Here is a 116244-nt window from a genome sequence, read left to right on the forward strand (position 1 = left end):
GACGTAATCTTGTGCTCGAAACAAAATGGCCTCTAGATATTTTTGTAAAAATTTTATCTTCAATTTTGCGTCTGTAAGAAAAACTTGGAATTTCGATTCTCGTCTTGTTTAGAATGAAAAATTTTTACGAATAAAAAATGCAAGAATCGGACGTTGTTTTTTTTTTTTTTTGCAGTGTTAATTCCCCGCCGAAGATTGTTCGTCGAGCGATTAATTTCAATGCAAACATCTTACGTATATACCTATCGTCTCGCGGTTGCGCAATTACAAATCTGTAAGATGGCTGCAGGTTATGCCAATTGGCAAATTCGACTCATCAATAATCACCGTGCATCACAGGATGCCGATCGATATCGTGACTAACGATCGATCGGTGTACTTAAATCGCAAATTTTACTATTTACGGAGAAATTTGTCAGTTGTAGGTACGCGTTTGTTCCTACGCATGTTTATAAAATACTTATTTATCAGGCGTATATATTTCTTTTCGATTATTTATCTATCTTTGTGTTTTGTTTGACGTAATATTTTAACGCTTGTTTAATATTGCGAACGTATGTCTATGATGAACGATATCGTTGAGTAATTGTTTTTCACATTGAAACAAGTTGCAGAGGTGTACCGTATAAGAAATGAATTACAAACGCTCCGTATTTCATCCTGCACTCAGAATCGTTGAGAGTTCTATAAAAATATATTGAAACAATTTTATCAAACTTTTTCAACGTAGACGTGGCGACGATGTTCGACTTCTATTTCTTTTCATCTTATTCTATTATTTATTTTTTTTTGCTCTCTCTCGCAGAAATCTGCAGGATATTAACGTACGTACGTAATCGGATAAATATAAACTCGACTGTGGCAAATATGGATTATTTTGAAAAACTTACCGGATGGATGCCTGACGTTTCCTTGCGAGGGAAAAATTAGCGCGGACGATGAAATTTCAGGGAAAATCGGCACGTCGGTGTGGATAAAAATAAAAAAAAATAAAAATACGATTTTACTTTCGTAAAGTCGTACAGACATGTAACCGTGAAGTTTTAACAGTAATCTCGGATCGATAAATTGTATCACAAACGCGGTGTTATTAAGGCGATATGAAATAACGTACGTTTTCGGTTAATGAAATAACTGCTGCTGGCGGTTCGCGTGCGGATTCAACAGGTGGTCGACTTCTTGTTGCAGCTGCGTAATCTATGAAAGATCCATGGATCGCGGGGATCTAGGATCCGCCCTGTATCGACGATCGAATCTTACGCCTTTCCTTGTCTCTTGTTTTTAATTTTTTTTTTTTGTTTTTTTTTTTTTTTCTCATCGACGTTACTTGCGAAATTATTTTTACGTCGCGGCGAACGAAACAAACGAAAATCACAAGAACGAGTGACGTGGACGTACCTCCGGCTTCCCTCATATACCTCCTAGGCGCCTAGTGACGTCACGCCTATACTCTTTTCTTATCACTCGACACACATCCAACTCACGGGCGAGTGTGAATATACGGAATATAGATTACGGCCTCTGCCTACCTGTGCGTGTACCTCCTCCTCCTGTTCCTCCTTCTTTGCCACACTAGGAGGGTGGTGGGGAGTAACGCTCTCACCGTACGTTTAATATATATACACATTTCCCCCGTTCGAGTAACTACCTCATCGTCTCGTTTCGTCCGACATTTTTTCATTAGTTATTTATTTATATATTTTTTCTTTCATATTTAAACTCAAATTTTCAAAGTTTTTAGTTCTTGTCCAAGGATTTAGGTGCACGCGTCACTGTATAAATTTTATAGCCGTTCGTTTTAATTTTTTTCCCTGAAATTACTTTAGCAGGATTTTTATTTTTGGTTATAAAGTACTAAAATTGAAAGAGAGAGAGAGAGAGAGAGAGAGAGAAAATATGGATCTATGATCTTATCGATCAAGCAGGAAAAAAAATATCCACCTTTTTTGTTCAAGTAATAAGCATTTACGAACAAAGTTATTCTACCTTATTCAATTGATCGAATGAATTTAAGTAGCGGATATTAAAATAATATAGATATTTCTTTTCCCCGGGGAATCTTGAAAAGAATCATTACTTATCGCTAAAAGATGTGTTTCATCTCCATATGCGTACAGTATATACATATAGGTGATTGTTTGATATTTATAGATATTTATCAATCCGAGGACTGTAATGAATGATTTTTTATCTCTAATTTTCTGAACGATTTTTTTTTTAATTCAATTTTTTTAATTCAAGAACCTTGCCACGACACTTTTTTTTACTGTCACCTTCTCCTTTTTATTTTCAATTCACAGAGTCCGCACAGGCAATTTTGATTACTTGACTCACGCTTTAATAATTTACTCTTCGTCGGGATTGAACAACTTTGTTACTCGAACCGTCAGCGCGTTCGTATCTTCGTCGTCTGCTGCCTCGTTCTTCTTCTTCTACTCGTTCCTCTTCTTTGCGTATATATTCGATGAATCGTAAGTATATCGAAGGTGCTAAACCAAGGCAGCTCAAAATTCGAGGTGCGAACGAACCAGCGAGCGTTTATAACGGAAGTACGCGTTACATGTGTGAAGGAAAAATTATCACACCCTTGCAAAAAAATGTATATGTGTACAATGTAGCCGTATAACCCGCCTTAACTTTTCATTCCCGTTCTTGTTTTTCTTGGGGGGGGGGGGGGGGGGTTAAAAATATAATTCGTACAGAATATTGTGTGAAACAGATAAAAGCGTAATTTCACAATAAATTGCCGAGATTGTTTTTTTCTTCTTTTCACCGTTTTCTTGTTATCTTTTTCCGTTTCTTTTCTTTTTCGCTCCATCTCTTTTCCGTACGCTTTATATTGATGGAATAAATCTGAGGGAAAACGGGGGATGAATTTATGACATTGAAATGAGAACGCGGGCGCCATATTAAACTACATTATCTCTATGCGAGTGTAAACAATTATATAGTCAAGGTGTGCGGTATGTGTGTATGCACGTGTGTATATTCGTACACGCGTAACGCTGTATTATACGTATACCCGAAGCCTGTAGCCGTTTACCTCGTCAGGCAAACACGGCGTTATATAAAAATTAGGGAGAGAGACACGTAGGCACGGAATGATACTCCGCGAACGCTTCTTTTTATTGTACCTCCTTCTTGTACGCGGTATGCATGCAGGTATCTACGTTATACGTGTATAAGTATCGTTTGTGTACACATGGGTATTACGTTACAATATTAGAAGAGATGAAGTGGAGCGCGTGGCCCGTTTAAAACCGGGATCCCTGAGCATCTTATCGCCGGAGAAAAAGAAGTGGAAGGAAGAAGCGACGAACGAGTCCGAGAAACGCGATCAGAGACTGACAAAAAAAAAATGGATCGAAAAAGAAAATACAAAAAAAAAAATATCGTTTAATTTTTGTTCAACGTTAAATATTGTGTATAACGAGAAGACAAGGCGAATCGCTTTTCATTCAGTCATTCGCATGTCAGTCAGTCAGCCATCGTCTTAATAATCTAATTAGCTTTCTCATTGTCATAATTTATTACTCGCGAAGAATTTCAGTCGTCTTGCTAAAAAAAAAAAGAATAATAACCTCGACGTAAAGACGCGTCACTTTTCGGCTATGTTTAAGTTTTTTTTTTTTTTTTACATCTCTCTCACCTGCAGCTAGTTCATTATCGCCACTCTTATATTATTATGTTTACTCTAAATTTTAATCGAACCTCTGTAAGTCAAAGACAAAAAAGTAGAAGGAAGAATTAATATTAAGGCGTGTGTCGGAAATGTTTTCGACGATGAATTCTACACGCTAATTACGTCCTTATAACCGCTGCAGAACACTCGAGGTATTCAAACAACCATTGCGCTGCGCGTACTTATACAGGTGTGATAGGGATCTCGCTTTTATTATACACATACGTACGTGTGCACGAGGTCTTAAGGCCAGCCTCGTCTTAGGAAGAATTTCGTAGTCTCCGGAATTTAACTCGTATTGCATTATCTGTCCGCGTATATTTGCACGAAAAGAAAAAAAAAGTTGTTGTTTCAAACTATTCGTCATCGTATATAACGCCGGTTGCTCTTACTCAATTCATGTTACAATTTTCGTTATACAACGGGCGAAAAATAAATAATTCTATACGGATATGAAAATTGCGTACACAGGTGTATACGAATATATTTTAATCACATTTTTTCACGCTATGCACGCGGCCAGAGTTAAGCCGATTGCAAAAATCGTCGTATCAACTTTTCTGCAGCGTTCGTTTCAAATCGTTACGCTCGAGTGGCAGCAAGAGTTTGGTTTTCCCCTTGGTGAAATGATGAGTATTAAATTTTTATTTCTCCATCTCGAACAATCCAATTCTTTACTTCCGTTGTTTTTTTCTTACGATCGAGCTCACCTGTAGGCGTCTTGGAAAGTTTTTCTTGCTTGATCCAACATCTGTTTGTAAGTAGCGAGATCCGCGGCCTTATCGCGCTGCACGGTAGCCAATCTCGTCTTCAGAGCGAGACATTCTTCCTCGAGTAGCTCCATTCTGTGCAAAACCAAAAACAAAACAAAAAAGAAATCTATTCAGCTCGAGACTTGGTGAAAAAAAAAGAAAAAAAAAACGAAAAAAAATTGCAGATTTTTAAATCGTTGGTGTCTCACTTGAAACGCGTTTCATCGTTCGCAATTTCTTCTCGACTCCCACCGGAAATCGTCGATGATTTTAACGAACGCGGTTTGTATCCGCTGTTCACTTTGCTCAGACCGAATCTGTCCAATTCCATTCGTTGCAGTTTCGTTTCCAGCCTAGCCAGTTTGCTCCGCTCCATTCTCAGCGTCTCCTGAATTTTACGACGATGACGCGAATGGGGTTCGATGATGAAAAAGAAAAGGTGAAAAACTAAGAGGAGAAGGAGAAGCTTCTCCAACGTTTTTTTTTACCGCTATACCGTCCGTCGCGAATCGCTCCTCGTCGAGACGTCTGTTCAAAACCGCGACCAGCTCCATGAGACGTTCTCTTTCCGCTTCCGCGGCCAAACCAAGGGTCACGTATTCGTTGTAATCACCGTTTGTCCTGGATCTGGAGGTGCCCGCGGGACTGATGCTCTTGCTTCCCCGCGAGAGGGGCAAGAATTTTCCATCCCCTTTGCAGCCGGACTCGTTCCTTCGCGTCAAATCAAGCGGCGGTGGTGAAAATGTAGAAGTTACAAAGAGGCGAGAAACTCACTTTCGAGGGATTTCAAAATTTAGAAAATTTAGAAGACGATACGGAAAGGCGGAGTGTACGAAAAACCGGAGTACAGAATCGTGAGAATTTTGCTACACATTTTTATATTCATCTTGACAATTCCATGTTACGATTGTCCGAGCTTTGACTTGTATTATTTATTTCTTGTTTTTTCATTTCCATAAAATGTATCATCGCCCTTTTGAAAATTCGGTATCGTTACCCAACCATCTTATAACGCTTCTACCATTTTCGCCCTCTTTTGGTGAAATGAGAATAAAAATTGTCGAAGCGTCGGTATAAGGTCGGTAACAGAGACCTGCTTATTCGAACTTAGATATCCGCTCACCTCAACGCGTCGATCTCAGTTTCCCTCTCGTCGATGATTCTCCTCAAGTGCTCGTTGCTCGCTTGCAGTCTTTTCACCTCGTCGGACATTTTCACGCACTCATTTTCCGCCCTCTCCTTAGCGACGAGCGTCTCTCTTTCCCGTTCCCGAAATTTATCCTCTACGGTTTTGAGCCGTCCCTGCAGTTTAATCAAATTTCACGTTACAGTAACGAAGCGATCGTTAATTTTCTGCTGAATGAATGTATATATGTATATATATATGCTATTCCCGAATCGATCGTACGTTCAGTGCCTGTATCAAGTGATCGTCGTGGGATCTTTTCTCGTTGAGGAGCGCTACGCTCTGCTTGGCGTTCGTCAAATCGTTTTCCAAGACCTTTATCCGCGCCTTGGCAGCGTCCTGTTTTCGCCTCGAAGCTTCGAGAGCCACGCTCATCTGGCGCAATTCCCTCGCAGATTCCTCGGCTCTCTGTCTTCGCTCTTTTTCCATGTTTCGCAGATTCGTTATCTGCCTTTTGTCAGCCGTTGACGTGGTCGTTGTCCCTGTAGTTAGCGACGTTAACTAACTTAACCGTGTCTTTTATACTCGTTACTTTTTCTTTATGGCTTTTATACTGAATTACCGCTCGCAGTTCCTCGGCAAGTTCCGTCCGACTCGCTCAGCTTCATCTGAAGCTCAGCAATCCTTTGATGCAACTGCTGAATCTGCTCGGCTCGACCTCTCCAACCGCTTTGATGGGACGACAGACTGGAAATCGTCACGTTTTCGCCCACCTCGCTACATAATAACTGAATTTCAATAATAGTCTGTTCAATACACTCATCGGTCGTTGTGCGGAAAAAATTATCCATGCATAATTTACCCAATTATTGTTCTTATACGTGAAAAAAGAACTTACCACTTTAAAACTTGATATGAAACGAATCTACTACATTTTTTTTTCAATTCAAAACCGATTTCAAAAGTTCGTATAACGTTAGTACTTTATATACTCTTTGTTCAAACATTCGTCTTGGGGGAAATTGTCGTAGCTTAGGAATATATTAATTCGAGAAATCCTGAATGCGAGACTGTATCGTGATATCGAGAGAGAGAAGAAAAAATGTTAACTTCCGACTCACCAACCTCTTCAAGAATCAATCTCACCTTCTGAGCCTTGTTCAATTCTTGCCTGAGCGAAGTGCAGGTGTTCTTAGACTCGTACAGCTTCGAACTAACCTGCTGAAGTTTATCCTGAAGCGTCTTTATCTGCTCTTCGCGATTCTTCATCTCCTCCTCGATGGTCAACGGCCGTTTTATCTCTGTCGCGTTATTCGTTGATCAGAAATTATCGCTACGCAGTAAAAGTAACTCCGTTAATACCGTCGCTCCGCGAATCGCTGCGAGAGGTCCGACGAACGACTTCCAAATTTTCCGAATTCTTCCGCGGTTCTTTCTCATTCTCAGCGAGCTTCGACTCCAGGGTCTTGCACCTCGTTTTTAGCACTTCAACCTCGGCCGTTTGCTCCCGGCACTTTTTACTCAGCTCGACAATCTTAGACGCTGCTATTTCCCCCGCTAGACCCGAGCTTAAAGTGACTTGCGAATTTGCTTTTCGGATGTGTGATTGCAGCTTCTCTTCGCACTCTTCGAGCGCGCGTCGCAGACATCCGTTCTCGCTTGACAAGTCCTGGACATCGGGTCGGGTTGATTTTATAAAATATTGTCAAGTTTAGTGTTCGTTTACAAAACAGTTGATCTCACCCGAATTTGATCCCGTAAAAATCTGTTCAATTCCTCCGGGAATATTATCTCTTCGGGCAGAGATGCCTGAAAGATTTCATTACGGTATTGGAACTTTTGTCGCATGATAATATTTTGAAAACATACAATCATTTATCCCTGAAAGATCGTGTCAATTTACCTGTAAAAAATCATCGTATCCAACCTTCTCGGTTAGATCAAAGGTGTCGGGTGTCTTGGTTTCATTCCTCTCGGATGTCGATGCAGGTTTCATTTTTGTCTATGGGATGTCTCGCCGAGAAGTTTTACTTTGGGATCACCTCTTAGCCTTTTTGGTGTAAAATTCACGATCTCTTATCGTTCCCTGGCTAAGAACGCGGAGTAAATAAATCATCGTTCAACCCCCATTCGGCATTTTGACATTTCGACTTGTGTGCCGAAACAAAATGTTACCGGCAATTCGATTCGTCGAGCGTTGTGTCATTTAACCATCCATGAAATGTCGTGAAATTTTTCAACCAACTTTGCGTACGTGAATCGTAAATCTCGATCAATTGGATAGATTAAAATTTTCACTCTCTAACCGCGTTTTATTTCACGCGGCAACACGGAGGATTCTTCGAGAAACTCGCACCTTGTCACAGAGACTTCAGGCCTGAAACGCGCAAGAGCCCCTGTGGCCTAATGGATAAGGCATCGGTCTCCTAAACCGGGGATTGTGGGTTCGAGTCCCACCAGGGGTAGTTATAATTTTTATAACCCTCCCCTCCCCAGAGAAGATGATTTTTTTAGGAACTAATTTTGGCTTCCGTTCGGATGAGTTGCTTCTAAGTTATATTGGGAGATTAAAAATTGGATTTACGCTTACGGAATCATCATTCTTCGCGTTGTTTCAGTATTCTGTGTCTATAATAATCCTGCGATTCGCATGCGTGGAGTTTCGTGGAGGGGAAAGTGGAGGAGTGAAGACGATTCTTAATTCGGAGTTTTGTATCTTGTTTTTTTTTTTATTCATATACGAGATGAAGATTAACAAAATAATGTATAACATGCAAGTACAGCTTTACGTGTATTTGGATTGCACGTATTAGACATCGTCATCTTATTATTAGATATAACGATATACTTAATTAGTGTTTAGTATAGTTTTATCAGTCACGGAATTATAACATTTTGACGATAAACTGAAATGCAAAGTAACAGAGTGTAGCCAACAAACTTTCGTAATAACTTTTCATTCTTCTGTTCCGTCAAGTCTAGCGTGTAAAATATAAATTCAACCTCGTTGTTAAATTAACGTCCTTTGATATTTCTCGCGTCACGTATTTGTTGAATATATCCAATACGGCGGTTCTTGTTTGGGGGTCGGAAAAATTTTCTTTACGACGTCCCCCAAAGTCTGTGCCTAATCGTTAAAAAAAAAATAAAAATTGTGTAAAGTTTCAAGCCGCAATGTCAATGGGAAAACGTGCCGCTAAGCTCCGAAAGTTTAAAATGTAAAATACATGTAGTTTTTATAACCAGTTATTTCGTTTTGTATGACTTTGGTATAAATTGAGGGATCGATTTATAGTTCAGCGTAGTTGTTGCTTATAGTGATAGGAAGAAACCCTGAAAATTTCAAAATTTTATATCCCACTGACGTAGCAGCTTGAAACTTTACACAGCGTTTTATTTTTTGAATGATTTGGAACAGATTTGGGGGCGTTGTGAAGAAAATTTGTCTGACCCCCCTAATATCCGTTAATATTTTGTCATCTTTCACCGACTATCATTTAGTTTGGTTTGCGCTCTTGTTCCTTCTTCTTAAATCGTCTTACGCTTCGTTTCTGGTCGTGCTTTTGACTGCCAGCCAGTTGACCAGCTTTTCTCATAGCGTGTAGCTTCTGATTTTTCGACACCAATTCTTGCCTTTTGACCACCTGCTTCGAACCCGCCAACGTGTATTCCACGTTTATTCTCCTGCCATTTACCATCGAATGGTGAAGAGACAGTCCTTTCTGCAAAACAGGAATAATAATATTTGAGAACTTGGTTTCTTGTTCTATTGTATTCATAATCTTGGCGGATTTACGCATAGAAGAAAGCGAACTAGATTTCAGTCGTACCTCGTAGTCAATATTATTGGTCACTTCGACGTAAGCAAATCCTCGTGGAATCTGAGTTCCCTTTTTTGTTGGTATCCGAACGCTGGACACCTCGCCAACCTTGGTCAGGAAATGTTTTTCCAAATCCGCTGGCTTTAAGCTGAAATAATTTCGAAACTTATGAACAAGAAATCAAAGTTTCTCACAGAATTGACAAGAATTTGTTTTCTTTCAGTATGGCATAATAATGTTGTTGTAATTTTGTCATTTCAGAATATCTACGGCTACGACTGGATGTTACTCAGACGGTGGATACTACTTACTCAAACGGTATGTTTCCAACAAACAAAACATATCTTTTTTTCTTATCGCCGTTCGCTTCCTGGCCTTGTTGTTTCTTCAAATTCGTTTGCTGTTCCTTCTTCTGTTTACCTTCAGGCTTGGAAGCATTTGTCGCTTTCTTCTTTGATGGATGGTCGTCCTCATCTTCGTCTTCTTCTTCTTCCTCATCCTCGTCGTCTTCTTCTTCTTCTTCTTCTTCTTCCTCGCCTGCATCTTTCTCTGTAAACTGGTTCAGAGAAGAATTCAATCCATTGGATTGGGTCTCTTCTTCCTCATCGCTATCCTCTTCTTCTTCCTCCTCCTCCTCCTCGTCATCTTCCTCTTCATCATCGTCGTCGTCATCTTCACTGTCTTCTCCCTCCTCTACTCCAGCAGTTTCATCTTCACTCGCAGACTCCGACTCTGCTTCCTCTTCATCGTCGTCTTCGTCCTCATCTTCAACGCTCTCGCTGACTAACTTTGTCTTTTTCACTATCTTGTTGCCAGCCTTGCTCACCTGTTGAACGATTGCATCCTGCTTCTTTTCCTTATTCTTCTTCTTGTCTGCCCCTTCTACTTCCCCCTTACTTGGCTGCGCCTTGTTCAATTTAGCCTTCTTTTTCTCGAACGTATGAATGTTTACCGGCTTCTCAACATCCGGTTCGCCGGCTTCCGTTCCCTCCGCGTCTCCAGGAGCTCCTTTCTCACGTCTCAGCCTGCGCTTCTCAGCCTTTGACAATCCCTTGTTGTCGCTTTTCTTTTCCGTGTCTCCCTTTTTATCGCTCTGGAGTGCGACCCCCTCCAAAACAGCCAATTTTTTTTTCAGTACAGCCAGCTTCCTTCGCGCCGTTTTAGTCAACTCCGCTCTGCCCTTGATCTCCTCGATTCTCAGCCTTATTTCATCCGGCGACAAGATGATCTGGTCTATTTTGTACTGACCCTCGCTGAGTCGTTTCTGTTTTCTTGACTTTATTTTTTCCGCTCGTTTCTCTTTAGCCTTTACCGTATCTCCGGATTTCTTTTCTACCTTCGTTTTGCCCTTAGCACTTTTCTCTGCGGCTTTGGCAGCCTGATGCTCTTTTTTAGCAGACCACAGAGACTTCGGCGTTCCTCCCTCAGCCTTTATCTTCTCTATCGCTTTCAGCTTGCGTTGTTTGCTTTTTAGTCTTTTGCGCTGGCTGGTGGTCAGCTGCGTCGTTGCCTCCGAACTGCCGTTAACTTTGCTAGTCTTCTCCTCCACGTTTTTAGCATCCTTTTTCTGCTTCTTTTTTGGTGCTGAATCTGTCTCAATACTTGCTCCGGATTCTACCAGGCTTTCGCTCTTGGAACGCTTCTTTTGCTTCGTCAAACTCATCATTGAGACGATTGTTTTGTTTTCTTGTCTATCGGATGAAACACAGAAAGAGACATTGATGTGAGAAATTTTGCAAGAAACAGTTTGCTCCGTTTATTTTATTTTTTCTTTTTTTCAACTTTCATATTGATTACAGACAATATTTTACGTCGTCCATTTCGATCATCGGTAATCAAGTTTTAGAGCAATTAAGTTTCGCGTTAAATTTTCAATCAGACAGATTGTAATGACAAAGTTTGTTACACCGATCTATTCCAGATTTATCCGTAATTATATACTCACCGTAAATTAACCTGCAAATTCTATCGGGCACCACGTGTAGTCAACGCTTCAAGTTGACGCTGGGATTGGAACGCGGTATCCCTTGCGGCCGACTAGAGCCAGCTAGAGCCTAGTAACGCAGTTTTGTAATTCCATGGTAGATGTCGCTACCGATCGGCTTAGCTTCCAATCACGAGTTAAAATTATCTGGATGGATCGAACACGTGACTACCGCTCAATTCGATTCAAAGGGGTATAGCTAGTCGGAATGTTTTCAAAATCCGATTTTTTTTTTTAATTTGCTATTTGTAATGTACATGTATTAAAGAAGCCGCCGTTTTGTTAAAAATTAATATTTTGCTTATCCCTTGGATCAAAGACCAGTTAATACCTTGTATTAACTAAATATTTTTTATTTTTTCATTTCGAATGATTCAGTCCAGAGATATGTACCTTGCTCGCCGCGAGACGCCTTTTTTTTAAAGGTGCTCTCGGAGATTTGCTATAGCAGCTTTAAAAATTATATCGTATCAAATTGAATTGATTTTTGAAAAAAAACTTTTGTCGCCGAGTAATTTATTTACATTAAATATGTTTGAGAGCTTATGCGTGGATAGATTATGCGATATTTAGTAAAAAGAAACATTTTTATTGACTATTCATCTATGGATGAAAAATTGTTGGTAAAAATTTAGGATTTCATGTCAGCAAATGGATAATGAATTTTTTTTGGACAATAATTGAATAGGATACAGACGGGTATGTCGATCGTATATTTATATTATATTATATACAGCTAATCTATTTACTTCGAAACGTCTCGAGGGGCGTACAAAGCTTGTATTACATTATACTTATCTAACTTTCATCGTCAATACATTCGAAAATCAATCCTCAATTTCGCGTACAACAGAAAAGATAAAAGAGGTACAAACTCGCTTCGTTGAATACGTAATTTATAATTGATCCATATAAATAATTCATAAATTTCCTCATCGTTTTTTGCTTCTCACAATTAAAAACTCATGTCCGTAAATAATTAACCCGTGAATCAAATATGGATATTCAAATTACTCGACGTTGACGATTTCGAAGTAATCCTCGAACGTTTCTTCCTCCCTAGTTTTATTCGGCGATATAATTGGCAGTTTTATAAACGTAGTATCACTTCCGGGTACCCAGGGTGAATCGGTATCGTTATAATCGTTCCTAACCGCATAATCGCTGTCATAGGAATCTCGTAGTCTCAGTATCTGGGCTAGCTCCCGATCCTCGTTGTCCTGAATTTTCCCCGTCGTATTTCCCGCCCCGCCTCGACTCGACGCGATAATCGACGAGGAGAAACTCGAGGACTCCTCGTTCCTTCCGGAAGTTCCAGACCCGCGGAATCTGGTTATCCTTTCGATCTTGCCTGAGCGAGTATGCGAAGTCTCGGTACCGCCGTCATTGACTATGACGACGTTCCGGTTACCCCGGAGCTGCGAATCCTTCGACTCGATCCCTTCGGATCCAGCCGAGCTCTGATCCTCGTGAGAAACGTTTAGCTCACGGTTTCTTCTGTTGTCTGCGGTGGCCAAGGAGTCGGTTGCGTTCGGCGGCGCCTCTCGGTGCAGATAAGCGACAGGCCAATGTCTGCCGAGTAATCCCGGCCTCGGCACTTCTCCGTAAGGATTTTCCTCCTCGTAACGATCGCTCGTCGGACGACCTGGCCGAGGATTTGGCAGGTAGGGGTAATAATTCTCGCTGCACGGCCTCCACTGTTCTTGATCCGGCCCCACGTAGCACCTTAACAACAAAGGTTATGCGTTCACACAGAGTACGGAAAAAGACCGCGTGATCGATGAAGGTAAATACTAACCACGGGTAATGGTAACCCTGCGAATAACCGCAGTGATGCTGTGGCTCGCAGCAGTAGTCCCAGCTTCCAAACTCACCGCCTTCTGGCTCACAGGACCAGAAACCGGCGATTTTGTTCCTCTCGCATCTGGTTCCCCGCCTGCAGGGCTGGCCGTTTACCGTGAAGTGCTGGAACGTTGAGCCTCCGTATTCTGCGAATCGCAAGATGGACAGTTTACATCTGAAGGGATAGCATCGAGATTCATCGGGACTCTAATTCTTACTGTGCGAAAAGTGGTATTGATCTTCGGTGTCGTATAAGGAACCTCCGCCGTAACCGCCTCCTCCAGATTGACCTCCGTAACTCGGTCCGACAGGGTCTGGTCTATCAGGGTTCAATGGACGGCGATTGTAGTATCCTTCGTCGTCGTCATTGGGTCTAGGAACCGTACCGTAGGGTCTTCCGGCGTTTCTATGATCGCTGAAACCCGATGGCGGAGGGTACCGACCTCCCCCATGAGGTCTTCCTGGTCTAGGCTCAAAGTCGAAGCCACCGCCTCCACTCGACGGGTCGTAATGCCCGGGAGAATTATGTGGACGAGAGCTTGGACCTGGCCTGGGTGGTTCGTGGCCGATGCCCGGTCGGCGTGGGGGTGGAAGTTTCTCATGGTGGAAGTAGCGGTCCTGATCCTCGTCATCGTCGAGGTATATTCCTACGGAGTAGCCCGAGTCGCACTGAGGCTCGAATTCCTTCCACACAAAAAGCAGGTGACCGTCGCCGCGGATGTAATCTATTCCAGGACGCAAATCGCGACGCGGTACGTCGCTCATGAAACAGTTGTGCTCGTCCCTGTCGACTGAAATTCTGAAAGATACGAGGTATCGACCTTCTTTATCTCGGATTCATCATCAGTGGTCAGTTTCCGCGAGGTTTTTAATCACCTGTAGCTGAACGCCATGCACGGCACTCGACCCCTCAACCGCATCTCTGAACATCGCTCTCGACACTCGATCTCGGAGTCGACGTATATCGTCAGGATCACTGCGCTCGGTGTCAATCTGCACGGTTTGTCGTACTCCGCGTAACACACTGTGTACAAGGTGTTTGATCACGAATAGAAATATTTCAGCAATGGTTTCATTCAAATTCATCAAGAGCATCAAGAAATCACCATGTTGGATGCCCATCTTTGGGGGTGGTCTTCGCCCCCTTTTAAAGTGTTTGATGGCAGGTAAAAAAAAAAAAAAATACGTGTCGGCTAGTTCTTAGTCTACTATAACATATTACAAAAGAAATCTAATCGGGGAGCTCGACAAGGGATACCTTCCTTGCGAGTGAGTTTCGTGGATAATACGTATATTCTAGTTGCTCGAATTATACCTTCGTCCGGTTTTGTCGGCCTTGTGTTAGGCTCTGGTCTTCGCCAACGGTGATTCAGCGGTGGGAAAGGATACGGTTCACATCCTCGACCGAAACTTCCTCTCTGGTACAATTCGGCACCTTCAACATCAATCAGAGACAGTGGATCCAATTCCTGGGTGGGACAGTCGCTCAGGAAACAATTCGGAGCACCGTCTCTGATCGGTTTTTCGCCGTATCTGACGAGAATAGCGAGGTTGCAGTGGCGCTGAAGAAAGCAATGTCGATATTTCGTCGACAACGATATTACCTATAAACGAAACTCCTGCACGTAAACGAAACGGCATCTACACACGCGGCTTCGCACTCCCCGAGTCCGTGAACAGCGTATGATTTTCTCAGAGCTGCAGGCGGGATTCCAAAGCCGCTTCTGACTCGCCAGAAGCACTCTGAAAAAAAAAAAAATTCCCGATGTCAGACCAGAGCATCGTGGGATTCGAGGAAGGTCAAAGCTTAATTTTGCTCCTGTCACCTTCTTCGGCGGGACGGTGGCTGATTCGTCCTCCCTTTTCGGCGCACGATTTTGCATTTCCGGTCATCGAGTAGATGTCGTAATCGCGGTCGGGTTCCAGGTCGGTGTAAAAGTCAAGGTCCCTGTAGGATATCTCGCTGAGAAGACAGTTGTCAGTTGGCGCATCAGCGGTGACGCTGTACCTGATCGCAAATCATCGTATAAGTACAAGAACGGACAAAACAGGTCGTCGTATCAAATAAAGGGAGAGGACGGTTTCTTCAAGTATCAGTCCTACAAATTCGACTGTTCAATTTGAGTACTGATACTTGTATAGGAACGATACCATCTCCAAATAGATGTACCTGTAGCTGAAGGTCACGCAGAGGCAGTCCTTCTCAATAGCGCAGAGATTCTCGCAGTGGTCCAAACTCGGCGTAAGATAACTCTTCCTGACTATTCCTCTGCGCAGTTTAAACCCCGCCCCGGACCTGACCGAGCAGTGTTCGGGTCGCCTAGAAGTTCCCCCGTAACCGACGTCTCTATCGCCTGGAACGTAGTTGTCCCCGTATCCAAAGGCCCCGCCGTAGTTGTAGACGTCAGCCGCGCCCTCGAACGGTCTCTTCTCATGACCGTAAAAGTTACCCCGTTTCGGTGGCTCGTGACCGTCAATGTGGTTCGTGGTGTAGCCGTAAGCTCCCCCGTAACTCTCGGCTCCCCCCCATCCATGGGAGTAGTAATGGTGAACGGTGTCTTTTCTCCTCCCGGGTTTGTCGTACGGCTGAATTTCGTTCGCACCAAGGTCCGGAGGTCGCGGTCTGAATCCGTAACTCGGTGGCCCGGGTCTGTTGGGTTCTTTGGGCAGGTAGGGTCGTCCCGGTCTCGGGTAATCGAATCGGACCTCGTCCTCTATCGGTCGAATGCTTATCGGCGGGTAGTCCGACACTTCGGGACGCCAGGGTGGCGGTTCACCGTGAAAACGGTGCGGCCTCGGCTCAGGGAGGAAAGGATGAGAGACCAAAGGACGAGGCACCTCGATCGGTCTTCTATGGTCCCCTCGCTCCGGCAGGTACGGACGTCTATCCTCGTGCCCTGATACCGATCCGGGCCTCACGTCTATCCATCCGCTCCCGCCTTCGCCGTACGACGGACGCTGCGGTCGTCGATTAGCGTTGTTCCGACAGCCCTGCTCTCTCTCGTAGTAGTCGTAGCGAGGCTCGTGCTCCACGTCGCGACCGAAGTCTATTTGCGTCGGTCGCATCGCCGTCAGCTCGCACATCCCGTGGCGACTCCGTGATCCCGGGTGTCTGTGAAGCCGGGTAAAGAGTTTTTTGTCGATTGAACGATCATCGGTTTTCGTCCTCTACAGCTGTTTTAGGGTTACTTTGACAATTTCACTGTCGTACGTGATGCGGGTGGAATGAAATTGGAAGACGTCGGTAAAGGAGTGAGGATACGTGGTCTCTCCTTTGTTCGTGTCAAATTGTCCGTGGTGATGTAATGGGAGGTCGATGTCTGTAATAGCACGACGATGTTGGCAGTAGGACAACCCAGATATGCAGCGAAAAATGCAATCGTTATTACGTTACGGGAAGCGTGAAAAATAAACCGTGTGTAGGTATATGAAGCATCGTCGACGTGCACGGCGTATCGTATTTTTTTTTTTTTTTGACATTTCGTTCGCTGTCGTAAACGATTATTGAGCTATGCAGTCTCACCTGTAGTTGAACCCTTCGCAAGGGAACCCTTTTTCGCTGTCGCATTCTCTGCCGCACTCTTCTATCCTCTCACAGTTGACGGCTTTTCGAATGTGAATCTCGGCCAGTCTTTTTCCCGTGAACAATTTACGGTAGCATGCTGTAAATTGATTAATTTGTAATTCGCAGTTCGCATCGATCACTCGCAGTCATTGTTGCGTACTGTAAAGATGCTGGAAACTTTTGAGTGACCATCGAACTTACGCTGACAACTGCCACTGTTTTCCTCTACGATTATTATCGAACTCTGATCAGTCCAAACCAAGAGACACTGAAGTATTACTAACAGGTTGAATTCGCGATGCATATTTACAAGATATTGGTAATAAAAAGTTTATCCGAGACTACCGATTTCGTTCATCGTTTTGCGGAGGGATTATCACAAATACAAAGGATTTTTATATTATAATTTTTTGAAGATATGTGTGGAATTTTTTATTTCGAAGCAATTCATTGCGCGAATCTTCTACCGAATCTTTCCGACATTTGGACGACTGGTAAACTCGATGACGAACCAAAGTTGAACAAGGCATACAAATACCGGAATGCAAGTAACCGTCAAATTGGAGGAGCGCATCGTTTTATACAGAAAAGTGAATGTTTGAGTGAGAATAGTGGGAGGAGATTGGTGTCCATGGATGGTGGGGCCTCGGGGGGCGATTATCGTTACGATCATTACTAAATCGCGTCGTTGTGGTTAATTCTAATTGTTGTTGTTACCGCGTAGTATCGTAGCAGGCAGGCGTAAGACGTCTCATTAATCAGAGGTGCCCGGTAATTCGCTTGGCAGGTATTATACCCATTCAAAAGATAGCCGAGAAACGTTTACCGAGGCAACAATTAAACATCCTTGGAGGCAAGGAACAAACATTGCCGATGTAAACCACTAGCGGTGATGCATGTCAGGCATGATAGCACGATTTCGGCGAGGACCGGAAGTCGGCAATTCTCTTTGCTCCCATCCGCAATGCCGAACGAAGGAAGGAACCGCACGTCTACACTGCCGTGCGAAACGTATCTGCGGGCGGTGATATCATTTTCAGAACAGGATTTTCGAGCAGTTGCCTGCGACCTTGTCGACCAGCCAAGGTCCCAATTAGGTACATATCGCGAGATCATTTTTACGTCTTACGTACGTTTTGTACCTACTACCCGCGTCGTTTCAATTCGGCGATGAGCAATAGCAGCGAGGAGGATATTTTTCTTTCTCCATCATCGGCATCATCACCCTCGTCGCTGTCATCCTCGAGTTTCGTGCGCGCTTCAAAAACTCCACCGACAGTTGCCTCATCGTCGGAACCCGGGTGAACGTGATATTGTCATTGCATAAAAATGAAGAGCAATACTCGGACGAGTTGGGGGACGTTCCCGTTTCCGGTTCTACCTACATCGCGTGTTTCTGCGTGCCTGCAAAGAGCCGAGACTCTTGCTTTCGATCGTTTAATAACGCCGCGGTGTCTTGCCATATTCAGCTTTAATTAACCATCAGATTACGCGAGTTTAATTGGACTATTTTCATCAGCTGCGCAGTATTCGTTCATTTTTCTATTACACAAAAAAAAGCGACGCTTTTCCACGTTAGAACCTTACGTGCTTTTTTTTTTTTTTTTAGTTTATTTGTTTGTTTTTTTTTCCCCTCTTTTTTAACGTTTCGCTGCGAGCGGATCAGATAACCGCGATGCACCGAGCTTGATGCAGGAAATTCATCCGTGCAACGGGAGCCGTTTTCTATAGAGCTTAGAATCTGTGTCATTGCCGTTCATGTTTGTTTTCCCTTGTCTGATGCTGTTTATTGTATTAGACGTACCAACGACGAGCTGATTTCCACGTTTACAAAAATTCCGTGGCCTGTGCCATGCAGGAATGAAACAATTTAATTTTGTTTGAAATTTGGAAAACTGAGAATTGTCAGGAAATTTGACAAGACATTGGCGCTAGACGCCCTAAGTTGAGCCATGAAACAAAAAACAAAAAACAAAATAACAAATAGTGGCAGCGGTGGGATTTGCTTACAGAACTCAGCAGGTGTTGGCCTGTAACCGTTCATTTCATGTCGATTCCCGTGTTCGACGATATGCAGATAATAGTCTCGGTCCTGATGATGCCGATCGGGGAGAGGAAACTCTTCTTCCACTCCGTAAAAATCCCCGGCATAATTTCCAGGGCCACCGTAACCGACGTTTTTATTCCCGTAACCGGTGTACGGTGGATTTGGATTCGGATTGTCCTGGTCGTAATCGGGGCTGAAATTCGGCTGATGGATGATCGGATAATTTCCATAATTCCGGTCGTCGTCGGGCATCTTATCGGCGTTGGGTTCGAAGGGCGAAGGGACCTCATCCGGGGGCTTTCCGGCAATCGTGACGGTCCCGAAACCGGCTGGTCCCGGAACGACGCTGGTTCCGATCGGTCTTCTTCCGTTCTTCCTCTTCTTCCCGGTGTCTTTGTCATCGTCGGTTTTTACCGGCGTCTCCGAGGCGCCATTCATGATCGTCGGGTTTCTCACACCGCTTCCCAATTTGTAAACCCGGTCCGGCATGCAGCTCGGCGAGCTTTGCTGACGGAGGTAAACGTCATAGTCCGGATCCGCGATCAGCTCGTCACCGTTTGGTATCCGGTTTCCCAGCAGGCAAGACGCGTTTCCCTTCGGACCGATGCTGCGCAAATTGTACAAGGTTTTCATTTTTTTTTTCCTTATTTTTTGCTCGATATTCATTCGAGTCAATTATGTTTTTAACTTTTTTTTTCTTTTTGAGATACCACTCGAAAAATTTGTGACAAATGATGAGAAAAAAAAAATTGCACGACCTGGAGGAAGTAGGAAAATATTTATAAGTCGCTAACAATTGTTGTAATATTTTTTATTTATTTTTACGTCCACACCTTACGGACTTATTTGTATGTGATAGTTTAGTCTTTCGTATCGTGGTCCGATTAATCATTGTTCATACAAATTATTACTGAAAACGAAATAGGGTCATTAACGTGATGAGATACTACTTTTTCGATAGGAAAAACTTTTATCCAAATTTCTCCGAAACGATTAATCTTGCGGATAAAAGACGAGAACAGCGAATAGCGGAATTGTCGGGCGCAGTTTGATGTTGATTGGTGAACGATTAATTGGGCCACGATACAAAATAAAAATAAACTAATATGTATATAAGTCCGTAAGGTGTACGCATAAAAATAAATTAAATATTACAATAATTGTTGGCGACCTATAAATATCTCCCTACCGCATCCAGCCTTGAAGACAATTTATCTTCGGTACTTGTTACTAATTTTTCGTGTGGCACCTTACATGATTAGGAACCTGATTTCAAGCACGATTTATACCACCGATACTTAGACGGTAAAGAAGCGGGAAAGAAGTTTACGGAGAAAAGAAAAATGTGGATAGAATTTAACGCTTACCCGTAGCTGAATATTTCGCAGAGATTTCTTTGCCGCGAACATTCGTCCTCGCATTCGGAAACAGTCTTCGCCGCAACACTCGCGGCAACGTCTTTTGAGGGTAGAATCGATCCTATCGCTATTCTCGTGTAGCAATCTGTGTGCCGGAGAAAAGTGTGATTAAAACGGGGAATTGGGGTGATTAAGTTGGGGGGGGATTCCGGTGAAATTTCGATAATATCGAGTTTTTAGTTTTTCAAATGACTAAAAAAGATGTGGTCAAAAATAAAGAAAATTTCCAGCTCACCGCCGTCGAAAAGTAATTCCTTGCGCATTACACTTTTATCGCAGAAGGTTGAAATTTTTTTTCAGAACACACGTACTATCGTAATATAAAATTTGTCGGAAGAAATTTTTGATCGTATACTTTTTAGTCATTTTAAAAACGAAAAACTAGATATTATCAAAATTTCATCGGACCTCCCCTCCCTTAATACCGTATCGGGACATTATCTCTGTTTCAACTTTTTCAGATCATCGTAGTACAGATTTATTTGTATATATTTACCGTTTGCTATTATCACAAGCTGATTGTCTATCGTCAGGCTTTCACCGTGAGACGCTAAGATAAGGGTGAAAAAAAATTTGGTCAAATACTCGAGGCTCTTCATATCGTTTTTCTTCAATTTCCCAACGCGGGGAAAAGACAGGCGCACGTGATCTCTGCCGCAAACGTCAACGAGCAAGCAAAACGCCGGCTTGCAATCTCAGGCACTTACGATAATTCCCGAGCGGCTATGTACTTTCCCTTTTTTTTTTTTTCTTCCACTTGCCGTAATTAAATTAATTGCGAATCAACAGCGAGGCGTGGAGAATGAAGGGAATATCGTTAACGTTGGATAATTTTCGAGACACGTGTATAATATCCCCACCAAATTATTCCGGTCCTCATCTCTGACCATTTTTTTTCTTCTCTTCCTTCTTCTTCTTCTTCTTTTTACATTACGGTAATTTTTAACGCGGATGTGAGTCGATTTATTCAATAATATTTTCTTTTTCCTAACTCGACGAACACTCGTAACAATTATAACATCCCGTCAATATATATTATTTATTTATACGTCAACTTGCACACGTCGATCAACGTTTTATTTCTTTCGAAATTCTATTCCGTCAAATCACACGTAACGTACACCGATATTCATCGTTGGAATCAATTATCGGATCGGTTCGATCAATCGACTGGTTAAATATAACGAGGATAGAGTTCGTTACACCGAGATCAAGAGGATGGTGTTTTAATAGCAAAAGGGGCAAGTTGAGCCTCTTGCGATTAGCCTTCGACTGAGAGCTCGAGCTAACTGTAACAGAGTCTTATATGAGACTTGGGATCGTTTTAATGACTTGTTGGTTCTTCTGGACAGCGGTACGGGGTACGTAGTATAAGCTACTCTGTTCTTAGTTTATGATCACGTTTCGCGCTACTCGGGATAGTTTACAACCATACCTTAACTCTCGTTACACACGCGAAAAAGTTAACTTCATCCTCGATTCCTCGTTTAATCTTCTTCTTCTCCGTTCGTTCGTTCTAAAATCCATCTTTTCCCTTGTACCATTGATCGTTTATGTTGGATGTTGATTTTTGCCTCTGGGCAGTCAATTTTTCACGACGATTTCAAGCTTCCGTCAAATTCTCATCTAACATGTAATTGCAAATAATTGTTCGCAAAAAAGGTTTTAAAATACACGCGGGGCTAAATACATACGAACATACATACACTGATAATGTATCATACGATGATATTGTAATTTTAACCCTGAATTGTTTTACCGCCCATTGTCTCGCATATTTATTTATATATATATATATATATATATTAGAGTGTCCCAAAAAAACCGACTATTTTTTTTTTTTCAAAGAACATTGAAAAATCGTTAGAGTATCTCTAGAAAATGACCCTGTGAAAATATAAGCTCTTAATATTAATATTTAGAGGTGGCGATTTGTAATTTTCTATTTTCCATTTAAATAACATGGGAAATTTTTTTTTTGAACTTTGGAATTTTGTGATGGGATAACGAGCTACTTCATAAGTATGACAAAATCAGGTCTTATAGGAAATTTGATGCTCTACAAAAAAGGTCTGATTGACATTTTGCGTAAATCCAGCCGTTTCAAAAATATCGAGCCTCAAACTTCGGACTGTTTAAAATTATGCTTTTTTTTCGTAAATACAACAAAAATTAATTTATATGTATTATAAACCCAGAATTATCAACTGAAGAATAAATATAAGAATAAATATTTGATAATTCTGGGTTTATAATACATATAAATTAATTTTTGTTGTATTTACGAAAAAAAAAGCATAATTTTACACAGTCCGAAGTTTGAGGCTCGATATTTTTGAATCGGCTGGATTTACGCAAAATGTCAATCAGACCTTTTTTGTAGAGCATCAAATTTCCTATAAGACCTGATTTTGTCATACTTATGAAGTAGCTCGTTATCCCATCACAAAATTCCAAAGTTCAAAAAAAAATTTTCCCATGTTATTTAAATGGGAAATAGAAAATTACAAATCGCCACCTTTAAATATTAATATTAAGAGCTTATATTTTCACAGTGTCATTTTCTAGAGATACTCTAACGATTTTTCAATGTTCTTTGAAAAAAAAAAAATAGTCGGTTTTTTTGGGACACTCTAATATATATATATGTGTATGTGTGTGTGTATTTACGAACGAACAAAACTGTTGTTGCGTTAAAGGATAAGGTAGAATTTTTTTTTCTCTTCTTTTCGTAATTTTCTCATCCCACAAGGTGAAAAACGATGTCGCGATTTTTTTTCGGCTCTTTTTCTCGTTCGTTTCTTTTTTTCTGCAATCGTCGCAACTTTCTTGCGGGCCCTTCGATACCGTTTGCTCTTGTACTCGGAGGCTCGCCGGTGTTTAACAGGCCTGGTTGCATAGTGAATAGAAGGCGGGTTATATAATGAAAATGGGATGAGTTCCGCGCAGACAAAGCTGGGACTTCACGCTTCGAGTATCAGCTGGCAGGAGAGTGAGAATGACTCATTGTGCAATTACCGTATTCCCATAGTCGACGATCCCCTTCGTACTTACAAGATTTTCGTATTCGATGTACCTGCTACGTGTTGTGCGAGCGTATATCTGCAGCGGTTTTAATCACGAGATTGTTTAATCCCAGGCATGGAGCGGGATCGTAAAACGGTTAAACATAAACAGCGCAGGAAATTGTCTTCTTTGTCAAAGCATTAACATCCGTTTGTCGGTATCCGACATCGTCGATCAAGTTAAATTGACTCGGTTCATTACACGTGTCTGCGATCAAAAAAATTTCACGGATTTTTTAAAAAATTTTTTTTTTTTTTTTTTTCCACACCGTCTTTTACAGATTTTTCACTCACTGAAACCGAGAAGAATACAGGAAAAGTTTCATCGCGTTAGGTTTTCTTTTTCTTCAAATTGTGTTTGCGGTTTCATTTAGCGTTAAGCTACCGTTTAATTCGAGATCTGGTATCGTATTGTTGATTATAAAAATTTTATGCAAAAGTGATTTCTTACTTCTGTTTAATATACATTAGAGCGAGACTCAAGAGTGAATAAAATCGGGTAAACGGATAATGGAAAGCGGAAGCGTGTTCGGAAAAGAATCAAAGAGAAGAAGGACAGGTTTCGTAAGCAAATAGAACGGACACGGAATGTCAAGTACACTTCGTGAACAAATTGCGTGCTTAATTTTATAAGAAATATTGTTTATTTCGTTGTAATAAAATGGCGTTTTTTTGTTTATTGTTTCTTTTTTTTTTTTTTATTTGGTATTGTTGTTATGCTTTTCTGTTATTCAATATACCGGACGTTATTGAGAGAAATGGAAGTCATTTTTGGATTGAGGAAACTCGCAAACATAATATTTACCAAACATATTCCGTGCAAATGAAAAAAATTTTTTTTTTTTTGCAGACTCGTATTACTCGAATCCTCTTCTCGTTCTTGCGTGATTATTTCTACTCTTGTTTTTGGGCTATTTTTTTTTTATTTTTTCTTCTTCCCTGCCTTCAGTTCTGTCCGATCGAGAACCCGAAACGATCGAGTCATTGACCTGGTTGTCTTGCCTCGACGAAGGTCATTTCCCTTTTTCTCTAACACCACCGTTGTTGGTTTTGTACGAATTTCACGTCGCATTAAGATCACGTTTGGGATATAATCAACTGTGCAGGAACTCGGATTTGATACGAGGAATTTCAAAATCGTGCAAACTCGCATGTGAACATTAATATATTTTCTTTCCCCCAAATTTTTTCTTCTTGTAAAAAAAGAAAAAAAAAAAGAAAAAAAAAACAAAAATAACCGATTCATTAACTCGCGGCAGGGAATTTCGCAGCAGCATTTCTTTTTCATTCGCGTGACGCATTTTTCGCACGCATATAATTGTATATTTTAAAATACATTATTATACTCTATATACACGCAATCGGTCTCTTTGCCATTGTTATTGTAATATTATACGTGTTATAATTTCATCAAGTCGCAATATTCGCATCTATATACGCTTTTCATTCTGTATGAAAACAGTGATCTGTATATGTAAATATGCGATCGGTGTAACAAAAACAGATCGATTAACATTGAAGAATGATGAAAAATTGATCTTTGCATTCGTCAAATGAAACTACGGTATTTTATTGCCCTTTCGTCTTTGTTATTTCATTTATTTTTTCTTCCTCTTCACGCGTAATTTCGCATGGCATCCGGTTTAGGTAAGCAGAAAATTATTATCTCCCCGGTCAATCTGCGCAGCGTACACATGCCGTGTATAAGACTTTATACACCCTGTCCGTTCGGATCTTGTGTCGGGAACTAGAGATGCTTGATGTCTTATAAGCCTGACGCCTTTGTGTTTCATTTGGTGTTACGCTATACGTAAGGAAATTAAAACAGGCGTAATATTGTTGATATTTGCAGGCACTGAGAATAATTTTTACAGTTGGTCTGTGACGTGCACTTTAGATTCTCAGAGCGTTATACGCATTGTGTACGTTTCGTTATTTTCGTGTTGTACAGTCGCGTTAGAATATCGTGCCTTTTATACTTTTCGTTAATTATAAATCGAACCAAGCGAGAATGTTCCGTATCTAAAGATCAATTTGTCCTCGCCTGTAAAAATGTGAAGTTTAATTTTTTTTTTTTTTTTCTATCTCTTCTTTTCACATATTTTACCAAATTATTCGCAGCCAAGTGTTGGAAAAAAATTTAACAGCCAAAAGTCGTTTTTAATACCATCTGTAGAAGTAAACTAGAGAATTTTTACACAAGATTATTTTACTGTGTACGATGTTTAAGTGTTAACCTTTTTCTTTTTATACCGGAATTCTTAATTATTCCGTGCGATTCTGTACTTAACTGTATATTTAACCAGTTGAATGAGAATTCGAGTGTACTAGCATATGCGCGTAGATGTGTATCTATGTATGGCTGATCCCAATACGATGCGAGGTCCACTATCCGCAATCCGTAAACGCCTTCGGCCACGAATATGATTGTGGGTATTTGAGTAATGGACGGTTCCGTTAGAGGCAATAATAATCGCGATATAAATTGAATTTTCCTTCTCTCTCATTTCAATCTCGTACCTTCTTCTTTTACCGCAATTTTTTTCCCTCGCTTTTGCACGCGGGTCTTGTCTCTGTTGTGTCGCGAAATTGGATGTCGAATTGATTGCAGAGAAGAATCCGGGTCCTCTACTTTTCCTTTTTGTTCTTCCATTATAGATTCCTGCATCGAACGAATAGCGGGAAATTGCAAAATTCTTCATCAAGACCAGACGTACAGATTTTTTTAAACAAATTTATTCATCCATACACTTACATACGTTTCTTTCTTTATTTTATTTATTTTTTTTGTTGTTTTTTTGGTATCAAAGTCTGTACAGTTGTTGCATTGCAAGTATATGTAATGTATTTATTGAACCTATTAGTCAGTGGAAATGGTGCACTATACAATATATATATATATATATATATATACACACACACATATAAAACAGAAAGGTTAATACTATCCTCATAATATTACGCGGATCATGGAAAACAATGTAAAATAGAAACGACGTATGTATTATATAAAGTTGACGTAAAAATTCTAGAATGGTAAAAAGACAAAGGGGCAGTGAAAATAGTGAGTAATGTTACTTTTTTTTTAACCCTGAAATCATCAGCTTTACGTTACTAGCTTCGTTTCGATTTTCTAAATAACCGCGCTATTGATTCGTCAAAAAGTAATAATACAACGATTTTTCTTTAGTTCAATTCTTTCATCGAGGTGTTAATCGATGATTATACTTAACGCAATTTACTAGTATATATATGTATAATATTTGTACATTTTTCTTCAACGTTATATATTGTTAGTGCCTCGATATGATTTGAGCACGATAAAAAGTAGTTTAAAAAAAAGAAAACTTGGAACAGTTTAAAACAATTTTTTTCATCTTCCAAGTTGACCAATAATCGAATTCACCAATTTTATAGACTAGATATTTTAACAGATTAAACTTATAATTTTCTAACAGTTAACAATTATATACAGATGCACTTAGATTCTTCAACTTACCCTATCCTTATTATTGAAATATCTGTATAAATTTTTCTTACAAATGTCAGTCGCAATAATTTTTGCTTCGTTTTTTTCGGATATTTGTATATTTTTTTTTTCCCTCGTAGACACAAATTCTCTTTTTTGTTTTGTTAAAATTGAACTTACGCTTAATCAGTACAAGTTACGCGTATCTAATGACTCATCGTTCGTAATTATAGATCACACAAAGCTTAGTGATTTTCTTGCTAAAATACAAAAAAATATCCTAGATATTTTTTATTGTCAATATATATATATATATATATCGGTTGCTAGATGAAGTAATGAGCAAGAATAATTAAACTGTAATAAACAACGCTAGCAAAAAATGGAAGAAATGGAGATGGAAGAGAAACAGCGAATGAAAACGGATAAAAAAAAAAAAAAAAAACAAATGTAAGTAAGAAAAGAAACCGCATGATTTGGAGCGAGTCTAACGATTAGAGCGGGATAACTCCTCTCCGATTCTCAGTATTACTCCAAGTAGTTGTGAAAATTTTAACGCTCGTTATTCATCCGTCACTAGCAGCACATGTGAGGTTTTTCGTGTATACCGTGAGCTATGCTCCTGTCAGCCAGACAGCAGTCTTCGCTGGATGGACTGGCGGGTTGATCGTCGCTGTTGAGAATAGACCTGATCGAGTCGTTGATCCTCAGGCTGTTTAGGTGCTCGTGGTTCTCTTCGCTGAGGTCGGACAGGCCTCTCGCAGCTGCGACAAAGACGCTCTCCACACCTCCGTCGTCGCAAACAGCCGACGTCTCGTGGTAGCTGGCTCCTATGCTTGTCGCGTACTGGCTCGCCTCCTCCGCGTCCACCATCCTCTGGCTCACCAGGTCGCTCTTGTTTCCAACCAGGACCAGTACCATCGTCTTGTCCACATTCCTCTTCAGCTCCATCACCCAGGATTTAATCTCATTGAAAGAGCTGTGCTTCGTCAGGTCAAACACCAGCAGCGCCACGTTGGCGTTTCTGTAATACATCGGCGCCATGGATCTGAACCTTTCCTGACCGGCTGTATCCCATATCTGAAATGAAATATTTAGCGGGTTTTAGAAAGAATTTGGCTTCGTTTAAGAATGTTTTTTCAGACTAGTTTGTTTGGATTTGACGCATGTTTTGAACCACGATTGCGGCTAACGACGTTTAGGCAGTGGGATATTACCTGCAGCTTCACTTTGACGCGTTCCAAGTTGATGTTGCAGCTGTAAAACGCAGCTCCGATTGTCGGGGAGATGCGACGGTTGAACATCTTTGTGATGTAACGACAGATTACCATCGTTTTTCCCACACCTCAAAGTAACAGATAACTAATTAGTGGAAATAGCAGCAAGGATAGTAAGGAGAAAAAGCGATAAATCTATACAGTACGGTGTACTTCAAGTTTCCATAATGGTTCCACGAGAGAAGAGAAACGGTAGAGGAGTAAGAAAGGAATAAAAACAAGCGCTTTCGTTATTATTAATATCGTATGAAAAGCGAAGATTAAATAATCAGGTCAAAGCTCTCAGAGTTGCATCATCTTGAGAGATGGTACTTATTTTACGTCACGAGTGTCGAAACAGCTGATTTCGTTCTTTGATGTTTTTGTTTTGCTTCGTAGGTTATGAGAAGTTCTCGAGTTCAAAATTTCATCTCAGCCAAAGTATCGTATAATCGATAATCAATTAATTCCAACAGCGTAAGATAGAGAGAAGAAATTCTTAATTTATACGATTAGCCTCGGAGTGTCGGTTTGCACCGATTTTGAATAAATGAACAGGTTGTTTACGGTTTATTGAACAGCTTATTTGTTATCACAAGATTTTCTCACCCTGTGCACCGAGAATGACGACCTTTCCCTCAATCGTTTTCATCCTATTTATCGTAACAGTCGTATATTCGCATATCCACGAGTCCTATGAACGCGTAACTAAATCCGCGGGATGATCGATCACTCGGCAAAAGGACAACGAACAATAACAACACTCGGGCAACAGCGCAACGGAAAGTCGTACGTACCGCATCCTCCCAGTTTTTTCCCCACGTTATTATCATTATTATTCTGTTGTGTGTATCGGACGACTCACGTCGAACGAAACACGTGACGCGCTTTGCATCAGTCCGTCTTTCTTTGTCGACCGTCGGTAAGACGTCGACTTGTCTGTTCTCCCTTTGTTTTTCTCCTCGTTCTACGTTCACGTCATCTTCCGAGCAGTCGACTTGTCTCACTTTTAGCGTTGACCGAAGATACGTGAACACTCCTAATCCTACAGGTTTCTTTGCGTAATGGTTCGATGGGTCGGGGCGTTTTAGGGGTTATTCGACAACAGCAGTTGCAGACTCTTCTTATGGGATCTCAGTGTAAAATCGAGTCGGCATATAAGAATACCGCAAGTTTCAAGCACCCGTTAATATCCCTACGTTTGTAAAACTAGCAGTTTATATATATATATATTTAGCAGAGGTTCTCAGTTAAACTGCCTCTCATGAGTGGCGTCGGTTAAGAAAATGGCCGGCAACGTTAGTTGCTCATCGACCGTCGCTCGGCGATTCGCGCGTTCGTTTCATTCGGTCACTGACGGTCGGTAGAGTCGGTTCCTTTTCCCCTACCCGCTGCCAATCAACTCGCAATCAATTTACTTATTCGACCTTTTTTTTCAACCCTGTTGCAGCAGTGCAGTGTCACGTGTGTGAGTTTGTTTGTGTTTGTGCTTGTGCCGGATCTGATGTCCAGTACCAGATGCAGTTTGGCGAGGATGCAGGAGGTCAATCATCTAAGAACCGAAATGCTTCGTGATTCAGCGGTGAGTAATTTTTTACCACAGTTTAACTGTCGCGTGACATTCCTATTTATTCATAAAATTGAATAATGCGGCAATCGGAAAACGGTTGCATAAACAGAATCTTCGAAATGAATGAAATCTGACGTTTTTTTTTTTTTTTTATCTGATTCTAATAATCTTGGGCTTATTTTTCTCACTGAGCAGATCTCCAAACTCTGTTTGGAAAACATTCCGGGAATCTTGCATTATAGTACAGCGATGATGCGTAAATATGACTGCACACTTAGGTAAATTCATTTTTATTAACTTCAGAGATAACTTAGGTCTGTAAAATTTTGTCCTTAAACTTAAGAATTGGATTAAAAACATCAGAATTTAATAACTGAACGTTATAATGATACAATCCGTCGTCTAGTTATTCACATCTTACAATTAGCTTGTGTCCTTCGAATTTGCTCAGATTAAGTTTTTTTTTACATGATATCGATGTTGTCGCATAATTCCTGATCACACAATATTGATACGAATGTCATTGCTGAAGAGGTTTTCAATACTCGAGAGTAATTATTGCGATATACTGTAAATTAATATTGTTAGAAACAAATTGATTGAAAAAATCGTGAAAATTGAAGGAATAATTCGTTTACGAGAAGGTTACCCCTCTACGCGTGTACATGTTTTACATAAATTACAAGTATTCGGAGTAGCTGATAACGAATCTGAAACGGGATTTAAAAAGTTCAGGATGGTGGACCAAAGGGTTAATCGTATAGCGTAGAGAAAATCTTTCTTTCTCCTACACCGCATTTATTATTATACAAACACGCTAAACGTACAAAGTCGTAAAATTTCATCATGCCTCTCGCGACTGCCTGTTATATATATATATAGGGGGGGGGGGGGGGGGGTCCGATGCGATCCGATCTGAGCGTTGCTTCTTGTGAAATGAACCGTTTACCGGGCAAGTGTGCAGGAGGGGGACCGTGGATCGGGTTATACACCCCACTTGAGACTGAATTTTTATGCGATGTAATTTTCTGTGATTCGAACCGTCTGCCTCATCCCCTTTTACTATACCCCGCTAGACTCTCTGTTCGTCCCCGACTCTGTGCGCTGGTGTCGGTATAGCGAAACAAACAAAAAAAAAAAAAAAAAACAAAACGATACAATGGTGAAAAAAAAAAGAAAAGGGAAATGAAAGTAAGAGAAATATCACCCCGCGCTAATATATCGACTGAAATAGACTTGTTATTCAGGTGCAGAAATTCCCTCCCTTCCCCCCTAACAATCCGACGCCACTCGGCGACTATAGTGAAATTGGCTTGTTTCGTACCATTTGGATTCTTGTCGACTGAAACATGTATATTGTATATACATACATGTATATTGCCATGTATAAATAGAAATCACCGCTATGTTTCGTACATGTAAATTTCGTAGAGTCATTTTTACTGCGCATTCATACGTCGTGATTCACATATGTATCCATGTACAGTGCAAGATACGTGACTCAGAAGGTCGAAATCAATCTACCGAGTGAAATTTTCTCATTCAAACCTTTTTCCCATACGTGCTATTTTCTCGTCAATATTTTTTCCAAAGTCTTCGTTTCTTTATTTTATTTTCATTCGTCGTAGAGACGGGCAATCACATGTTTATACATATACTGTACATATACAGCACATATTTTCATTTTTACATTTTAACATTATACCTCTAACCCACTTTTTAATTTTAATCCGACGTATAATACATACCTGCCTACATCACGCGTATTACTTGAGTAAATATGCAATTTGACGGTTAAACAAATTGTTACGTACGTTACGGAGCATATATTTCGTAAATAACCCTCTGCGGGTTAAAATTCTTTATTCGAATTCAAATATGCTAATTCGGTTTATCGAAATCTTTGCGCACCTTGTACGACAAACCGATTATCACTATCGTCCCATATACATATATAATATATCATATATTTTTTTGCCGATATCTCGTGAGTTTCTCGAGAGATCTTAACTTTGAATCGTTGCGAGTAGGCACTAAAGGATAATGTAAAAAATTGCAGACATGTGTACGCGCGTATGATGATTATTATATATACGCGTGGGTAAAAAAATGTCCACGTAATAGGTGCAGGTACTCGTTTAACTCGCATGACTAGTTTTTATACGCATTAACTGGTATACGTTATACGTACTAGATCGAGGATATTTGTTTTGTTGTTGAAAAAAAAAAAAAAAAAAAAAAATGAATAAATAAATAAAAAAAATAGTGGGGGACAGAAAATCGGCAGAAATAAGGAAAGAAAGAGACAGGTATAACAGCTCGTTTTACAACCAATTAGGCAAATTCGATGACTCTCTAAAAATTTTTCAGACAATATATTATTATTTCATGTGTGGGGGAATGAATTTACATTGACGATATAAACGTGTATATGTATATATATATATGTATATATACATACCTACTCTCAAATCTGATGAAACAATATTGTGCTGATGTGCGAAACGCTTTTTCATCTTAATCTTTACTAACGATTTACTGACTTACAGTCTTTGTAAAGATCGATTTTGTCAAGACGGGGGGGCTGACGTAACGTACGCGAAGAATCTCGCCACTTGCGTATTACAAGAATATTAACGTACATACGCACCTTATTTCGACAGTTTCATCGCTTGAATAAACAATCTTTCCGAACTGTATGAAAATTTTCACCATAACTACATGTCGTAATCGTACGTGCTATATATTCAATCATTCTGATCGATGTAACAATTCGATTCTTGCTTCGTTTTCTCGCGTGAATGAATCACTTTGTAAGCATATCGAAATTTCTTTCTTCAATATACTCTTTTTTCTTAAAGTCGTTGCATTCGTCGGAATCAATTTTGTCCAAGGAATTATATACTACTTGTATGCTCATTCTCGTACTTCGGTATAATCGATGAGATTTTTTTTTTTTTTTTACTCTCCAAACCACCGTGAATCAAACCTCTCTCGGTCTAATATCCCAGACTCTTAATCATTCAACAACTTGGACATAAGTAGCGGAGATTTAATGATAATTGTATAACTCTCGTAGGATGGGAGAGGTAAAATCTGCTGTGCATATCAACGCTTTGAGAAATATACACATACGTACACACACACACGCACATATATATGTGTATATATCTTACACGTATAAATATAACCCTTAGCGTTTAACCCGAATCACCCTGCGTATAACTGTACAGAGATATCTTGTCTGTAATGCTGTGTGTGTTTGTGTGTTTGGCTGTATGATATAACCGAGGGGAGGGGGGTTGATGCCGATGTGGAGTAGAGTGGAGTGGAGTGGAGTGGAGTGGAGTGGAGTGGAGTGGTGGAGGGAGGGCGATCAACAATGGCGGCGTGACCTCAGGAGCCTCTGTTCCCGGCGCCATTTTACGTTGATTAGGATGCGGTTAGCTCCTTCCAGCTCCCGACTGCTGATCCCACGCCTCCCTCCCTCCCTCCCCCTCGCCATCACCCTCTTCACCCTCTTCACCCTCTTCTCCCACTCCTCCCTCTCTCGTCCTTCTCGCTCTCGCGCCCGGCTTCAACCACTTACACACAATCAACTATCGCCTCTCCTTCGGGAACTGCGAGCCTGGGATGGAATGGAATGAGATGGGATGGGATGGGATGGGATGGGAGGAACCACCTTCGACTAACTCGCTCGGCGTCTGCTGCCGACCGAACTGGAACAGCTCTTCACGGTGATTCGGCCACTCTCCAACTCTCGATCCGTGCAGCCATGATCTATAGCCATTTATATTTACCGGATGATGATGCTGCTGCTGCAGGCCGACTCGCCCAACTTACCCGTTCATTTATCACACTTACGCCGGAACCTCTGAATCCCAAATCCCAATTATCCTCGAGTCGAGATCATATCTGTGCGCTTTTAAGAATCTATGGGGGTGTTTAACCCTTTGAGTTATACTTTAATGTGCCGAGTCAAATTTTGATGACAAGATGGCATTCTCTGGTTTTTGGGGACGCTGATTACGAATCTGAAAGCAGATGTCAAAAATTCAAGATCGCGGATCCGATATGGAGGACGAAAATTTCGATTTTGATCGAATCCGGTAGATAAAACTCTGTTTAAAGGTTTTTGGAGTCACTGATTGGATCCGCCGTAATGAGTTTTGAAAATCTGATTTCAGATTCGTAATCAGGGAATCCAAAGACTTGTTATTCATGTAAAACATGTATACCTACGCGTAGAGGGGTAACCTTCACGAAAATGAATTATTCGAATTATGAAGAATCGCTGACTTGTGAATCAATTCGTGAATCATCTTCCGAACGGGTGCGGAATACTTATTATATATCAATTCGAATAAATAAACGTACGGATTGAAAAATATGTCTTGCTATTTCTAAAAGAACGTGGTATCATAGGTATTATCCGTGAAGATTTCTCTGTATATAGAAAATTAACAAACTTTCCACAAATTCGTTATTATATGTATAAAAATGATGTATCAGACGATTAACGATGATTATAGCCAACCGAGCCAGTGAATTTATGTTTTCTTAACAACAAGCGTGTGTACAGACGAGTAGATGATTTGTAAAAGTTTAGCCGGACGTACGGAAAAAAAATTGTATTCTTGCAACGAAAGACAAAGACGGTGGTTTAATAATTTCGCGAAACTCCTGTGAAATCGATCCCTTCTTTTAATTGTGATGAAAAGAACCTCAGATAACTTTTGAAAGAGTAGATTTACCGTAAAATGATAAGAATCGTTTTTTTTATCTAGCGTTCAATTCCCTACAGAAATACGTTCTGATATTATCAGTACACTGATTTTTCCGTCATTTGGAACAATATTTTAGTCGTGAATATTGAAAAAAGAATAGTCGATACCGTCCGGTGTACGCTTGGAAGCGATGAATCTGAGACGGATAATTTTTTTACACCAGACAGTTACGTTGGCAACACAGAAAAACCTACAGCGCCAAAGTCGGCCGATCGCGAAACAAACTCGATCTCAATAAACGTAACATAACCCATGACCGTCGAATCTAACCTTAGAATTGACGTGTCAATCCAACAAGTAATCATCCCCGCGGTATTCCAAGGTTAGATTCGACGGTCATTGGTTATGTCACGCTTATTGAGATCGAGTTCGTTTCGCGTTCGGCCGACAGTGGCGCTGTAGGTTTCTCCGCGTTGCCAACGTAACTGTCCGGTGTAAAAAAAATCAGCAGTCTCAGATTCATCGTCCCCAAGTGTACGTGCATGTATGTAGAGACGACAGAGATAGAAGAAGTTAGGTCCAACTATTGGAATCGACGCTGCACTGGAACGACGAGAATGGGGTTGACTTTGCGCAGGCACGGCATACGGACATTTAACGTGGCGGACGTCGCCCGTTTGTTCCCTCTGACAACGACTGCTTCGCGTATCGTCGACGTCGTCCTCGTCGCTGGGTTGATTGTCGCAGATCTTATTATCCCTTCCTTTTCTCTCTCCTTCTCTCTCTCTCTCTCGCTCTCTCTTCTTGTTCTAGGGACGACGTTGGCGGCGATTCTAGCCGGTAAGGCAGGTATATCTGTATATTCCGCAGCGTAGACTGGGGGCGCTTTTCACCCCCCAAGGGGGGGGGGGGGGGGGTGGTGGTAACCTTGTTAGCGCTAATGACGACGGCCTCTGCCGCGAGGTGTGCGCGAGCCAACTCGATGCAGGGCCGTATTCGTTCCTCGTACATCCCCCGCACAGTAATGCAACATTGTAAGATTTATAATCGTATGTGAAAGAATCAAGAATTAACGGCTTGAGTCGCAGCGGTATTTGTATTCTTATCAACATTTTTAGAACCTTTTTTTTTTTTTATTTTATTGATCTTTAGAGAACTTTTGAAAAGATATTTATATTTGCCGTTTTTTGATGTTTCCGGTAGTGTAACAAACAGGTTTTTGATACTCGACGGTAATTGTTGCGATAAAATTGATTACAAAAAAAATCGTGGATATTGAAGGAATAGTTGATTTACGAGAAAGTTACCCCTCTACGCGTATACGTGTTTTGCATGATTACGAATCTGTAATCAAATTTTGAAAACACAGCACGGCGAATCCAATCAACGATCCCGAAAACCACTGCCTAGAGTTTTTTGATCGGATTCGATCTATTTTTAAATTCTCGTTAACCATAACAGATCCATCAGCTTGAATTTTCAAAATCTAATTTCAGATTCGTGATCGGCAACCCCAAATATCATAGAATACTGTCATGCTACTAAAGTTTACTCGGCACAATAACGTGTGACTCAGGGGGTTGAGTACATTTTCTTGCTCCGGTTGTATTAACACTTGAATTTGCTGTTCGAGTGAATTATTTTACTCGTTTGAACGGTAAATTATGGCAAAAAAAATTACCTGACAGAACGTTGCAACGATTTCCCGATTCAAATTTGGGGTTTGATTTGTACAATTCGTGATAATTGATGCGCGAAAAAACAAAATAGAAAAAACAAAAACATCGAAACACAAAAAGTTATCAAATGATAATTATTGTCGGTTGAAAAAAAAAAAAAAAAAATAATCAAAAACCGTTTGTTTCACTTATCAATTTACATTTTAACGTACACCTTAAGATCGAGGAATTTCGAGCTTTTTTCCGCAAAATTTGTTTTCTTTCTCGTAAGCCCGCGCCGCTGAAAATTTATATCGGTATACGAGAGTAGGTACATATATGGCCATTCCTATTATCCATCTACTGGATAGGTGCACGTGATGTGTGGTGGTGGTGGTGAATCGGAATCATGAGTGAGGGAAAAGTGATGAGAATCGTTTATCCGCGCTATTCTTTCGCCTGTGTATATATATGCGTACATACATATGTGCGTATGGATATACACATATGTGTGCGTATAGGTATACATGTATATATATATGTATGTGTACAGGCATACGTGCCAAACACGAGAGATAACTCGCGGGGGTTAAGCAAATATAATCCGGCTAAAAGGACCCTCGTTTTTATATCTAATTGTAAGTATAGTACCTGATCCCGTACAGAAGCTGCTCCTGCTCCCTTCTTTTTATATTGTACACGCGTTTCTAATTTTACTCATCATTTTACGGAATGACATAACGAATATCTTATTATTTTACCGCAAACTTCTTTTCCAAGCAGCATCGATACACACGTTGTAATACATTCTTTCGCTTGGTTTTGTTATTTCCGTTTGCAAATTTTTTTTTTTTGCAGAAAATCAAAAGTGATCAGGGTTGGAGGTTGATCGGGTTCGCACGGGATTCCCCACATATTGATATCACAGTTAATGCAACGATTTTCCTTTTAATTTTACTTTTCATATTTCTCGTCGAGTCGTGTTACATTCATCGTTATTGCATTATTTACGTACATTATACTTGAGTATAACAACGTCACCGGTAGGATGTAGCGCATCTCAACACATACGCGATACGTAGATTGAAACCGCAATGGCGTCTGGCGTCTGGAAACAAACGATGAGGACGCCCGGCGTAACGCGTTGGTACCGTCTGCACACATCTCTACGCTCACGCGTGTTACACGCACACGTATGCACGTAAGAGCATATATATATGTATATATATATGTATGTACATACACGTGGGTGTGTGTGTGTATATATTCCATTCCGCATACCTACCCACCTACCCACCTACCTACCTACCTACCTACCTACTGCGATAGAATCGAGCAAGCAGTGAATCACCTAAGCACTTGTTTACCCAGAGAATCAGAGATGCCTTCCAACTTCCCCGCGCGTCGCGTCGCGAGGACGGCGTAGAGGGTGGAGGAAGATCCTGCGGAAGGCCGAGAGAGATGAGAGGTGGTGGTGGAGGAGCGCCGGGGAGAGGAGAGGAGAGGAGAGGAGAGGAAAACTCGGCTCTCTTCCATACGAACAGTTTCTCGTCTAGCTTCCTTCCGCGCATCGCCGTCGCTTCCATCTCCTTACAGTCCTGCTCCGTCTCTCCTTTATACATCCACAATACGTGCGCATACATGTATGTATGTCAGAGGCAGGTATGGGTATCGCGCGTATGTCGTATACCCGGCATTTCCTCGCCGCATCCTTCGCGACGCGAGAAGCCCGACGACGTTCGCGAGGAGGAGGACGACGACGACGGGAACGAGGACGAAGACGGCGGCGGCACTAGAATCGCTAAATGTAATTCGGTTAAAAGGGTTTTAGCAATACAATGCATATAAACATGAGTGCCTCTTCTAACCCCTCGCCGCCGCCGCCTCCGCCTCCGCCTCCACCTCCACCTCCACCCTCTTATCTTGACTTCCTCTTTTTTTTATACGCGTCCCATCAACCCCCCCCCCCCCCCCCCCCCCAAATCCCACTCTGCAGATCATTCGCCTTTTAGTCATTACGCGCCGTGTAGTCGTTATTGATACTATATCGCGTAGATTTTTCATGCCCATCATTTTCTTGTAAAAAAACTTGTGTTTCGGATTCTTGGGGTTTGAAAACAAAAAAAACTGTCAGCAAAATCGTAGATAACGCAGAGGATCAGAGGACCGTTTGAGTTTAGGTGGATCGCCCCATACATGTAATCTAATGTACAATATCTGTAATGCATGGTGCTCTATGGTACGAGGTATGATATATGGCACATGATATATAGCGTTCGGATGCAGCTATTCACCCGCAAATATAATCATCGTTGATTATATTTATCAGGATATTTGTGTCTACGCGATGTATACATGAGCCGTACACTCTCTCTCTCTCGCTCTCTCTCTCTTTCCAATTTCTTTCGATTTTCTCGGCGAATCAATTACCCAAAATGCTGCAACTACGTGGATAGATGTGGATTTCTAGGTTCTGTGCAATATCTATAATATCGTCGTGAATGACGATACTCGTTTTTCACGTGCACGGTATTATATGTAATGTAACTGCGTGGTTTCCACTTTTTTTTTTTTTTAGATGTTTCTTTTTTTTCGCATTTAGCGAATGCTTTGACGTTGAAAAGTTTCGATTACGTAACAATTGTTTATGCCTTTATTTGTACCTACGCCTGCGAGAAAATGTTAAGAAACGAATTTATTATTCTATCTTTGCCTTTTTTTTCTTTTTTTTTGCTAATGGTCGGGTTTGAGGGAGATTGACGTATGATGCCAAAAAAAAAAAAAGATTTCAATATTTTCTTACGTTTTGTAAATATTGAATTTTCGCCATTCACGATGAGTCGATGGTGAAAAGTAGGATAACAAGTATAATGAAAAAGCAAAGTTCAAATTTTTTGATCTCTTGGCTTCTCGAGTTATGTATATAACGGCAAAAATCTTTTGGTATGATATAACTACGCGTCTCTACCTGTACAAACAACGCTTGCTTTGGACGAGTGTTGATGATTCGAGTCGTATAACATTTGCGTTTGATAAATAAAGATTTACGGTTATATTCTCTGCCGCTGCCGCTGCCGTTGATGCTACTGCCGATGATGATGATGATGATGATGATGATTGTTGTGGTCGTCGTAGTGCAAGCTTCTTATTCTTGATGGTTATCACGTCATATATAATACCGTATATGGTTTGCCACTAAAAGATTCCTGTATACAGTGATCAATGAAACATGTGATTGAGGCAACGAATCCTCTGTATTAATCAGGGTCATTTATTACGAACATTTATTATTAGGTTAATGATAGAAAAAGCACGCGATAGTACCAGACGTTTGAAACACACTTCACAAGAACCATGTAAAATTATCGATCACGGTCACAATCTGCGTAGATCATCCGATAGATCAGTCGAGAAGGTCTGACGGTTAACCTGCATCGACGGTCTGAACAGTTCATCGAAATTAATGGGTGAATGACTTGACCATCCTGACAAACTGCGACACTGACTTCAACGGTATGAAACGGGTGTTATTATTGGCCGATTTGACATTGCCTCGATCGCACTTCCTCAAAGGAGTCCTCAAAACTACGCCAAGGACTTCGCGCAGTATCCTCTCAGCGAAGTCAAGCCTACATCAAAGATGTACGGTCATGGTCTCTCCGCGTCGTGATATCACTTTGAAAAAACGAAACCTGAGTTACGTTTATACCGCCGTTATTGTCAGTGTCCAAAGTTCGTCAATGGATTGAGATGGTCGTTCGTCTGGTATTTTACCAATGAACTCGTCGTTTTGAATCAACTCACCCGCGGACTATCTCGTTTGATTCGATCAATGATAGTCAGTGCTTGTTATGAATTGACAATGATGATCGTTCTCTTCTGGTATATTTTATTATTTCTTGATCTGATTCGTTCCGACATTTAGTATCAGAATTACATCCGATGAACTACACCTACGCGTACCCTGGATATGTAGTTACTTTGAAATGTGTGACTATAATCACAACCAATGAGGTTGAACCCGCCGTGTGGTAACCTCTTCGTGCCCTTTTTATTTGTTTTCACGTTTATTTTTATTTATTTATTTATTTTTTTACCTTCTATCACGAGCTTGAGAATATTGATGAAGTGAAAAAGGATGAAACTCTGGATCAAGTTTCAAGAGAGACAGAGAGAAAAAGATATAAAGAAGTAACCGGATGATCGGAAAGGCTGAGGAATGGGACGGGAAATGCGGGAAGACATTGATCTGTATTCATCAAATATAACTTTCCTCCTTCTCCTCTACCTCCTCTTTCTTCTTCTTCCCTTTCTCTTGCTTATCTTGGAACCTACCGGAGAATATAAGCAAGGCCGCGTTTCCGAACGACCGACTCTGCTCCTTGTACAATGGCAAACGAAACCTGCAGAGCAGAACGGAACATGGCATGGCATGGCATGGAATGAAATAGAATGGCGCGGCATGTACCAGGGCAGAGTAGCTTTTACTGCAGGTTAATTCCATCTCGTGCTATCGGCATTTTCGACGCGAACACCGCGCGCGCATTCATCCGCGTCGTCGCAGAATTCGTAACTGGGGATTAGCATGTCATAAATACTGATAGCACACCCCCTCCCTACCCCGGTGGACCGTCTCTACGTAGGAGGACAAATAGGTACGCGTGTCTATAGGCATTGCAGGTGGGACGATTGCTGCAGACAGTCGGGAAAGAGAGAATCTCTCTCCTCTTTCCGTCACTCTCTCTTTTTTCTCCTTCCTTCTGTATCCTTCTATTGGTATTGTCGCTTTGCAATACGCGCCATCTGGTGGAAAAAAAATCAAACCGATGCAATAAGGCTGACAGCTGACCCACGGAGACCGAACTCAAATGGGAGAATTGAAAAAACTTGTCACAGTCATCGTGGGCGTTAGGTTTATTTTTTTTTTACTTTTTTTTTTCACCACTAGCGTCGCCAGTGATCCGACTTTTGCATCGACTTTACGAAGATGTGTAATGTGTGTTAGTCGAGTAAAGGTACACGCTTTCAGTCATACATTTTTCAACTCAATATTTTAGGCCTGAATTTTGTTACTCGGGGGTTTCTTTGGGGCCGCCTATCACGAATCTGAAGTCTGAATTTCAATATGGCGGATGTAAAATTGATAAAAAAAAACATAACTCGATCATTCTGGCTAAAACGTGTTACTAAGTGGTTTTTTGGGCTTATAAGAAGTAACAAAGATCATTTGAAATTGTAAATAAACTGTGATTAGGCTAGGACGTGTAAATTTTTGAGGTGGGGCGTTGGAACACCATCGTCGAGGGGATGGCGGGCGACGAGGAAAGGCAGACGGGGTTACAGCTCTCATTTACAAAGCGTATATCCAATCAGAGACCACATTATGCAAATCTTGGTACAATTTTCGTATCCGAGCGATGCCTGCAATGCTAAAATCCAATGATGAAAATTTAAATCCCCCTTCCTTTACCTTCGTTTTTGCCGGTACAATGTTCCTTGTTTATTCAGTCAAGAGCGTTACTAACTTCAAGGTATTGTTGTTACTATAATTTATCCATTGGTCGATCTATTATTTCGCGTAGGATGTAAGGGGGGGAAAAAAAAAGAAACCGATCTTCTTGGTTTTTTTTCTTTTTTTTTTTTTTCTTTCAACAACATACGTTGCACAAGTAATGGAAAAATTCGGCAACTTTTCTATTTTATTAAAAGAACAACACACGCATAATTTGAAGTACCTTAATGTAGATTCGTAAATGAAAAAAAAAAAGAAAAGAAGACATAGATCCATTAGTGCGGACATCGGAGAACTTATACATAATATATAAGTTTCGGAAATATTGTAATTACAAAAAGATTTCTCTTACCTTATAGCTTCGAGATGGATTTGCAAACGAACGTCAAGTTTTCGTGAAATTCGATAACTAATTCCTGCGTGATTTGATGTTATACTTTTTTTTTTTTTTTTGTTCTTTCCTTCATCTTTCCACAATGTTTTGCGATCGATCGATGATTGGGCTTATATTTATTATGCGAATAAAAATATAAATCATACAGCTGGCGAAATGTTGTACAGAATTTGCTTTTTATATAATTTATTTATTATACTTAGGAACTTCTGTATAATATTTATATTATTTATATATATGTATGTATATATATACACAGTTCGGTTATGTAACACGCAATCGCACGACGCTCGTTTTTTGCAATTGCACGCGAAGCGCATGCGCGCGCACTTTCCTATTTTTCGAAATATTATATCTTGTATTGAAAAACGAAGAATTGTGCATTCGTACCTCAGTAGCCTTGGTCGTTGTCACCCCATTCAAAACCAGTTGAAAACTTTGAAAATATTTCGATACTTCGTATAAGCCGTACTCACAATTTACAATCGAATATACTTTAATGAGATAATTATTTCCCATATTCTGCTCGTGCTTCGTGAAATTTACACCATTTTTCTTCATCTCTTTGTTTCTTTCCTTCGCTTTCTCGCACGATTACTGGTATTTACGTTATTATAATATTATAATGAAATTTATTTTATTCGTTCGATTTTTAATATACAAACACTACCGCTCGAAATCATATATATATATATATATATATGTATATATACGCACTATACATAACCTATGTATTTATATTTGGCATTGCTTTTGAAGGTTTCTTTCTTCCTCCCTTCAAAATTTTAGATGTGAAATTTATTTTTTCAATTATTTTCTTTTTTTTTTTCTTTCAAATTCCTCCTATTCCACTCGCACGGTTGAATATTATTTATCAGCTACACGCATAGTTTATACTGTTAGGTATATCTTAAATTGCAAAAAGAAGTGTAGCCGGATATTATAGAACATTAGGTATATTATTATACATATAATAAATATTTTTTTTTTCTTCTACCTATCTATCCATCCGTCCGTCTATCTATTTATAAATGAATGTTATAATATATCAATGCGCGTGATGATATTACGGATTTTCTTTTCTCTCGCGAATCCTGACCAATCGTTATTATTGTTTATATTATAATTGCAGTAATTATTACTTTTTACACCAAGTACATCTCTACATACCTATATATATATATATATATTTACATATTATTTAATTATTCGTATGCATATAAATCCGGTTAAATCGAATGTGGCTAAATTGTATTTACATCAAGTTTATATGCCTGTGTATATACGTTGAACTATATACAAAGATCATGAATTTTCCTATTGATTAAGATCGAAGAAGAAAGGAAAGGTAATTGTTGAAATGACGGATGTAAGAGCAAAGAGAGAAAAAGAAAAAAGAAAAAAAAAGAAGAAAAAACAACAATTCGTCACTCGTCGAGAAATTAAACGACGTAAGGACGATAAAGAGTCTCGTGTAATTCCGTGATCCCTCTCTGCGTCTCCTGCGAGGTCCTTCGGCTCTCCTCCCCGACGCTTGCCGCGCTTATGCTTATGTCACTTCCGCTCTCCCGGTCGCCGCTTCGCGTGTTTCCGTTATCCTCAGATTTTCCAACGGCCGCACCGTTGCTCCCTCGGGCCTCGTGCTGGGCCTTTTTGCTCCTCTTCCATTTCATCCGACGATTTTGAAACCAGATTTTCACCTGTGAATTTTTAAGCAATTTTCCAACACCGTTATTACAAAGGTGGTCAAAATTCGATACGCGTTTGTACAATATTCGCTCTACGGATACTTGCGTTTGTAAACCAAAGGTGATTCTGTATATATATGTATAACAAAGCACGTACACAGATACACGCGTCGTATCTGTTCCCCGATTGCCGTTGCACGCTCACGTGAATACGAAAACGGATTTTTCGAGCTTGAGAGGGTGGCTCATTTCCCATCTCTCTCCTTCACCTCTCTCGACATTCTCTCCGCGATCTCTACCGTACATGCAATATGCATACGTAACATTTCCCTCCGCCGGAATTCCCCTCCTGTTCATGATTTTTTATATCGCGGGGGGAGAATCGCGGTGTGTATAGAAATAGAAGGATGTATCAAATTTGTGTAAACTATCGGTTGCATTTTTCTGATTCCGTATGTATATATAGAAGGAAGGAAGAGAAATAAAAAATTCCTCTTTCGATCTCTCGACAATCCTGGTCTGATCGGAAAATTTTCGCGTAATTTTTTAACGATCCTCTAAAATGCCGCGGAGTTTTTACCCGACTGATTATTTAACTTGTAGTTTGTTTGTTTTTATTTTTCAACCGAGCACGAAAAATTGCTACGCAAATCGAATTTATTTATCGCTTTTCTTACTTTTAAAAACGATGTGTTAAAATTACAAAAAACCCGTAAAATTCTCTAATTTTTCATTGATAAAAATTTGTCAAAGACTCGAGGAAAGGTCTTTTCGACACGATAAACTGCTTTCATCAATCGCGCGATTGAATATTATTGCTCGTGCACTTTTCGCAAGTACACACACACACATATATGTGTGTATAAACGCGTATCGGTGTAAAAGAGGAGTGACGGGGGCGGGGAGGAGGTTGTAGAATCGGTAAAACATCGAAACAAATCAGAGGCTGAGCCGTAATAACTCAGACTTTCGCATCCTCGTCGTGTTTGCCGAGCTATTCGTCAGTCGCGCGTATAAGCTTCCGAGTTATGTTTAAGTTGTTGAACTATGGGAGATTTAGAGAATGGGGGAAACTGCCGCGTCGCGAGGACGAGGACGAGGACGAGGATGAGGATGAGGGGAAAGACCGACCGAGTGAGATGAATTATTTGTCATGCAGCTCGTGCTGACGACGAGGCGATTTAAATTCGTGTCGTCTTGCGTAGGCCGGTTTTAATACATATAATTGCACTTGTAATACCCTCATCCTTCAACCTACTACCTCTGCGCCGTCGTTTATTTCACCATACGTCCGAGGCAGTAAAGTATTTGTCCACCTATTATCCCCATAATGATAATGGTAGAACGAAATTTGTTCATTTATTTATAGATATTTGTTTTTCCTTTTTCTTTGCTTGTTTGTTTGTTTGTTTCTCAATTATTCCTCCCATTCTCATTCTCATTATTATTAACGTTGTTATTATTATTATTATTGTTGTTGTTATTGTTTTACTCGTGTCTTACATTATATGTATAAGTAATATATTTTCATATTTATATATTTACCTGGGTTTCCGTAAGCATAAGCGATGTCGCGACCTCGAATCTCTTTGGTCTGCTGAGATATTTGTTCTGACGAAACTGTTTCTCAAGTTCCAAAAGTTGCTGCGACGTGAACGCCGTTCGCGGACGTCTTGTTTTACCGAGAAGAGTGTGCTGAGCCGCGCAACCTGGAACACGTTATTGTTTATTGCTTTTTCCTTATATTATCGTCATTTTTCGTTTTCGGTCAGTTGTATTCGGTATCACGATACATCGTATCGACAGGTAATCGACGATAGACGTTTTTTTTTGGTTTTTTTTTTCACAGTTTGAACCAATAGTCGAAAAATGGGGCGGTGTTGAAATTCCGAATTTGGAATATTTCGAAAGCGGCAAATTTTGAAAGGACAAAATTTCGGAACGGCGTAACACGGACAAGTTAAAAGTTTCGAAATTGTAAGGAATCTAGTATTTCGGAACATCCGACCGATCGAAACTTTTTACGTTTCTGCAAAGTTTGATTTCTTTACTTCCAAGTTTCGCCACGAATTGATTCGAAATTAGGCGCTTTCGGAACTTTTCAAATTCGGAACTTCGACCCCTTCACCGAAAAACTAATCATTTATTTTCTTTTCATTCGCCACCGAAGGTCAGAATAATTTACGATTGATCAAACAAAAACAAATACAACGAGCGAACCAATATTTTCATAAATATAAATGAACGAAAATTGAATATTATATATTATATATGTATTATATATGTAGGTATGTATACGTATGTATATAAATAAGGCATATATAAAAATGATGTCGAGGATGAATGCTAATGCAATTATCGGTGATGCGCCCGTTCCCCGGGGACTTAACGAGGGATGGATCGTTTGGGGTTAGGATTGCTAAAGTTTCGCCTGGAGGGGTCAGAGAGAGAGAGAGAGAGAGAGAGGCTTACGTTGGCTTTCGTGCCCTCGACTACCGCCCCAACAATTAGCTACGCGAGTGACTCTTGGCTCGTCGCGCGTTTCGATGCCAAGGGATCGAAGGGAGGGAAATTCAAAGGAATTCAAGGGAGTTCAAGCCTCATCCTCATCCCACCTCCTAATCACGCTACTTCCATTCGCGTAAAGAAATGAGGAACGATTCTATTCTCGAAACTCATTCGGTGGTGAATTATTTCATATCCGTTCGTTAATTTGGTGATTAACTGATGTATTTTTTTTTTTTTTTTATTCAATCCAACGGTTGATCGATTCATCGATGAAACGATCCGTCGTAGTAACGATTGCGTTCCTCGCGAACCAGTGTAATTTTAAATTCGTTTCTTCCCCATTTTTTATTTATTTTATTTTCAAGTCGAACGTTTGCACCCCCGATTTTTATATTGTTCGATTAAACAGCATCGCTTGTATCTACTTTGGTAACTAGCTGCAGCTAGGAGGCGCAAGTGCATGTATATATATATACATATAAGCATAAGCACGACCACCGTCGGCAACAGCAGGAGTTTCGAACCGCCTGTCACTGTTTGTACACATGCCAGTATTTAGCTCAGGCATTATAGGCACCTACGTACGTACGTACATGCATGCATGCATACGTGTAGCAGCCGAACGAGTGCAGCAGTGAACGGGAATCACACCTCGGATATATAATGCTTTCGGATTACTGATTCACTTACGATCGGCCCTGCGATTTATGGATAAACGAGGGGCAGGTTTAATTTTGGCAATTTATTAAACCATTGTCATCGACAAATTGCAGACGGAGGGTGGGAATGTAGAAAGGTCCTCGTAAAATCTTACGCCTCATATTTCACGATGAAAATTTACCGTCTGCGTACAAATATTCGTAATGCGGGCGTGAAAAGATTTTTGAGAAAATTTTATTACAATTTATTCACGGTGGCCGGACATTTGGAAAATATGGAAAACCTCGGATCGTCGGAAGATTTTTAATTTGGTTGTGGAAAAAATTGGAAATATACGTTTTTTATCACGGGAATTGGAAACGATGTTTTGAGGTAACGAGTTTACTTTTTTCTCGTTGAGAAAAGAAATTGGTTCAAACCGATTGTGTGTTAATGAGCCGAACGATTTAGGTTTCGGGTCTTGGAAAACCTGGAAATTTAATGGGATTTTTTTTGTTTTACAGAAATTTTGTGGCCACCCTGTTATTGAAAAACTTGCACCTAATAATATCACCGTTTACGTAGATTCCGGTTATCGGAGGATTTCCATAGCAGGATTTTCAATCAATCATTTAGTTTCAGGGTATACATAGCTCCGCAGGTCGCGTAGGTGACGATGATTGATACCTAAGCCTTACAGTGATTGTGCTGACCGAGAACGCAACAGATTTTCGAGTATTTATTCTGCGCGCGTGCAGCCATTATGTCAACTATCGTATTTATTTAATTGGGACAGCGCCGTATGGCGCTCTCTTTCCGGCACCTCGCACCGTAGATTGTGTAATTCGGGATGAACCGCAAGTGTCGTCCATCAACGATTCGTCTATGCGATGTACAAAATAACAATCTCGACGTTGTTTACTTTGAACATTAGTTTTCCTAGACTTGTTTTGTACGCTAAAAACGTAGAGTAAACCTCAGAGACTGATTTCGCGTTGAAATAACCAAAAAAGGATCGACGATACCGCAAAATGGTTAGGCGTACCTCGTTTTTCCCAAACACGATACACTTTTTAACGAATTTTTCTAGTTACCTATTTCTATATACCGTATGAAATTTTTCTCCCTGTAGCAACAGCAACGCGAACGGTACAGATAATGGGCGATAAATTGGCACCGCGTCAAACGGTTGTGAGAAAATGTATTCATCGGTTCCGTTGTATGGATACCGCGTTCGCATCGGTACGATACAAGGTTCGGATGATGACGCGATCTCTGGTGCAGAGGCCATATGCGAACCCTGCGGGAAACCCCTGCCGAAATTCCCCGACCCCCGCAGCTAGGCAATAAATAGCCTGCTAAATGCTAATCCCACCACCGATGGTTCCGGTGGTTCAACGACGCCAAAAGGGTCCAACCGCTGTCACCGCTTTTACTCTCTTCCCGATACTTTGTAGCTGGGTCGGTTTTTACGCGCAGAAAGCGTATCGAAACGCATCGGCGACAAGTTCGATGGACGTTGATGCCATTTTCTTTCATTTTCTCGACAGTTCGTTAATTGCTCTTATACAGTAGGTACCGAACGTAACTGCGAGATATATTTTCCTCGACTTCTTTGTTTCAAATTGTTTTAAAATGTTTGAAAGTGGTGTGGGTTTGATTTTACTCTACAACTCGTTTCGATAAGAAGAACATTTTCTATCAAATTTGCGAAAATCCTACTTTTCGTATCACCTTGGCGTCGTTGGGTGGTCAATTTGAAAAAAAATTGAAGCGTCATTGATGACGATGATCGACAAATCGCAATACCGAATTCCGTGTTGAAAAAAGAAAAATGAAAACTTGCGTTCTCTCTAAATTTTCTTGGAGTGAAAACTGCGGAACTTTGCACCACGGAGTGAATATTTACACTTGAAGAGTGAACTTTTTCACTCGAAACGCTTGGAGTGAACAATATCACTCGTTCGATTTAGAGTTGTGCAGTTTTCGCTATCGCTTAATGACTTTTCACTCCGAGACATTGAGAAAGTTACGCTCACGTTGAACGTAGTAATTCGAACGATGATTCCTCGTGTACTTCCTTACGATAATAGTCTTTTCCAACCGACGATCAATTACGGCGATTATGTAACGTACGATGACAATAATGGGTGAAATTATCAGGCTCTCTAACCGTCGAGGAAAATCGTCACGACACATCTAATAAATAACGAATCTGGAGGATCTCCCTTTTCGAATCGAGGCCTCGATCTCTCTCTCTCTCTCTCTCTCTCTCTCCCGCGTTAAGTACCAGCCATTATACATATACGGATAATGGTCGGTGTTTACCGCTGTGATGATTGGGACACGATTCAAGGGTGGTACGCGGCCGGCAGGCTTTAAATGGCTAATGGGGACCAAATAAATTAAATTATCATGATAAAAGCGGAGGGTGCCTCGGGAGGGAAGGAAGGAAGGAACCCCGGGAAGCCAAACCGGGACGTCGAATAAGAGCGTGAATAGTGATTGTCCACTCGATAAAGCCGCCCTCCTTGTTTACTGACATCTGTCACCGTTTATCGAGGTGCTGGGTGTGCGCGGCAGGAGGGGAGATCGCTCCGTCATTCTCTCTCTCGCTCTCTCTCTCTCTCCTCCCCCTTTGCTTCACTTCCGCCTTACGGTGGTCTCCGATTGGCCGTTTCCCCCGAAGGCGACACGGTTATTCGGTGAAAACTGACCCTGCCGATATGTCCTAGATGACCGAGCTCTGGAAGGGAATTCATCCTGCAGGTACCTCTCTACGAGCTACCCTTCCTTAACGCCGGACCGTACCCCGGATTTATATTATTTATTTTGCCACGGTCTATTTGTAGTTTGTTAGCGCCCTATACACACCTTCCTACCTTACTACCACCGATTCTCCACCCTCTCCGCAGCCTTATGTCACCCTGTTACTAAATGCCAACCCATCCCACCCTACGGTTCTCGCTCACTGATCACTGCCCGTCCGCCTGGCTGCTTGCTTTTGCTCGACCAGGAAAATAAACACCGTCAGGTCCAGATTCTCGCCCCTACAATAACCGAGTGAAATATCATTCGAGATTTTGAAACGAGAAATTCACCCTTCGTAAATCTCTACGGCTGATGTTCCCGACAGGTTGCAAGGAATTTATAATCGATCGGGGGAGTTTTGTTTTCGTTGACGCGCCGAGAAAAGACGTTTGCGGTTGTCGGTTTTTTTTTTTTTCTTTTTATCGCTGAAGAAGTTTTCGGCCGTGTCTCGAATTATGGGTAGACTTTCTCGGTGTCGCAGGTTAGTAAAATCGGAAGTCAAAATTTTAACGGTCGCTTCTGAGGACAGGTCCTCCTCGGAAAATTCAAAAATTACTTATTGACGGAGGTAACAACGGAATATGGTTATTGATAAATATTCTTCTGTATAGAAAAAAAAAACCGCCGATAGCGGTAACATTTAAGACACAAAATTTTAGCAGAATTGTCGTCCGTCGATCAATCAAGCAAATCCAACTGGCGGTCAAGTCGTCACCCAGTGAATGACAAGGTTAATGTTGACACTTGCATCAAATCCAATATAATCCATAATTCGATGAATTTAAATGCTTATCGACATCGAAGGGGAGCTTAAGCTTATTTGTCAGGTTCAATTGGTGGCATTGTTTAACTAAGAAATTATTCAACAATAACGACGGTGAACAAAAGTTACGCCGCAACTGTACGAAGGAATGAAGCGAAGAGGAAGATGGATCGTTTACAGTAATTTTTCAGTAATTTTTTTTGTTTTCCGCAGCAGGTTACAGAGCCACAAATTTCATTCTCAAATTTTTGTACCCTGAATAAGGAGAATATTTTTCGATTGTGGTAGAATCATCGGAATCGTATTGTTGAACAACGTTACACATCCCCGAGTGATTCACCAATCGTGTAACAAAATTTGAACAAAAGATGAAAACAAAAAAAATTTTTTTTTTTTTTTGTTTTTTTTCGCTTTTTGGAAAGTTCTGATTTCGCGGGTGATTTTTTTCCCCCCATCGGTACGCGTCCACGGATACACTATAAAACGCCCTCCTCGTACCTATAGGACGAACCCCTCGTTAGCCAAGGGTTCGTTTAATTCCCAGCTAATTACTCGCTGGTCCCACTCTCCTCGTCTCTTCGTGATTCGTGCGCGGTTTGCTATTTAACTCGTAAATTGATGTAGGGTGGTATCATTTGGACGTGTGCACGCGCGCGCGTGTGTGTGTGCGTGTCGCTCTTTTTTCTTTTGCTCTTTTCTTTAAACTTCCGCGCTCTAAATTTCAACCGTGAGTGCGAATGCTTGATAAAACCAGATAACGGTGGTTGTTCTTTGGTGAGGATGACGTTACTACTTCGCACCTTTAGAAATTTCTAAAACTTGTAGTAAACCGTCATAAATAAAATACCCTAATACTTTGCAAAACCAACTTCTTGATAGTCGTTCTAAGATTGTGCGACAATGGATTTTTTTACTAACCTCAGCCCCGTGTTCTTTTGCTCGTGATAAATTGATCGGACTGAATATCGTGTGATACAGCCACTGTATTGATTTGTAAAAATTTTCGAAATATCGTAAAGTTCGCGCGTATAATAAACAAATTTCTTATTCTAGATCTTTTACCGCGTTAAATGATTCGGTACAATAAGAAGTAACGGACACTGAGTATCAACGACGCGTAATCGTTACAAGCGTACGAGGTAGAGAACGAGCAGAATTTTTCGTACGACGAAAGACCGAATTTGAACGACGGAGTTGGTAGGGCGGCAATTCGTCCTCCCTGCTCGAGGCTCGCTCTAATGGGGACCAATTATCCAATCGTGAATTGCAAATTGGGATTACCGTTCTAAATCACCGTGTATCCCTAACCGCCCGGCCTAACCTTACAAGTTGCGGGGGCGCGAGAAGCCCCGCCCTCTCTTTCTCTCTCTCTCTCTCCCTCTCGCTCGATCCATTCGTCTCTCTCTCTCTCTCTCTCTCTCTCTCTCTTTCCCTCGGCTCGCCCCGCCCAAAAATTATTCTGCACCCTCGGAGCTGCGTTAAACGAATCTAGCATCACTCCCCTCTTCTTCTTTTTCTTCATCTTCTTCTTCTTCTACTTGTTCGTCTTTTACCCTCCCACCAGACCGCCTCGCTCCCTATCTCCCTTCCTCCCTCCTTGTCGAAGAAGTTAGCCAAGTTTTATCCGGCTATTTTCCTTACCCGGAATGGCCGAATTTAATCCCAAACTCGACTCGCCACAAATCACGCCGTAAACATCCTTAGGAGGATCGTAGAGAACGTCTAAAACCCCGATCTCTCCCTCTGCACCTCTCATCGCTCTCCCTTATCCACCCTTATTCACCCTTCCTTACTTCTCATTCCGATTCCCGATTTTCAGATCCCGGAGGAGAAATATCTCTTCACTTTTCTTTTCCCTTCACCGCTATCTCGCTTATGCTGTTCAACTTTTGCGATTAGGGTAGGTATTATACCAGCTTATACGAGGTACCTATAATGCGGATGTCTGAGGGACGAACTCTTTCACGTTTTATGGGGAATTCCGTGCCAACCTGACCTAAAAGAGAAACCTCTGAATCTCGCCATTTTTTATTTTGTTTTCATAATTTTTTCTGCAATCCTCCCAACTCTGAAACGGTACCCTGAATTTTTTTCAGATTTTCCATTCAACTGGCCAATTAATTATAAATATTGGGAGTCATTTTGAAAAGGAACTTTTTTAAACGTTCTTTGACAATTCTGAAATCAGATCAAAAAAACTGCAAGTGCTCAAAAGAAAAAAAATTTGAAAAAAACTCGTCTCATCACAGAAATATGTGGAACCGAAAATACAGTTTCTGACAATTGTTTGAGAATTTCGAATAGGTCTCTTTCAAAATCACTTGAAGTTTTTATAAATGATCGACTAGTTGAATGAGAAAATTCGTAAAAATTCAAGGTATCGTTTCGGAGTTGAAACAATTGCAGAAATTTTTTTTTTTTCATACAAAATCGGAAATGGCGAGGTTCAAACATTGGTCGGGTTCGCACGGAATTCCCCGTAGATACGTATAATAAATATAACCTCTGCAGAAACTCACCGCGTTGCTCTTCCGAAACTCGAAAAGTTGGTTTTCCGAAAACTGCCGCTACGTGATCAGCGAATCGTTGGAGGGATTTAACGTTCTTTTTCTTTCTTTTTCTTTCGCTTTCTCTTTCTCTTCCACATTTTGCCAGACTGTAATATAACGTCCCTACATTCGTAAGATTGCGAAAAATTCAACCCCCACGCTTGCGCTTTTCCTACCCTGTATCGAACGTTACGTACACATAATCTACACACGTAAGCTGAACTGCAGTGACCGAACGAATTGGCAATCCCGTTTCGCTACGATAACCGAAAACTATCCGAACGAACACGCTATCGGGTGTATAGGTGTACGTGCGCGTAGAAGCGGAAAAAAAATGAAAATGTGTACACCACACGTACACAGGTACGCAGATGCGTAGATACATGGATACGTGGATGCATATGGAATCGCCGTTGCCGTATAGTCTGACGTATCGCTACAATGTCGTCTGCTTTAATCCGGACTGAGAGGTTCTCATCAATCAGTTACGTAGCGTGCTTTCGTTCCGTACGTGTGCGTATGACGCATACGGATTCGGCGCATCGTAGCATCGAGGCGTCGATTTGGTATCGAACCGCATTATAAATACATGGGACGAGTTTGGGGGTGTGTTGGATCATGGCGAACGATGCGGTGTCGTGGTGCTGGTGTAGATTACACCGGTTAATGGTGTTTCTGAATTAGCAAGCTAGTTTGGCCTGCAGCCGCATGCAAACAGATCTTGGTTACCCGATGTGTACATCCCGCGGTATCCGCACTGACGATCGTTCGATCCGCGTATCTGTTACCTTGTACGTATACGTGTAGGTACGCGCGCACCTTGTACCTACGATATTTCAACACTTGGTAAGTTTTTCACGCGTGCACGAGGGGGTGAAGGAATTCCTCAACCAACAATGTAGATCATTTTGGAGTCCTTTCGCTTCGATCCGGTATCCCTTGTTTGTGCCAAATACGATGACTTCGATTCAACAGTTTCGATTTAATTAGTTTCTCAAAATGATGGTAACTGGTTGAATCGGTCGCACTAATTTGTTTACGGGGTAAAAGAAACACCGCATGCTTCGAAACAAACAGAGAATATATTTGTCATCAACGTCGGTATATTGGTACTGTAAAACGGCCACCAGGCGGTGAACTTTCTCGCTATGGAAGTAGCTTCGGAGATTGTTATAAAACCGGGTAGTCTGCTGTGAAACGGATAGTTAGGTTAGGTTAACGTGAGATATAATATCTGTCATCAAACCTGTCGCAAACGAAGAAAGCATAACACCAAGGTACAGAGTCACAGAAATTGACATTGACAATTTGTACTTGTACGTATACAACGATAAGTTTTCGGGTTTTACTCGTTAAATATCGGATAAATGCCACAAAATTTTTAGTCAACAGAATTACAAACGATATATCATTCGTGGAATAGATTTTGCGCGCTTGGATAAATCCAGTGTTCAGTCAATGCAATAAATTGTAATAACAAATTTTATTACCTGCTTCAACCGTTGAACTCTCGACTCGACAAAAACGTGAATTGAAACAAACTCAATTTGTTTCGTTACAACAATTTCATATTTTTCAAACAAGACGATCGAGGTACGTTCAATCAAATTTTTAGTCATTTCTATCACGCGTTTTTTTTTTTTTATCAAAAATTAACATTATCGCAAGGAACTCGCGTCGTGTTATCTTGAATAAATCGATAGTCAGCATGGATCATTCAAAGGCTTGATTCAATTCCCTATCATGTCTTTTTTCCCCTGTTTTTTTTTCTTCTCTATTTAAGAGAAATTATAACTAACAGCCGTAATTGTTGTGAAAAATATTTATCAGCAACGCGGAATTATTTTTTTTTTTTGTCTCCAACTTTGCATCGCATGGCAATCAGTAATTCGTATAAAATGATAAGGGATCTAGTTTCAATTAACATCTGTCTCTCTGTACGTACACGTACACGTATATTGTAATATACGTAATGTACGCGATACCTGCAATGCAAACAGAAATAAACTCAGCGGGCAAAATCGGTGAATGTTCACCATATGCCGAGGAATGATTGCATTCGGTTGTTCGCCGCGTTACAATATCAGCTTCTCGTTATTTGTTTGACGTATAATTCAATAAACTTTGTTTTAGAGAGAGAAAAAAAAAAAAAATTATCTTTCTCTCTTTTCATGCTTAGCCGCCACCAGCGCAAGATTGGTAAACAGATATATAATATTAATTCGTATAATATGTAGGCGTATCCGTTCAAACAAATCACAGATGGAACGAAACCTCAGGTACAGGTATAATATACATCTAATCAATAATTAATGCGATTACATAAATTTATCTGTCGCTTTTTATGTATACATATAGGTATAGGTACTAAATCGAATCTTGCAAACTGTCAGGTATTTATTTTTAAAATTGAAATATTTACGGTTTTAATAACAAACTTTCGTCAGTCTGTTGGTAATTTTATTACGCAGGTGCAGTTCGGTTGTTGATCGTTATTTTTACATATCGAGACATAAAATCATCAGTTGTTATTTTCTAAATGGGGAAAATTGTCGTACCTTGATACGTATTGTCGATTTCGACTTGTAGTGATGTTAATTGAAAAAAAAAAAAAAAACGCGATACTTTTCTACGAATATTCAGATGCCATGAAATACTAACCTAAATTTCGGTTATTTGCTTCGTCATCTTGACGTATAACGTGATTTAAAGATTCGAGTATTTTTTTTTTCATCTTTTTTAGGTTCTTTATCAGAACGCCACAGAAATATACGGGCTAAGAAATTCGGTACACTGATTTTGGAAATAATACGATACAGAGATACTCGATAAAAATGTTCGTACGGTTGAATAAAGTTCATTCATCTTGTAATTCGATAAAAAAATAAAAATAAAAAAAAAATGATCACGATTCTAACTGTAAATGAAGTTTTAAACAGAAATAATAATTAATAGCTGATTTTACAATAATTAGTTTGCGGCAAAACTCAATTTACGCATCGTATTTCAAGGCACACGAGGGTGTTTTACGCTGGTGTACATTTAAATATTTTTTCTCAAATTTCGTCAAAAGTAAATCAAGTTGTTTGAACAAACAAATGAAAGTACGTTTTGTTGCGGAAGGACTGCCATTTCAGATAATATCAATTTTCACATAAAAATTTTGAAAACCTCCCATTTCATAACCTAAAATCGAAAAAGCGTCCCAATGTACAAGGTAAAACACTTTTTCCCACTTGAGAAACACTCCAGGATACTGAAATTTTCCATTTAAGAGAATTTTAAAGCACCGTAACCATGGTGACATTTCATGGAGGAGGAATGAGGGAAGGAAGGAAGGAACGAAGGAACGAAGGAAGGTGGAACGGCAGGAGCAGCAAGTGAGTTAGGAAGGGAGGTAGGGGGGGATGAATGGACGGATGGATGACGCACAATTAACTAATTAAATCATCCCCGACTCTCGAACCATTTACCAGCGCGTCCCCAGAGTATCCAGCTTCGAGGTTCCCCCTTTGTTAGTTGACGGGGAAAAAAATATCCCTCCACCCTCCACCACCACCACCACCCCCCCAAACTTTTAGCCTCAGCCAACTCTCTTTATCTCCGAAAATTCGTTCGCCATTTTTATTCGCCTTATTATACCTTTCCCTTATGACAACGGACGATAAAAAGTGGCAAACAAATTCTCTCTCTCTCTATCTCTCTATCTCTCTATCTCTCTCTCTCGCTCTCGCTTTTTCAATCCTGCAACTCTTCAATATAATTATCAATTATTCGATTTGATATGAAAAATTTTTTATTCCCCTTTACAATATCAATATTTTCATCACAATCAGGTTGTCTATATTTTCATCGATTTTTAACATTTGTCCTTTACGAAGCGACGGATGAAAAAAAATCTTATCGCTGGTGTATTTAAAGGGTTAATACTCGTTTAGACGGACACTTCGAATTTGGATCAGGGTTTTTTGTTTTTCCATTTCCAACCTCCGTGACTAACGATCGAATTTAGGAAGCTTATCGTCATCGGTATATAAACCGTAAAGAGTCGATAACGCTCGGACAAAATTAACGCGTGTATTATTACAGACGTATCGCGTATAATCACGAATCGAACGAGGCTGAGGTTGGACGTTTAATCGTCGTGTAGTGGAATATTGCTCTTACCTCATATATTACAGACAATTGTAAGTGGGCGTATGTAATTATTTGTTTTCAATGATCGCGTGCAGCCGAGCTTCGTAACGTTGTGCTGTTAACAAGTTTTACGACCATCGAACGACGATCTCACCGAACCGATAACGCGGCTATAAGATCGTAAATTACGACCGATACGATTATGGAAGGATTCAACCTACTTGCAATTATTTTCAAATCTCTCGATCTTCTCCTCTGCTAAAAACCAAACTTAATCGCGTATCGTTAAATTATTTGACGATTAATTATATCGTAATGTTTCCCGTGGGATATCTTTTCTCCTTTCTTTGCCACGGGCAAATTATTTGTCGACTCGCGTTACATGGCATTTAACATATTTCTCAAATGAAAACTTTCTCGATCGGTTTATCAAGGTGTTTCAATATTTGATATTCGTTGTCAGCACGCTTCGCATATCTGGAAAATTAACTTGACATTGTAACAACCCTGGTTTTTATTCCAAATAATTTCCACCGCGGAAATTGATAATTCAGCATGAACGGAGAACAATCAAGAGCATGTTGAAAATCCGATGTATAAAACGAACAAAAATTACTGCGAATGGTAATGAAAAAAGAAAAAGAAAATGGGGGGGGGGGGGGGGGGGGTGAAACAAAAAACAATAACGAAAGTGCATCGCTATACGAGTATACCTATTTGCATACATACGAGTATCGGGTTTTCCAATTTTTTTAGTCAAGTTTCGCGTACATCACGACTGCGGAGCGGAGCAGGTGGTGATCCACCACCCCCGTCTCCTCTCCTCTCTGTCTATCTCTCGTTTATTTTCGATTCGTGAATTAATGCTTGACAACAACCAATCAGGATTCGTCTGACAGGTAACTGCAGACCAATTCCCTTCTCCCTCCGTCCCTCATTCCGACGTGTCTAACGATTTGTTACCGAAAAACGAGGTTCGATTCGACAGACTAGACCGTGCTTGTAATTCAGACCCTTGCAGAGTCAAAAAAATATACTTGTAATATGGTAACAGTTGAATTTGACCGGTGATAAAATTTGAATTATTCATCAGTAGCGAAATTTTTTGACACCAATTGTGCATATGGTAATAAATTGTCCTAAGCAATGATCGTTCGTTCGTTGTTTTTACAGCAGTCATCGATGCTCGACGACGGGCAACTGTGAAGGACTGAATCCTTGGCGATCCGACAGGCAGGTCTTCCCGATCGTTCACCAGTTGAGAAAAACGTGAGTGTTGATCTTTGCCTATTCGTGTAATTTGTATAACCTAAAACTGTTCGTCAAGATGAACTCCTGCTTCAACCTTGCGTTGGCACCTTTATCCGGTATAACATTGCTGGGACTTTGGGGTCACGTACCAAAGCAATTTAATATTTTGATTTGAAGGTTTTTTATTTGAGTCTTTACCAGAGTGTCTTTTACAAAGTAAAACAGTTGGTAACAATGATTTTTTATTTTAAGGTAGTAAAAAATTTCTTTAAAAGGCAGTAACTTTCAAGTTACGATAATCTCGATGAAAAACCCTTGGGTCAGGAACGAAGCCAAGGTGCCAGCCGAAGGTTAATCGCGACGAAGAATTTGAAACGAAACACGGTACGCGAGAGGTTACAACAAACCTACCGCTGCACGCCCTGAAAATTTATTATCTTGACGAAAGGGCGCCGAGTGCCGTACATTCCAGCAAAAACATGCGTAGGTCATAACGAGCAAGCGTATAAAACGCTATACGCGGAGTATTAAAGCCGGCACGGGTTGGTTGGTACCTACTCCTCTCATCGTCGCAGAGGCATGAAGGTGGACAAGTAGACAGCGGCTGTCGAGGCTGCTCGCTATTATCATTACAGCGATCGTCGCGGTAGCGTGCATGTTGTTTGTTGTGTTAGCTCTTAGCGGCTATTACAGCTATTAGCCTGGACACAGAAGTGAGCCTCGTGTGTTGAAAGACAGATTGTGGCGCTACTGATGGACGGATAGGACCGGTGTTGACATGCCTAATGCACTGCTAAGCTAACCCATATTGGTCGGACACTCAACTTTTATAACAACCGACTGTTCATGATCCCCACCGTTCATGCTAGGGATAGATAATCGGCCAATTGTTTGCAGGTATTATAGGTGTACGTTCGCCCGTTGTATCTAACCCCTAGTTGTAACATTTTTTCCCTGGGAACTGAGCGATCTCGGTGATTTATGATGGTCCGCGGAACGCTTGGCCTGGAATCAAGTCAACCACCACCTTGGCGACTCAACGAGCACACGAGAAACGCGCGTGTCGGAAGAGGCGAGCCTCTTATCGGAGATTATATTGCACCTATTACGGGATCGATTCGATGCCTTGTCATTAGCGGCTGATTGGGAGAAGCTGGTGGTTGTTATACCTTTGCTAATGTCTTTCCTATCCGAACGAATAAGAGGTCGCGAATCAACTCACCGACCAGGTCAGCCGGCAGCCTCGGGTACAGCATTCCGGTTCTAGCGAGCCACTCGAGTTGCAGAGGGTGGATGTGGTGCTGCTGAGGATGCGGCGCCCCGGATTGCGGGTGACCGACGGGCTGGCCCTCCTTGTGTATCGAGTGAAAGGCACTCCCTCCCGCCGGGTGGTAGTAAAGTCCTCCGGGATGAATAAGCGGTCCTCCGGGATGCAGGAGGAGGCCTTGTCCCTGCCTGACTACCGATCCCGGATTAACGCCGTAGGGCGACGGTGCGGGGTTTTGCTGACCCGTCGTCGTTCCGTTTCCCGTTGGGTCTTCGGATCCCGGTGAAATCGGGGGACTCGACGCGTGGCTTCTGCAGCTGGCGTTGCTTCCGGGACTCGCGCTTCCGGTCCTATCGGCACTGCCCTCGTCCTCCGTGTTGTCCTGACCTTGAAGACGATCACCGCTGCTCTGACGTCTACCCGTGCTTTCCGACAAACCGAACTGCATCACCTGAAGACTGCTCTGCATCCTCGGTTGATGATGATGGTGATGGGGATGCTTGACGTGCTGCTGCTGTTGCTGCTGCTGCTGATGGTGATGATGATGATGGTGGTGATGATGGTCCTGCTGAATCAGGGCCTGGAGAGGATGACCTACCTGTTGGTCCCTGGAGTCGTGACGTCCTACGGATGTCAGGGGTGACTCGGACCTCCGATTGGCTTGGTCCATGAAACCCTTTTTGGTCGGGACTTCGGCAGTGACGTGACGATGCTGGTCGTCAAGGTGAGTCGCTTCGACTACCGTCGTACTCGTCGTTATCGCTTTGCCTAGTAGCGCGTCGATGCAAAACGACGTCTTTCCGACGGTGTTGTGACTATGGACCACGTGGTTAGGGGTGCTCTGAGGACTTGAGGTGAAGTTGTTCGAATGTTGTAGATTGTTCGGTGAGGCTGGTGATTTTGCTGGGATTATTTCGTCCTTGAAACGTTTTGTACCCTGATTGTGCTGGTGCTGCTGCTGCGGCGTCGTCGTCGTCGTCGTTACATCGTCGCGAAATCTTACCGTTCCCCGATCATCGGACGGGTCTGGTGATCTCACTCTCAGGTCGTGGAGACGTTGCGGCGACTTTGTCTCTTCGTCGGAACACGGCGAACTCGCTTCGGACTCTTGGAGACGATGTTGGATACTCGTGTAGATGTGCTGCTGACGCGACGAGTGCTGCTGATGTTGTTGTTGCTGTTGCTGCTGGTGGATGTGATGCATCTCGTCCGATGTTACCATCTGACTATTCGCGCCCACGTAGTGCATCGCACCTGTTGACGCTGCCATTTGTTATAATATGTACCTACTTCGATCGTGGTCGTTTTAATGAAAATTGATCGATACAAATGTCTTAGGAACTGCGAACACGTGAGAAAATAACACTTCCCAAAAACCCACGCACGAAATATCGAAGCGAATAGGACGATCTGAGAGTTTAAAATACGGGTATGCGATAAGAAAACACGTACGTGAGTTCATTCACGGACAACTTTGAGTATCTCTACGAATTTACAGCTAGTCCATAAACACTCTTGGAAAACGCGCGCCTACGCTGGTGATTCGAACATGTTACTTTGACCAAAAGTTTTCGATACTATTCACTGTCTCTGTTTATTTTTGACGCGATTCTTTCACTTGTCTGATGCAGCATTGTTAATCGTGACAAACGGAATCCCGTTTCGCGGTTTGTAAGACGCTGTCGTTAAAGCACTTTGGCAATTATTCTTGTACCTGTTATAGGTTTAATAATATTGGCCAAAAACGAATTATACTCGGAATCATCAGTTCGTTACTGTAACAAATGAATTAATTGTTATCAATCGTTCAATCGATGTGCAGTCGTACAGTTGTGAAAAAATTTTTGATTTTTATAATATTAACACACACGCACACACAATTACGCGTTACAATAAGTTATTATTAAAAATACACTCGCACGATATTATTCTCGTTATGTTCTTCGCTGTAACTTGATAAATTATCTTTAATTTCCGTTCGCACATTCACGCACGGCGGATTATCGAACAGGCTGAATTACCGTAACGATATCATTGCACACATAGTTTGATCCAGCTATCCCGACGTACGGACGAATTCACGCTTCCGCGGAACATCGACGAGTGATGCGGCATTCCGCATTATACAAACAATACCGCGCACTTTAAAATCTTTACAAAACTATACGCATACATGTATGCACACATACGTATGTATACGTACATATACGCACATAAGGTATGTAACATACAATTAACCGATCGCGATCGGATTGGTTCGGTGTCGTGAGTCAAAGTGAAATCGGGGATACGCAACCGAGACGATTTCTGCCTCCGTTATACAGACTCTGTACTCTCCGCGGGATATGAACCGTTGATGGTGGTGGTGGTGGTGGTGGTGGTGGTCATGGTGGTAGTGGTGGTGGTGGTGGTGGTGAGTTGGTAGGATACGGTTTTCGTTGTCGTTGCCGAGTCGCCGGTTGCATGCAGCGTCGCTGACGTGTCTGCGCCTCGGTGTGTACGCATCAAAAATCTCCGGTCTCTCTCCCCCACCCCCGATTTTCACCCCCCTCCCCCCTCCCTTCCCCCCCACCCACCCTCTGTCTCTCTCTATCGCTCTCTCTTCTGTCCGCGTATATATCAGCGCGGCGCTTTCATGCGCGCCCCGAACGATTAAATTTGGGGTGCTCCGCCCCCGATTCGCTTCCACGGACTCACGGCCACGCCCCCAAAACTCTGTTAAATGGTGGGGAGTGGGAGGAGGTGGAAAGAGAGAGAGAGAGAGTCAGAGTCAGAGGCATCAGATCCGACCGGACGAACGGTAAGCTTCGCGCTCTCTCTTTCTCTCTCGATCTGCGACTACTTCTTTACAGGTACTGCCGAACTGCACTTGCGCTACGTCAAGACGTGTGAGAAATGGAGAAAGAGGGACGGATGGATGGATGGATGGATGGATGGATGGATGGATGGATGGACGGACGATGATTGTTCGCGATATCGGACGTCGGTTTAGGGAGGAGGTGTTTCAACGTTTCAGGGAACATTATATCCTCGTACTCCGGGCGTTGAATTAACGACGAATCTGTACCACCATCCCCCCCTCCTTCGATTCTAACCTTTCACGATTTTCAACATTCTCGAGTATACCCAAAAAAATCATCGTGCTGCATCCGGTGCTTAAATCGATTCAATCGATTATACAATTTTTGATGTACAAACGGATGGGTTGAGCTATTTTAATTTTTTTTTTCCCCCAATAACGTCGTCTTGATTTAGTCGATCATTGATGAGAAATTTTTGTTCTTGTACATAGATTGGTTGAAGATGAAAATTAATAATGAAAACTAAACGTGTTTGGGAGAAAGTTGGAATGAAATTTTATTATCGAAATTGTTTCTAGCGCTAACCTCGTTCACCGAGGATTAAAAAACTAGTTTATCAAAGATGTTGTTTTTTTTTTTGCGCAATATAACCATCGTCGGAACTTGGCTTTCCATTAACGTTAAAAAATTACAGAATTAGTTGAATACGGTTGAAAGTAAATTCTTGATACATTTTCATCCCGAACGGAATGAAGTTTGTCTTTAAAAATGTAAATTTTGCAAAGAAACAATCAATCAATCTTAATCCGATTCGTACGTGAAAAATAGACAGTTGTTACGCAGTGGAAAGTAAGAACGCGTAAGAAATGGTAATATTTGATTTGATTTTCCGACGCTATTAAAAATCGAGTTTCGCGGCGGTGCGATTTATATCATTATAAAACCTTATACATACCTGCAGTATCTCTACAAACACCACCGAGGTACCCATGCTGTATATTTGACGGACAAATATTGATTGATGAAAAGCGCTAGTCCGCCTACCGCTGTACTTACAATGCTGCAACACATATACCCGTGTACATACACGAATCGAATCATTCCGAACATTATCGCCTTTATCGTATAACCTGTAATCTATCCATCAATCTATCTATCCTGCATCTATATCTTACACTCTTATTCGGTAGGCGCGATATATATCGCATCCTCTATATATCTCACATGCACATGTAGGTGGAACGTCGTATATATATTCTACCGATATAAACATATATATATATATATATATACATATATATCAATCAGTAATGTACATCGAATTATCTGATACGTAATAACTTCGGGGTAATTGCTCACATTATCAAGTTATTAAACACCGTTGCTTTCCTATCTCGGTACACATCTCGCTTTTTACTTGCCTCTCCCCCCCCCACCCCTGTCCCCCCTATACCCCCTCACTCCTCCCTCCTTTCCTAGTTTTCCCTAAAATCCGTTATCTCGAAGGCATGTTTACTTCACATTTAAAGCTTATTTTTCATGTACCTGTACGACGCAATAGAAAGAAACGTGGACACGTCTATCTGCTTTTGTACCTACAAAGATCTTGGGTTTTTGTCGTTATTCTCGAAACGGATGATTTGTTGTTTCTTTCTTTAAGTTTTTTCTCTTCTTTCCTTCATCATCTCCTCCGTACATCGCATCGGCGTAATAACGGCTACCTGAATTTCCTATGTTGTCTCTGTGCAAAGAGACACCGGTCGATGCATGAACGCCGTGCCAATGCGCGCCGCTGACTAACTTAACGCATACTTAAATATAGTGTGTGTATAATGTATAATGATGTACAGTCTCGGTCTGTTGGTTTTTGTAACGGGTGATTCGGATGTTGTACGGAATGATTTTTTTTTTTTTTCATTGCAATTATCGAATCGGAATAACCGCGGTAACTCTTTACGCGTGATATACCAATCCTGTCATTTTTCGGCTTCTGTAACTGAAAAGGAAAAAACTGAACTCTGTTGTCCGTATGTTACTCGCGACCCTTTTTTCCCTGAAACGAGTAGAGGTATCAAGTTGAAATCAGTAAGAAATACTAAAGTCCACGATCCCTTGGAGGTGTAAAAAATTCAAGCTTCAAAGTCGATGGAATCAAAAGATACGGCCGTTTATGTCACGTATTTTAATTTGCGTTGACCTGGAATCATGAAATTTGGAGAAAAGCAAGATCTCACGGCGGAAGTAAAGGAAAACGTGGAAGAATAGTTAATTTGTAGTTACGTGAGGTGAGAAAAAAGATACTCGACTTGTCAGGTTCGTTTTACCGTACCATGATCATGGCGTCTGTTATACTTTGATCCGATCCATCGTCACGTATTCTACACCGTCATTCGGAAGCCGTGATACGAACATTGACTCAGATTGATCCGGGATTCGTAAAACCGCAGTAGCTCGTCGTCTCTTAATCATCCCGTGTAAGGTTGAAAATTTCCATCTACCAAAGAGACAAACTGACAGTCGGACATCCACGTACGATATGCGCACAAAGTGCAGAGATACCTTTGCTCAAGGGGACGAGGATTTTTAAAGATACTCGAGAAATTTCTCTCTCCGCGGTCTTTGCCCGGAGGTTTTGCTTCCGCTGGTGGTGGTGGTGGTGATGGTGCCGTTCGAGTATTTGCCCTCCTCTCTTCCTCTCGTTGATGGCCGATGATGGATCACCACGAGCTATCTTCTCCTTCGGGGCCTCGAGACACGATGCACCCAAGCAACATCACAGGCATCGCCAGTATGTTTGCTTTGATGCCGAGGCACGTTTTCGACGCCCATCGTCAAACTTTTGGACCGCGACAACCGCTCCTTCTTATATTCTTTTCACTACCTCGTTCTTATTCTTATTCTTATTGTCGCAGCTCGGTGATCGTGACCGGTAGCCAGCCTTCATCGTCGTCATAATCGTTCGCCTCTTTCGTTTTTTTTTTTCAAATCGAATCACACACCGGAATCGCACGACTCGTGCAAGCTGGTGTACAATTTTGTGCGCCTGTACGATCCGATATGTGTGTATCTGATGGAAAATAAGGGACGTTTTATTTTATCGAGGGGCGAAAGATTTCGTGGTGAGAAACAGAGAGAGAGGGGGGGGGGGGGGGGGAAGTAGAGTGGATCGAGATGGCTGAACGTCGTCGTCGCGTAGCTGATGCCTCTTTCTGTTTACCGTCGTCTGCGCTGATCAAATACCCGGTTATCCCCTAACTACCGATTATGTATTGTCAACCGATAAGCTCAGGCTTTACCTTACAAGATATACAGCACGGTATGCATAGCGATTCGGTTGGTTCTCGGGAATTCTTTTTTCTCCTTCTTCGTCTGTTCTCTTCATATTTTATTTAGTTGCGTTTTTCAGATTTTTAAACGCGAAACGAAAGATTCGTTCTTCTACTTTCGATGAAAAAAAAGTTTTCAAAAATCGGTCGACACGTTTAGATTTTATCGACGTTTCAAATCGGTCCCGTTTCTATCGGCTCATCCTGTATATTTAACATCTTACATCCAAAATCAGTTTTAATACTGTACTAAAATTTCGCAATGAAAGATGAAAGAATAATAAGTACGAAGAGAAATTTTGTTCTTCAGCCAGAATATTATATTACACATTACGGTGTACCTGCATCCATCTATACCTTTGCAACATATGTACATATGTATATATATATATATATTCCGCAATTATTACACATATTATATTTTAATACACCGGGCACACAGCTTTTTCAACAAATTGTCTTTACGCGTATGTGTGCGTGCGCGTACTAAGCTTTTCACCGCACGCACGCACGTACAGCAATATACGTATAAATGCAAGTTTGTTTAAGATATTGATTGTAAATATTGATAATGGGATATTGCGTAAATCGCTAATGGGTTCTTCATCTTGTGTTCATCTTTTCTTTCTTTCTTTCTTTCTTTCTCTCGTTACTATTTTTTTTTTTTTTTTTTTCTTCTTTGTTTCCTTACCTTCTTTCTCTCGACTCGCGCGTGTATGCATACGTACGTACAAGGCATATAAACATACACGTGTGCGTATGAATATGTTATACACGCATGCCGGCGGTATACGATATCGTATATTACTTGTCCCGCGTAATTAGTGTGCCGCCGCCGCCGCCGCCGCCTCCGTGTTGCTTTTAAAATTTTATATTTATACAATGCACAGATATATGTATATAATACTTATACGTACACCCATAGATTTTACATTACCTATACGTACATTCGTAAACTCCCACCTTGCAAAGCGACGATGATATTTTCATCTTCTCTTCCTTTTCACATTTACACGTGCGTTAATATGGACGCGCGTCTATTTACACATACATAGTACATACATTCGTATACATTAACAATCGACCATCCTGCGACTGGAGAATAAAAAAGAATGAAAAAAAGAAAGATACACCCAGGTACGGTATTAGAGACGGTAATATATAGGTTTGCTTAGGGTTACGCGATATGTGGATATTATTATATTATTATATTCATATATCGACGACGAGTAGGTATTAGGCCAACGAAAAAGAAACGGTACCGGACTCACGTATGCGGTATTGAGGCGTGCGTGTGTATGCACAACGCACGTGTCGATCATTCGAAAATCTTGTAGGCCGGCATTTCATTTGGGTCATTTATTTTCGGCCATTTTCGAATGTTTCGACGCGTCTGTTGAACAGCGACTGTGTGCATTGCCACATTCCTATGTGTGAATATATATATTGAGAAAAAATTCATCTAAAAACGAATTGAGAAAATTTGAAATTCAAGAAACGAAGCACCGCGTGGAGAATTTTTACACAATACGCGCGATCTAATTGCTGGGTGAAATGAAAAATGAAAAGCGTTTTGAAAAAAGAAAGAAAATGATTTTTTTCGGAAAACTTATCCAGCACGCAAACGTGTGACAATGACTTGTCTGTTAATTGTTTAAACTCGGTGATTGGAAAGTGAGTAAAAGGATTTGTTTCCATTTCATTTTTGCATTCCGCTCGTCGAATCTTTTATTTATTCGGCAACAAATTACACGCGGCATACCAGTGAAAAAGAAACGTTCTTGTTCGAGCGAGGATTTTTATTTCAAATTGTAGTTGGGCGATACAAAGATATAAAGCAAAGTAATCGAGTATGTGAAATAAAAAATTGAACCTCGAACCTGACATCGAACGTCTTGCATACCTATAGCAGATATATTTATACATCGACATGTGTTTTAACATTATCTCATACATATCTCATACCATATATACATGTATGGGTATGTGTGCGTGTGTGTGTGTGTGTGTGTAATGCCATAATCTGCGAGGCAATTAGCTAAGTATAATTGATTCGGATCGGTTCGATACATGCCTATAATACAAGATGATTACTCGCGTTGCGTCGACGATATTTAATTAACGGTCGATTAGCCAGTCTGTCTGATACAAAACATACACTTGCCTACGTACATTTGACAGATAAAAGTGTTGCCGTGAAAATTGTCGTACACATTGTGACAATGTCGCGCTATATAGTAAATTACATCAGATATGCGCGTTATGTAATTGTTATTTTTATTTTTTTCTTTTTCACATCTTTTCCAATTTCCAAAGAAACACCTTGTCGCACCACGTCACTTATCAATTCTTTCCCGACATTTACATTCGACCCAGTGATCACGATTCGTAATACAACGATACGTTATCCTCGAATTTGATTCGCCTGGATTAAAAATTCATGTTGAATTATTGTAACTAATTTACGAGATTGAATAAATAATGATAAACGTCTCAAACGTCAGACGAAGACTCGACGTTACCAAGTCTGGGTCATCTTTGTGACGTGAATTTTTATTACGATTGACGCAAGCGATAAAAAAAATCTTTTATTCACGATTCTTCATAAATTTGAAGAAAATTTCTGAAAAATCAAAAATCGACCGAGAGCGATCCTCCACGTAACGTAGAACGCTCATCTTCTCAGACAACCTTTCTTTTAACCTGAACAAACTTTTTACGGAGGTGCCATGGTGGAAAATGGCAAATTATTATTTTCCGATACACCGTAATATATATTTATATATTGTGACGAAATTCGACCATCGTTTATCGTCTTTCTCTCTCTCTCTCTCTCTCTCTCTTTCTCTCTCTATTATTCTCTACTTTTGTATCTACCTCTAGATATTCTCATACCGCGGCGAATAGTAATAGAGTGGTAATTTAATAAGGAAAAAACAAACTTTCGTAAATTGACTTTCTCCATGATCGGGCAAACAGGAATTTATAATTCACTAGACCGGCGGCCAGGAGTTTGTCATAATCATGTTAAAAGCATCTGGATGTATGTATGCACATACATGGACACGTCGGTTGATTATTTAACGCTGTGAATACAGATTCTTTCACGTTTCTCCATTTCTTATTTGGTTTTTTGTTTTTTTTTCTTCTTCGAATCTCATATCTTGTTTTTCTCTTCTCTCTCTCTCTCTCTCCCTCTCTCTCTCTTTTCATTTCTTTCCTTACGTATTCACACGCACGCGTCTGTACAACGGATGATTGGAGTAGAATCTAGATTTCACATTTTCCATATACGGAAACGAATATATCGTAAAATTTTTCGACCTATCCTTCCGTCTAATTATCACGCAATAATTTATCTTCTCGATAATAATTAACTACAAGATGTCACGAAGAAGGGGGACAATCGATCGTGCGGATCAAACCGTGTACAAAAAGGAAAGGAAATGAAAAAAAAAAAAGAGATTAGCACGGATAGATTCTGCGGTACGCGAATGGATTAAGGTTATCCGTTAATAAGCCTGTAATTACTATGAGATTAAACTTATCCGTTTGTCACTTTTAGCTCGGTAGACATTTTACACCTGAATACGTATAAGTTCACACATACGCATGGCTATTATGTATAATAATGCGATAAAGCTATCCTGGATTACTTGTTTATTTTATTTTTTTTCTACTATTTCGATGATGCAGTTTCTGCGAATCCCGTATTAATATAATATCGATGAATGTACGGAATCGCGCTCGTATCTCAGAAACTGTCTTTCTTTATCGGAGAATTTATTATAGTATACCTTTGTAGAGTATCTGATATATGTATATATGTATATATGGGGCATTCTACATCAAATCAGCAGCCCGTGTATCTCACCCTCTGATTTTAATCTAATTTTTTAGTACGATGTTCTAACGATTTTTTTTCAGATTTTTTTAGCCGCCGGTGAAATTTTTAAAAAAAAAGGGTTTTTTTTCGTTTTTTTCTTTCTACGCCTCGATCTATATAGAACACGGAATCATGAAGATAATATGATTCTGCAATTCATTTAGTTGCGGTATGTAAAAATTAAACAAGCAAAAACAATTCCCTGAATGTAAACACAGAACACTTGCGAAAAAAGTACCATTTTGAATCATAGAATCTGTGTGAATTATTTTTTTAAAGATTTAAAAAGATGGCGTTTTCGTCATTAGGTTTGCGATATTGTAAAAAATTTCATACAGAGAATGAAGAAAATCTGATGAAATTCCCGAGAACCTTTTGCTTTGATACAGGAACATCTTAATAAAAAAAAAAAAAAATTATGAGAATCAAGGGGGACGTGGTACGTGGGCTGATAATTTGACGTGGAATGCCTCATACATTCGCACATAATACGTGTAAGAAAAAGAAGATTGCGAAGCGAAAGGAAAAATAAACTGTCAAATTATATGATTAACGGAAGCCATAGAATGACTGTAATGTGTGATATATATACAATACACATCGTATATTTCTACTGGCTGTTGCCAATAGTTAATTAAATTTTATAGATAACGGGGAAACACACGCACGCATTTGTATATATGTATATTATGTATACATTCTCACGGCGAAAAATCGTCCTGTCATTTTATTAGAAATAAGTTTAAACGACAGACTGGCTGAATGAATGAGTGACGTGTCGAGAAGATCAAACAGCTCCAAGTACCCAGCAGCATGTGATGTGATATGCGCCGTGATTGAGCGGTGGATTAATAATGGATCGGATGATTCTTTGGGTGTTTTTTTTTTTTTTTTTTTTTTTCTTCACCTCAAATTCTAATCAATTATATGTTTAGCCTAGGCGCCTGCAGATTAGAGATAAAAGTTTTGGGAAAAGTCTCACAGCGAGGCTGATCTTACGCCCACGTAACTGTAAATTGAAAAAAAGTTTCCGTCATAGAGGCGACAAAATTTTTTTCAGACATTTAATTTTAACTCTTGAAAACTAGTCGTTTCTTTAGATTATTTTTTTTTTTCATCGGTGGATACGTGTTTCTTGTCTCACGTATCACGACGAATTGGCGAAGAAAATTTTTTTCCTGCAAATAAAGTTTTGAAAAGTATCGTTTTTATTCGATTTTGTACGGAAACGATGCGATGGAAAAATTATTGCAATCGTACGATTTTAAAAGCAATCGTTTGCTGATCGAACGAGTAATTTTTGTCGTTTAAATATGACAAACGACATTGAATTTTCTACGAAGAAAATGATCGTGGAACAATTAGTTTTGATTCTCAGTATTTTCAAAATTAAGAAGACTCAAAATTTATGTTTCTAAAAGTTGTTTTACTCGGTCACGTTTTTCGACTCGTTATTTTTTTGTATTTTATCGTATATCCGATTCCTCTTCTTATCCGTTTCGATCACCTTGCGCGATAACGCGTGAGAAAAATGCGATAATGAGATCCGAGGACGACTCGAATTCAGTTGAAACCGTAAGAGTAGAGGGTAAAATAAATACGCGCGAACCCAACGTGTGGCTACTTGACACGATAATGATATTGTATCGTTGATAGGTGTAAGTTTTTGGGGGAGAGCCATTACCTTGTTTGACTTGCGTACAACCCCATGCGTGCGGATGACGATTCTGTCGAGACTTGATACCGCCGGCTCCGATAACCGAAACGGGAGTTGATCAAATATTTGAAATTTCAGTAAATAGGGCCAATAGGACTGGACAAATATTAACCGCGTTACTACATGTCGCGTAATATCGCACAATTTGCTACTTGACAATTAAATTATATTTTATTCAAATCTTCTCAAATTGAAAAATCATCAATTCCGGAGGATTTTATTCTACCGTTTGGTATGTAGAAAGTGCAAGCTCGAATATTTTTAGTATATAAACATGAATTTTATCAAAATTCAAGAGTTTTTTAACAATGAATGGATTGAATTTTTCGACCCTCGCCATTTTTGTGTTTGTTTAAAAAATATTCTGCTATTGTCCCAACGCTGGAACGGTACCTTGAATTTTTTCAAATATTTCATCCAACTGCTCAATTGTTTTATAAATATTTAAAGTGGTTTCGACAAAGGACCTTTTCCTTTTAAACATTCAAAAAAACCTATGAGGGGTCGATTTTTCTTAATTTTTTTTTCTAGTACTTTTAATTTTTTTCATCGTCTGTTCAATTTTTATCTATTTTTTTGGCTCATTCGATTTTTTTTTCCATCAACTTCATAATGAATTTACCGGTCCAAAAATCTTCCAAGTGAAAAATACAAGTTTTGAGAACTATTCGCGAATTTTCAGACCGTTTACACAATTTTTCACCTCGGTAAAAATAATTAAAAATGCTAAAAAAATAGAAAATAAATTTCGGTTTTCAAAGGTTTGGAAAAGAAAATACAGTCTTTGAGAGTAGTTGGAAAATTTTAAAAACGGACATTTTCAAAATCAATCTCAATATTTATAAATAATTAACCAAGTGAATAAAAGATTTAAAAAAATTGGGAAGTTACAAATGTCGATGGTGAAAAGAGAGAGAGAGAGAGAGGAAAAATGAAAAAACATTGTCACAACTCATTTCAATATTTATTCTTCTTCTTTCCGACATAAGGAATCAATTTCGGTACATACTTAATTTTCATTACATTTGTTTACAATTAATCACAGACTCTGTAACAGGTACACATAATATATTATTATCTAGTCGTACATTATACGCGTTTTTTTCGGACAGACAGACACTCGAACAATTTTCTCGAGTGTCAAAATTGTTAATCGACGTGTTACAACGGTATCAGTCCAACACACGGACACAGGCACACACGGTCGTGTTGGTAATAATTCTGACCGCCTTACGATACGCGTATTAACCTTTGTATCGAATAATTACCTTGTGATTGAGCCTCGATTTTCATCGGGAAAAACAAGAATCATTATCAATAGCAGAGTTTAACAAACGCGTATGACCGCGACAAGGGAAATTATTGCGTAAAATATAACGATAATAATTATATCATTATCAGTTTCAGCGAGAGAGCGATGCGGTGTGAATAAATAAAAAATCAACACCTGTTAGGCGCTAAAAACGTTGAGCGTCTTTTTTCATTTTTATCGTATAATCCTTGTCGTCGTTATCGCGTTGATCTTTCTTCCCCAAAAATATGCACTATACATGTTGGATATGTAATACGAATATTGATCTGTGCCGCATATTGAAATAAGAATCGTTTTTATAATCGGTTTGAATATTTCTCTCGATACTCTCTTAAACGCACCTACCTGGAATATAATTTCCGAATATCGATCGATCGATCGTTCGTTCGATCGCCACGCGGTATAGATGCGAAATCAGCGTGATTGACACTTGAGTGACAAGATGACAGGCCGTGATTACGCCCTCGCGTTTATTTTACGGATTCTCCTTGTGTGTTGTACACACACGTACGGAACCTCGACAGCGACAAATATAAATCGTGACTTGACATTTTTTTTTTTTTTTTTTTTTTTACCACCAATTACCACCGATTAACCGATTTATTTGTTACCAATTATCTCAACGATGACCAATTTTCCTTCCTTCTTTCTTTCTTTCTTTCTTTCTTTCTTTTTTCCCTCTCTGTACAATCGTTTCTAGTACCTCGAAAGTTTGAGTTGAAAATTTTATCTCGTCACGTTTATAGTTGACAATGAATTTTCTCTCAATTTTTTCTTTTTTTTTTTTTTTTTTACCGTAATTACAACCACCAACCAAACCTTTCATTTCGAAATTTCATTTCACCTACAATTACATCAAACTCACAACGAAATGTTGCAGCAAAAGTTTTTTTCGACTAAATTTCTACTCTTGTTGCTGTTGTTGAAATTCGTCGAGTATAACATTCGGACAAATTTTACTCTCGTAAGAAAGCGTTTGTTTAATATTGTTTTCTGCCACAGTATTGAAAATCCTCGTTTTCACGCATCATATCATCATTCATACATGCTACTCTCAAAATGTTTAATGAAACCTTGCTTTCTTTTTCTCTTTTTTTTATTTTTTTCTCTTCGGTAGTAAATAAGTAGTATTTAATCTTAAATTCTCACGCAGTGCAGACATGTATCAAAGGAAAGAGAGCGAGAGAGAGAGAGAGGCTTTTCGCAAATTAGAATTACAGTTTGCCGAAAACAATTACCCCGGTATTATCCCTCGAGTACAATTATGCCGCTTAACTGGTATCATGGCGTCTTCTGGCCCCCTTCTCCGCCCCTCTCTTCCCTCCTCTCCTCTCCTCTCCTCTCCTCTCCTCTCCTCTCCTCTCCTCTCCGCTCCTCTTCGCCCGCCCTTCTTCACCCCCGACGAACGTCGTCCGCCGGCGTAATTAGAATCTCCCTCGACCGCCCTCGTCGGTACCTTCGGCCTCTCCACCCCCCCCCCCCCTCCCCCCACCACCCTTCCCTCCTTGCCCCCCCGCCATGCCCTCGGAACCCCGGCCATTACTTTTAATAGCGTTGTTAATGAAACTAGGTGTCGCCAAATTAACCCCTCATTTCTGCAGCAGCGCTCAACGATCGCCTTTGCCTGCAGCGGCCGTTCATCGTCACGAGTTATTATCCGAGATGGAATTAATCATTCTTGCAAGCTGTGGTCTCGGAATTTTTTTTCACGTACTAAAAACAAGACGAAAGAAAAAACAAAATTAATTTTCTAATATTAGATTTTTTTATACAACTGCTGCAATTATTTATAAATATTTAAAGTGATTTTGAAAAGAACCTCTTTTTTAATTCTCAAAAAATTCTCCGATACTGTATTTTGTATTCTAAACATTTCAAGACCGGGCCCACGGTGAATCGATTTTATTCTATTTGTTTTTTTTTTAAACACTTTTAATTTTTTCCATTAACTAAAACATTGTTCAATAAATTTAAAAATTTTTAAAAAATTCTGTCGATTTTTATTTTTCACTCAGAATATGTCTAGATCGTTTTCATTATGAAGTTGATGAAAGAAAGAAAGAAAAAAAAAAAACCAATTGCATGTGCCAGAAAAATAGACAAGAATCGCTTTGTAATGGAGCCGGTCTAAAAATGTACTAAGTGAAAAATAGAAGTTTGGAGAAATATTCGGGAATTTTCAGGCCGTTCGAACAACGCTTTGGTTAACCAAACAAATGAAAAGTGTTTCAAAAAGAAGAAATGGAAAAAAAGTCGGGCCTGGTATCGAAATATATGGAATGGAAAATACGGTTTCTTAGAATTTCAAAAAGGTCTCTTTCAAAATTACTTAAAATATTTATAAGTAATCGAGCAGTCGAATAAATAAAACAAAAAAATGTGAAAAAATTCAGGGTACCGTTTCGGATAAAATTTTAAAGAAAATCGGAAATGGCGAGCGTCGGATTCGCGTGGAATTCTCCATCTGCATCCTTAGGCTTATCGCCAAGTTTTCAGGATGAGAACCACTGAGTTCCGCTGATTACCGCGGTAACCGCCCCCCGAGCGCCAATTAATCTTAACTTTTACGGGGCAAACACTTTTCATTAAGCCCTCCCTATATCCTCCGCCCCCTCCCTGCCCCATTCCCCATTTCCCATTCCCCTTATTCTTCACCACCGTCACTCTCACCCGCAACACTCTGGCGTATTTCCTGCAACGGTATATAATATATCACGTAACAGTCGCGGGGTCCGGTATCCTCAGTTTTTCCATCATACGTCCTATATTTAAAAATATTATCCGTAGTTTAATTTTTTTTTCAAGACCTTTACGCGTCTCTGCTGCTTTTTCTTATTTTTTTTTTTTTTGTTTTTTTTTATCCACTTGACCCTTTTGGTGAACTTTTTTATGGGGAAAACTGAGGGGGTAAATATTAAGGGATGCGACCGGCAAAACCTCACGTGGAATGAGAGCGGCAGAGGAGAGGAGAGGAAAGGAAAATGGCTCCCCAGACAAGCGTTTAATCTGGCGCTAATTAACAACTTACCTCCCCCACCTCCCCCCGATTCACCCCCTTATATCACGAGTCTGCACGCCTCCCCTCATCTCCTCTTTCTGCGTCCACTTTTAATGCTCGTTTTCCGTTTATACGGAGATTCATAATTACGAGTGTATACTGTATTATAGGTACATTTTTATACACGTTTGTAGAATTCACTATTCGATATACATTAAAAAAAAAAATTTTTTTTCACATTTGCCGATTCATAAGGAGAAGAATCTTGAAAAAAAATGGAATAGCAACACTAGCGAGTAATTTATGATTTTCGAAACTCCGGGCGAAGACGCAAAAAACATAAAAAAGAAAAAGAAACGAACACGAGGCAAAGCTTTTATCCCGAGGAATTGTTTTTTTTCCGATCCTTGAAGTAATTTTTTATTACCACTACGATTATCATTACTATTATTGTTATTTGTATCGTTGTCATTGGTTTAACAACGTTGGATGTAGAGAATATGACGTTTTGAAGGGTGTATGTTTGAGATTAGGATATAATACGTAGGATAGTCGGATCTTGTAATTGTATGACCCACATTGTTGGCAGATCGTTGAATCGTCGACAATGACGGATCGTCGGGCAATCGTAACGCTGTTTAATATAAAATCATACACGTACGTATATTCGTATGAGTTGATATCGCGTTATAGACGTCAAAAATCGTTTTATCCATCAATATACCCCCACATCCTGTTTACCCTCACTCAACAGTATTGATCTAAATCGTAATTGAATATGTCGTCGGTCGTCTTTGTCGAATACGCATCGCACCGACAAATAATAATTACATTGTTAAAAATGGATGCGACTCGTAATACAGATTTACCGTTTACAAAAGAATCGTCAATTTACTTACGAAATCAGTTTGCAAATTTAAAAATTCGCAATTAATTACTATTATTTTACTCAAATTCACCGTCAAGTACACGAATATTTTTTAAGAAATTTTTTAACATTGCACACGTGTGTAGAATGCGTTAACGTACAACGCGAAAAGTATAATACAAGAACACTATAGCTGTGAATTAATGTCGTTTCAGTCACTCTGTATGTTATATATAATTTATATAATATAGAATAAAGACGACGATTCGTATCCCGGCTTACGATCGGCGAAATTAGCCAATCGATCAGAGAGAAACTGTCCTGCAATACAAAGAGATAAAAATCTCGCGTCGATCTTGTGGCGCCTATCGTACTTGCCTCGCGATGACTTTTACGGATGTATCTCTACACGTATTATACGTATTCACGTCAATTTAACAATATCTCACAAATGCGGATCAATTTGTCAAATTCGGTTTTGATTATACAATAATAAATCGGACAGACTTGTTGCGTGACACATGCCGCGTGCTATATATGTATATATAAACGTAACGTACGATCAGTCGTCTGGATATTGATTGGTCGACAAAAAAATCATGTAACACGTGCAGCGATTATTTTCACACGCCGTTAACATACGTGTTGCAGGTTTTAATAATTATTTGGAATTTTTTTTTTTTTTTTTTTTTTTAATTTTTTATTTTGGAAAAAAGGGAAACAGCAACGTTTTCCTTACCGAATGTCGAGAGAAGCGAAGCCTCTTGTTACGTCAATTCCATCGTATTGTTGTACCTTCCGTAGATAGGCGAGAAACTCCCGGAAGCGTTTTACCAATTTCTCAGTAAACCCTCCGAAGGTAAACCGTGATGTATAATAAAATATAGTGGAATAGAATAGAAGTCTGGATTGCTGACTGGGTTGCAGGAAATATCAATTTTCCTACTCGTTATACAGAAATTATTTATTATATTGTTATCGATTGATAAAAAAAAAAAAAAAAAAGAAAAGGGGGGGGAAAAGCGTGAAGGAGAATAAAAAGCATATCAAAATCATAATATTAGGTATGCAGTTTATTTAAGTGGAAAAAGTATAATCCTTGTTTTTGTGGCATTGAATATTTAATTTTTCATCACGTTCTTCATCCACGGTACGAAATGATTTATCTTCGCGTAAACACCTGGCGAGTGTCTTCGACCGCAACCTTTTCCCCACGTCACGATGCCGATAAGGATTTTTCTTCCGTTTATTAACGTGGTTAAAGGACCGCCCGAGTCTCCCTGCGAAAAATCACGAAGCCTTTGTTATAATTTTATATTAAAAAAAAAAAAAAAAAAAAAAAAATCGATGATTTTGAAACAATCTTTAATTTCGTTTTTCTCGTACAGATCGTGTGATCGAAATACGCGTTGCTCACCGTGCAAGCATCTTTGCCTCCTTCTACGCGACCGGCGCATAATTCTGATTCAGAAATCAGTCGGTTGAGTCCAACTTCGGAAAACCACTCGTTGCATCGCTCGTTGGAAAATACCTGGAATAATGAAATACGAGTGAAAAAAATGTGATGATTTTCTTTTCTTTTTTTTTTTTTCGAATACCTCGATATCGACTTGGCGCAAAACGGTGGTACGGGAATTTCGAGAGTCTTCGTTTATAAATCCCCAGCCAGTGACTGTCGCTGTTCGATTAACCAGACTTAAATCCTCGCTCGGAAGGCAAACGGGAATTATGTGCTTGTCGAACTTAACGATGCGGTCAAGTTTCAGCAGAGCAATGTCGTTTCGAAATTCTATCTCTTCGTATTCTGGGTTTATCTGCAATCGCAAAACAATATTTCCCGTGTCGGCATAAATCGGCTCGTGATTGGATTTTTTATTTTATGTTATTTTTTTTTTTTTTTTTTTATTTTTCATCAATTCATACAGACTCACCTCTATTTTCTCGACTTTGTACTCCTCGGCTTTGAGCGGCTCTTCTTCGTTTTCCAAATCGAACTCTCCCAGGCGAATAGTTAGATCCTCGATTCGAGCTCTGTATAAACACGTTGGAAGAAAATAATTACGCGTTGTCATGCAGCGATTATCGCTCGGCGAGTAAATTGCGTAATTTCGTATTTGTCTGTGATTAGGATCTTCACCTCCACAAACAGCTCGCCCCAGTGACGATCCATCTGTCCGTCAAAAGCGTTCCACCGCAGGACAGAATATTCGCTCCGAGAGTCGATCTAAATATCGCTGCCTGAAACCAATTCGATCCCATTTTTTGCCCGTCAAAGTTTGACCCGTCTATTGTAATAAAGGTACGGTAAAGTTTATTTTTTTCACACCTGCCACGGATGATCGCCAAATTTTGCATCGTGGCCGCCTATGATTCGCTTGAACCGTGAACCTTGCATCTCTGCTTTGCCGCATTCTTGAATATTTCACAATTCATTCGCAATATTTGAGTCACGCTAGTGATCGTATAAAGTTTCATGCGTACGTATTCCTACGTTACCGACACTTAGCCCTCGGACAAAAACCTTCCTCGCGTGAAATGATCCGATGAGCGATAAAGGTTTATGTCTGAGAGCTGAGTGTCGGTAATGTAGAAATATGTATCCAGAATTCTCTATATATACCTATTAAAATTGTCGGTTGAGTACGGAATCAGTGGATGGAGAGTGTACGGTAATTGTAAGATATAAAGTAAAAAGCTTATGCGGTGTATTATATTTCTCAAATGTTACACAGTGAGGAAAATTGTAATCCGTTCATATATCGAAACAAAGTTATGTCTGTAACTCGACTTGAATTTTTTTTCATTTTCATTGGCTTACAATTACGGACCTCCACATTTCATTTTACGCAACTCACCAATTGCGGACGAAATATCGAGATCGTTTTCCGCGGACAGAACGAACTTTACCACCATAACCGTCATAAATAGCGTCACGCTAAATACAATTCTCAGAGCCATCTTTAAATACGAAAAATATAACAAAAAAGACAACACCGATTCTTCGTCAATTCGATAATTGTTAAATTTACACCGCGATTTCATGAACTAAGTCTTGTATCGATTGCGACACGTTTTAAACTGCATTCCCAATCTCGCTTCAAACGCTCGTCTCCTCGTTACGGAAGACTAATTTTCGTTTGAGTAGATTTTAACGATTTCCTGTTTTCAAATGCAGATTTATCTTTGAAATTCAATTACGAGCTCGACAACAGAAGAGAATTCCTCCGACTTCTCGTATCTTAGCTTATGGCTCCTGATAAGTATGACATCATTTCTACTAAATAAAAATATTCTTAACATTAATAATAATAATAATAATAATAATGATAATAATAATAATTTATTTATTCATTTAACGTCATGTACGGTTGTGGTAAAAGTTGCGTACACGTCAAAAGCATACAGTTTTGCATGTAAAATAATACTATTTACTCTTCACGCAAGTCATATTAGAATATTGGTATTTTTGTGACGAATCGTGCCTCGCGTACAGTCGTCATTAACACGATTAAAAATTAACGATCCGGTCAGCCTCTGATATTATAAATCTTCGAAAAACTGCCAAGGATAAAAAATTCTCATCAACATCCGCACACGCGGGATAAAATTGCGTATAATATCAGTCACTCGAGTTCACAGTTTCACATTTAATTGTCGAATAATGGATTTTCTCGATAAATCCGGTCACTTCAACTCATCACTTTGTCTATCCAGGGGACGAATTTTTGTATATTCGTGTAAACGCCGGGCAAATGCTCCCTTCCGCATCCGATTCCCCACGATACAAGACCGATTAGAACGTGTCGTCCTTCAACCGACATCGTCAAAGGACCTCCGGAGTCTCCCTGCAGGTAAAAAATGAAACGAGGTTCCGTTTGTTTTTAAAATTCATTATTTCCCACTTTACCAGTCTCCTGCGATTTGTCATGTTCATAATTTTTACCTGACACGAGTCCCGGCCTCCCTCCTTGTAACCGGCGCACAAAAATACGTCATGGATCGTTTCTCTTCTTCCCGCGGCTCTGAACCACCTTTGGCATCTCTCGTTCGGAATAACCTGGTTGGAATGCAAAATTTCGTTCATTCGTTTTTTCGACAAAGTCATTTAGACCCTTTTAATTCCATCCTCGATAATTGATGTTCGAGGCTTTTTCAATGTTGGAAAAATCACCTCGACGTCGACTTCCTGGAGAACGGTGGGCGCCGAGCTCTGACCGTGTCTTGTTCGCCCCCAACCAGCAACGGTGGCGGTTCTGCCAGCGAGTTTGAGATTTCTGGCCGGCAGGCAAACCGGGACAATGTGTTGCTTGAAAGTGACGGTTCTAGAGAGTTTTACCAGGGCAACGTCGTTCCGAAAATCGGTTGGCGAGTACTGCGGATGAACCTGCGAATGTGGTCGAATTTTTTATTTAATTTGAAAATTGATCATCTATCGCCGTACGGAATTGAAATTATCTTGAGGAATGGTTAATTTTGATCAATCACCTCTTTTCTCTCTATGTTGTACTCTTCGTGAAGCAATCGTTCGCCCGTATCTCTCACGTCCCACTCGCCGAGACGAACTTTTAAATTGTTATTCGGAGAACTGCGGGTTGAAAAGAGAAGGATTTTTTAAATCTTAAATTAATTCTTTTTTTTACTCCTAAGATATTAATCTCTCAAACGATACTCACGTCGCCACGCAGTGAGCAGCTGTAACGACCCATTTGTTGTTCAGCAAAGCTCCACCGCAGGATAATTTTTTTGACAAAAAACCGGACTTTATTATGGCCGCCTAAACGTTGAACAATATCAGATATTTAGTTAAGTCTGTGCTGTAGCAGTTGATTCTAAATTTTTTCACTTATATACCTACTCGAAAATAGTGATAAGAATAATTAGCATGACGTGAGTTATTAAATTGCGCTGTGTTATAATGCTGAAGGAAATTTGAAAATGCTTGGATAAGAGAGCGACTCGATATGAAATTAAATATCACGAATGAAATTGTAATAAATAAATTGACCAACCAATCAATTGGTGGGAAATATATTTCTCACCTGCCAAGGGTGGCTACCAAAACTCGAACTGTGTCCACCGACGATTCGATTGCTCCTCGTGTACAATTCTCCGCAGCCTGAAAGAAGGGTAATACAAGTATTTTTAAATTGTTCACAGAACGATAGGTTGACAAGCGACAAGAACATCCCCCAAAGCTCACAATTTCATTCGTCGAGTCGTCGAGTCTTTTTAAATAGAAGAAATATCCATTCGCGTCACCGTGTCACGCAACACATGCCCAGGGTTTTGTAATCGAAACGTGAAAGCGAAATAGCGCAACTGAGTCGAGATTCGGTATGTTTTTAACATATCATTCGGAATTTGTTTACCCTGTTGCGTAACGCGGTGATTTTAAGATCCGAGAAGAAAAATAGAAAACAGTCGTATATGCAGCGTGCTGTGGAGAAAAGAAGCTTTTTAGAAAATTTTGGATCATTTTTCAAATTCGAAAAACAAAAAGTCTCTTCGTCATTTTTGCAATCTTCGTCAGTTGTGTTATTAACTGTAAAGAAGTAACGACGATTGTTCAATATTACTTTGAACCGCATCCTGCGGTAACTCGATTAAAAATTTTCCCGTTCATCGTCTCGTTCCAGCAGAAATTACCAATCTCGAAAGAAAAAGCCGTGCAGATTTTGCTAAATTATACGTGCAAATTTAGCCTTTTAGATTCCGCCCCTCTTCTTTCCATATTACAGAATAATAGATAGGTGTTTAAGTATGTGCTTTAATACGTGTAGACAGATGCGTGATTTCATCGTGCAGCCAACGTCGTTCCGTAATCAGTGCTGCGGTTGTTTATTTTTTCGTATCTTTTATCGGTATTGAAAGTCAAAAATTTTCTTCTCCACGTCTCTGTTTCTCTCTCTCTCTCTCTCTCTCTCTCTCTGTTAAATCCGTTGCAAATTATCGCAAAAACAAAAAAAAAAAAAAGAACAAAAAATGAACAAAAACTTTAAAAAATACAATCGTCCTGTTCCTCTATCGATCACAGCAGCAATAAATCGTCAAAAAAATCTTGAATCCAGTCCGGGTCTCGGTCCCTTCGTTTTTTTTTTTTTTTTCATTTTTTTTTTTTTATTTTACCCCGATAACCGTGCGAGTCAGCTGCGTCCACCGGATACTCGGCCTCGTCGGGAGGCGGATAAACCTCGTGGTAATCGTCGGACGGATAATCCACCGGCTGGTAGGACGGCGCCGTATTTTGGGGACGGCCGACGACGACGACGTCGTTCGGTCGGTCGTGCAGATCCCAGTGCTGCGTCGGGTAGCTTATTCCAGGCTTCGTCGCAACGACGTGGGGAATAATTCCGCCGACGCCCGACGAGGGGTAGTCGTAAGGCTTTTCACCACCGAATTGCGGATTCCCGTCGTGATGCTGCTGCACCGGCGGACGGTGCAGGTGGATAACGCTCGTGTAACTCGGCTTCGGACGACCCGACGATGCCGTCGACGGCCTCGTGTTATAGACGGCGACGTCGTCCTCGAGGTACGGTCGCTGGTGTCCGAGGTTTAACGTAAATGCTAGAATTTTTCGCTCGTCATTTCGTCTTTTTTAATTTTTTTACCCTCCCTTCACGTTTACTCTCTTTTTGACTAATTTTTTTTTTCAATCCCAGTTTCAAGTTATCTTTGCTTAACCCTGTCAGTCACACATTTTTCAACTCAATATTTTGGCCTGAATTTGGGTCTTTGGGGTCGTTGATCACCGATCCGAAGTCGGAATTTGATCATTTCTAAATGCAAGATGGCGCATCCAATATGGCGGATGTAAAATAGAACTATCCGCTTGTTACTCGAGGGTTTTTCGGGGTCAATGATAATTTTTAAATCCAAGATGGTGGATGTAAAATCTAAAATTTCGAGGTGGGACGCTGAGCATCCCACTGTGACTGAAAGCGTTAACGATCGATCGTAAAACTATACGTGCAATTGTGGGGCTTTAAACTTTGATGGTTGTGAAATTTAATCTCAACTATTTTTTTTTTTTTTTTACACACTTTGTTGTGATTAGTTTTTTTTTTTTTTTTTTGTCGGTAAAATTTATTCGCAAATGAATTCCGCACGAATCGTCTGGGGCAGATTTTTTTCCAGAGCTTATCAGTTTGCCGAAAACATCCGATAGGTACTCACTATCGTTTATATGATTAACAGCTGATAAACTTTTAATAATGATTCGGCAAGAAATTTTTTATCGTTATTCAAAATCTAACGTTTGACGATTTATAGGGGAATACATTTAAGAACAAAAAGAGCTGTTTTTCATCGGATTCGGAGAATGAACATGGTTTTGAGATTCAAAAAAAAAAAAAAAAATAAATAAATAAATGAACAATGTGTAAAATAATGTGATTTCTCTGTTGGCTGTTGAAATTCAGCATTGCAAAATGTTTTCACAAATCATAAGAAATTTTTTAATTAGGTGTGACGTGATCAGCTTCAGTGACACTTATAAAACCTTTGTTTTATCACTTTCGTTCTTGGTCTCACACTTTTTTTACACCTGACTGTGCTCGTCGTATACTCTTAACCGTATAGAACACTAGATTGTAAAGAAAAAATAGTTACACATACTATGTATTAGATTTTCGATAGAGTCGTTAAGAAATAATTGAATCTTGCAAACAAAGTGGAGTCTTTTTTTGAGTAAACAAAAAAAAAAAAAAAACGGAAAAAGATAATTGAAAACAATTTTCAATCAACACCATTTAAAATTTGAGTTGCATTTTTTTTTTTCGAGGAAGAAACTAATAATAACGGACAATACACAATTTCTTACGGCAATTGGATAGAACGACGAGATAACGAGTTGTGTGAAGCTATAAAAGAGTAGGAGTAGGATAATAATAATTGTCGTAGAATTGGGCAACGGCGTATATAAACCATAAATCGTCGGCTGGATGCCCCGAATGAGAGAAAATTGCGCTCGGCCTGGCAGAGTGACAAGTGTGGGTACAACGACAGTCACACGAGGATGATGAGAGAAACGTTGCGAAATTTTGCGGATGCGAAAACGACGATGCGTAGGTATTAAGGTAGAAACGCCGCGTCGTTCCGGCTGCAACGTTTACGTCTTCTCTCTTTTTCTCTCTTTTGTCGATTTTTTCTTTCATTCGTACAAAAGAAATAAACCAAGAAAAAAAAAACTCTTAGGCAACAACATTAGGACAGTGATTATGATTGTGATTATATTTGAGCGGCAAGCTACGCCTGAAGAAAATTATTTTTCCGTATAATTCGAATCGTCCTGTAATCTCGTATGGTTTTATCACGCTTGCTTATTTGTTTTTTAGTTTTTTAAACTTACTGGCGTTTTGCAAAAGACCGACGCTGGGCTGAGGATCCTTTTCCGGTATGTCGTCGTCGTCGACGCAGCAACTCCATATCAGACCGCCTGAGCAAAGATCGACGGGTCTTCCGCCCCCCAAAACGCAGCTTATGCTCAAACCGCAGTCAAATTTTGTACCCTTGTACTTGCATGTCTGCGGAATCACTGGAAAAAAAATGATAAAATTTCTCTAAAAATTTGAGTGCTTGATAGATCGTGATTTGAAGCTCTGAAAAATCGAAGGGAATTGTATTCTTACCAATCTCAACAGGGTACGACACGGAAAGACAAATAGTTTGCAACGTCGCGTTGTAGCAAATAAGAAGAACTTTGAAACATTTATCCTGAAAGTCTCGGTGAGCGAGTTCTCCGCATGTACGTAGGTAGGTATGCACCTACGTACCTTCTCAACTATCCGCGGTACATCGCGAGTATAATTCTGCGCTCTGTTTCCCATCCTAACTGACAATGAACAAGCTAAGCAAGCAAGCAAGCAAGGCAAGTGAGTAAAATAAGCGAACGAGTTTTGTTCATCGAGGATTTTTTTTCGCCCTTGTTATTCTTCCCTTATTATTCTTCCGCTACCTTTTGCTACTTCATTTGATGACGATGACACGGGCAAATACATGCATACACGTTTCTATGTGTATATGTATAATATGTGTGTGTGTGTCTGTGTGCGTGCGTATACATACAGCACGGATGTGATTACACATTTGTGTATTAGAGTATTAACCACTTTCGTTCCGAATCGGAGTTTCGTAAGTGAAATTTATAATGCGATGCTCTTATATGGATGCGTGTAAGTGTGCGCGTGTGTATGGGAGGCACTGTCCGAAGAACGTGAAAGTTCAACTGCAATGCCGACACGTCCACCTCTCGCTATGCCTCAATTTCTTCCGTCTCTGATATATTTATTATCTTTATTTTTGGCTATCCGGTATACATCGGTCGATTTTTATCACGCGCGTTGATTCATTTTAGAACGGTGAAATTTTTCGTTACATTATCCGATACATGTATATCTGCTGTAAAAGCAGCTCGGCAAATCTATGAAAAAAAAAAAAATAGTAGAAGAAAAAGAGAACCGAAGAAACAAGAGAACGACGTTAAAGTCTTAATGGTGTGAGAAATGACAGAATGAAGGATCTTGTACGGTTGGAGTAAAGATGAAAAGAATCCGTAAAGTAAGCAAGAATACATTCAGACCACTCAATCTTCGCGACGGAAGTAAATGGATGAGAATTTCCTGTCAACATTTGATCTCAGGCCGAGGAATGAGGGCACGGTCACAGTTCCGGAAGCGAAGGGCCTCGGGTGACTGAACTCACGGAAACCGTGCACGTCGTCGTCATCCGTGTCTCACAAAGAAGGTATCCCAGGTCGATCTTTCCGATTCGATTTCCTTTGCAGTATGTTAAAGTGGACTAAAAACTAAGCGACCCATATTTTTTCTTATCTGCCATTAAACACTTTAAGGGGGTGGAACCACCATTTAAAGTAAGGCACGTCAAGGGTCGATTTGCCAGATTCACCCACGAGAACGTAATATTTTTCAACCGATTCAACTGGAAAAGTTTTCTCAATTGAAAAAAGAAATGCCAAATCGCCCCTTGACGTGCCTTACTTTAAACGGTGGTTCCACCCCCTTAAAGTGTTTGATGACGGACAAAAAAAAAAAAAAAATAATACGAGTCTCTTAGGTTTCGGTCCGCTGCAACGTGTTGCAAAATGAGATGAAATCGGAGAGATCGACCCGGGACACCTTCCCTGTACCTACATACGTGAGTAATTATCTCGGAGTATCGTAATTTCGAAGTGGTAACCGTGTTCGTACTTCTCCCGAGCATGTCCATGATGCTGTTCTGAACGGTGGAGCTCTGGCCCCTGGGATCCTCGTACGAGGAGGTATAATTCCGCCGTTTCCTGAGGGCCTCGACGAGGAGAACGCCCTGTTCCTGACTGGTCAGCTTCCTGCGTCTTCCCTGACGCTCGGAAGACGTTGACATAGACGAGGTGTCCTTGCCAGCGGCGATCCTGAGCTCCTCGAGTATTTCGGCGGGGTCGACCTCCGGTCGAAGTTCCTGCAGCGACTGGCCTTGACCCGGATCGCCGTAATTTTTATCGGGAAAGTTGTCGGCCGGTCGACCGTTGCTCGTCCACGAGAAAGTGTTTGTGTTTTTGGCGTCGCCCCGCTCGACGATGTTCTTCAGGGTCGTTTCTATCGCTCGGTTTTCACGCACGAACTGCACCACGGCCGTCGGGCTCTTCTTAGCTGTTCTCAGTCGGTTCAGCAGATCCTCGCCGCTTCCGCTGCTCGCGTACCTTTCCATGTCGTAAAAATCGTGCCGATGCCCAACGACCGAAGCGAGCAGCGCCGTCGCCACGGCCGTGAAGAACAAACCGTTGATCATCCTGACCCACATATCTATCCCTATGTCCGTAATTCCTCGCTTCTTTTCGAATACCGGATTACCTATCTTTATTTTTTCCTCAGGCGCATCCGTGCTCCAGGTTCACCGTTTCCATGTTCAACCCTCGTTATCTTCTCAGTGTCTATTTTTTTCTCCCCCCGGTTCGTCGCCTTGTTTTCTTTCGAGTATCACCGCGTTACCGACTAGATCAGGATACTTGCCTCGGTTTTAAACGCGGTTTCGTTCAAACACGACCAACTGACGCCGTTGCACTCTCGGAATTTCACTTCACTGCGGTATGGTAACGAAGACCCGGTCATTGTGAGGAAAGTATTTCGGAACTGGACTCTGAGGACTCTGTTCTTCTTATCCTTCTTCCTTGTTACGTTTCCAATTTTTATCCACCACCCCGGAACCAATATCTCAATAAAAAAACAACGAAAATTAAAACAAACAGCGTACTTTTGGATCGCTCGAGTCCCAGTCGCTTCTTCGGCGAACTAGGCCGACTCCAAGACGCCTTTCGGGTCTTTGACGAAACGGCTTTCGCACGTGGACTGAACGACGCTGCTCCGATACCGCGAAGAGAAGTCGACGTTGGTCGCACTGTTGGGACTCCTCGTCTTTGCCGCCTGCTTTCACCGCACATTGCACCAGCTTTCCCGAACCTTTCGGCTGCGAATTTCCCCTCCTACTTCCCAAAATACAACTTCCGACTTCTGTCGCTTGCTGTCCAAAGTTTTACAAATATTTTTGCAAAAAAAAACAAAAAAAAAAAAAATTGTATTTTTTTCATTCACTTATAGGCTAATATTTAGCGATGAAATTTTTCCAATTAGGTTTACACGTACACATAGTTTTGGAAGGTTACCTCTTCGTTAGAAAAATTTCACCGATCACTCGGCGTGGAAAAATTCATTACAAGCGGTTTATTACCTGGTTCGAAAATCGCAGTGCGGAGAAAGAGAAAATTCGCCTCTGTATATGTATATCTGCATATAATACAGCCCGTGCGGCGACCTAAATTTTCATCGCCAATTTCACCGAAACGGTTTTCAATGCGCGCTGTATATCTATACACAGTAGCGGTTAATAGCGTTAATTATCCGAGTTTAACGCGGCTACGCCTAGGCGCCAGCTGGGAAACCTTCGTTGACAAGTCCCAAAAGTGAGAAATAAGAAAGGAAGAAATAAAGGAATGTAAGTATAACAAGAAAGGAAAGGAGGAAAGAAAGCGGCGTCGTTGCAGGTCGGTTACAATCAACGTTCGAACTTCTTCTCCTTTTCTTTATTTCACTTCTTTACTTTTTTTTTTTTTTTTCTTACTCTCGTTTAATCGTTTCATTTTAATCAACGGGCCAACGCGGCAGCATCATGCCAGAAGTTGATATCCGAAGCGAGAAACGACGGTGAAATTATACGTGAGAAATTGGCGAATTCCTCAGCATCTTTTTTATCGCCGTGTAACGATTTATACGTTTTTATTGCTGTTGCTGCTGCTGTTGTTGTTGTTGTTGTTGTTGGTGTCGTTGTCGTCGCAACTTTCATTCGCCAAGTGCAAAACTGCGCAAAACTCAGGCCTTGTAGTATCACAATGGTGTTTTGTCGCACGTGGCGGAGAAAGTGCAGCCGTGACAACTTTGTGGTATTATACCCTACGTGTGGCAGAAAAATCGTCAGAAAAAATTCGCGAAATCGTGTTGCAATTAAGTTGTTTTTTTTTCTTTTTTACCTCCTACTTTTCCCTCCTCTGATACCTGATGATCCTCTCTCTCTCTCTCTCTCTCTCTCCTGCCTGAATTTCTCCAATTATTGATAAAACCAGAGCGAACCAACCAACGATGATATTGTATACGGTAAAGAAATTTGCATTCGCGAAAGTGGCTATTGCGCAACAAGATCATATTAGAAAAAGGTGAGAGAAAGAAACTGCCGGTCAAAAATTCTGCCCTCGGGTAATGATTTGTCGTTTTTTGCGTGCTCCTCGAAAATTGCCATCTATAGATGAAAAATGATTTGACCATCGTGTAGAGTGGAAAATTCTACATCATCGAATTATGTAGATACTTGTATGTCGGAAATGGAGTCGGATGTTAAGAAAAAAGAAATTCTACGCATCGACGGCATTTCCGAAATTTTGGTGAAATAATTTATTTTTTCTTAATTTGCTAATCCGACTCCGTTCCCGACATACAAGTATCTACATAGTTCGATAATGTAGAATTTTCAGCTCTATACGATGGCCTAATCAGTTTTCAGTTATCGATAGCACTAATTGAGGAAAAATACAGCTCAAAAATGACTTCAGATTTGAGTTACTTGGGGTCGAAAATTCCTGCCTACAAAGATGCAGTCGCATCTAGAGTATTTTGAATTCAGACTTATTTCGACTCGACTACAACCAGGATAAATGTACTTGAAGCCGGTAAAACACGCCACCCAGTGTCGATGAAGCCTTTCTCTTTCACCCGGACATAACGCATCTCCGGTTCAGCGCTATTTTTACAATTAAAAAAGATGGAGGAGGAGGGGAAACCTCGAAGACGTACACTAACACCGACACATCGGCATACTCACGTCCAAGCTCGTCGAAGAATCTCATCTGCCCGTTTGAATTGGGCGACGATCCGATCGTGTTCGACGATATCGATGAGCCCTTGTCTCCTTCCGGCAAATCTGCGGGGAAAAAAATAGAATTGTAGATTGGTCATAAGGACCGGTAAACTTGAACTTCCGCTTGTGAAGATCGTAACACGCGATCGTTCGCCGATGGAACAAAAGTAACGAAAGTATATTTCTCTATGAGTTACCCGAACCGTAACGACATGTTAATTTCTCTCACGGATCCTTTCTCCTTCGTATTATTATAAACTCTGCACAAGAGATCCGGGAATAGATTTCTCACGCTGAATCGATACACTATCTCATTATTTTTCATCTTCTCGTATCTTCTCTTTTCTTCTCATTTCATTTTCTAACTCAATTCTGACGCTTATTCGTTCTTCGGTTTATGAACGACGAATCTTTGCATAAGAATTTAGTCGAAATTATCACTAGCAAAGGGGGGAGGGGGACTTACCGAAAATCGAAAGATATTTGTCGTTACTCCTGTAACTCGCGACATGAGACGACAAGGATAGGAGAATAAAAAAGCCGGGAGTGAGCCGCAAACTCATTGTTTCGTTTGTAATTCTTCCGGGCTTATTTACTAAATGCACTTCTGCGTTCAGTCCTTGATCATTGTTATTACTTTTTCTCGCACTCTCAATGAATTTTTTTGTTTTTTTTCACTGTTATTGTTATTTTACTCAATCACAAACAATACAATTTTTAAAATTTTCCGTTACGTTTAATTTTTTTTCCAAACGAAAAATTTGAATCTCGTTTGGTCATTTGGCTTAAGACATTTTTCGTTGTAAATTTTTTTTTAAAATCAACTCAACACAGATCAGTCAATATTCCATCGACGCATTTTCAATTTATCTGGGAATATTGTTTGTCTCGCGTTTGATAGAACGTTGAAATTTTCACGAAATCCTCGAATCTTGTCATGATTTTCGGTAGTGAAATGGTTGAAAATAATTTTACGGTAATAAAACTTGTCCCGATAACGTTCACTTCGGACACCGTGTATAACGCGTAAACAGGCTGGGATAAAAAACCACACGCATGAAATCAAAGTACGTACGAGTAAGACTTGTTCGGTACAGTCCGGTGTAAAATTAGGACACGAAACCAGGCCACGGAAACAAGTGGAACGCCTTTTAATGTCCGTAGTATTTGACTCGACGGTCTATGTCGAGTCGCGTCGCGTTATTAGTGAAAGTTAAGGAGAGTAACAGAGGTGACAAAAACTTTCGAGTTTGGCTGTACGCGATGTCAAAGACGAGAATAATGTCTTATCATTTTTTCACAGGCGGTTCGTTTTACAAGCCTCGTTCACCGTTACCGAGAAATTCCTCATTCGTACAATCTTGCGGAGCTATAAGTTTTCAATTATAATTCAAGCATCTCCTTGTCCGCGTTTTTTTTACCTCCGCAAAAAAAAAAAAAAAAAAAAGAAAAAGTTATCCCTATACTCCACGATTAGTTTGGGCTTCGGTCGTTGCACCAAACTGCAAGCTCCAGCCGTTCCTGAGAGTACTCGACGCAGCTTTACGCTCTCTTAACGTCGGCAAACTAGAGCTGCACGCAGCTGCATCATATATCGCATTTCAATGGTGACCAGAAACCAGGGAAGTACTTGGGGAGAAAATATTAAAAGACAGAAAAGTAGAATGAGACAAAAAGGTAAATTAATAAATAAACAAATAACGGACGTAGCAGAACAGAAAGAAAACACCGATCAACCGGTATATTTTCTCTTCTTAGGGCGACACTTTGATTTATTTTATTTACGTATCAGGTTTTTCATCTCTTATTCACACCGACGCATCGGGAATTCGATCGGCGCGTTGCTGCTGCACGCACGGATAAACCAATAGCCGGGACCACGGTCTATGCACTAAAAAGGCCAAGGGCGCTTTCACCGACGATATTACAACGATCAGCTGATACGGCTCCGTGTAATCCAAGCTCCTATCGTGCGTTAGAAACGGAAACGCGGACGGGACCGAACTTTTATGATTATTGTTTGTACTCTTCTTCCTTTTTTCCCGCCTCGATCGTTTAATTATTCTTCACGGTTTTACAACCTAGCTCTCTTGAACCATAGTCGAGGTTCCATAACTTGTTGCACGTAACTCGTATATTTTATTCATATCGCTTTTACTCTCCGTGTCTATGCGCAGAATTTTAACAAAAACCAACGAACCGACGATTTTTTATTATTGCTTTTGAGTCAGCCACTGAACGGGAATGTTTAATTTCATTCTTTAGGATTCGGTGTCTGTCACGATGTTACCGTAATCGATGCACTGTAGCGATAAATGATAAATATTTCAAACATTCACTCGACGAACTTTAGGAACTGAGAATAATCACCAGGAATATTTCTTATGCCGGGTAATTATATTCAATATGCGAATTGGCTTCTTGTTCACTTTTTAATCGTGTCTCAAGCTTGACGATTGAATATTGCTGAGAGTAGACCGCCGGAATATATCAACGTCTTATTAGAGATGGAATATTTGATGAGGATGTTGAGTCCCGCTGTCCGTGGCTGACTACTGATCGGCGGCAGAAATCACGAGGCGCCGAGTAAGCGTCGAATGGTCACAGCATCCGACACTCTCCTCTCTCCACACTCTCTCCATGGACCTTGATCCTGCCCCTGCAGTCTCCGTGCTCTTACTTCCTCGATGGCTACAGCCGCATGTATGTACAATCACCTAGCAAGCGTACAAAAACCGTGTCTCTTCGTTCTCCTACCATGTATAACTACAACTACGTATTAAAATTTCGGTTTTTAATCGTGCCATTGATTTTGTTACATCAGAAAGATTTTGCCGTTTCGTATACCGATGCATCGAAATTTTTATCCGCAATATCGGTTGGAATAGACTATAGAATATGCTGCGATTCTAGTGCCGATTGCATTGTCCGAGTTCTCGACTACTCCAAATACTTTTGCACCAGTTCTCTAAAACGATTTTCTTGTCTCGATCCAGACAATTCTTTTCCGCGCTTTTACCGCCGCGCAAAAACTCTGTTTCGTGTTTCTGCTATCAGAAGTATTAGAGTGCATCTAAAATTTCTACCCAATATCAACTAAGGATAATAGATGCTCGGATGGATTATTCATTCCGATGATCGAAAGGATTCTGCAAATATTGAAACAGTCAATGGTGTACCGACCTGGTACTTTGTCGCGTTCCCTAAGTATTATAATGACATGCCGTTGTTGCGGCAAATATACCAAAACCGTAATAACCTTTCCATTTATTTTTTTTTCACTTATGAAACTTTGCGTTTATTTCTTACAAACGATTGTGACGATATGCAAATATACGTAATACGATTTGCCCGAGTTGCCGTTTAAATACGGTAGATTGAATAACAAATCCTCATTATCTCTCGAATTGTTAACCAAGTTCATCATTTCTCTGGGATAACTCCAGCCAGAATGAAGTTCGTTGCCATGCTATTGCTCGCTTATGCATTTGACGGGATCTTAGCGAGACTTAACATTGTCACACGCAATGAGGATGCTGCGGTATCATCCGCTGTTGTTAGGGCTTCCTTATAATATCTGATTTAGTCTTGCTGCCTGTGAAACGCAATCTCTACATTTGATCACCTTGCAGATGAATGTCGTTGACGTATGCTTCGGAGCTCCAGGAGATTGGTCGGACATTCTGTTTTCGGAAAATATGCCGATTCATGGATACAGACGAACTCACAACAGTCTGAAACACGGCATATTCACTGTAACCCGAAACGACTTTGACGTTATCCCAACTGAAACGTCCGCGGAACTTTTATTGAGACACCATGATCATTACATCAAAACACTTGGAAAGCCAAACGCTGTTGTGATGCACGTTGATCGAGTTGACGACCTTGAACCGATAATGGCAAACTTGAAGTACTCTACTTGGAGAACGTGGAGAACCAGGACACGCTACCTTCTTATTGTACCAAGTATTTCAACAATGTATTCCAACCCTGTTACACTGCACTTTGTGCTCAATCCATTTTACTTGCACTGCGTGGTTCAGCCTATTTTATTCTCTGCTACATATTTATGTATATACTGATACTATTCATAGAGACAATATGTAACGTGGCTGATTGCAACAGAATGTTCAAAGTCATTTGGAATTACTGGATTCTCAATGCCGTGATACTGTGTTCGTCGAACGACACCGAGGACTTTGTGAAATCGGACAGAGTCAAGTTATACACTTATAACCCGTATTCGCCGGACCACTCGCAACGGTGGGAAACGGTTCTTCAAGAAACTATCGAAGTCCCTATAGAACCGGATAATTTTAACCACTCCTGGCACGTATTCAGGAAAGATTTCACCGAGATCCAATCTCTGGCAGACTGCGAGGTCTTGTTTTTTGACAAAACCCTAAACATGGATGGATACTTGATCCCGATCAGTATGTTTCTAATTCGACCTAAGATACTTTTGGACCCATACAAACCCGGAATCGGAAAATGGATCGGACCGGATGGTTTGCTGCTTCGTACACTTGCCACAAAATTAAAATTCAACGTAGCCGAGGTACGTTCCATGCAAAGTGCCAGAGATGCAGCACTTGAAATCGTCACTAAAGTACCCAACAAATGAAATGCGACCATCAAAAGTATTCACGTGGTATCTTCACAGGTCTTCAACGGAGAACCCGATCTTTATGGATAACTACTTGCAAACCGTTCGTACACCGGTGAATTGAAACTCACGTTTTACGGGCTGTCCAACATCGTGACCGACGGTCATCTCATGGGGGATTTACCTGGTCTGGAAATGACCTATCCCCACTCATCGACCGGAGTGTGCTTTGCGTCTCGTGTGGCCGGCTTGTACCCGCAATGGACGAATATTTTCGTCGCTCAAAATATATGGATTGGACTTGGGCTCGGCACGATACTGATAACCGTCATTCTCTATCTGCGCGATAAGTCGCAGGGTCTGATACCTGCTCTTCTCAACGCCGAACGATTTATTCTTGGTAACTCAATAATTCGATTACCAGAGTCCATTGAGTACCGATTAATTTTTGGATCGATTTTTCTCGCGTTTATCGTTATCGATGGAATCTTCAGAGGTAAACGTCACACATGCAACTCGCTTACACACTTATCCAGACTCCTTCGATCTTTCACAATTCTATAGTAGGATCTCTGGAATTGTGTTTTCAGGTCGTTTTATATCAATCCTAGCAATCGCACGACGACTTCCGAATTTAGACACCCTCGAGCAGGTCAAGGCACAAGGAGTGGAAATCTACGGTTACGGGCCTCTTGTGGATTTGATTGACGATCCTGTCTTGAAGAAGGGTTATCACGACCTCCGCCCGGAACGTTGCCTCGCTAGGATCGAACAAGACGGTCAACAGAGAGCCTGCCTCGCTCAATGTTTAACGTTACCAGCTCTTACGGCAGATTTTAATATGGCAATCCACAAAGCTTCGACCGTCATCGGAAAAAACTATGCAGTGCAAGTTCTCAATTTTATTCCAATTAATTTTTCAAGATATCAAAGAGACACCGTAAAAATTAACCAGTTACTGGCGATCGTGTCGTTTTTAATTTCAACACGATTGCAGGTACATTTCAACACTGAATTGGCCAATGACAGACCGTTGGAACTTTGATATACAAAAACTGGTCGAGGCCGGAGTCATTAACAAATGGCGTGAGGACCTTGGCCGAGATATGGAACTGAAATCATGGAGAACGAAACGGGCGGCGGAACAGCCGTACTTCAGACCAGTTGAGCTTGACAGCTTGTTTAGTGCTTTCGTCATATTGGTCTTGGGACTCCTAATTGCTCTGATCTCTTTTGCGTGGGAGATGAGAGGCCGACGTCGGTACGTCCCATGAATTATCTCACACATCATATTTTGTAACGGTGCAGATATTTGCGCTACGTAATTGTGCGCGATTTGTACCGGTGCAAGTTCATCCTACGAGTTCACTTTCTTGATAGGGTAACTGGAGAGGAAAAAAAAGCGTATACACAGAAGAGATCGACTGACAGGAATACGAAACAAAACGTCGATCAAGCAACAGTGAATTTTCACTGACGTGAGAAATCATTTGCTATTGCCATTTTTATTGTATTTCAGATAGCACCTCATCACTGTAATGGACAGTTGCAATATGTTTTCGAGATCGCTCACGAAATGAGAATACATAATGTGATGTTTTATCATCGCTATCCGCAGAATATCACTATGCTTTACGTAAACTTTTTGTATCGTGCACTGAACAACTTTACGGCTATTAAAGTGTAATATTTAGTTTGGAACACATAAATTTAGAAAATCTTGTTTTTTTCCTTTGGTTCTCTTATAATTATTTTGAAATCGCGATTCAGTAATTGCTTGAAGTTTTGGGACTAATAAATAACTCTAGGCAAATAATGATGAACTTTTGTTTATATCACTGAAATCGGAGGGCAATTATTTGATCATTTGTCATCCCCCTGAGAAAATGACCTAATCAAATTGTCAGTAATATGGTTCATACTCTCGAGTTTCCGAAGTACAATTATCTTACACAGGCTGATATATTTAATTCACTTTATTGTTAGTTTACCCTATAATTTATCGCTTACGAAACTCGGCGCGTGTTTCATGTATGAATGTTTGATAATCTGCAAATATTCACAGCACGATTTGTCGAGCGTTTATTCGCGACCACAGTTTTTTGTATCGAAACATGCTACACTTTGTTTCATACGTGCAAACAAAATGCAGCTCGATGCGATATTTCTTCTCGCCACATTACCCGGGCTCTTGACGACAGCAAAGATTCTCTCACGAGACGCGGAAGTCGATTCATGGTCCACCGCTGTTAGAACTTCTGTCGACTACCTTCAATTCAATCTCGTTTTCCGTTCAACGTAACACTACATACGCAAACGTTCCAGGTCAATATCATCGATGTATGCTTCGCGACGTCAGAGACTCAAACAAGTATTTTGCTATCGGAAAATCTACCAATTGAGATATATCGTCAAGTTTGCGAGAGCTTCAAATACAGCGTCTTTACTGTAAGAAGGAAAGACCGCGGCTTTGTTCGACTCGAATCGCTGGCGGAAATTATACTCAAACACTACGATCATTATCTAAAAACACAAGGAAAGCCGAACGCAGTTGTGATGTACGTAGAGCGGATGGATGATCTCGAATCAATATTGAACAACATGAAGTTCTCCGCGTGGAGAACTTGGAAGAACAGGATACGTTACCTCATCATTGTGCCAAGTATTTGAAATATGCGTTTATGTAATTACTATTTTGTGGTTTTCATGCTTCATTAATTATTATTGAATCAGACGATTCTAATCGTTATAATCCACGGATGTGTGCTTCTTTTCTGAAACAAATGATTTTGTAACGCGTCATTCACAGGGACCTTGTGCAACGCGGAAAACGCTGATCAAATGTTCAGAGTTATTTGGAGCTACTGGATCCTTAACGCGATAATACTTTGCTCCTCCGATCATACTAAAGATTTGACCAAAAACGAATTGTACACTTACAATCCGTACTCATCGGATCACTCGCAACTGTGGAAAACGGTTATTCAAGAAACTGTTCAAGTTTTTACACAGCCAAAAAATTTCAGTCACTCCTGGCACGTCTTCAGGGAAGACTTAATCGACATCAAGTCTCCGAAAGACTGCGATAGCTTGTTTTTCGACAAAACTCTGAACCTCGACAATTACCTTTTACCAATAAACATGTTCGTGATTCGTCCTGACCTATACGTCGATCAGAAGAAATCTGGCGTAGAGAAATATACGGGGCTGCATGGTTTGACTCTTCAGACACTCGCGAAAAAGTTGAGATTCAACGTGGATGAGGTAATTTTTGTACTTGAAATTTCCCGAGCCAGCACGATAGCAGTAGATTGAAATGGATCTTTGATTTACCTTTCAAGACTTGCAACGACGACATTGACACGCACGGACAATTAATTCAAAACGGCTCGTACACCGGGGAATTGAAAAATGCGTTTTACGGACTGTCGAACATACTAACCGGCACTCATCTGATGGCGGATTTCCCTGGTCTGGAAGTGACCTATCCTTTCATAACGAGTGGAGCGTGTCTTGCAACTCGTTTGGGTGACCCATACCCCCTGTGGACAAACATTTTTGTCGCTAAAGAGATATGGATCGGACTTGGGCTCATCACGCTACTCGTGACGGTCGTTCTCTACCTGCGTAACAAATCGCTGGGTATGATAGCTGCGTTTCTGGACGCGGAGCGATTTGTTGTTGGTAATTCAATAATCCGATTGCCAAAGTCTATCAAATACAGATTCGTTTTTGGATCGATATTTCTCGCCTTCGTGGTTCTCGACGGAATCTTCAAGGGTAAATATCAGACTTTACGAAGCTTTGTTAGAGTTGTATTTGGGAATAATCGACTGTTTGAAGCATCATGAGGATTTTATTTCTGAAAATTATAGGATTTATCATGTTGTGTTATAGGTCGTTTCGTATCAACTTTGGCAAGCGATCGCCGATATCCAACTCTAGATACTCTCGAGCAGGTCAAGGAGCAGGAGGTTCATCTCTACGGTTACGGGACTTTGATAAATTGGATCGACGATCCCGTTTTGAAAAGACGTTTCCACGGCATCGTTTCCGAAAAGTGTCTTGAAATGATAGCACTTGATGGTAAACAGCGAGCCTGTTTAGGTCATTGCTTGACATTACCATTAGTGATGCCTAACTCCTCGATGAAGATTCACACAGCTGTAATTCCGATCATAGAAAATTACGCAGTGTAAGCATCTAATTTTGTTGCAGTTATAACTTGAACAGATATGGAAAAACTGCGGTATCAAAACGTATTAATCGCTAAATACCGCATTACTTTTGTTTCATACTGATTGAAGCTTCATCTCGACGCTAAATTGGCCCATGATGGACCGTTGGAACTTTGAAATTCAGAAACTGGCCGAGGCTGGTTTCATGAAGAAATGGCATTCAGACGTTTTATTGGAAATAGAAATAAAATCATGGAAAACGAAGAGGGCGGCTGATCAGCAGTACTCCAAAACAATCCAGTTTGACAGTTTGCTCTCAGCTTTCATAATATTACTTTTTGGCCTTGTGACTGCTCTCCTCACTTTCGTCTGGGAGATACGAGAACGAGGAAGATGAAGTGACCGTAGAGTTTCAGCAGCTGATATTATATAACAATAAATACTCGCAGGGAAGTTTAAAAATTTCTGACACACTCTAAAGTTTCATTTAGAATTGGGCTGTATAAATATAAATTTGTTTGGTGAATAATATTGTATTTTGACCGTATGTTGTAGATTTTGTATCGGATAGCTTACTGTAAGTCAAATTTTTCACAGTATCGATGGCTCGATGCTTTATTTTTGCGGTAATGGGAAATGAATATTAATACATAAACTTAGTTTTCTTAGATTCTTAGAGCTATCCCATCTTTCTCAATACTTCTTACAGGAAATTCATTCAGTAAATAGTTATTGTACATACATAACATCATATAATCTGATTTCAATAAAAAGATGTAGCAAGACATCAACTTTTCTCTCGTATTTTCTTCGTATTCTCTGAGCTGTTGATTCTACGGTACTCTTAGAAGTCTGTTTTTGTCTCCTTAGGGTTCAATCAGTGTAATAAGATTTCTTCATACCGAGTCTAATTGTGAGTAGAAAAATTCGTTACATTGAAATCGTAGAAAAAACGTGATGCGAACCCCTTCGAATTTTCCCAGTCACAATTTGGCTCATCTCGAATAATGCTAGAATCAATTGTTTGTCACCCCATGTCGACGTTATTTCTCGAGAGAAAATATTAATCGGAATATTAATTGGCTGCCAGTAGCGGACGAAGCGCTGCAGACGAGAAACGAAAATCTTCGTCGATCTTTCGTACTTCGAACATTTTCAACCACTCTCACAAAAAAAAAAAAATAATTCTAAAAACTTCCAATTTGTAGCATCGAGCATGGAGTCGTGGTTTTTTTCTCGTTTATTCAAGGTTAATAATACAATACACACTTCTAACGTATGTTTGAACGATCGTTTTTTTCAATTGAGTATTTACTCGTGATTACATGTCGTTTGTTTAAACGTTGAGTCCACGTTCGGCTAAATCTTACTTTTATTACGTCCTCGCGGTCAATTTCCTGGCTGATCCGTTACCTTGTTGGGTCGACATGCTAGTCACTTGGGTAATTATTGTATCTGGTGTTACAAACCTCGCCTGTCACATAGATTTATTCTTCTCTCATAAATTGGTTGCTTTCTTGCGGGCATGAAGTGATCGCTATTCCTGGAAGAATGCAAAATTCAACTTGTGGTTATTATACCAGCGATGTCGTAGAACAAACATCGCGTTATTCATTCTTACCCTCGTGAAATATCATAATTACGCTGTCAAACGGTGCTGTTGATACTCTCGAGTTTACGAAGTACATTTATATTACACAGGCCGATATACTTCTATCCCTTTATTATCAGTTTACTTTATACTTCATCGTTTACGAAACTCGGCTCGTGTTTCGTGTATGAATGTTTCATAATCTGCAAATATGCATAGCACGATTCCGGGAGTGTTTATTCGCGATCAACGTTTTTTGTACCTAAAAATGCCTCATTTAGGTTTATACCTGCAGATAAAATGCAGCTCGGTGCGATATTTCTACTGGCCGCATTACCCGGGCTCTTGACGACAGCAAAGATTCTCTCACGAGACGAGGAAGCCGATTCATGGTCCACCGCTGTTAGAACTTCTGTCGACTACCTTCAATTCAATCTCGTTTTCCGTTTAACGTAACACTACATACGCAAACGTTCCAGGTCAATATCATCGATGTATGCTTCGCGACGTCAGAGACTCAAACAAGTATTTTGCTATCGGAAAATCTACCAATTGAGATATATCGTCAAGTTTGCGAGAGCTTGAAATACAGCGTCTTTACTGTAAGAAGGAAAGACCGCGGCTTTGTTCGACTCGAGTCGCTGGCGGAAATTATACTCAAACACTACGATCATTATCTAAAAACACAAGGAAAGCCGAACGCAGTTGTGATGTACGTAGAGCGGATGGATGATCTCGAATCAATATTGAACAACATGAAGTTCTCCGCGTGGAGAACTTGGAAGAACAGGATACGTTACCTCATCATTGTGCCAAGTATTTGAAATATGCGTTTATGTAATTACTATTTTGTGGTTTTCATGCTTCATTAATTATTATTGAATCAGACGATTCTAATCGTTATAATCCATGGATGTGTGCTTCTTTTCTGAAACAAATGATTTTGTAACGCGTCATTCACAGGGACCTTGTGCAACGCGGAAAACGCTGATCAAATGTTCAGAGTTATTTGGAGCTACTGGATCCTTAACGCGATGATACTTTGCTCCTCCGATCATACTAAAGATTCGACCAAAAACGAATTGTACACTTACAATCCGTACTCATCGGATCACTCGCAACTGTGGAAAACGGTTATTCAAGAAACTGTCCAAGTTTTTACACAGCCAAAAAATTTCAGTCACTCCTGGTACGTCTTCAGGGAAGACTTAATCGACATCAAGTCTCCGAAAGACTGCGATAGCTTGTTTTTCGATAAAACTCTGAACCTGGACAATTACCTTTTACCAATAAACATGTTCGTGATTCGTCCTGACCTATACGTCGATCAGAAGAAATCTGGCGTAGAGAAATATACGGGGTTGCATGGTTTGACTCTTCAGACACTCGCGAAAAAGCTGAGATTCAACGTGGATGAGGTAAGTTTCGGTCTTGAAATTCGCCGAGTCAGCACGATAGCAGTAGATTGAAATGGATATTTGATTTACCTTTCAAGACTTGCAACGACGACACTGACAAGCTCGGACGATTAATTCAAAACGGCTCGTACAACGGGGAATTGAAAAATGCGTTTTACGGCCTATCAAATATACTAACCGGCAGTCATCTTATGACGGATTTCCCCGGTCTGGAAATGACCTATCCTTACATATCGAGTCAAGCATGTTTTGCATCTCGTTATGCTGACCTGTACCCTTCGTGGACAAACATTTTTGTCGCTAAAGTGATATGGATCGGACTTGGGCTCATCACACTACTCGTGACCGTTGTTCTGTACCTGCATAACAAGTCGCTGGGAATGATAGCTGCGTTTCTGGACGCGGAGCGATTTGTTGTTGGTAATTCAATAATCCGATTGCCAAAATCTATCAAATACAGATTCACTTTCGGATCGATATTTCTCGCCTTTCTGGTTCTCGACGGAATATTCAAAGGTAAATATTACACTTTACCAAGCTTTGTCAGAGTCGTATTCGAGAACAACCGACAGCTTGAAAAGTTTCTAAACATCATATGATTTTTCATGTTGCGTTACAGGTCGTTTCGTATCAACTTTGGCAAGCGATCGCCGATATCCAAATCTACACACGCTTGAGCAGGTCAAAGCGGAGGGCGTTCATCTCTACGGTTACGAGTTTTTTATGAATTGGATCGACGATCCCGTTTTGAAAAAACGTTTCCACGGCATCGTTCTTGAAAAGTGTCTTGACATGATAGCACGTGATGGTAAGCAGCGAGCCTGCTTAGCTCATTGCTCAACGTTACCATCAGTGTTTCCGAATTCCTCTATGCTGGTTCACAAAGCTTTAATTCCAGTCATCGACAATTACGCAGTGTAAGCATCTAATTTTGTTGTAATTCTCAACTGAGAAGATACGGAAAAACTTCGTTATCAAAACTTATTAATCACTAACTAATCTACTTTTGTTCCATCCTTATTGAAGCTTTGTTTCAACGCTAAATTGGCCCATGATGGACCGTTGGAACTTTGACATTCAAAAACTGCTCGAGGCTGGTATCATAAATAAATGGCATTCAGACGTTTTATTGGAAATAGAAATAAAATCATGGAAAACGAAGAGGGCGGCTGTTCAGCCGTACTCCAAAACAATCCAGCTTAACAGTTTGCTCTCAGCTTTCATAATATTACTTTTTGGCCTTGCGACTGCTCTCCTCACTCTCGTCTGGGAGATACGTGAACGACGAAGATGAAGTGACCGGAGAGTTTCAGCAGCTGATATTATAGAACAATAAATACTCGCAGGGATGTTCAAAAATTTCTTACACATTCTAAAGTTTCATTTGGAATTGGTTTGTACACATATAAACTTTCTTGGTGCATAAGAATAAGAACGATATTGTACTTTAACCGTAAGTTATAGATTTTCTATCGGATGATCCGCAGTAGGTCAAACTTTTCACGGTATCGGTGGCTTGTGTCTCTGCTTACATGCGAAACGGATACCAACAATAATTGCTTGAAACATTGTATAATTCGATGATTTTTACGGTAATAACAAATAGATATCAACTCACGAATTTAGTATGTTGCACACTGCAGAATTGAATAAAGAGCGAGTGAATGAAGATTTTTTAAATTATCCTTTTTTTCTTGATACTTTTTACAGGAAATTCATTAAACATACAGACGACAAACGAAAATCTTCGTTGACCTTTAATACTTTTATCATTTTCAATCTCTGTCATTGAAAAAACCTTTAGTGAGTGATTTACCCAATCTTCTCTACACTAAATTCCTGCGGCAATCGAACACGGTTAGGGCTAATACACCAGATAACATAGGAAGTATAATTCATCGAAGTTATGCTATGTAGACACAATTCTAAAACGATCATATTTTTCAATTGAGTATTTGCTTGTGACTATATATCGTTTAATTAAACGTCGAATATATCTTCGGCTGTATGTTAGTTTTATTACGTCCTCGCGTTCAATTTCCTGGCTGATCGATTGCCTTGTTTCGTCAACACGCTAAAATTACTCAGGTAATCATTGTATCTAGTGTCCCAAACGTCGCCTGTCACAAAGATTTACTCTTATTTCATAAATTGGTTGCTTTTTTGCAGGCACCGGCAATGAAGTGATCACTATTCCTGGAAAAATGCAAAATTCAACCTGTGGTTATTATTCCATCGATACCGTAGAATAATCATATCGTTATTTATTCTTACCTTCGTGAAATATCATAAGCACGCTGTCAAACGGCGTTGTTGATACTCTCGAGTTTCCGAAATACAATTATCTTACACAGGCTGATATATTCAATTCACTTTATTGTTAGTTTACCCTATAATTTATCGCTTACGAAACTCGGCGCGTGTTTCATGTATGAATGTTTGATAATCTGCAAATGTTCACAGCACGATTTGTCGAGCGTTTATTCGCGACCACCGTTTTTTGTATCGAAACATGCTACACTTTGTTTCATACGTGCAAACAAAATGCAGCTCGATGCGATATTTCTACTGGCCGCATTACCCGGGCTCTTGACGACAGCAAAGATTCTCTCACGAGACGCGGAAGTCGATTCATGGTCCACCGCTGTTAGAACTTCTGTCGACTACCTTCAATTCAATCTCGTTTTCCGTTCAACGTAACACTACATACGCAAACTTTCCAGGTAAATATCATCGATGTATGCTTCGCGACGTCAGAGACTCAAACAAGTATTTTGCTATCGGAAAATCTACCAATTGAGATATATCGTCAAGTTTGCGAGAGCTTCAAATACAGCGTCTTTACTGTAAGAAGGAAAGACCGCGGCTTTGTTCGACTCGAATCGCTGGCGGAAATTATACTCAAACACTACGATCATTATCTAAAAACACAAGGAAAGCCGAACGCAGTTGTGATGTACGTAGAGCGGATGGATGATCTCGAATCAATATTGAACAACATGAAGTTCTCCGCGTGGAGAACTTGGAAGAACAGGATACGTTACCTCATCATTGTGCCAAGTATTTGAAATATGCGTTTATGCAATTACTATTTTGTGGTTTTCATGCTTCATTAATTATTATTGAATCAGACGATTCTAATCGTTATAATCCACGGATGTGTGCTTCTTTTCTGAAACAAATGATTTTGTAACGCGTCATTCACAGGGACCTTGTGCAACGCGGAAAACGCTGATCAAATGTTCAGAGTTATTTGGAGCTACTGGATCCTTAACGCGATAATACTTTGCTCCTCCGATCATACTAAAGATTTGACCAAAAACGAATTGTACACTTACAATCCGTACTCATCGGATCACTCGCAACTGTGGAAAACGGTTATTCAAGAAACTGTCCAAGTTTTTACACAGCCAAAAAATTTCAGTCACTCCTGGCACGTCTTCAGGGAAGACTTAATCGACATCAAGTCTCCGAAAGACTGCGATAGCTTGTTTTTCGACAAAACTCTGAACCTCGACAATTACCTTTTACCAATAAACATGTTCGTGATTCGTCCTGAAATATTCGTCGACCAAAAGAAATCTGGGGTAGAGAAATATACGGGGCTGCAAGGTTTGCCTCTTCAGACACTCGCGGAAAAGTTGAGATTTAACGTGGTTGAGGTAATTTTTGAACTTGAAATCTCCAAGGCAGCACAATATATCACGATTTGAAATGAATATTGAATTTATTTTTCAAGGTTTGCAACGACGACATTGACCCGTATGGGCAATTACTTGAAAATGGCTCGTACACCGGAGAATTGAAAAATGCGTTTCACGGACTGTCGAACGTACTAACCGGCGGTCATCTTATGGTGGAGTTTCCTGGCATGGAAATGGCCTATCCTCACGTAACGGATGCAACATGTTTTGCATCTCGTTTCGGTGACCCATACCCTCTGTGGACAAACATTTTTGTAGCCAAAGAGATCTGGATTGGACTTGGGCTCATCACGCTACTCGTGACCGTCGTTCTCTACCTGCATAACAAGTCACTGGGAATGATAGCTGCGTTTTTGGATGCGGAGCGATTTGTTGTTGGTAATTCAATAATTCGATTACCTGAGACCATCAAATACAGATTCACCTTTGGATCAATTTTTCTCGCCTTCCTGGTTCTCGACGGAGTATTCAGAGGTAAATATTACATTTTATTAAGCTCGTTCACAGTGATTTTTTGAGACAATAAACTGCTTAAGGGGCTTCTGAACAACATGGGATTCATCGATCATGTTGCGTTCTAGGTCGTTTCGTATCAACTTTAGCAAGTGGACACCGATATCCAAACCTGGATACGCTGGACCAAGTCAAGAAACAAGGGGTTGATATCTACGGCCACGGCTCTTTTCTAAATTGGTTCGACGATCCCGTTTTGAGGAAAGCATTCCATAGTGTCATCGCTGAAAAGTGTCTCGAAATGATAGCACTTGACGGCAAGCAGCGAGCCTGCTTAGCTCATTGCTTAACGTTACCATCCGTAATACCGAACTCCACCGTGACGATTCACAAAGCTGCAATTCCGGTCAAAGAAAATTACGCAGTGTAAGCTTGGAATTTTATTTCATTTATTACTTGAACGGATGTAAAAAAAAATGCGTTATCAGATCTCAATAATCTTTAACCGTTGTATTATCTTTGTCTCATCCTGATTGAAGCTTTGTTTCAACGCTAAATTGGCCCCTGATAGACCGTTGGAACTTTGAGATGCAAAAACTGGTCGAGGCTGGTTTCATGAAGAAATGGCGCTCAGACGACAGGCTGGGCGTGGAAATGGAATCATGGAAAATCAGGAGAGCGGCTGATCAACAGTACTTCAGACCAATCCAGCTGAACACTTTGCATTCAGCTTTCGTGATATTATTTTTCGGCCTTGTCACTGCTCTCTTCACTTTTCTCTGCGAGATGAAAGAACGACGGAGATGGAGTGGCTGGTGGATTACAGAAGGTGATAGGGAAGAAGAATAAATACTTGGAATAAAGCTGAAAAATTTCTGCTCCACGAAACGGGTGTAGCGAGAAATTAATTATTTTTTTATTATTTCCTTCTTATTTTCTCAGCTGTTGATTGTACGATGCCCGAGATATCGTTCTTAGCTTTCTCAGGGTCCAATTAGCCTACTAAACTATATTTATTCAATTCGCAAAGCATGAAATTCTCGCTCTATAGATGAAGAAAAAAGTGAGCCTACGAATTAATTTGGATTTTTTCGGTTCGCATTTGGACATGTTCGTATAACACCAGAATTGAATCTTCGATGCTCTATATCGACGTAATCTAGCGGGATTATTCAATTGCGCGCAGTCTCGGGTCGCTGCAAACAACAACTCAAAACTTACGACCGGAATACACAAAATTTGCGTTAAATTATTGGAAGGATATGAGAACAATCATAAGTTCATAGCTACAGAAGTTCGGTCTAAGTTCAGTACAGTATATTTCATTTATATTGATTCTGGTACGGGTCTTCGGGTGTCTGTGTGTAGTGATTATATGTGTTGACAAATAGAATTGCAGTGAAAAACAAAAAGAACTGCAAGAATATGTCAAAAGCAAAAACTAGATATCTGATAATTACATCAGAAAATAGGTCTGAAGTATGCATTGCCTCTAGCAAAATGTGAACAATATTATATCGGATAGTTATTATTGAAATTTTAAGTTATAGCTTATGTTTGAGACAACGTGCAGGTGGAACACACCTCTGCAGAAAACTGTGTGTTATTGTATTGTCACAATGTTATGTAACCTGACAGAAAATTTATAAAATAAACAATATTCTTCATATTTCCTTCGTATTTCCTCAGCTCTTGCTCCTTTGGTGTTCGATATATTTTCCCCGTTTTCTGGAGACCACTCCGTTTGCGAGGAATCATGTGATTCAATTGTGAAACAAATGATTATTGGCCCAAAAGTGGAAAACCGTTTGATACGTTTCGTGACTATTTCAAAGATTTTGGAAAGTACAAGATTACCGATATGATGCGGCTTGTCGACGTACATTTGCGAGAATATAAGATAGATTAAAATGAGTCATGAAAGGGTCATACAAATCAAATCTGAGACCAAAAATTTTCGCCTCAAAAAATGAAGAAGAAGTAAGGCTAACCCTTTGTATTTTTGGCAAAAATTTTCGCGATTTTGAAGAGTGGTGCAATAAATTCTTTCTGGCACTATTCCGACGTAATTTTGCGAGAGAAATCGATTGGGCGAAGTCCCAATACGCTGCGAGCAACGAATAAAAAGTTACAGCCGAAAAACGAGAACCTGTGTTTTCGACATTTTTCAGCAGGTGCTTTTTCCTTCGTAACTTCTCTCCTGTTGATCCCACGCCATTTTTGCTGCGTTTTCTGAGTTCCTGGGTGTCCAATTAGTCGAGTAAGGGTCATTTAAATCGAATCTGAGACCAAAAATTTTTTGCCCGAAAAAAAAGTAAGGCTAACCCCTTTGTATTTTTGGCGAAAATTTTGGCGATTCTGAAAAGTGCTGGAATAAATTCTTTCTGGCACTATTCCGACGTAATTTTGCGAGAGAAATCGATTGGGCGCAGTCCCAATACGCTGCGAGCAACGAATAAAAAGTTACAGCCGAAAAACGAGAACCTGTGTTTTCGACATTTTTCAGCAGGTGCTTTTTCCTTCGTAACTTCTCTCCTGTTGATCCCACGCCATTTTTGCTGCGTTTTCTGAGTTCCTGGGTGTCCAATTAGTCGAGTAAGGGTCATTTAAATCGAATCTGAGACCAAAAATTTTTTGCCCGAAAAAAAAGTAAGGCTAACCCCTTTGTATTTTTGGCGAAAATTTTGGCGATTCTGAAAAGTGCTGGAATAAATTCTTTCTGGCACTATTCCGACGTAATTTTGCGAGAGAAATCGATTGGGCGCAGTCCCAATACGCTGCGAGCAACGAATAAAAAGTTACAGCCGAAAAACGAGAACCTGTGTTTTCGAAATTTTTCAGCAGGTGCTTTTTCCTTCGTAACTTCTCTCCTGTTGATCCCACGCCATTTTTGCTGCGTTTTCTGAGTTCCTGGGTGTCCAATTAGTCGAGTAAGGGTCATTTAAATCGAATCTGAGACCAAAAATTTTTTGCCCGAAAAAAAAGTAAGGCTAACCCCTTTGTATTTTTGGCGAAAATTTTGGCGATTCTGGAAAGTGCTGGAATAAATTCTTTCTGGCACTATTCCGACGTAATTTTGCGAGAGAAATCGATTGGGCGCAGTCTCAATACGCTGCGAGCAACGAATAAAAAGTTACAGCCGAAAAACGAGAACCTGTGTTTTCGACATTTTTCAGCAGGTGCTTTTTCCTTCGTAACTTCTCTCCTGTTGATCCCACGCCATTTTTGCTGCGTTTTCTGAGTTCCTGGGTGTCCAATTAGTCAGGTAAGGGTCATTTAAATCGAATCTGAGACCAAAAATTTTTTGCCCGAAAAAAAAGTAAGGCTAACCCTTTGTATTTTTGGCGAAAATTTTGGCGATTCTGAAAAGTGCTGGAATAAATTCTTTCTGGCACTATTCCGACGTAATTTTGCGAGAGAAATCGATTGGGCGCAGTCCCAATACGCTGCGAGTAACGAATAAAAAGTTACAGCCGAAAAACGAGAACCTGTGTTTTCGACATTTTTCAGCAGGTGCTTTTTCCTTCGTAACTTCTCTCCTGTTGATCCCACGCCATTTTTGCTGCGTTTTCTGAGTTCCTGGGTGTCCAATTAGTCGAGTGAGGGTCATTTAAATCGAATCTGAGACCAAAAATTTTTTGCCCGAAAAAAAAGTAAGGCTAACCCCTTTGTATTTTTGGCGAAAATTTTGGCGATTCTGAAAAGTGCTGGAATAAATTCTTTCTGGCACTATTCCGACGTAATTTTGCGAGAGAAATCGATTGGGCGCAGTCCCAATACGCTGCGAGCAACGAATAAAAAGTTACAGCCGAAAAACGAGAACCTGTGTTTTCGACATTTTTCAGCAGGTGCTTTTTCCTTCGTAACTTCTCTCCTGTTGATCCCACGCCATTTTTGCTGCGTTTTCTGAGTTCCTGGGCGTCCAACTAGTCAGGTAAGGGTCATTTAAATCGAATCTGAGACCAAAAATTTTTTGCCTCAAAAAAAAGTAAGGCTAACCCCTTTGTATTTTTGGCGAAAATTTTGGCGATTCTGAAAAGTGCTGGAATAAATTCTTTCTGGCACTATTCCGACGTAATTTTGCGAGAGAAATCGATTGGGCGCAGTCCCAATACGCTGCGAGCAACGAATAAAAAGTTACAGCCGAAAAACGAGAACCTGTGTTTTCGACATTTTTCAGCAGGTGCTTTTTCCTTCGTAACTTCTCTCCTGTTGATCCCACGCCATTTTTGCTGCGTTTTCTGAGTTCCTGGGTGTCCAATTAGTCGAGTAAGGGTCATTTAAATCGAATCTGAGACCAAAAATTTTTTGCCCCAAAAAAAAGTAAGGCTAACCCCTTTGTATTTTTGGCGAAAATTTTGGCGATTCTGGAAAGTGCTGGAATAAATTCTTTCTGGCACTATTCCGACGTAATTTTGCGAGAGCAATCGATTGGGCGCAGTCTCAATACGCTGCGAGCAACGAATAAAAAGTTACAGCCGAAAAACGAGAACCTGTGTTTTCGACATTTTTCAGCAGGTGCTTTTTCCTTCGTAACTTCTCTCCTGTTGATCTCACGCCATTTTTGCTGCGTTTTCTGAGTTCCTGGGCGTCCAACTAGTCAGGTAAGGGTCATTTAAATCGAATCTGAGACCAAAAATTTTTTGCCTCAAAAAAAAGTAAGGCTAACCCCTTTGTATTTTTGGCGAAAATTTTGGCGATTCTGAAAAGTGCTGGAATAAATTCTTTCTGGCACTATTCCGACGTAATTTTGCGAGAGAAATCGATTAGGCGCAGTCCCAATACGCTGCGAGCAACGAATAAAAAGTTACAGCCGAAAAACGAGAACCTGTGTTTTCGACATTTTTCAGCAGGTGCTTTTTCCTTCGTAACTTCTCTCCTGTTGATCCCACGCCATTTTTGCTGCGTTTTCAGAGTTCCTGGGTGTCCAATTAGTCGAGTAAGGGTCATTTAAATCGAATCTGAGACCAAAAATTTTTTGCCCGAAAAAAAAGTAAGGCTAACCCCTTTGTATTTTTGGCGAAAATTTTGGCGATTCTGGAAAGTGCTGGAATAAATTCTTTCTGGCACTATTCCGACGTAATTTTGCGAGAGAAATCGATTGGGCGCAGTCCCAATACGCTGCGAGCAACGAATAAAAAGTTACAGCCGAAAAACGAGAACCTGTGTTTTCGACATTTTTCAGCAGGTGCTTTTTCCTTCGTAACTTCTCTCCTGTTGATCCCACGCCATTTTTGCTGCGTTTTCTAAGTTCCTGGGCGTCCAACTAGTCAGGTAAGGGTCATTTAAATCGAATCTGAGACCAAAAATTTTTTGCCTCAAAAAAAAGTAAGGCTAACCCCTTTGTATTTTTGGCGAAAATTTTGGCGATTCTGAAAAGTGCTGGAATAAATTCTTTCTGGCACTATTCCGACGTAATTTTGCGAGAGAAATCGATTGGGCGCAGTCCCAATACGCTGCGAGCAACGAATAAAAAGTTACAGCCGAAAAACGAGAACCTGTGTTTTCGACATTTTTCAGCAGGTGCTTTTTCCTTCGTAACTTCTCTCCTGTTGATCCCACGCCATTTTTGCTGCGTTTTCTGAGTTCCTGGGTGTCCAATTAGTCGAGTAAGGGTCATTTAAATCGAATCTGAGACCAAAAATTTTTTGCCCCAAAAAAAAGTAAGGCTAACCCCTTTGTATTTTTGGCGAAAATTTTGGCGATTCTGGAAAGTGCTGGAATAAATTCTTTCTGGCACTATTCCGACGTAATTTTGCGAGAGCAATCGATTGGGCGCAGTCTCAATACGCTGCGAGCAACGAATAAAAAGTTACAGCCGAAAAACGAGAACCTGTGTTTTCGACATTTTTCAGCAGGTGCTTTTTCCTTCGTAACTTCTCTCCTGTTGATCTCACGCCATTTTTGCTGCGTTTTCTGAGTTCCTGGGCGTCCAACTAGTCAGGTAAGGGTCATTTAAATCGAATCTGAGACCAAAAATTTTTTGCCTCAAAAAAAAGTAAGGCTAACCCCTTTGTATTTTTGGCGAAAATTTTGGCGATTCTGAAAAGTGCTGGAATAAATTCTTTCTGGCACTATTCCGACGTAATTTTGCGAGAGAAATCGATTGGGCGCAGTCCCAATACGCTGCGAGCAACGAATAAAAAGTTACAGCCGAAAAACGAGAACCTGTGTTTTCGACATTTTTCAGCAGGTGCTTTTTCCTTCGTAACTTCTCTCCTGTTGATCCCACGCCATTTTTGCTGCGTTTTCAGAGTTCCTGGGTGTCCAATTAGTCGAGTAAGGGTCATTTAAATCGAATCTGAGACCAAAAATTTTTTGCCCGAAAAAAAAGTAAGGCTAACCCCTTTGTATTTTTGGCGAAAATTTTGGCGATTCTGGAAAGTGCTGGAATAAATTCTTTCTGGCACTATTCCGACGTAATTTTGCGAGAGAAATCGATTGGGCGCAGTCCCAATACGCTGCGAGCAACGAATAAAAAGTTACAGCCGAAAAACGAGAACCTGTGTTTTTGACATTTTTCAGCAGGTGCTTTTTCCTTCGTAACTTCTCTCCTGTTGATCCCACGCCATTTTTGCTGCGTTTTCTGAGTTCCTGGGTGTCCAATTAGTCGAGTAAGGGTCATTTAAATCGAATCTGAGACCAAAAATTTTTTGCCCGAAAATAAAGTAAGGCTAACCCCTTTGTATTTTTGGCGAAAATTTTGGCGATTCTGGAAAGTGCTGGAATAAATTCTTTTTGGCACTATTCCGACGTAATTTTGCGAGAGAAATCGATTGGGCGCAGTCCCAATACGCTGCGAGCAACGAATAAAAAGTTACAGCCGGAAAACGAGAACCTGTGTTTTCGACATTTTTCGGCAGGTGCTTTTTCCTTCGTAACTTCTCGCCTGTTGATCCCACGCCATTTTTGCTGCGTTTTCTGAGTTCCTGGGTGTCCAATTAGTCGAGTGAGGGTCATTTAAATCGAATCTGAGACCAAAAATTTTTTGCCCGAAAAAAAAGTAAGGCTAACCCCTTTGTATTTTTGGCGAAAATTTTGGCGATTCTGAAAAGTGCTGGAATAAATTCTTTCTGGCACTATTCCGACGTAATTTTGCGAGAGAAATCGATTGGGCGCAGTCCCAATACGCTGCGAGCAACGAATAAAAAGTTACAGCCGAAAAACGAGAACCTGTGTTTTCGACATTTTTCAGCAGGTGCTTTTTCCTCCGTAACTTCTCTCCTGTTGATCCCACGCCATTTTTGCTGCGTTTTCTGAGTTCCTGGGTGTCCAATTAGTCGAGTAAGGGTCATTTAAATCGAATCTGAGACCAAAAATTTTTTGCCCGAAAAAAAAGTAAGGCTAACCCCTTTGTATTTTTGGCGAAAATTTCGGCGATTCTGAAAAGTGCTGGAATAAATTCTTTCTGGCACTATTCCGACGTAATTTTGCGAGAGAAATCGATTGGGCGCAGTCCCAATACGCTGCGAGCAACGAATAAAAAGTTACAGCCGAAAAACGAGAACCTGTGTTTTCGACATTTTTCAGCAGGTGCTTTTTCTTTCGTAACTTCTCTCCTGTTGATCCCACGCCATTTTTGCTGCGTTTTCTGAGTTCCTGGGTGTCCAATTAGTCGAGTAAGGGTCATTTAAATCGAATCTGAGACCAAAAATTTTTTGCCCGAAAAAAAAGTAAGGCTAACCCCTTTGTATTTTTGGCGAAAATTTTGGCGATTCTGAAAAGTGCTGGAATAAATTCTTTCTGGCACTATTCCGACGTAATTTTGCGAGAGAAATCGATTGGGCGCAGTCCCAATACGCTGCGAGCAACGAATAAAAAGTTACAGCCGAAAAACGAGAACCTGTGTTTTCGACATTTTTCAGCAGGTGCTTTTTCCTTCGTAACTTCTCTCCTGTTGATCCCACGCCATTTTTGCTGCGTTTTCTGAGTTCCTGGGTGTCCAATTAGTCGAGTAAGGGTCATTTAAATCGAATCTGAGACCAAAAATTTTTTGCCCGAAAAAAAAGTAAGGCTAACCCCTTTGTATTTTTGGCGAAAATTTTGGCGATTCTGAAAAGTGCTGGAATAAATTCTTTCTGGCACTATTCCGACGTAATTTTGCGGGAGAAATCGATTGGGCGCAGTCCCAATACGCTGCGAGCAACGAATAAAAAGTTACAGCCGAAAAACGAGAACCTGTGTTTTCGACATTTTTCAGCAGGTGCTTTTTCCTTCGTAACTTCTCTCCTGTTGATCCCACGCCATTTTTGCTGCGTTTTCTGAGTTCCTGGGTGTCCAATTAGTCGAGTAAGGGTCATTTAAATCGAATCTGAGACCAAAAATTTTTTGCCCGAAAAAAAAGTAAGGCTAACCCCTTTGTATTTTTGGCGAAAATTTTGGCGATTCTGAAAAGTGCTGGAATAAATTCTTTCTGGCACTATTCCGACGTAATTTTGCGAGAGAAATCGATTGGGCGCAGTCCCAATACGCTGCGAGCAACGAATAAAAAGTTACAGCCGAAAAACGAGAACCTGTGTTTTCGACATTTTTCAGCAGGTGCTTTTTCCTTCGTAACTTCTCTCCTGTTGATCCCACGCCATTTTTGCTGCGTTTTCTGAGTTCCTGGGTGTCCAATTAGTCGAGTAAGGGTCATTTAAATCAAATCTGAGACCAAAAATTTTTTGCCCGAAAAAAAAGTAAGGCTAACCCCTTTGTATTTTTGGCGAAAATTTTGGCGATTCTGGAAAGTGCTGGAATAAATTCTTTCTGGCACTATTCCGACGTAATTTTGCAAGAGAAATCGATTGGGCGCAGTCCCAATACGCTGCGAGCAACGAATAAAAAGTTACAGCCGAAAAACGAGAACCTGTGTTTTCGACATTTTTCAGCAGGTGCTTTTTCCTTCGTAACTTCTCTCCTGTTGATCCCACGCCATTTTTGCTGCGTTTTCTGAGTTCCTGGGTGTCCAATTAGTCAGGTAAGGGTCATTTAAATCGAATCTGAGACCAAAAATTTTTTGCCCGAAAAAAAAGTAAGGCTAACCCCTTTGTATTTTTGGCGAAAATTTTGGCGATTCTGAAAAGTGCTGGAATAAATTCTTTCTGGCACTATTCCGACGTAATTTTGCGAGAGAAATCGATTGGGCGCAGTCCCAATACGCTGCGAGCAACGAATAAAAAGTTACAGCCGGAAAACGAGAACCTGTGTTTTCGACATTTTTCAGCAGGTGCTTTTTCCTTCGTAACTTCTCTCCTGTTGATCCCACGCCATTTTTGCTGCGTTTTCTGAGTTCCTGGGTGTCCAATTAGTCGAGTAAGGGTCATTCAAATCGAATCTGAGACCAAAAATTTTTTGCCCGAAAAAAAAGTAAGGCTAACCCCTTTGTATTTTTGGCGAAAATTTTGGCGATTCTGAAAAGTGCTGGAATAAATTCTTTCTGGCACTATTCCGACGTAATTTTGCGAGAGAAATCGATTGGGCGCAGTCCCAATACGCTGCGAGCAACGAATAAAAAGTTACAGCCGAAAAACGAGAACCTGTGTTTTCGACATTTTTCAGCAGGTGCTTTTTCCTTCGTAACTTCTCTCCTGTTGATCCCACGCCATTTTTGCTGCGTTTTCTGAGTTCCTGGGTGTCCAATTAGTCGAGTAAGGGTCATTTAAATCGAATCTGAGACCAAAAATTTTCTGCCCGAAAAAAAAGTAAGGCTAACCCCTTTGTATTTTTGGCGAAAATTTTGGCGATTCCGAAAAGTGCTGGAATAAATTCTTTCTGGCACTATTCCGACGTAATTTTGCGGGAGAAATCGATTGGGCGCAGTCCCAATACGCTGCGAGCAACGAATAAAAAGTTACAGCCGAAAAACGAGAACCTGTGTTTTCGACATTTTTCAGCAGGTGCTTTTTCCTTCGTAACTTCTCTCCTGTTGATCCCACGCCATTTTTGCTGCGTTTTCTGAGTTCCTGGGTGTCCAATTAGTCGAGTAAGGGTCATTTAAATCGAATCTGAGACCAAAAATTTTTTGCCCGAAAAAAAAGTAAGGCTAACCCCTTTGTATTTTTGGCGAAAATTTTGGCGATTCCGAAAAGTGCTGGAATAAATTCTTTCTGGCACTATTCCGACGTAATTTTGCGAGAGAAATCGATTGGGCGCAGTCCCAATACGCTGCGAGCAACGAATAAAAAGTTACAGCCGAAAAACGAGAACCTGTGTTTTCGACATTTTTCAGCAGGTGCTTTTTCCTCTGTAACTTCTCTCCTGTTGATCCCACGCCATTTTTGCTGCGTTTTCTGAGTTCCTGGGTGTCCAATTAGTCGAGTAAGGGTCATTTAAATCGAATCTGAGACCAAAAATTTTTTGCCCGAAAAAAAAGTAAGGCTAACCCCTTTGTATTTTTGGCGAAAATTTTGGCGATTCCGAAAAGTGCTGGAATAAATTCTTTCTGGCACTATTCCGACGTAATTTTGCGTGAGAAATCGATTGGGCGCAGTCCCAATACGCTGCGA

The 116244-nt window shown here is 40.5% G+C and overlaps 10 protein-coding genes and 1 non-coding gene across 23 annotated transcripts; 4 read left to right on the forward strand and 7 right to left on the reverse strand.

Annotated features, from left to right (window-relative positions):
* Positions 1 to 2807: 2807 nt before the first annotated feature.
* LOC124177387 (coiled-coil domain-containing protein 13) lies at positions 2808 to 7556 on the reverse strand. The gene is made up of 11 exons (XM_046559716.1): positions 7464 to 7556; positions 7304 to 7369; positions 6923 to 7229; positions 6707 to 6861; positions 6183 to 6348; positions 5843 to 6102; positions 5558 to 5736; positions 4923 to 5145; positions 4644 to 4822; positions 4393 to 4527; positions 2808 to 2853 (listed from the first exon to the last, which is right to left on the reverse strand). Exons 1-11 carry the CDS (start codon positions 7554 to 7556, stop codon positions 2835 to 2837), a joined length of 1782 nt encoding a protein of 593 aa, XP_046415672.1. The 3' UTR covers positions 2808 to 2834.
* A 396-nt stretch (positions 7557 to 7952) lies between these two features.
* On the forward strand, positions 7953 to 8025 carry Trnar-ccu. The gene has a single exon. It is a non-coding gene; the product is annotated as a tRNA-Arg (tRNA).
* A 501-nt stretch (positions 8026 to 8526) lies between these two features.
* Positions 8527 to 11435, reverse strand: LOC124177653 (glutamic acid-rich protein-like). Its single transcript, XM_046560270.1, has 4 exons — positions 11327 to 11435; positions 9693 to 11072; positions 9391 to 9529; positions 8527 to 9282 (listed from the first exon to the last, which is right to left on the reverse strand). Exons 2-4 carry the CDS (start codon positions 11045 to 11047, stop codon positions 9058 to 9060), a joined length of 1719 nt encoding a protein of 572 aa, XP_046416226.1. The 5' UTR covers positions 11048 to 11072; positions 11327 to 11435; the 3' UTR covers positions 8527 to 9057.
* A 904-nt stretch (positions 11436 to 12339) lies between these two features.
* LOC124177649 lies at positions 12340 to 21518 on the reverse strand. 2 transcript variants are annotated; one of them, XM_046560254.1, is made up of 12 exons: positions 20734 to 21518; positions 20187 to 20322; positions 18783 to 19426; positions 16731 to 16869; positions 15378 to 16319; positions 15034 to 15215; positions 14812 to 14950; positions 14523 to 14740; positions 14084 to 14231; positions 13426 to 14006; positions 13164 to 13353; positions 12340 to 13090 (listed from the first exon to the last, which is right to left on the reverse strand). In XM_046560254.1, the coding sequence occupies exons 1-12, from the start codon at positions 20834 to 20836 to the stop codon at positions 12376 to 12378; spliced, it is 4137 nt and encodes a 1378-aa protein (XP_046416210.1). In that variant the 5' UTR covers positions 20837 to 21518; the 3' UTR covers positions 12340 to 12375. The 2 variants fall into 2 exon arrangements, with proteins under 2 accessions (XP_046416210.1, XP_046416211.1); XM_046560255.1 differs by lacking the exons at positions 18783 to 19426; positions 20187 to 20322; positions 20734 to 21518 and adding an exon at positions 16974 to 17658.
* A 4531-nt stretch (positions 21519 to 26049) lies between these two features.
* LOC124177664 (ras-related protein Rab-31) lies at positions 26050 to 28842 on the reverse strand. 2 transcript variants are annotated; one of them, XM_046560297.1, is made up of 3 exons: positions 28637 to 28842; positions 27989 to 28116; positions 26050 to 27851 (listed from the first exon to the last, which is right to left on the reverse strand). In XM_046560297.1, exons 1-3 carry the CDS (start codon positions 28677 to 28679, stop codon positions 27348 to 27350), a joined length of 675 nt encoding a protein of 224 aa, XP_046416253.1. In that variant the 5' UTR covers positions 28680 to 28842; the 3' UTR covers positions 26050 to 27347. The 2 variants fall into 2 exon arrangements, with proteins under 2 accessions (XP_046416253.1, XP_046416254.1); XM_046560298.1 differs by lacking the exon at positions 28637 to 28842 and adding an exon at positions 28195 to 28594.
* A 206-nt stretch (positions 28843 to 29048) lies between these two features.
* Positions 29049 to 96292, forward strand: LOC124177662. Of its 8 annotated transcripts, none has more exons than XM_046560288.1 (8): positions 29049 to 29609; positions 58157 to 58252; positions 93437 to 93773; positions 93902 to 94365; positions 94471 to 94909; positions 95004 to 95301; positions 95411 to 95674; positions 95794 to 96286. In XM_046560288.1, the coding sequence occupies exons 5-8, from the start codon at positions 94585 to 94587 to the stop codon at positions 95888 to 95890; spliced, it is 984 nt and encodes a 327-aa protein (XP_046416244.1). In that variant the 5' UTR covers positions 29049 to 29609; positions 58157 to 58252; positions 93437 to 93773; positions 93902 to 94365; positions 94471 to 94584; the 3' UTR covers positions 95891 to 96286. The 8 variants fall into 8 exon arrangements, with proteins under 8 accessions (XP_046416244.1, XP_046416246.1, XP_046416245.1 ...); XM_046560290.1 differs by having other exon boundaries at positions 29049 to 29386; positions 29478 to 29609; positions 93437 to 94365; XM_046560289.1 differs by having other exon boundaries at positions 29049 to 29386; positions 29481 to 29609; positions 93437 to 94365.
* Positions 42829 to 63292, reverse strand: LOC124177654 (H2.0-like homeobox protein). The gene is made up of 4 exons (XM_046560271.1): positions 63258 to 63292; positions 59457 to 60764; positions 45122 to 45285; positions 42829 to 43588 (listed from the first exon to the last, which is right to left on the reverse strand). The coding sequence occupies exons 2-4, from the start codon at positions 60748 to 60750 to the stop codon at positions 43331 to 43333; spliced, it is 1716 nt and encodes a 571-aa protein (XP_046416227.1). The 5' UTR covers positions 60751 to 60764; positions 63258 to 63292; the 3' UTR covers positions 42829 to 43330.
* LOC124177388 (vitamin K-dependent protein C-like) lies at positions 77514 to 79367 on the reverse strand. The gene is made up of 6 exons (XM_046559717.1): positions 79265 to 79367; positions 78545 to 78694; positions 78341 to 78438; positions 78008 to 78223; positions 77827 to 77940; positions 77514 to 77689 (listed from the first exon to the last, which is right to left on the reverse strand). Exons 1-6 carry the CDS (start codon positions 79365 to 79367, stop codon positions 77531 to 77533), a joined length of 840 nt encoding a protein of 279 aa, XP_046415673.1. The 3' UTR covers positions 77514 to 77530.
* Positions 79740 to 91326, reverse strand: LOC124177657 (serine proteinase stubble-like). 3 transcript variants are annotated; one of them, XM_046560278.1, is made up of 9 exons: positions 90271 to 91326; positions 89769 to 89867; positions 84757 to 84942; positions 81449 to 81525; positions 81083 to 81183; positions 80895 to 80994; positions 80581 to 80793; positions 80353 to 80466; positions 79744 to 80254 (listed from the first exon to the last, which is right to left on the reverse strand). In XM_046560278.1, exons 1-9 carry the CDS (start codon positions 90365 to 90367, stop codon positions 80099 to 80101), a joined length of 1143 nt encoding a protein of 380 aa, XP_046416234.1. In that variant the 5' UTR covers positions 90368 to 91326; the 3' UTR covers positions 79744 to 80098. The 3 variants fall into 3 exon arrangements, with proteins under 3 accessions (XP_046416231.1, XP_046416234.1, XP_046416233.1); XM_046560275.1 differs by lacking the exons at positions 89769 to 89867; positions 90271 to 91326 and adding an exon at positions 86615 to 87791 and having other exon boundaries at positions 79740 to 80254; XM_046560277.1 differs by lacking the exons at positions 79744 to 80254; positions 80353 to 80466; positions 80581 to 80793; ... (3 more) ...; positions 89769 to 89867; positions 90271 to 91326 and adding exons at positions 82499 to 82973; positions 86615 to 87794.
* A 458-nt stretch (positions 96293 to 96750) lies between the features above and the next one.
* Positions 96751 to 99412, forward strand: LOC124177656. The gene is made up of 5 exons (XM_046560274.1): positions 96751 to 97075; positions 97223 to 97677; positions 97755 to 98193; positions 98311 to 98608; positions 98721 to 99412. The coding sequence occupies exons 1-5, from the start codon at positions 96970 to 96972 to the stop codon at positions 98986 to 98988; spliced, it is 1566 nt and encodes a 521-aa protein (XP_046416230.1). The 5' UTR covers positions 96751 to 96969; the 3' UTR covers positions 98989 to 99412.
* Positions 99413 to 104029: 4617 nt separating this feature from the next.
* On the forward strand, positions 104030 to 107426 carry LOC124177655. 2 transcript variants are annotated; one of them, XM_046560273.1, is made up of 6 exons: positions 104030 to 104323; positions 104455 to 104660; positions 104808 to 105262; positions 105340 to 105778; positions 105886 to 106183; positions 106297 to 107426. In XM_046560273.1, exons 2-6 carry the CDS (start codon positions 104555 to 104557, stop codon positions 106604 to 106606), a joined length of 1608 nt encoding a protein of 535 aa, XP_046416229.1. In that variant the 5' UTR covers positions 104030 to 104323; positions 104455 to 104554; the 3' UTR covers positions 106607 to 107426. The 2 variants fall into 2 exon arrangements, with proteins under 2 accessions (XP_046416229.1, XP_046416228.1); XM_046560272.1 differs by lacking the exon at positions 104030 to 104323 and having other exon boundaries at positions 104364 to 104660.
* The last annotated feature ends 8818 nt before the right edge of the window (positions 107427 to 116244 follow it).

Source organism: Neodiprion fabricii, chromosome 3 (assembly GCF_021155785.1).
Source record: "Neodiprion fabricii isolate iyNeoFabr1 chromosome 3, iyNeoFabr1.1, whole genome shotgun sequence".
Taxonomy (NCBI): Eukaryota; Metazoa; Arthropoda; class Insecta; order Hymenoptera; family Diprionidae; genus Neodiprion; species Neodiprion fabricii.

Coding starts and splice junctions, on each gene's coding strand:
- LOC124177387 (XM_046559716.1), bottom strand. CDS start 7,556: ATGAAACCTGCATCGACATCCGAGAGGAATGAAACCAAGACACCCGAC. Junction 5,737..5,842: donor ACTTGATACAGGCACTGAAC/GTACGATCGATT, acceptor ATTAAACTGCAG/GGACGGCTCAAAACCGTAGA. Junction 5,146..5,557: donor ACTGAGATCGACGCGTTGAG/GTGAGCGGATAT, acceptor TTTGACGCGAAG/GAACGAGTCCGGCTGCAAAG.
- LOC124177653 (XM_046560270.1), bottom strand. CDS start 11,047: ATGATGAGTTTGACGAAGCAAAAGAAGCGTTCCAAGAGCGAAAGCCTG. Junction 9,530..9,692: donor GTTGGAAACATACCGTTTGA/GTAAGTAGTATC, acceptor AAATTATTTCAG/CTTAAAGCCAGCGGATTTGG. Junction 9,283..9,390: donor CCAATAATATTGACTACGAG/GTACGACTGAAA, acceptor CCTGTTTTGCAG/AAAGGACTGTCTCTTCACCA.
- LOC124177649 (XM_046560254.1), bottom strand. CDS start 20,836: ATGAAGAGCCTCGAGTATTTGACCAAATTTTTTTTCACCCTTATCTTA. Junction 16,320..16,730: donor TGCGAAGGGTTCAACTACAG/GTGAGACTGCAT, acceptor CCGGCTTCACAG/ACACCCGGGATCACGGAGTC. Junction 13,354..13,425: donor TCAATACCACTTTTCGCACA/GTAAGAATTAGA, acceptor TGCGATTCGCAG/AATACGGAGGCTCAACGTTC.
- LOC124177664 (XM_046560297.1), bottom strand. CDS start 28,679: ATGAAAACGATTGAGGGAAAGGTCGTCATTCTCGGTGCACAGG. Junction 28,117..28,636: donor CGTCATTCTCGGTGCACAGG/GTGAGAAAATCT, acceptor TGTTACTTTGAG/GTGTGGGAAAAACGATGGTA. Junction 27,852..27,988: donor GCGTCAAAGTGAAGCTGCAG/GTAATATCCCAC, acceptor ATTTCATTTCAG/ATATGGGATACAGCCGGTCA.
- LOC124177654 (XM_046560271.1), bottom strand. CDS start 60,750: ATGCACTACGTGGGCGCGAATAGTCAGATGGTAACATCGGACGAGATG. Junction 45,286..59,456: donor GCTGCCGGCTGACCTGGTCG/GTGAGTTGATTC, acceptor AACGTGTTCCAG/GTTGCGCGGCTCAGCACACT. Junction 43,589..45,121: donor TTATGCTTACGGAAACCCAG/GTAAATATATAA, acceptor AAAAATTCACAG/GTGAAAATCTGGTTTCAAAA.
- LOC124177388 (XM_046559717.1), bottom strand. CDS start 79,367: ATGGCTCTGAGAATTGTATTTAGCGTGACGCTATTTATGACGGTTATG. Junction 78,439..78,544: donor GGCGAGCTGTTTGTGGAGGT/GAAGATCCTAAT, acceptor GTTTATACAGAG/CTCGAATCGAGGATCTAACT. Junction 77,941..78,007: donor TGCGCCAAGTCGATATCGAG/GTATTCGAAAAA, acceptor TCATTATTCCAG/GTATTTTCCAACGAGCGATG.
- LOC124177657 (XM_046560275.1), bottom strand. CDS start 87,203: ATGTGGGTCAGGATGATCAACGGTTTGTTCTTCACGGCCGTGGCGACG. Junction 84,943..86,614: donor CATGGACATGCTCGGGAGAA/GTACGAACACGG, acceptor TTTTTTTTCCAG/TGATTCCGCAGACATGCAAG. Junction 81,526..84,756: donor CGGTCTTTTGCAAAACGCCA/GTAAGTTTAAAA, acceptor CCCTTCTTTCAG/GCTGCGGAGAATTGTACACG.
- LOC124177662 (XM_046560287.1), top strand. CDS start 94,585: ATGGGGGATTTACCTGGTCTGGAAATGACCTATCCCCACTCATCGACC. Junction 94,910..95,003: donor TATCGATGGAATCTTCAGAG/GTAAACGTCACA, acceptor TTGTGTTTTCAG/GTCGTTTTATATCAATCCTA. Junction 95,302..95,410: donor ATCGGAAAAAACTATGCAGT/GCAAGTTCTCAA, acceptor ACACGATTGCAG/GTACATTTCAACACTGAATT.
- LOC124177656 (XM_046560274.1), top strand. CDS start 96,970: ATGTACGTAGAGCGGATGGATGATCTCGAATCAATATTGAACAACATG. Junction 97,076..97,222: donor TTACCTCATCATTGTGCCAA/GTATTTGAAATA, acceptor CGTCATTCACAG/GGACCTTGTGCAACGCGGAA. Junction 97,678..97,754: donor TGAGATTCAACGTGGATGAG/GTAATTTTTGTA, acceptor TTACCTTTCAAG/ACTTGCAACGACGACATTGA.
- LOC124177655 (XM_046560273.1), top strand. CDS start 104,555: ATGTACGTAGAGCGGATGGATGATCTCGAATCAATATTGAACAACATG. Junction 105,263..105,339: donor TGAGATTTAACGTGGTTGAG/GTAATTTTTGAA, acceptor TTATTTTTCAAG/GTTTGCAACGACGACATTGA. Junction 105,779..105,885: donor TCTCGACGGAGTATTCAGAG/GTAAATATTACA, acceptor GTTGCGTTCTAG/GTCGTTTCGTATCAACTTTA.